General features: G+C 37.0%; 4 protein-coding genes across 11 annotated transcripts; 3 read left to right on the forward strand and 1 right to left on the reverse strand.

Annotated features, from left to right (window-relative positions):
- The first annotated feature begins 23,262 nt into the window (after positions 1-23,262).
- On the forward strand, positions 23,263-24,583 carry LOC115929258. The gene is made up of 2 exons (XM_030997932.1): positions 23,263-23,919; positions 24,212-24,583. Exons 1-2 carry the CDS (start codon positions 23,655-23,657, stop codon positions 24,538-24,540), a joined length of 594 nt encoding a protein of 197 aa, XP_030853792.1. The 5' UTR covers positions 23,263-23,654; the 3' UTR covers positions 24,541-24,583.
- On the forward strand, positions 24,576-31,123 carry LOC105437031. Its single transcript, XM_030997931.1, has 5 exons — positions 24,576-25,018; positions 27,338-27,463; positions 27,715-27,850; positions 28,975-29,288; positions 30,904-31,123. Exons 1-5 carry the CDS (start codon positions 24,785-24,787, stop codon positions 30,910-30,912), a joined length of 819 nt encoding a protein of 272 aa, XP_030853791.1. The 5' UTR covers positions 24,576-24,784; the 3' UTR covers positions 30,913-31,123.
- Positions 31,124-37,062: 5,939 nt separating this feature from the next.
- LOC584718 (FK506-binding protein 15) lies at positions 37,063-103,869 on the reverse strand. 8 transcript variants are annotated; one of them, XM_030997893.1, is made up of 33 exons: positions 103,594-103,869; positions 91,292-91,392; positions 88,894-88,984; positions 87,812-87,881; positions 87,340-87,414; positions 85,967-86,065; positions 83,966-84,118; positions 82,901-82,969; positions 79,568-79,711; positions 76,014-76,144; positions 75,390-75,438; positions 74,405-74,518; positions 70,113-70,284; positions 68,492-68,548; positions 64,775-64,911; positions 62,100-62,384; positions 60,291-60,484; positions 58,355-58,396; positions 56,858-56,960; positions 55,043-55,214; positions 54,335-54,471; positions 53,346-53,429; positions 52,480-52,551; positions 51,642-51,794; positions 51,198-51,287; positions 50,576-50,713; positions 49,776-49,883; positions 44,005-44,134; positions 42,697-43,296; positions 41,817-42,016; positions 40,948-41,177; positions 39,813-39,942; positions 37,063-39,231 (listed from the first exon to the last, which is right to left on the reverse strand). In XM_030997893.1, the coding sequence occupies exons 1-33, from the start codon at positions 103,602-103,604 to the stop codon at positions 39,160-39,162; spliced, it is 4,413 nt and encodes a 1,470-aa protein (XP_030853753.1). In that variant the 5' UTR covers positions 103,605-103,869; the 3' UTR covers positions 37,063-39,159. The 8 variants fall into 8 exon arrangements, with proteins under 8 accessions (XP_030853753.1, XP_030853754.1, XP_030853750.1 ...); XM_030997894.1 differs by lacking the exon at positions 103,594-103,869 and adding an exon at positions 99,336-100,365; XM_030997890.1 differs by lacking the exon at positions 103,594-103,869 and adding an exon at positions 92,435-92,554.
- A 28,310-nt stretch (positions 103,870-132,179) lies between these two features.
- Positions 132,180-143,319, forward strand: LOC585449 (sialidase-1). The gene is made up of 6 exons (XM_785276.5): positions 132,180-132,309; positions 137,282-137,468; positions 138,426-138,688; positions 139,849-140,031; positions 141,812-142,031; positions 142,512-143,319. Exons 1-6 carry the CDS (start codon positions 132,220-132,222, stop codon positions 142,724-142,726), a joined length of 1,158 nt encoding a protein of 385 aa, XP_790369.4. The 5' UTR covers positions 132,180-132,219; the 3' UTR covers positions 142,727-143,319.
- The last annotated feature ends 860 nt before the right edge of the window (positions 143,320-144,179 follow it).

Consider the following 144,179-nt stretch of genomic DNA (forward strand, 5'->3'; position numbering starts at 1 on the left):
ACAAATAAGATATCAAATATGCTCTTCTGACCGTAATTAAATGCCTAAAATCCCTGAGCTTCCAGGGGCTCCGCCTCTTAGACCCCGCGCCAATTCACCGCTTAGTCTAGTTCTGGACCCTTTTCATTGATTGTTTTATTCGCCGACTATACGCAATAAGCCGAGTGATGGCGCGATCCCGAGAACCGGTCCAGAAAAGCAGGTAATTTTCGATAATTTTTTTTGAACGACAAAGTTATTTAAAGTTTCACAACATGTGGCATTCTGAAGGAAAGAAAAAGAACCAAAGGAAATGAACTTACTTTTGTTTTAATCATTATCAACAATGGTGTATATACGGTAGAGGCAAAAGATGCAGGAGGTATAAAGGTAAGAAAGAGAAGAAGAAGAAAAGTAGACAAAAGATTTCCCGAAATAAGATGAGGCACCAAAGTACAAAGCAAACAGTGCACTGGAAAAACTTGTTGAAGTTTTAAACAAATTTGTTTTCAAAATCATGGTCGCTTTTTCTATCGTATAATCATGCCGATTCGGGATCGTGTACTTCTGCACCCCAACATAGCATAGTCCATACGAAGGGTCAAAATAGTAAGTGTAATTGTCCTGTCTTTATTTTTTTTTATTCCATATTTACATAAAACACAGTTTATATATATAAATATTTGTTGGGTACAAAGCGTATCGTATATTATATAAAGTAGATTCCACCAATAAAAAAAAGGGTACGAGAAAAACAAGTTCCTACCTCGTTTTGTAAGATTAGCACTTGCCCCGAATTTTGACTTCGCGGAATGTTGAGACACGGTTTATAATGTACACGCAGTACTGTATAACTTGGTTTGCGAGGGAGTGTAGTGACCGAATATTTAGAATGTTAATATTTACATTTTAGAGCCAAAAAGGCATTAGTGTTAAATACATCAACGTCATTTCACGTCATTTAACAACATTTCTTTCTGTCTTGAGAAGGTGCTCATTGAGGGGTCGAAATCGATTATTTGTACTTGAAACAAAGAAGAGAAACAAACAAAAAGTCAGATTAATTGCATGTTGAAGCTTTGTATTTTCACAGTAATAAATATATTCGTTATACTGCAAGAGGGCAGAAACGATTTAGCCGTCCCCTTAATCATGTTACTGAAAGGCAACATAATGACCCCTCAGCTTTAACGCCTCTGAAAGACAGGGTATATATGCAACATACGCCTATCATTTCTGTTGTTGTTGTTGTTGTGCGTGTGTAACGTAAAGGATCGTAGCATCCATTTAAGTACAATACGGAAAGAAGCGTGGAACTGCATTTCAGACCTGTTATAACTGAAAGCTTTACTAAACATTACTTATTGTCATTTAGGTGCAAGAAGTATTTCTCCATTCATTGATAAATGGAAGCACCTGCCCACTCTTCCAATGCCTATTCTACACAGAATATTTACGGTGCTGAGAAACATTGCATCTTCAAACATTCGATGGAGCGTACCCATGGAGCGAGAACAATTTCATTGTGATATGCTTAAGGTTTGCGTATAGGTTTAGCGTGTTAGAACACAATGAACAATTATTATAAGTGTAGGGTATAACAAATACATACACGTTATCTTCTTTGAGGTGGCCTTTGGAGGGGGTGGATTGCAGAATTATGTTATATCATTAACCCTTCAATCATCACCACGTGAATAATAACGAATCTGAATCGGTGCATTTCTCATTTATATCTTCAGCCCGGGTGATATTGTCTTTTACCCATAAATGGATCGAGATAATAAAGAGTATTACAGGTGAGTTTGCACTAATCCTTAATGGTAGGTAGGATCATAAAGTGAAGACATATGAAGGTTTATCTTTAAACAATTTTGAATTAATACAATTTACACTGTTGATACACACATTATACACCACAAGGCGTTGATATACACCACCGTATTAGTTAAAACAATGATTAATTAAATAAATAATGTTACTAGCCAGAATGCTATAACACACGAATCATTATGTAGGTTGTTTAACTATGTTTACGTATATGGTGTTTTGTGTTATATGCACTGTTATTAAATGTGTAGGTATCTAACAATAATGACACCTGCTACACAATAATGTTTCATCAGTAATGAATGAACATGAAAGAAAACAACTATTACTCAATTTATATCAGAAAGATGAAATTTCTACAAGCAATTTCTTTTTGTTAATCATTATTCACATATTTAAAAAACAGGGTAGCTCATTCACAATCGTGTTCAACCATAAAGCCCTGTACATAAACAGAAAGAAAAAGAAATTAAGGATATACATCAAAAACATGGCCTATCCACATATACACAATGAATTAAATTTAAGAAGTTGGGACATATATACAATAAATCAAGTATGTAGTATCAAGTATCAAGTTTATTTGTCTTCCAGAAAACACATGTGACAAAATATAATAGAGTATAATCATAACAGTACAATGTAGAATAAAGAAAGACGAGGAGACCGTGGTTAAAGCACAACTTCTTAAGTTAAGGCCCCCACATATACTGTGACAAAGATAACTGATTCATGAATACAACAACAAATATGGAATACATAGAATTATTTACAAAATACTCTCAGAAAACAACTACCCAACGATGCATCGACCACAGCACGGATGTCCACACATGTATACTCGAATATGCGCACATCCCCATCACACCGGTTGAGCTAACAAACTCACCGGCCCCAATTCTCAAAGGAGGTTTGTCGATAAACCTAGGTATATGAACGTCATATGACGCGTTTTTTACGCTTTTTTTTACAAACCTTGTTTGTAAAAACACGTCGAAACGCGAAATATGACGCACGAAACCCAGGTTTGTCGACAAACCACCGTGTGTGTTAAAATATATGTCATATGAGCACGAACAACCCACCCATGGAGGGCGACCTAATATGGACAAACCCAAGCTGACACCAACTCGAGACATCAATGAGCTAATGCTCTCTGAGTGCAGAGGTTAAGTAGGAATATATGGTATATGTACAGATGGGAAAGAAAAGAAAAAAGTTGTGGAATAATTTGCCCATAAATATAAGAGAAGAAAAAACAGATCATCATTTCGTCAAAATCTCAGAATTAAACTCCTAAGCAGAGATGAATCATTAGGATCAATAATATAATATATAAGACAAAATAAATGTTAATATGACTTTGCATACAATTTTATGAACTCGAAAAAACTAATCCCGACTAGCACTCGTTATAACTTTTGGTTCTCCTTTAACAAAATTTTAAGTTTTTAAGTTTAAAATATCCTTTAATTGAATCACTTATACGTTATTGGAACTCTGTGAATTTCATTCAAGCCACAAATCTCTACGAATTAAGGATCAAGGGATTATGTCAAAGTCAAGAAATAACGAAAAATAGATCGAGAGTAGAGTTGAATATGCTACAGTACATGATTTGACCTTGAAATCAAGTATTTATCTAAGTTTTCTATATTATCTTTATTAATTACACACCATTAATTCTGATCACGTTGATATCGTAGACTCTTACAACCCCTTTTTCCGTTCATTTTGTAAATTATATACTTTTTCCTTTCTTCGTAAATTGCATGTTAATACTTTCCTCTGCTTGTGTAGGCCTGTGTTAATATGTATGATAGGCCGATGTGATAACACTATTTCCCTATTAATTTGATTATCATACCATCCGTTGAAATGCTTGAACAAGATTCATTTTTTTCTATTAGAGTTAATATGCATGCACATATCATCTCATATCCTCGGTTGGTAACCATTTAATAATCACGGTGATTTTACAAGATTTGGGATTTTGAGACGATCACTAACTACCAATCTTTAGATTTCCTCATTTTTCAACCTTTTTTTCCGTTGAAGTTGTAGTATTTAAACAATATCATAAACAACATCATCAGTCTATTATAACATTAAAAAAAAACGTTTTAGCCATCATAGGCTATTTTATTGAGTCAAACAAACATTTTTACAATTCAATGAAATTAAGTCTTTCCTTAACTCAAACAAAACAGAATACTTTCACAGTTCTCTCCTTGTTGTTCATACAAACAAATGTTGAAGTGCCTGCCATTTAGTAAAAAAATTGTTATGCATACCAGATATAGTATGAATATATCTCTCGTCTTCATAATATTGAATAATTTTCTTCTTCAAAGAACTAAAATTTGGAATTGTGTTATTAAGCTTTTGAACAAATAGTTGATGCTTAATGAAAGTCACCATGCAATTTAAAGCATCGTTTCTTTTGTCTTCAAAACCAAAAATTACATTTTCTAAATTAAACTCTATCTGTAATCGAGAACCTTCATTTATCCATTTCACTGTTTCATTCCAGATTGATTTACTGATTTCATGTTATAATGATGATTATTAAACATGATTGTCCCGACTAATTTTCCTACCACAAGTATATTACATTTCAGTTACATCATCATAGTTTTAAATGTATTACTATCTCATTACACTTCATTTACTTCTTATACCGGCTCCTCCTCAGTCTCCTTCCTTTATCACCCTTATTTCTCTCTCCCCCTCCCTACGTTTCTCACTCGATTTTGCCCATTTTTTTAAAAATTTTAAATATGGCAGGAAATTATATGCCACTGAGAATACTGATAAAACACACTATATGATGATGATGATGATGATTCACAGCATTTGTATGGCGCCATTTATCTGTTTCAAAATATTCAAAGGCGCGAGCTCCTCCAATAAAGTTAGCATAATTTAAATGTCTAAAGGAAGATGTGAGTTTTGAGTGAAGTATTTCAGATTTTCAGATTTTCTCCATTCGTTTGTGTTACCCCCCCCCCCCGGAAGAAAAAAGGATATTATGTGACGTAGGTGTGGTATGTAGATGTCATAAAAATATCATGAGTTTGGACGTTATGTCGAGTTTAACTCATTGAATTTGTTTCGATCGAATAGGCCTCGTCCCTCTGTGTGCTATTCTTTCTGACGAAGACATCCGCAAAGCGAGAAATGGATTGAAGCAGCTCGGGATCACTGATATGTACGAAATACCTGAACCTGGTGGCTCTCTCTCAGATGACGACCAGTTGCAGTGGCTTGACCTTCTACGTGGATGCCTTTATAAAGGCGACAGAACGTTAGCAGCTAATGATCTGAAGAAGATGTGCACGAATCCACGATGTACGTTGTTCTATGAGAAAACCAAGAAGAGGTGAATGAGGCGAAAGAAGCAAATCAGAAGATGTTCACAGAGGTCCAAGAGCAAAATCAGGAATTAAAGAAAGGGAGAGAGGGAGACAGAGAAAGATCTGAGAAAGAGAAGCGCTCATTGGCAGCAGAAATGACGAAGAAACTCGAGTGTAAACAACAGCATGTAGACACTTTGACACAAATCGTAGGGAGAAAGAGCGAAATGAGACGACTCTAAGACAACAAGTTGAGGAGTTAAAGAAAGGAAGAGGAAGACGGAGCAAGGTCTGAGAAAGAGAGGCGCTCATTGGCAGAAGATATGACGAAGAAACTCGAGTCTAAGCAACATCATGTAGACACTTTGACAGAAACCGTAAGGGAGAAAGAGCGAAATGAGACGACTCTAAGACAACAAGTTGAAGAGCTAACGAAAGAAGAGAGCGAGACAGAGCGCGATTTGAGAAGGACAAACGGTCAATAGAATCAAGCTGGAAGAAAGAGCATGACTATAAGGAACAGCTTTTGGAGCAACTTGAGCGTGAGACCTGGAAGCTGAGAACCAAAATTCAACTAGAAAGTGAGATGCGATCAGCAGAGCAGAAGAAGAAAGCAGAGTCACATCAATGGAGTTTCATTCCTTGGGTGACTTCTGGGAAACAAGCTCAGGGTGGTAAGACTTAACTTTCCAATTTCATTTTCCCTTTCCAACTCCTATTTTGATATCTACAATATGCTACATAACTCCTATTCCATCTTTGGTTACTTGTTAAAATATTGATAATGTGAAGCTTATCAAGTCTAATATGTCCTCAATCTAAATTGATATATGTCTTGTCTGTTTTAGTTGTCATTATGCCAAAAATATCACCATTCGATTATATTATCCAAGGACGCTAGAGCTTACATGCTTGTTCATTATTACTTTACAAGTTAAAATAACACATAGAGATACATTGAACGATAAAGATCAGTAAAGTATGTATCTTTTTTTTTTCTTCATTCAAACTTACTTCATTCCTTCATGACAGGCACATCATCTTTTGAGGATAATTCAAGCGGAGGACTGGGAAGGAGTCATATATTACAAGCAGGGTGAGATGAAATATATATTTTCTTTGCATGACATAAACGCATTATTTATCTTATAGTGACAAAACTACTATGGAATGCACTTTTGTGTGTAAAATGAGTGATGCTAGACCAGGCGCGGATCCAGGATTTCTTAGGGGAGGGGAGGGGCCCAACTTTTTTTTTTTTTTTTTTGCTCCCGAAAATTTGAAAATCGCGCCGGCCGAAAAGTCGCTCAGTGGGGGGGGGGGGGGGGGGGGGGGTGGGGGGGGGGGGGGGGGGTGGGGGGGGGGGGGTAAGCGGACATTTTTTTTTTTGGAGTCCCAAAAAAAAATCGCAACGACTCAGCCAGCCGAAAAGTCGCTCAGTGGGGGGTTGGGGGTTGGGGGGGGGGGGTAAGCGGACATTCCCCCTTGAGCGCCGGGGGGGGGGGGGCCCAACCCCCAAAAAAGGTAAAAATCGCATGATTTTGCATGATTTTTTTCTCAAGGGGGGGGGGGGGGGGGCGGGCCCCCCGGCCCCCCCCCCCCCCCCCTGGAGCCGCCACTGTGCTAGACTGTCAATAACAGTTTTAAAAGTACGACAGCACTTATGTTCTTTGAATAAAAAATCATGACCACCTGTGATTATGTAGAAGCAGAAGTGAATACAAGATTACAACTCATTAACAAAAAAATATTATCTTAGCTGCATTCTTGTCTATGGTGATTAGAGTTAAAAGTAAAATCCTTTCATGAATTGATATCAATAATTTGAGCATGTTGAGTATGGTCTCATCACTGGAAGAACGTATTTTTCCCTTCCTATTTTCACCTAAGTAAAGATTTTACTTTACTTTTTAAGTGTATACGTCATACCAACGTTCTCTGACCACCCCAAGTTTGTCTTTTTTTTGTTTACCGTGTACCATTCTAGAGAGGAGCCCCCAGATGATGAGTTTGCAGGTATATTACAACAGATAGCTGACGACCTTTACGATGAAGCCAAATCGACAGCCTTGCTGGTCAGCTGGGAATCCTACATGGTGATATACAGAGAGCGCTCATGACCAATGTGAAGTTCAACCGAGTTACCAGTGATGGAACTCGCCGTATGCTGAAACAATGGAGAAGAAGTGTGTCCAGGGAAGATGAACGGATTGTGCTAACGAAGGCGCTAAAAGCCGCCAAGTTAGTCAACCTTGCAGACCTGTATCTCAGCACAGGTAACGTATATTTTCATTAAGAACAATTGTAGTGTTGTAATAAGCCACCATTCAACACTTCAGCATCATGCTATTATATTTGGTGTACAATACGGCCCATGTGCTTAAAAAAGATTGGTAGTATTTTCTGAAGCAAGTTCATTTCCCAAATGTATACTGCTGATATAGAGACTAAGGTGACATAATGCAGAGGAAAAAAAGAAAGAGGGAGCTTAATAGGTACTTCTTGCAGTTAGCAATTTCCTCATTATAGCTGTGCACACGAAAAACCCAATACGATGCTGATTATATAGTAACGTCAAGTTCTCGCCTACTCCCTGGTTAACATAAACATAAATAAATTTCGAATTCACTGCGATAAGTTCGACACAATCATGATAATTCCGATTCGATATGCTTTGAGAGAAGAAAAAAAAAAACTTTTTTTTTCTTGTTGCCGGTCAGGTGTAGCAGAGGAACAGATCGATGATGAATATGCCAACGAAGACGTCAATGATCATCAGCTCTCTTATAAAGATGAGACCTCTCTAGAACATGACCGGACCAAAAGACACTCTGACATCCAGGTACTTCAGGAAGCTACAGCAAGCAGTAACCACACTCCTCGAGATGAGCATACAGGAGACATGGCTCCCAAACCCAGGAAGACTTGACAGATGGAAGTAGGAGTCAACATATTGACCAATCACCGGAGTGCAGTACAAAGGACTTGGATGAGTCTGAAGTGACTTCTAAAGAAGTGCCCTATGAAGAAGTTCACCCTGGTGATGATATAAACAACGTAAGTAGCATTCAAAGTTTTTTAACGATCGCCTATCCAACAAATACAAGTCCTACCTGAAGACATGTCTGAGATAGCCCATCTGGTATCTTATGGTGGGAAACCCAACGAGGAATCCACCACCTTGGATACAAGCCATGTAGGAGGAATCATAAGTAACGAAGAAGACCTGATTTCTCACTCATTCTTATCGATACATCCCCGGAGAAAATATTGCTCCTTTTTCCTCGTAAATATAATAATGGATGTTTTTCCAGTACTCTGTCTGTAAATAAAATCACCAGAGAACATACATGAAGTCATGTTTTCCTACATTAGTTTAGCTTGCGACGTTTCAGGTCCACCCCCGGGGCTTCATCAGGGCGACTGGTATTTAGCGTCAAATGATTGTTGACCCAAGAACACGGTGACGTGGTCGAGGAAAATCCGGGGGGGGGGGGTGGGGGGTAAGAGGACACTTTTTTTTTTTTTTTTTGGTATCGAAATTTGAAAATTTGACATTTTGCTCCGTTGGGGGGGGGGGGGGGCCTGGGGGGGGGGGGGTAAGGTCACCTTTTTTAGGTCAGCCATGGCAATATTTTACACACATAAAAATACCAAAGGGGGGAGTTCAACCCCCCCCCTGCGTACGCGCCTGGTCCAGCTAATGTAAATCTAAATAATCTCAATATTTTTATGGAGAATTTCACGTACCCTTTTGGTGTTCTTGCTGTCAGCAGAATTAATCATGTCTTGCAAGGCATTATCGTGATCCGAGTCCCCTCTCATCATTACTCTACACAGCTAGCTTTATTGCGTCTGCGTGCGGGGCCGGGGGACTTCGATCCACGTACATATAGACTTAGCACGCAAACGTGTGTGTACACTATGAATGAGAGGGGACTTCGATTCGCACACACACAATGTATGGTATCCGCTCTCGCTCAAGACTGAACTATTTCCCGGTAACCATGGTAACTGGAATTTTGCCGGGATTTTCTTCTAGAACTATTACATAGGTTTGGCATTTTTCGTTTATTTACGGGAATGGCTAAACCATGACTGCAATTTCGACCAATCAGATGGCTGGATTTTTAACCCTAATGCCCCCCCCCCCCTCCACGATTTTTCTGATTGTTCGGGAACGCATATGGATGGCGCTCCGCCGCTCGCTGACTTTTTTACTTTACAGTCTTGCGCATTTTTATTTTTATTTTTTTGAAAATCGAACTTACAGTCACGTGACCTTTTGTCTTTGCATGTCAGCCCGAAAATCGCTCATTTTTGTGATTTGTGTTCAAAACATATAGAAATGTCATTTTCCTAAAAAGATCAAACAATGGTAATTGGGTCTTGTTTCAAGTTTAGGTGGTTGTTTTGGGAGTCAAAATAATTGAATTGTAGTAAGAAATGAAATAAACAACAAAAACAATAAAAATACATAAGTTAAAAAACAATGAAATACATTTAAAAAAATTATCGAAACAAGAGATAACATAAGGAATAAGCTGGCTCTTCCAAATTTTGTTGTCGTATTATTAATCCAAATGGTCTAATGAATATAGTTTATGAAAAGAATGCTTAAATATGAATGATATATGATTTATGGGTAAAAATGTGATTTTATGACCTTATTTGCATAAATTACCATAAATATGCAAATAAGTGATTTTTTCTAAAATTTGAAATTACCATATTATTCTATACACTTCACTTGGCATGCGTGCACATTTTCGCGGAGATCGTCTATGCCTTGAACTCACATTTTTGTTATACCAAGTATAATCCTGCATGTGATAAGTATCCAAGTTCCATTCTTTTACAACTAAAAATCTGTATTCATAACAGACTTTCAAAGCTTCAACCAATTGACAATTTTTCAATTTGTGTAGTAATAGTATACTTAGAGGAGCTTCTGCTTTCCAGAGCATATATGGATCATTATGAAACAAATTAAGCATTTCTATTTATATGGATTTCCAAGTACTCACATATCTATCATCATCCAAAATATTTTTCAGCCAAACCATTTTCTGTGATTTTGCAAATATGCATGGATCAATCATTTTAAGGCCATCTTCTTCGTATAAATTACAAAGTAAAACTCGTTTCACCCTATCGTTACCATTACTCCATATAATTTTAAAGTAAACTATTCAACTTTTTTTTTTAAAGATTTAGGAACATCAATACATAACACAGAGAACAAATACAATAGCTGGGGCAATAAAAGAGATTTGACAACTGATATCTTTCCAATTAAAGATAAACTCCTCTGTCTCCAGCAATTCAAAACTTGTTCTATCTTTTTCAGTTTCATGGGATAATTAAGTTCATACACAGATTTAGTTGATAAGAGAATGTTACTCCCAGTGCTTTAAAGGTCTTACTTCTCCAGGTAAGTCCTCTCTCTTCAAAAGGTTTTTCTTCACTATTCTTTAAACTGCCAATACGTATGGCTTTAGACTTAGACATATTTATCCAACACCCTGAAAAACTTTCAAAATAATGTAAAAACTCAAACAAATTAACAAAAGAATCTATTTCACCATTAAAAAAACAAAAAGTGTCATCAGCAAATAAACGAAATTTTTCTCCACTCCCACCTATCTTAATTCATTTGATATCAGGACTAACCCTTAATGAAATAGCTAGAATTTCAATTGTCAAAACAAATAAATAAGGTGAAATAGGGCACCCTTGAAAAATACCACGGCTCATAGGGAAGGGCTTTGTTAAAAACCCATTATTTATAACATAACTAAATCTATGATTATAAAAGGTTTTTTAAAATATTAAAACAATTCTCGCCAAGATCAAAGTGTTCTAAAGACTTAAACAAATGCATGATCGATCCTATCAAAAGCTTTTTCGAATCCAGAAAAACTATTGAACCAGGGGCATCTATAGCATCAGTATATTCAATAAGGTCTATGATAGTGCGAACATTTGCACTAATATTACGACCACCTAAAAATCCCTGTTGATCTGGATGAATTAAAGAATCAATTACCTTTTTTAGTCGATGACTCATTACTTTAGCAACTAATTTGTAATCTACATTTAACAAGAAAATGGGCCTATAGTTTGTAATATCTAACGGATCTTTACCTTGCTTTGGTATCAGAGTAATTACTCCATTTCGTTGAGATTTAGATAACACACCATTAGAGAAGGAAAAGTTGTAAGAGTCCAACAACAAATCTACAATGTCATTGAAAAATACTACATAAAATTCACTTTGGAGGCCATCTAACCCTGAAGTTTTATTTGAAGGCATTGATTTCAAATCAACGATAGTTCTGCTTTTGATATTAGGCCATTCAAAATTTACTTTTCCTTTGCGTGAATTCTAGGGACATCCAACCCAGAAAGAAAAAGGAGGCTATATCGGTATCTTCCTCAAAACAATGAGAAGAATATCATCATCAACTTCAGGTGACGCTGTAAAGCACTGCTGTGGTCTTCACGAGAGCACGCCATGCAACTCTTTCACCTGCCATTTGTGTTGCACCTTTCATTCCTTGTCGGGACACTTTCTTGATATCATCAGTCCAAGATATTGATGGACAACCTCTACCCCGTTTTCCTTCGACTGCTCCTTGCAGTATTTGCTTCTCAACACCTTCAAATCTCCTAACAATGTGCCCAAAATAGTTTTCTTTCCATGATTCCCCTTCTGATGGTCAAGTCTGTTCCAATCTTTTCTAGGACCCACACATTTGTCTTTTTTTATCTTTCCATGACACCTGCAACAGCATCCTGTAGCACCACATTTCAAAGGCATCAACTCTCTTTCTGTCATTCTTTGTCATGGCCCAGGACTCACTTCCGTAAGTCGCAATAGAGAAAGACTGAGAGATATGCCTCGCTCTTCCAGATGTAAGACATTTTCTATACTGTTGATCTCGCCATTGCCATCCTTCTCCTTATCTCCGTGGTGCTCTCTCTTTTGTTAGTGATGATTGAACCCAAGTACTCAAACCGATTTACTACTTCAATCTTATTTCCAGCTACGGTAAAGTCAGTGTTATTATCATCTCTATTGACAACCATTATTTTTGTCTTTTGGGTGATTAGAAGAAGGTCTTTCTCTTCACTTACCTGTTTGATGCGATTCAACAAATCAATCAGCTCTTATCTGCTGCTGCAAACGAGAGTATTGTCGTCAGCATACCTTAGGTTGTGATCTTTTTACCTCCAAACTTAACTCCCTCATTGAATCCTTCCAGAGCATTTCTCATAATGTCCTCAGAATAAATATTAAAAAGGTTAGGAGACAGTATGCAGCTTGACGTACTCCCCTACCATTCCAAACCACTCAGTATTGCCGTTACTGGTTCTCACCGTTGCTTCTTGGTCATGATAGAGGTTTTTGATCAGTTCGATCATGTGACTTGGGAACCCTATCTTTGCCATTGTATTCCACAATTGAGAGTGGCTCACACAGTAAAATGCTTTGCTTTAATCTATAAAGCACAAATAGAGGGGATGTCTGTGTTCTCTTCATTTCTCTATTATGTTTCGAATGTTGAAAATCTGTTCTCTTGTCCCTCTACCTTCACGAAACCCTGCTTGCTCATCTGAGATCTCGCCTTGCAGTTTGATTTTCATTATTTTGCTAATCACCTTCAGAAGTATTTTGCTTGCATAACAAATCAAGCTGATCGTTCGGTGATTTGCACATTCTTTCAGATCTCCCTTCTTTGGCAATGGTATAAAAACAGCTCTACACCAGTCCTTAGGCCACTCCCTACTATTCCAGATATTGCAACAGAGACGCCACATCAGGTCAGTACCTTCTTCACCTGTAGCCTTCCACATCTCGGAAGTCAAGTTGTCAAAGCCAGGGATTTGCCATCCTTCAGTTGTTTCATTGCAAGCTCCACTTCTGATCTTAATGGAGGGGGCTCCATTTCATCACTTTCCTCCCACTGAGTGTCAACTTGTTCCTGTGCAGCAAACAGCTTGGTATTATACTGGACCCAGGCGCGGATCCAGGATTTTCCAATAGGGGGGGGGGGGGGGGCCGGAAGTTTGAAAATTGCGCCGACCGTTTTTTTTCAAGGTCATATTAGAAGCACCATACCATTACAATTTTTTGACATTTTCATCGGGCGGGGGGGGGGCTATAGCCTCTTATCCGAAAAAGTAACTTTCTGGATTCACAATTCGCCTAGTGACCGAAGCGAGCGAGCAACAATTTGAGCAAAATATGTATTTTGTGAAAGTGTTATTTATAACCAAAATAAACGAGAAAGATATTAAAAAATCATATGCGGGTAGCTCGCTAACCCTCCCCCCCCCCCCCCCAATGACGCGCGAAGCGCGGAAGCTTTGACCTTTCATTAATTATTAGAGAAAGAAGACGATTTGTTGTACCATTCTCGACTCTTAATCCTTCTCTGAATTCCGTTTTTCCCCTCCCGCGCAAAGCGCGGAAGCTTTGACATTTTATAGTTTAATGAAATTATTAGAGAGAAAGATGATTCGTTGTTCCATTCTCGACTCTTAATCCTTCTCTGAATTCAGTTTACCCCCTCCCGCGCAAAGCGCAGAAGCTTAACGTTTCATTAAATCATTAGAGAAAGAAGACGATTTGTTGTACCATTCTCGACTCTTATTACTTGACTGAATTCACCCCCCCCCCCCTCCCGCGCGAAGCACGGAAGCTTTGGCCTTTCATAGCTTAATGAAATTATTAGAGAAAGGAGATGATTCGTTGTTCCATTCTCGACTCTTAATCCTTGTCTGAATTCAGTTCCCCTCCCCCCCCCCCCTCCCGCGCGAAGCGCGGAATCTTAGACGTTTCATTAAATTATTAGAGAAAGAAGACGATTCGTTGTACCGTTCTCGACTCTTAATCCTTGGGTGTATTCAGTTTCCTCCTGCCCGCGCAAAGCGCGGAAGCTTTGCCCTTTCATTAATTATTATAGAAAGAAGATTTGTTGCACCATTCTCGACTCTTATTACTTGACCGAATTCACCCCCCCCCCCCTCCCGCGCGAAGCACGGAAGCTTTGGCCTTTCATAGTTTAATGAAATTATTAGAGAAAGAAGATGATTCGTTGTACCGTCATCGACTCTTAATCCTTATCTGAATTAAGTTCCCGCCCCCCCCCCCCCCCCCCTCCCACGCGTAGCGCTGAAGCTTTGACGTTTCATTAAATTATTAGAGAAAGAAGATGATTCGTTGTACCGTCATCGACTCTTTATCCTTGTCTGAATTGAGTCCCCCCCCCCCTCCCGCGTGAAGCGCGGAGGCTTTGACGTTTCATTAAATTATTAGAGAGAGAAGACGATTCGTTGTACCGTCTCGACTCTTAATCATTGTCTGAATTGAGTTCCCGCCCCTCCCCCTCCTCATCGCAAGTAGTTTATTGTTCCCCCTCCGCGCGAAGCGCGGAAGCTTTGACGTTTAATTAAATTATAAGGAAAGGAGACGATTCTTTGTACCATCCTCGACTCTTCCTTGTCTGAATTAAGTTTTCCCTTGCCCGTGTGATGCGCGTAAGCTTTGACGGTTCATTAAATTATTAGAGGAAGAAGACGAATCGTTTTACCATTCTCGTCTCTTAATCCTTCTTTGAATTCAGTTTTCCCCCTCCCACGCGAAGCGCGGAAACGTTGACGTTTCATTAAATTATTAGAGAAAGAAGATGATTCGTTGTACCGTCATCGACTCTTTATCCTTGTCTGAATTGAGTCCCCCCCCCCCCCCATTCTCGCGCGAAGCGCGGAAACGTTGACGTTTTATTAAATTATTGAGAAAGAAGATGATTCGTTTTACCATTCTCGACTCCCAATCCTTTCTGAATTCAGTTGCCCCCCTCCCGAGCGATGCGCGGAAGCTTTGACATTTCATTAAATTATTGGAGAAAGAAGACGATTCGTTGTACCGTTCTCTATTACACCTACCATGGATAAATCACGGCCGGGAGCGTCATAATTTTGTGTTATCGGGCGAGGGCCGGGGCCGGGGCGTAGCGACCAAGCGAGATTTTGCAATGTTGAATGCTGAAATTATGCATTCTAAAATATCCCTAAGCCCGATATGTACGTTCTTTCCGCTATATTTATTTCTAGCTATATTTCTAAATTTCCTGGAAGACTTGTCCCCATATCGGGCCCAGGATCGCCGCCCCTGTCCATGATTACTACCAACATGAGTTCTAATACAATCACAAGCGAGTTGATACGAGCTGAATCCAAATGAAGGGCAAAATAAGAGTTGTGAAGCGGCCCTACCGTTAATTTAAAATTTGACTGTTGAGTATATAACTTCTATTTAAAAGACATCCAAAATGTTGTGCCCTTTTCAAATTTCTCACTAAAGAGTGATGACCGCAGGGGCTGTTCTTAACGTTTAACTTTGAATCCGCGGCTCGAGATTTTATGCGGCCGGCCCGGCCCCCCTCTATTCAATATCGTTTGCCAATGAGCCTTCTGGAATGTCCCCTCATCTCCCGATTACAGTTTTCCCATATTTGTCGTTCCTGTCACTTAGCGCCATTTCCTTGCCTTTCCCCACCCCCCCCCCCCCCCTCACCCTCTCAGTGTTATCTATGGTACGCACATGTATGTTCCCTCTCTTTGAAAGCACCCCTCTGTCTCCGGTGTGTAAAGTCAGTACGGGCCGGATTTTTGTGTATTGCGGGCCGGACTTTGTTTCGTGAAAAGTAACTCTTTATCGGAAATTTAGGGAACACAAATTCGGTCCCTCCGACCCCGGAGTTGGAGGGAGGGGGGGGGGGCTTTTTATTTATCTTTTCTCTTCTATTTTCTTTTCTCTTCTTTTTTCCTTTCTCTTCTCCTTTCTTTTCTCTTCTCCTTTTTTTTCTCCTCTTCTCCTTTCTTTTTTTCTCTTCCTTTTTTTGCGCCGCCAATAGGGGGGGGGGGGCGCGGCCGTTTCGGCCCCCCCCCTGGATCCGCCACTGGGACCTATCTTTCCTTGATGTCTTCATTCTTCGTCAGTGTTTTTGCCATTGTCATCATTAATTACATCTTTTCTTTGTGATTTCTTTCACAATTGCAAATGCTGCCTTGAAGTTGTTCTTGTGACGCTCTAGGTCTTCACACTTCCCTTCGATGTAATTCCTTTTGTCCTCCTTCACACTACTTGTAACCGCCTTATTGAGTCTCGACCATTCTCCTCTATTGTGTTTTGCTTTTGCTCTCTTCCTGTCATCAGCAATGCTGAAAGTCTGATTTGAGATCCATGGTTGTTTCCGCTTCCTTTTCTTTTGGATGTGGTTCTTTGCCGCATTTTCAACTGTTTCTTTCATGTCTTCCCACAGTTCATTTGGTGTTTGCTCTGCTTCATCGTTTCTCAACAGCAGCTCAAACTTGTTCTTCACTTCCACTGAGAATTGAGAAGGGATATTTTCAACATCATACCTTGTGGGAGCTGAATCACATTTCTTAGCTTTCAGTCTTAGTCTCAGTTTAGCCACAAGCAGCTGATGATCGCTGCCACAGTCAGCACCTGGTCTTGTCTTGACGTTCTGTAGTAAAGTCCGCCACCTCCTCTTGACCATGATGTAGTCTATCTGGTTTCTGGCTCTGTCTCCGGACTCATCCACTTCCACAGTCTTCTGGGATGATGCTCAAACAATGTGTTACCAATGATGAAGCTGTTCGCTACACAAAATTCTTCCAGTCGATCACCTCTTTCATTTCTGATGCCAAGACCATAATTGCCAATGAACTCAGATATTTCCCTCGTTTTATCAATCTTGGCATTCCAGTCACCCAATATTATGAGGAAATCTTTCCTAGGAATGCTGTCTCCGACATCTTGTAACATCTCGTAGAAATCAGTGATTTCTTCCTCCGGTGCATCTGCTGTTGGTGCATATACCTGAATTATGGAGATATTCATAGGATGCCCTTGTAATCTCACAGTCATAATTTTCTCGTTGATCGGGTTGTATCCCAAGACACATTTAGCTGTAGCCTTCTCTATGATGAATCCCACACCCCCTCGCTTCCTTCCACTTTCTTTCCCCGAAAAGATGATTGTATTTCCTTTGTCTGATGTAAATCTGCCTTGTCCAAGCCACGATGATTCAGATAATCCCAAAACTTTAATATCATTTAAAGCCATCTTCTTCTCCACCATTTCGACCTTTCCATCAGACATACCACGCACGTTCCACGTGGCTACATTGCTTGGTTTCCTTAGAGGGGTGCTGTTCCTTTCCATCATGGGACCTTCATGAACAGAACTTCATACAAGAGGCTTTGATCCTGATCCGTCATCACCCGCAAGCGTACTACGAGCAATACCTCTCTCTTCCGCAGTAGCTCTTGACGTATCTTCCGGCCTGCGGGTTCCACCTTCCGATACCCACTTGATTTGTTGATTTTGTACTCTCATGATGACAAACGCGACCAATTAATAATGGTGGGCCGCCAGATCCTTCTATCGCAGTACAGAAGCCAGAAGCGTTAATGCCGACCTGCCCTCTGCTCCCCCGTAGCCACCGTTGTCCAAGGTTCGGATCTTCCGCCAACTACAGGTACTGCATCGCTGCTGCCCGGTGCAGGACGGGGTTTATTTGAAGGCGACCCAACCCGCCTTGTCTTATTCTCGTCATAGTGTTATGAGAGTTTTTCAAGAGCTAACAGCGTCACCTATTCAATTCAATTCAATTCAATTTCGGTTTATTAATATCGGGTGTTTGGAAAACGAAGACCGAAGAACGAAGACCGGGGACCATGTGCGCGCACGTACGTGCGTCAAGGAGACGATCCCCAGTCTTCTGTCTTCGTTTTCCAAAATACCCCAGGGTGCTTTGGAAAACGAAGACAGAAGACCGGGGACCCATATACTATGCGTGCATGCACTTTTACATGTAATGCAGCCGCGGAGAGAGGAAGAGGGAGAGAGAGAGAGAGAGAGAGAGAGAGAGAGAGGAAGAGACGATCCCCGGTCTTCGATCTTCGTTTTTAATACCAAAATACCCCAGGGTGTTTTGGAAAACGAAGACCGAAGACCAGGGACCCTTATACTATGCATGCATGCACTTGTACGTGTAGTGCAGCCGCGGGGAGAGGGAGAGGGAGACAGAGAGAGAGAGAGAGAGGAAGAAACGATCCCCGGTCTTCGATCTTAGTTTTCCAAAATACCCCAGGGTGTTTTGGAAAACGAAGACAGAAGACCGGGGACCCATGTATTATGTGTGTTCGGCGTTGATTAGAATTACAATACTCCTGAAACACTGTCAGAATGATAAAAACGATGATGACAAAAACAACAACAACAATGATAATATTAATAATAGTATAATAATAATAATAACAATAATAATAATAATAATGATACAAAATGATGATTATAATAATAATACAAATAATAACATTAATAATAAGCATAACAACTTATGCAAAGGAAAACCAACTATAATGGCTACCCAGGGGAAACAAAAAATGGACTTTATAGACAGGTGGCTGCTGCAGACAGGTTCTTAAACACCTAATTTATATCCATGGGAACCAATTTTTAGTGGCCACTGATAGGAAGGTGTCTACTAAAGAGAGATGGCCGACTGTTAATTTGGGAATTAGTAATTTTCCAACAAACGCATAAAAAGGTATGATTTACAAAAAATTGAGACAAAATACCGGAAAATCATGTAATTTCAGCAACATTTGTAAATCACTGGTATCGAATTAGAAATAACCCCCCCCCCCCCCCCATCAGTACGCCAGCGTTCAGGGGCTCATGTCTTCTCACCCCTATAAAAAAACACACGCTTTCCCATCCTCTCACAATATTTCCACGATATGCGCGTATCGCCATTATAAAAACCTCCATTGATAAATATAAGTGGCATGCGGAATGTTAAGGAAATTTAATTCCTGTCAACTTTCCTTTTCTTTGAATGGAATTTTATATGTGAATTAATTCAGGTTTTTATTATTGTTATGTTCTTTTGGATTAAGAGTACAAACCCTTTTTTACTCCTTTACAGCTTTTTTTTGGGAGAATTACCCCCGAGGACAATTACCCCCGAGGACAATTACCCCCCGAGGACAATTCCCCCCCCCCCGAGGACAATTACCCCCGAGGACAACTACCCCCGAGGTCAATTACCCCCCGAGGACAACTACCCCTGAGGACAATTACCCCCCGAAGACAACTACTCCCCAATGACAATCACCCCGAGGAATTTGTAATATTGTGTTGTACAATGCGAGCTTCTCTCTGAATTGCTATTTAATTTACCGAAAATTGTATAAACCTTCATTTTCTTAGTAATGAAGTTATTTATGAAGTTCATCTTAGTCTTTTCAAATTATTCAATTCGATGTGGGGGTGGAGGTTATCCAATTCCCCCGTAGTTTTGCCACCGAGTAAAAAATAGAAATATAACAATACATTGCGCGCAGATGAGTACGCGTTACAGCCACAATGGCACAACTATTAAATTAGGATGTAAGATTTTATTTATGCATCCTCTGTAACGTTTATAATCAGCTGATCGTGTATTTGTCTTTGTATATATGGGCCAGGGACGGCGATCCCGGGGGATGGGGGGGGGGACACGTCCCCCCTCAATTTGTTTAGGGGAGATCGTCCCCCCCCCCCCGATAATTTGAAAAAGTGCACAAAAATAAGTGTATAGCAAATACTGACTAAAGACTGCAAGAAACTTTTAGGCTCAAGAGGGCCCACGAGTGCAGCGTTTAGACAAACAAAAAGGCAAAAATCTTCTCGCTTGGGAGCTTTGCTCCTCGCACAATATTCTTCATAGTGTACGAGTAAATATTGTAGAAAAGTGAAGTGTGAAGAAGGTGTGATGCTTGTTTTATACTATTGTTTTGCTAAGGAATGTAATTTGTTAATACAACAAAACTTCAAAAACCTATCACTTCCGTCACCTTCTTCCCTTTCGTTCACTCTGCTCCCTCGCACTGGCGTAATGATTAGGGGAGGGGAGGCTTGTTGCCCCCGAATAAAATTCAAATGTGGTTTATTTCTAATTCGATACCAGAGATTTACAAATGTTGCTGAAATGGCATGGTTTTTCCCTGAGCTTCCCTAAGGCGGGCTCCTTGTTGCTCATCTGGCCGTTATTAAATGCCTAAAACCCCTGAGCTTCATGGGGCTACGCCCTGGAACCCACGCCAATTTACACTCCACTTGCTTCGCTCGCTTTGCTCTTCCTGATCGAAAATACTTTAGCGCCCCCCACTTTGAAAAACGATCTGCGGGGCCTGCATGTACCATGTAGGAGTGGGGGGATGCGGATTTTGTTGTCTGCCCCCCCCCCCCCCCAAAAAAAGAAGTTTTTATTCATTACGCCACTGCTCCCCCCCCCCCCCCGTCATGAAAATAAATCGCCGCCCCTGGTATGGGCCCTTATCCATGATCCAAAATTAAGGTTTCGTTCACGTTATCTATATATTTATGTTGTCATGCTGAAGTACAATATGTTTTCTTGTACGGTAAATTAGTTTGATATAGAAATTGTCTTCAAGTTATATGTACGGTGCCATGGGAAAAGAAAATAAATATTTGCTTTCTGGTAATTCATCTCATTTGATTTTGTAACTCCAGCGCAGCGTTTTTGAAACCGGGGTGCCGCCAGAGAATCTTAGTTACATTGGAAAACGTTGATTTTGTGAAAAACAAATATCAGAAACAGTTAGAGTACGTAATTACATAAGAAAATAAAGTTTTACAGATAATAAAGTGCATTTTTTCCTTGCTCGCTGACAATATTTTGACAGCAAGTCGCCCGAATATATATTATATCTTTTATTTCGAGATTACGTTGTTACCACACTCATTACATTTAAAAACATGATAAATAAGGGCAACGAGAGGCCCTAATATCCTCATATTCGTACATCAAGGTCATGACCGAATATATCTTCGGGGGGTGGTTGTCCTCGGGGGGGAATTTTCAGGGGGGGCAATTGTCCTCGGGGGGTAATTGTCCTCGGGGGTAGTATTCCGGGGGAAGGAATTGTCCTTGGGGAGTAATATTCCTCGGGGGGTAATTGTCCTCGGGGGTAGTTTTCCGGGGGAATTGTCCTTGGGGGGTAGTTGTCCTTGGGGGTAATTGTCCTCGGGGGTAATTGTCCTCGGGGGGTAATATTCCTCGGGGGGTAATGGTCCTCGGGAGGTAGTTGTCCTTGGGGGTAATTTTCCGGGGGGGTAATTTTCAGGGGGGTAATTGTCCTTGGGGGGTAGTAGTCCTTGGGGGTAATTCTCCGGGGGTAATTTTCTGGGGGGTAATTGTCCTTGGGGGATAGTTTTCCGGGGGGATAGTTTTCCGGGGGTGACTGCCCAGGGGGTAATTGTCCTAGAACCCTAATGTCCTTTGGCAAGACATTGATCTACATTTGCCACACTGAAGTAAATGGGGACCGGTAGGAAGGAATTCCTTGAATGCTGTGGGCCCCGAAATCGGTAGCCTAGCAGAGCCGGGGTAATATTGGAGCGCTTTGATCACCTTGCAGGGTGGATATGTGAGCTATATAAATATCCAATATTATTATTATTATATATAAAATCCCTATCTTCTCACAAGTTTTTTCATCGATCCCTATGATTTCTGCTTTACGCAATACAGGCCTGGGACGATATGAATTTCACCTGTCAAGAATAATCATATTATCAAAATCAATACATCATGTTCATGAAAAGACGTTAAACAAGTATTCCTTCATAGGCAACAGTTTAGTAGAAACTCTATACAGTGTATACATTATCTTAGTGTCAATCAATATTCTGAGAGGTTTGTAAATATTTCTGTTTCAATTGGATGCTTGGAAATGCAGGAGAAAAGTTCATAAGTTGCATCATAGTAGATTAGACCACCACGTTCACTTTCGGGATCTCCCTATTTCAGAATAGCATTATAGTGATTCATGTCGATTTGTGATGCATAGGTATAACGGAATATTCGATTTTTGAAACATCATCGGTTTTCAGTTATCATAAAGCAATCGAAGGAAACTATTGTTACGTAAACAATCGCAAGGCCACTATGTCTACGTAAATGAGCCAAGTCAGTTTGTGTTCTATACAAGTATGCACGTAATGCAATTATCCATATGCAGATGTTATAAATGATGGTGATTGGGATTGGCGATCAACTTCAGACTTTGAAAATCACCAACAAATGTTTTCCCAGAGACAATGTTAATTCAAGAGTAATATTAATCAAAATTTTTCATTCTCTACAGGATTAAAGAATTCTTCGCTATACTCAGTAATAGTGTATATATATATGATATTATCAAGTTAAGCAGATAATTATGTGGTATGGTCTATGCACAATCTATTAATTATTATGGTGCCATAAATTAATAGGCCTATTCTAGAAAATTTCACCAGAACGTTTAGTTATTTCAGAAATATTGATAACTTCTAATGTGTAACTGTAAAATAAATGTTTGTTCTATAAAAGGTCGATCACGATGATCAAGACTATGCTGAGGTGAGTATAGTGGATCCTATATTTTAAAGGTACTAAGATTAGATTAATGCTAACATGTTATTCTTTATAGAAATGAATTCATACACAAAAGAAACGGATGGAAGTATCGTAGATTATTCTAAAAGGGTTGACCGGAGGCAGTATGATACGTTGTAGATCATGGTATACAATGTTACTTTAATATTGCTTGATGTCTTACTGAATGTTACTTAAGTAAAACCAAAATGAAATGTTAAAATTAAATGATTCTCCTTTCCATGACCGAATGTAACGTTCCGAATCGGTAAAAGCCTTACTCAAAGGAGCTCCTTCGCCGCCAGGCAGGCTCCAGGTGCATCCTCACCAAGTCGAAACTCCAGCCCCAGTTCGGGTCTATTAATTTAAAAAGAATAGAAGGTAACATTGAAAATATAGTTACCTGTGGAAAGAACTCTTTTATTTCTTTTGGAGATTTGTATTTCAGAATTTGAAAAATATAACTTTGAGTTTGACGAAAAAAGGGTTTAGTCGAACGAACGATATTTGTTCCTTTTGCAGCTACGATTCACGACACTTGCATTTATTATTTCAATAATCTACAAATAATTCTTATTTCACTCAGGTCATAAATCAAACCAGTACAAGCCTCACCCTGAAATGTTCTGCTGCTAGTAACTTAAGCTATTGTTTCAAGAAGGCGCACCGAGTACAACCTGGAATAAAAGAATTGATTTTGATAGGCGTTTCCTTTTCCCAACCACACCCCGTCTCAGTTGAAACTAATAATGAAACCCTCGAGATCCTCAGAATCAGGGCGGAAAGAGGAAACGTACCTCATGTGCTTCATGCAGTTGCTCAAAACTGCTCAGCGTTGACCAAGCTAGACTTAGCTTTTGACGTAGAGGATTATCAGAATGAGGGGGTACATAGGCGCTCGTCGACATCGTCAATTTTCCACAGGCTGCGCTTTCTAGAACTCACTGTGGGGCAATTTACTCTGAAGGACCTTATATCTGTTATGGAAGTGGTCTCTGCCTTGTATCAAAATATCCAACATCTCACCATCAATGTGAAAGATCATTATCAGTCTGATGACAAGAGCCTCATCAGTAGTGTGAGCTTGCAGCTACATCACTTGGAAGATCTTAGATTTTCTAGTACGGGAATGGATCTGAAGGCAAAAAAAGACCTACAATTGACAGTGCATGTGCTCTGTCCCCAACTGGCACCCATAACGTCCCGGGGTGGCGTTTACTTCTTTCGGCGGATCCACGGCGTGTCAGGTATTATATTTAATATAAAGTATTGAGAAACCGATATTTGACTCAGTCTTTGAGGGAAATATCCTTTAATAAATTGTAGCGATGTCCGTGCAATCCAATTAAAGGAATTCAAGTGAATGTAAACCAGATATCTACACTTGGGTTAGATAACGTTCGCAGTCCTTTACATTGTTTACATAAGCATGCAGATACCAAAAAGACCAGCCGTTTAAATGTTTTTATATTTTTATACTTTGCCAATTTTGTTGAACGAGGGACTACTTTGAAGATATTATTCTGTTTAAACTTTTAGGCTACTTGGATCATCTTGGTGGGGAATTATCCATCCCTGCTCACAATGTAAAGCTTTCCATTCCTCCGGGAGCATTGGAAGACAGTGAGCAGATCAGCATCGAGGTTTTCACTGACCTACCAAAGAGCATCAATCTTCAAGACAACGAAATTGTGGCGAGCTTCGGGTTCAGATGTTTTCCATCGGGAACGATTTTTAAGAAGCCACTTACTCTATCGATGCCTCACTGTGCGGTTATTAACGATAACGACGTGGTGGGAATTGTTCTACACTTTGAAAGTGATGATGAAGGTACTATATTGTTTTTGTTAAATATTATTGTTTGGTAGAGGTTGTTTTTTTCTTCTTCCTTTCTTTAAATACTATAATATCAATTTCACTGAGAACTCTACGTACTTGTGTTATCTCTTTAAAATATGCAATATATTAACAGACGCAGCAAAATGAAGAAAAAAGAGAACAGGGACCAGAGTTCCCACTTCTTTCTTTCCGTCTTAAAGTATAATCATGTTGTGATTCTTTAATAGCAGTATAATTATGCTGTGATATGTTTGTCACGCCACAGGAGAGTTAATGCGTATTCCTTTGGAGAGCAACAGATATGTGATACACACTGACAGATTCGAGCTCCAACTTGATCATTTTTGCTGGGGAATACCAACAATGATCTGGCTTTGTGGAAACTCTGAGAGTCAAGGGAGAAAGCGAATGCTCTCCACACCCTTCATACCTAAGACCCTTCCGGAGGATCAGGGCCGTCCAATTCTGCATTTGCGCTTCTACAATAAGCTTCCTGTTGTTCGTGAGGTAAATTGTCATTTATGCTCCTCGCCACAGTAGCGAGATTTGTTAAATTTTTCTTAGCGCGTTAGAACTTTCTTTAAGCCCCCATCAAACCAAACTAGTTCTCACTACGTTCTGGAACCGTCCTAGAAAATTGTAAAAACGGGTTATGGTCGGGGTAGAATGGGTAAATAATATCTATAATACGATCCTAGATCGTTAATAGACAGTCCTCAATACGTCCATCTCGTCTGTACCCCCGATTTTCTAGGACGGTTCCAGAACGTAGTGAGAACTAGTTTGGTGTGATGGGGGCTTTAACTTCAACGCTTCAAGCTGTGTGGATCAAGACATACAAGTGAAGGCCCCATCACACCAAACTGGTTCTCATTACGTTCTGGGAAATGTTGCCAAAACGGGCTCAAACTGTGTGCGAACGGAGTGAGCGGAGCAGCAACTGTTAACGATCTGTTTAAGAACTTCATGGACGGGCTCAGACTGGCTTGGACGGGAAGGTTGTTCTAGAAATTTGAGCCTGTTCAAAATCTTCCCCTTTCCTGCAATTAGACGGACTGAAAAGGTACTTAAAACGAGATGGACGTACTACGAACGGAATTGTCGTGCTTCGGTCCTACTAGAAACGTGTTGCAACGTGACGTTGTCGAGCATCAATTAGCAGTTATAATTGAACGAAAATGAGGAATGGATAGAATGCGCTGTCCATGGGCGCGTTCAAACGCACTAAGAACGAGATGATGACGAATTGAACTGTCCCTGCACGAGGTGGTCGGGTTAAAAACTAGTTAGAACAAGTTGCGGACTAGTTAGAATGGTTTGGACGAATTGGGAACGAGGTAGCACTAATTAAACACTGGTTTAAACTGATTACGGACGGACTTGGACTGCTTGGAAATTGCAAATCTACCCGATCTGAACTTGATATGAACTGACTGTGGACGGGGTACAGACGAGATGGACGTATTGAGGACTGTTTATGAACGGTCTAGGATCGTATTATAGACATTATTTACGCATTATACCCCGACCATAACCCTTTTTTACGATTTTCTAGGATGTTTCCAGAACGTAGTGAGAACTAGTTTGGTGTTACGGGGGCTTAGCTGCTGTTAATTTGATGCTCGACCACAGCACGTTGTAACTAGTTCTTAGTAGGATCGAAGTACGGCAATTCCGTTCATAGTACGGCAATCAGTCCGTATGTAGTTCGTCCTCCTCGTTTGAATCACGTTTTAACTCCGTCAAATTGCAGGCCGGCCAAATTTTGAACAGGCTCAAAGTTCTACAGCACTCTCCCTTATAGTCCGTCCGAGCCCATACATGGAGTTCTTAAACAGATCGTAAACATTTGCTACTACGTTCAACTCCGTTCGCCGCGGTTTGGGCCCTTTTGTCAACATTTTCCAGAACGTAGTGAGAACTAGTTCAATGTGATGGGGGCTTGAAACGGGAATAACGAATGGCAAGAACGCATTGTGGTTTTATAACCCTTGAGCCAGGACGTGATTGCACAAGCTCTACGAGCGCGTTCAAACGCACTTAGAACGAGATTAGGACGAGGTGAACTGTCTCTGAACTCGTTAGTATGAGTTTGATCGTATCGAGAACGAGGGAGAACTAATTAATAACAGGTTTAAACTGACTACGGGCTGGCTCTGACTGCCTCGAAATGGCAAATTTACCCGATCTGAACTTATTATGAACTAACTGTGGACGGGGTACAGACGAGATGGACGTATTGAGGACGAAATAGGATCGTATTATAGACATTATTTACACATTCTACCCCGACCACAACCCATTTTACGATTTTCTAAGACGGTTCCAGAATGAAGTAAGAACTAGTTTGGTATGACGGGGCTCTAATGTTTGTGTGCTGTGGAATTAAATATTCATTATCAATTTTATGATCATTATCATGAGTATTATCATTGACGTCGTGTATTATTTTTATTATTTTAATAAGTAGACTTCGGAATTGTTTGCCTATTTAGTATAGGTCTCGTATCATTTCAAATATTGAATGCAACTCATTACTTTTATCACTAGATTTAAATGTTATGACTCAAACTCCCACTGGATTGATTGTCCTGGAATCGCGTCTTACGTGGTGCTAAGAAAACCGAATATCGATGATCTCTTACCATGACAAATATTATCAATATTAAATAATAAAACTTATAGTGCGACACATGTTTTTCAAGCTTAAATTTTAGGTCAGATTTCGATTATCAATAGAAATTCCTGATAATTAGCTATGAGATAACAATATTCATGGGAATCACAACATTTACCCCCATCTGAATTTTATTTCACTTCTAAAAGGAAATCCTTGCAGAAGAAGAATCGATTAACTACAAGAAGATCTCTCCGGAAGTCGAGTTGATTGTGGAGGAGCATTCTATCGACATGTCTATTAGCTGCCTGTCAGTACCAAGTACACAGACTAAGGTAACCTACTACAGTGATACGGTATATTTACATGTATTTGTGTTTAACATTATTTTAATTAGTTATATTGTTTTGAATTTAATTTTAGGGTTGAGGTAAGGGTCATATATATTTATATATTATTCACAAACGCAATATTGTATATGTATATATATATATATGTATATATTCCGTGACTTGTAAATGTGATAGGTCCATGGTGTATTCGACATTGCTGTTTTAACGCATTTGACCTCTATTTACAATAACAGATAATTACTGCCAAAAAGTTGATGCAACTTACGAAGCACACAGAGTGTATGAGCCTTCTCCATCGAAGGTCAGAGGTTACTTTGATCATCAACCAGGAAAGTGAAATAACAATGACATTCTGGACGGACATAACAGGTGATTCAAAGATAACTAGACATTGAATGCGTCACGTAGACGAATTAGGTGATCTGCCGCTTTGACCGAGACATAGAACATGTAGAAACTCAATAGGAGATCCGAGCTTTTACTCATATCCTCCCGTGTTTACAGGCTCTTTAGGAGATTTGCTACACTACGCGGCCGATCACGTAATAACACAGAGTGAATGAGAAATTCGGTCTTTAACAAAATCTCATCTTCCATTTATATTACACACGTATGAACAAATGCAGTCCTCTGGGCCCGTGCACATACATCGGTGGGACGATTAGTAGAAACCATAATGGCAGATTTTGCAGTCTTCACCTGAAATCGGAATTTTGACCACGATCAAATATCCAATATCATTCAGAAATGACAATGAATGAAGGAAATATGGTCAATAATAGAAATAAACAAAATGGCGCCTAGATGACGTCACGCATCAGTACAAGAAAATATCTTCGTTAGGATCAATAATTATGCATATGGAACATGTCAAGAAAATATCATGGTCATTAACCATGTCATTCGTGAGATATGAAGTAAACAAAATCCATACAGAACGGATAGGAAACTAAAGACCAAAGCCGGTCAGAGTTCATTGAGCCACCTATTCAAAAGGGTAACCAATCCGCTACTTGCATGGAATTTTATGATTTATTATTATGGCATCGTAGCACAGATTTCATGTGATTTAACACGTAAACAAACGGTGGCTCTCTTCTTTAAAAAGACCCTTATAAATTTAATTCAATGATTCTTCATTGTAAGGTCATTATTGCTGCCAGTATCGCAACTATCCATGACAGATGAAGAAGTTTTAAGAGAGCAATAAAAACTTATATCTTTTATAGGTGTTTTCATTGATTATAAATTGCAATTGTAAAGCGCATTGAGAGGGCACGATTCGCTTTAAAATAACAATACATCATTATTATTATTATTACGCATGTTTAGTTATCAAAACCGGTTGTTCATTTGTCATATATGCACGATTTACCCGATAAATCAAGAATCAAATTATCGGGCCAGACCCTGTGACAATTTATAGTTTCAAACGATTATGTTCTTCATTGCTTTCCACACATTTACTTGTTTTTTGTTTTTTGCTTTTACAGGGTCTCGTTCTCTGAATCAACCACAACACATTTCAGGAACAATCATGGTAGACAGGGATGCTCTGTTCGACGAACTCTCAAAAGAAATTCCAGCTGGAAAGTATACAACGTTTTGCAAGAAAATAGGTGTGGGCTACAATGAAGCTAAGACCATGTTGACGAGGTGTAAGGAGGATTACAACGTGGCTCTGAGAGACCTTCTATCTCAATGGGTTCTAAGGATGAAGGGTGACACCAGGAAACAACTCGAAGATGCCCTGGACGGAGCAGACGTCGGTGGACTCTGCTCCATTGTGGAGAAACATTATGAAAAGGTTAATATTTAGTCATTCCTAACGGAACTTATTTTTTTTTTTTAATTATATAGATAAATAAAGTAATCTGAACATTTAACCAGTGTCATTTTGTAATGGTGCAAACTTGAAATAATCACAACATTGTGATTTCAACATAAATATAAAGTAAAATATGTTTTGAACATGCGTCAGTGTTTGGTACACATTTAAAGATAAAGTTGAGTTCTGGTCATGCGATTGCATTGTGAAAGAAACGGTGTGGAATCGATCAAAAAAAGATGATCATGTAGCATATAAGTATTGGTGTGTACTGCACGGATCTGGAGTCATCAAAATGATCAGAAATTTGGCCTAGTCTTGGTAAAGTAACTGTACACAGAAATATAGGACTACACAAACATGTAGCATAAAAATCGGGCCTCCGTTTTAAGCTGTTACTTGTCATGAAGGCATATGAAGGGCCATGCTTTTCAGAGAAACATTTTTCTCTGATGTTCTTCCACACTTACATATGTGCAAAAGGATGTCATTTAAGACACATTTCTGCAAGTATTTTCTTCATCTTTCTCAGTTTTTCTTCTCACCCATTCATTCTTTTTGATGTCTTCATAAGAAGAGCTTGAGAGATGTTAGGATATAGTTCCTGAAATGTTACACTAGATTACTACCGCGGCTCTTGGGATTTTTTTTCTTGAGCTGGGAAGACATTTATTACAAAATGAACTATAATATTTACAAAAATATAACTTTCCTCGGGAAATTTGATAGCACTTAGCTATTCTGCATCACTAAATAGGTCTGTGGAATTGATCCTGTCCTGAAAAAGAATTATACCCTTTCTTTTTCCTTTCCGTGACAAATCTCTAAAATTCTGACCACTCCTCTCCTTATGACAGATGTTCATGAACTGATACTGATGTATAGGTACTCTACGTCAATTTTAAATTTGGGGAGATATTTAGTTGCAAACTAGCCTTCGTCAAATGTATGAATACCATGTTGATAAACATGTAACGATTAAAGAAGATTCAGTTAACAACAAGAAAAGTGTGATGCAAAGGCGGTTCAAGTAGAATTGTAGTTGAAATTCACTTTGTCATGTACATCATGTAGCATGTAGCAGGTTTTTATTGCACTTTGATATAATTTGTTTTCTTCCATGTGTAATATTAAAGAAATGTGGTATTTTTATGTAGTCATTTGTGCGGATTCTATAATCCTTGCAACTTTGTATTTATAAACAACTGCAATAATTTGTGTACTTTCTAACGAGGAAAAATACGGTACACTAAGTGTTTAAAATCAATCAACTGCAGTATCTTCTGTGTTTGTTTGTGTGTGTGTGTGTGTGTGTGTGTGTGTGTGTATGTGAGAGGCGTTGTGGTATAGTGGTTTATTCACCTGACTCTCAATCCAAGGGCTAAGAGTCCAAATCCCAGTCCGGCATTAACGTCATTTGGCAAAACATTAATCCACATTCGACACTCTCCACCAAGGTGTAATTTGGTACTTGGCAATGGATGGGGTAATAATAATGCAGCTCCCTCGGGAAGTGAAATATTATGACTTGGATACCCTGGGCATAAAATGAGACCCAATTATTTAATATCCTTCATCATTCTTCTGTTCATAGAGACCCTGATTGCCTGACGGACGAACAGCTTGTGGACCTATCAAGGGAGCTTCTTGTAGTCAAGTTCAATCCCATATCCAGCAGATTAGGATCCACTATGACAGAAACAGAAAATATCCTATCTTCAAGCAGCAAAGGAGAGGGTGCCTTTTTCACTGTGTTGACTAGTTGGCAAGAGAGAACGGGAGCATCAAGAGAACGGAGGCACCAAGGCGACAACTCATAGATGTTCTCAGGAGTGTAAAGCTTTTGGGAATAGCCCAGTCTATGGGTCTTCAGCATGACTCTCCCCAAGAAGATATGACTCAACTTAGAATAATGCTGTATGTTAATAAGATAAATAATAATAAGACAAATGTACAAATAAACCCGATATATTTATAGATGTGGTAATACCTAGAGAAGTCCCACTTTTATATTTAGAATAATCACTACCAATGCGATGGAGGAGCATTAGTAATACCTTTGTTTGCCCTCTTGACAAGAATACTTCCACCTGAGTATGTATCATGCAATGACCTTTCTGTACATAAATTGATCATGAACATGTTTACATTATTCGTGTCGATGGATTTCCCTTATTTGTACAAATGACCGTTATCTGCCCCTGTGCAGATAGTATCTCCGATCAGGCTTACTATGCGTGTAATATTATAACCGTATGTACCGTAGCGGCAAAAGGTGAGGGGTCGAAAGAGGTCTTCTGAGAATCTTTAATTGAAACTATCCCAACCCAAAACGAATTACGGTAAACGATCACTTGTCTATCGAGGTTCAAAGCTGTGGAATTCACTTAGTACCATCGCTCAATCAATAGTCTCAATCCAAGAATTTAAGCGCTTCTTTTAGAGTAACCCCATCAGATGATTTGTTTTATTATGTTTTGATTGTTTTAAACGCAACAACTTTATACTTGGTTTTCTCCCTCGCCTCTCTATTACTTGTTTCTTTCTTTCCCTTATCCTGCATATTTCTGTTTGCCTATTTATCATTACAATCATATTTCAAATGTATTTTATCAACAATTTGTATTTTTGTCTTGTGGATGGACCCCTTTGAAGACCAGCTTTTAGCTGACAAGGGTGATCCTTCCCATATGTGGAAAATAAATAAATAAATAAAAAACCATCAACGTTTGCATCGAAATGTGCCGGCCTAAACATGTAACTTATGCGCTGCGACCCAGGATCTCCGTTATTGTGTGTTTTCTATATGAATGTGTATCGATGAGATGGTATTAGTTATTATTATAGCAGTGACAATAAATATGCTGTTTTATATGCAAAGTGTGAATTTCAATTAGAAATGTATTTCAGGCAGTACTACTAAAATCCATTTAGAATAGAATTGAATTGAATGGTGTTTTATCTATGTTTTATCTATGTATAAAGAGATAAAGCTATTGTTTGTATCTCAGTTCATTGATTTAGATTTTAGTCACTGTAGTAACAGTAGCAGCAAAAGTAGTAGTATTAGTAGTATTAGTAGTAGTAGTAGTAGTAGTAGTAGTAGAAGTAGTAGTAGTAGTAGTAGTAGTAGTAGTAGTAGTAGTAGTAGTAGTATATGTTTTCTCCTGCCAATGTTATCATGTTGTCATTCAAATTCATTATGTGTTAATTCAAATGTTCCCCTTCGGACTAAATCCGGAATTCTTATAAACAACTTTTGTCAGGTAAAGCATTCCAAATATCCGGCCCATGGTGTTTTATCGATTTTATCGATTTTATCGATTTATAGGCCATAATAATAGTTGGGTTAAGACGTAGTGTATTTCACAATCTGATGTAATTAACGTTGTTGAATTATATTTAATTATGTTAAATTATTTTCGTTCAATGTACTTACCTTGTTAGGCGCCCTGAGCATCTCTTGGGGTGGATATGTGCGCATAATAAATGTTGTTATTATTATTTATTATTATTAATTGTAGTCGAATGAGTGTCATGTAGGATACACGAAAACATATTTTGTTCTTTTTGTTCAATATACCATTTTTATAATTATGATGTATTCCCATAAGTGCAATACTCGAATCAAACTATGGTTTCAATTATTGATACACACAATGTAATGAAATCAAGTTTTTTTTATATGTAGATTATATTATATATATACCTTTTTTTAGGTATACTGGGGTCTAATCTTTGTGTCTTATAATGGAAACACTACATCCTCTGTATCGAAGTTAAATATCTGTGTTAACGGTTTATTTGTATATTGTTTAAATGACTGCAATTATCTTTCATGGCCAATGTCACAGTTGTCTTCTCTATCTGCCACTTCTACTGCTCCACCTCCTTCTTCATCTCGCCCTTCCCCCTTCCTTCCCATTCGTTTTCTAACAAACCTCGTTTCCTTCCTTCTTCTTCTTATATTTTTACTTCTTCTATAATAAGTCCCCTTTTTGTAGTCTTGATAAACCAATATACATTTTACTTATATAATAGCTATTACCTAAAGTATATTTTTCATTTGTACATTTTGTCATATTAGTAGATACTGTTACTATTCGCACTACCATCCGTCTCCTCTTACGACCCTCCCCCCCCCCCCAACACTTGAATCCTCTTATTCTTCCTCCTCCTCTTCTACTTTGTCCTCTTTTTCTTCCCTTCCTCTTCTTCTTCCTTTTCATTTTCTTCTTAATCTCACCGTCTTACCATCCTCTCTTCTTTTCTTTCTTTACTATACACCATTATCATGTTCTTCTTCACTTTTCTTTATCTCCTTTATATATATAAAATGATTTAGGGAGATAAAATAAGAAATAAGAATTGTTAAGTTAGATATTTTTTATACAATATTATTCATTAACTTTGATGTCATTTGCTATGAATGTGTTTTTTTATATGTTGTATTTTACATTTGTAAAACATTGCCCAATTCGGCCGTTTAGGCCGCGATGCATTCTTATTATTTTATTCTCAATAAAACCATTATCAATACAATTCAAGAATGTATATTACTATTGTACATACAAATATTTCGAAATGTTATTCGTATAGTATTTATCCAAAATGTATACAAAAATATTGCAGTTTGTAAATATGAATATCTGCAATTTCTAATGTTGTTAGTTCATTCAATATTAGATCAGTATGGGCTATGTAATGTGAATGTGTACAAATACGGAGTGCTTCCTTTTGGAGACGATATACTAACACAATTTCCACGTTATTACTATTTCCTTATATTATGTTACAATAAGATATGTACGACAAAATTTAAGGACTGTAAAGCATAAATAGTGACTTTTGTGAAAAAATAATATTTTGATTTATATAGAATGCCTACGCCTCTCGAGAAAAATCGCAAATGTTATTAATATGACTATTCCAAATTAGATAAGAATCAATCATTACACCTAAGAATTTTGTGACTTCTTTTCCAATTGTGGGCAAGTCATCTATATATATATATATATATATATATATATATATACATATATATATATATATTTTTATGAAGTACATGTTTAGAGTGTAGATTGATTAAAATGGAAACACTACATCCTCTGTATTGAAGTTAAAAATCTCTGTTAACCATTTATTTGTTGTTTTTTAAATGACTGCAATTTCCTTTCATAGCCAATGTCACAGTTTTCTTCTCTTTCTCTGCCACTTCTACTGCTCCGCCTCCTTCTTCATCTCGCCTTTCTCCTTCATTCTCATTCGTTTTCTAACAATCCTCGTTTCCCTCTTTATTCTTCTACTTTTACTTTTTCTATAATAAGTCCCCTTTTTGTAGTCTTGATAAACCAATATACATTTTACTTATAGAATAGCTATTACCTAAAGTTTATTTTTCATTTGTACATTTTGTCATATTAGTAGATACTGTTACTATTCGCACTACCATCCGTCTCCTCTTACGACCCTCCCCCCCCCCCCAACACTTGAATCCTCTTCCTCCTCCTCTTCTACTTCCTTTTCATTTTCTTCTTAATCTCACCATCTTACCATCCTCTTTTCTTTTCCATCTGTACTATATCATCATGTTCTTTTTCATTTTTCTTTATCTCCTTTATATATATAAGATGATTTAGGGAGATCAAATAAGAAATAAGAATTGTAAAGTTAGATATTTTTCCGTTCATTAATTTTGATGTCATTTGCTATGAATGTTTTTTTATATATTGTATTTTACATTTGTAAAACATTGCCCAATTGGGCCGTTTAGGCCGCATTGCATACTTATTATTTTGTTCTCAATAAAACCATTATCAATGCAATTCACGAATGTATATTACTATTGTACATACAAATATTTCGAAATGCTAATCGAATAGTATTTATCCAAAATTTATACAAAAAGATTGCAGTTTGGCAATATAAATATCTGCAATTTCTAATGTTAGTTCATTCAATATTAGATCAGTATGGGCTATATAATGTGAATGTGTACAAATACGGAGTGCTTTCTTTTGGAGACGATATACTAACATAATTTCCATGTTATTACAATTCCTTATATTATGTTACAATAAATAAGATATGTACGACAAAATTTAAGAATTGTAAAGCATAAATAGTGACTTTTGTGGAAGATAGTATTCTAATTTATATAGAATGCTCACGCCTCTTGAGAATAAATCGCAAATGTTATTAATATGACTATTCCAAGTAAGATTAGAATCAATCATTACACTTAAGAATTTTGTAACTTCTTTTTCGATTATGGGTAATATAAATTATGAGTACCTGTTTAGAGTGTATATTGTTAAAATAAATGGAATTAGTCTTATTAATATGTAGAGAGAGTTTATGTGATTTAGCCACAATAATAACGGATTCCATTCTAGATTGAGGGTTGTAATAAGAATTGACAACACGTTAGTATCATCTGCGAACAAAACGTAAGTTAGGAGGGCTGAATGCATTAAAAATATCGTTCGTATATATCAAAAACAGTAAGAAGCCCAAGGTGGAGCCTTGTGGTACTGTGCACCTAACGGTTGAAATATTAGATGTTTTATATTTAGAATAGCATATTGACGTTTATTACGCAAATAGTCTTCAAACCAAGAAAGTGCAGTCCCACTAACGTTATTTTCTTTTAATTTTAGAAATGAATATACGATGGTCCATGGTATCGAAAGCCTTCGAAAAGTCAATAAAAACACCTATACATGTATTCTTTTGTCACATAATTGTAGAACAGCATAATCATGAGTAGAGCGTTTCTCTCTGAATCTTTATTTATTAGGAATTGATAATTTATTCATTTTTAAGAAAGAATATAATAGTTTATGAACTATATTTTTCCACTATTAAATGATTTGTAATAAATAAATTGGTCGGTAGTTTGTCCTTTTAGATTGATCATCTTTTTTATATATCGGAAGTGTGTTCTCATTGTTTAGTGGGTCAGGAAAAATACCTGTGTTAAGAGATATTAAAGATATGTGATAATGGGGATGCTATGAAGTGATTTTTTATTTCAACATAGCCGCTAGATTTACTGCATTTTAAACAACGAACTATTTCTAAAATCTCATGAATACGTGTAGGATTGAAAAACAAGGATTAATCAACGTTATCATTTAAGTATTTCAAAAAAATTATTCTTATTATTGACTATTTTGTAAGCGAAGTCTTGTCCAAAATTATAAAAGCATTATTGAATGCATCATTAACATAATATAGCTCTTGAATGTGATGCACGTTGTCTTTAAATTCAATAACATTTAGATTTTCCTTTTTCTTCCTTAAAATTAAATTAAATTAAATGTTTGCCATAATTATTGATTATTATAATTATAGTAATTATAATTATATATTATTATATTACAGTAAAAATTGTAAGCTCACATAAGTCAAATGTTATAAGTATACCCGATCCAACGCTCCTACACACATATACACACCCTGGTTATATAATTACGTTATCTATAAAATAGAACATCATCATCTTTATCATCAAATTTAGCATGGCATGTATCTATGTCGAGGTCGTTTTCGTCATTTCATCATCATTATCATTTTAATCTTGAGCATCATCATCATTAACATCATCATCTCCATCATCATCTCCAATATCACCATCCATCATCATTCTGACCCCCCCCCCCCCCTCATCAATCACAATGGATTCTTGCTAACAGCTTCATAAGTACATACATGCACTCGGCTAAACAGATAAAGAAAATACTCCATGAACTTGTGATCATTTAGTTTCTTTAATAAATCTCTGTTAAAGTAAATTTCTGACATATTTAAATGATATAATACACATAATGACAGCATGTATATTTTCCGCAAATTTCTTCATTTAAAGAAGGTTATTCATTCATACCACTTCAGTTACATATATCATTTTAAGACATAACTTCTATTCATATCTCAATTTAAGTAGGCGACAGAAGTTGCACAAAACTTGACGTATGCAAATTTATTTCTCATATAAGGCACATACATCCTAACTTAAAATTTCAATGCTCTTATTAATTTTCTGTTCTTTTCTATAAAACACTTGTTAAGAGATGTAATCAAAGGGTAAACACATATCTAGCAAATTCATTCCCTATTAAATGTCTACAAGATCTTCACAACATCAGTTGGAATTAATTCATTTTAGTTTAAAAAAGAAGCTGTGAAGTATTTAAACATACAATTACATTAAGGTGATATTAATACGCAACAAATAAAAGTACACCAACACCCACTCTCTCTCTCTCCCTCTCTTTTCAAAACATTTTTTTTTGTCATTGCTTCACAAAGTTCATATATAAATATTAATGCTATTGTTGTTTCATGTTCAAATATTACAACTTTTTGTAAAAATAAATTGAAACTAACATGTATTGTACTTCTTTCTCATAATGCAATTTTTCAGTATAATGTTTTTTTTTTAAATAGGAATGTTCAGCTTCAAGCTCTAGATTATAAATGTATCACAAAAGCTCCAATCTCTAATCACTTTTAGCTCAATAAGGGAATGAAAACAGTAATTCTCAAATATGATATATATTTTTGTCCTTCCTTGTAGATAACCATTAGATATGAAATGTTCATACTACTGAAATTCACAAACTCATAAATTCATAAATTCTGTAAGAAACAGTATTGGATTACATGTACATGTACATGTAGGTTTCTGCAAGGATTCATTTAACATGAAGTTACAACGGTTGTTAAAGAATATTGGATATATTGAGATAGAAGTATGAAACAGAATTCAATCAATGACAAATATTTAGTTGTGAAAATAAATTTATCAAATATATAAATTATACTGCTGGTATCATGATATTTCTTTCATGAATATCACAAGAAGGAGAAAATATGAAAATGAACTTGTCTCAGTGTAATAGCACAACTTAATGCAAACAAACATAAAAGAGACACAAGTAATATGAGCATTTCGATTATGAAAATTAATTTCACTTTATAAATGTATAAGTTGTCCATTAAATTTGATTGGGCAATATATATTTACATGTATGTCAAAAAAGCAGGCATTATATATGATTTTTTTATAATTCCTTTTTTATAGTTCCTTTTTTATAGTTCCTTTGTTATAGTTCCTTTGTTATAATTCCTTTGTTATAATTCTTGGAACAAACACCATTACATACATCAAACATGCAAATAAAAAAAGAAGCAATTGTTAAACCACAGATTTGTGAGTAATATTCCTATTAGTATTAAGAAAAAGGTGGTGACTTTTTAATTTGAAAAACTTCTTAATGGAAATCTGGCCTAACAACAAAATATTGACACAACTAAGACATCGTGGACTCACAGTAAAAAAAAAAACATTTTTCAGAAAAAAACAAATGACAAAAGAGAATTAGAAGAAATTCACAAATAATTTTTCCACAATCCATCCGGCTCTATATCCACTTCATATAAAAAAAAGAGTACCAAAAAATGTTTAGTACTGATTTTCAAATGACTAGAAGTTGATGTTTTAAAAAATCCCAACTTTCACAAATTTTAAGCACAAGTACTGCAATGTTACAACAAAATATTATGAGTGCCTTTGTCAACTACTTATGTCAGAAACCATACATGAACCAGAATTTACTGTAAACTTTATTTTTTATTTTTCACTCAATGATGGTTATGAAAAGATTAAGGACATTAGCACTTCACAAAATAGAAACTTTTAATCCTCCTTACGCATAAACTTTAAAACACATAACAATCACAACCATGATATAGAATTACAGTACAGCTCTATTAGGGATACTTGCCCATTCACTACTATTGCAAAATACTGAAGAGATTAATGGATTAGGATTAAGCTGCGAGATCAGCTAATCCAATCCAGGTCATCATCATCGTCATCTCCAAAGAGGGGCGGGGGTGGTCCAGGTTTGAAAGGCTGTATGGACAAAATAAAGAAAACAAAAAACATTGTGGTAAAATCTGGCAAAAGAAACTTACCCAAAATGACCCACTTCTAAGACCTGGGGAGTGTTTCAAAAAAACTAAGATCAATTTCAATTTGAACTTAACTATGGCAGGCCATTCATGTCGCTGGTTGCACTCACAATTATGATCTTTAGATAACATTTTTTCCTTCAATATCAAAAAATTCAAATTCTGTAGATTTGTGACCATGATTTGTACGTCCCTTGAGAGACCAATGCCAGTAAATGGTGAGAGAAAACAGTGGCATGAACGGCCTGCCATAGTTATGTCCAACTTAAAGTTGATCTTAGTCTTTGTGAAACACTTCCCAGGTATAGAATTTAAGACCCTATCCGATGAAAAAACTTTATTTCAATGGAAAGCTGAACAAACGGAGAATACAAATAGTAAGAAATAAACAATATATTCCCTATTGCACAAAAGCTAGTTAAAACCTCGTTTTGCAGACTCCTCCAAAGTTCGCCCCTTTTCTTAACATCCCATCCTACATACAATATTTACACAAACTTATTGTCCATTGAAGATACTTACATCATCGTCTTCGGCTGGTTTCACTGTGGTCTTTGCTGGAGTGGGCTTCTTCTTGGCAGCTTTCTTGGTGGACGAGATAGGGATGGAGAACAGACCGTCGTCATCGTCATCATCACCGAAGATCCCACTACTGCAAATGATGCAGGACAAAAAAATGTTAATGTAGTTTGTGAATTTATATGGTCTCATTTCACATGAGCTTTAATACATCTACAATAATGTATCTTCAATTGAATTCAAACAACACGTTTCTCACCTGTATGTGGAACGGCATATCTCTCTTATATTCACTGGTAATGTTTGAATTTTAAATGAATTCCACTTTCTCAACGATACATGAATTCATATGGCCCTATATCATGAGGGCTAACATCTACATGAATGTTTTGCAGCAATATGCAGAAGTGTGTATCTCTCTTATATTCACAGGTAATGTTTAAATTTTGAAATGAAATTTACTTTCTCAAACGATAAGGAAATCGTCATCTCTGATGCCAAAGTAAAGCTTTCAAGCATTCAAGAATAACTTACGACAAGGCATATCATTTCTAACTCTTGGTAAAAAAAGAAGTCTTTTTGGTCTTGTAAGAGCTAACACTGACTTCCCTGGATTCAATAATGTACTATGAAGCACTGAGCCTATTTCATCACCCTGACCCACCCTTAACCTAACCTAAACCAAAATTCTACCCTAAACCCTCTATCTTCGAATGCCAAGAGCAATTGTTGCCAGAGAAAATGACGGGCCACTGCATTATCATGTTATCCCTTACTCACACGATCAAGATTGATGACAGACGAAGCAAAAATTGACAACACCCCAAAATGTACAAATCAGTTCATAGTCAGTTTGGCTGTGTGGTCACTGAGGTCTATATTTTATTGCTGGTGTGTGTCATCATCATTTTCAGGAGGGTCTGTCAAGGACCGGTATCTGTGCTCTTAGCTCCCCCCCCCCCCCCCTCCTCTTTCGTCTGAAACCTCACCTTAACCTCTATAGTAACATTATCCATGACCCTATCCCAACACCAACACAAGACTGACAACAAATTGAACAAAATCTACATGAACCCAAATGACCAAGAATCGATCAGCTACATGTAGAGTCGTTTTGGCCGTTTCACTGGGATATTACCTGATATCTTCTTTCTTGGTCTTTGTCTTCTTACTGGTGTCCTCCTCATCTTCTTGGGGTAGTTCTGGGGGGAGTTCAGGGGGCTCTCTGTCTAGGACGGTGGGTAGAGGACCGGTATCTGCACTCTTCTCTTCCTCCTCTTCTTCCTCCTCCTCTTGATCATCTTCTGGTTCTTCTTCTGCTGGTGGAGGTTCAGGTGGGGCAAATGGATCAGGCTCATCATCATCATCCTAAAAAGATAATGATTAAAAAAGAATGGTTGAGTGAATGATACATGTACATGTATACAGAAGAATTGTTATCTAATACTTGCGATCGGACCTATGCTCCAGCAAGAAGAAAAAAAATGTGTAGGAGATCAAGGTTTTGATTTTATTTCTCATCACTTGTAAAAGCGATATCATTTAAAATACTGGAAAATCCTAAATGTGTTTGAGAGAACAAATGAGACTTAAATATTGGAAGTCAATGGAATTATAATCAAGCTGACCATTTATAACCGAAAATGTGTTTCAAGCTCATAAGCCCTTCAGAGCCGACTTGCTTGGGGAAAATCATCTTTGGCATTTGAAGAGTGAAATTGTGATTTCAAATGCTTTTTAATCTTCCACGGATAAAACGGTTAACCTTCATAAAGCGATAATAATTTCTGTTTTTGGAAGTGAAATAAAAAATTATTTTTCCAAACACATTCTTCATCACTCAATTTCTTGAGCGGACTTTGATGCCCACAAAACTGGATGGGATCGATCAATAAGCATTTTGCTCTATTTGAGACTTTGTCATATTTCCAACTGATTGATGGTTTAAATGCTGAGTGGTCATCCAAAAAAGATAACCGTCTGGACAAAGATATAACTGTCTCTGACCTCTTCCTCTATTTCTTCTTGCTTCTCTTCCGCTCCCACATCGAGATCTGCCGGTAGATCAGGGATGTTGCTGAGGGCCCGTGGCTTTTCTCCTGTATCTAGGTAACCAGCATCCTCCTCTTGGGTTGGTGGGAGCCCAGGGGGTAGCTCAGGGGGTATCTTAGGGGGACCAGATGGCTCCACAATGCTGGGTTTCTCAACTGCAGTTTAAAAATGGGATTGGGAAAAGGGTGAAAATACCAGCATATTGTAGCATAGATTCTCAAGAGTTAACCAATTTTGTTTCATTGTGCCAAAATACACAAAAGAGTTTTTTTGTCATTTTCTGGATATGTTGCAATTCAAAAATTACATGTGCATGTAGGTGCACTCAATAACATGAAGGTTTATAACATTTTCATTTTTCAAAAGTGCATGGCCCATTAATAATCATGTAATCAAATTAACAACTTCTACCACTACATACATGTAGACTAAAACTTTACATTTTAAAAAGGGTATAAAGGCAGAATGATATCTTCTAGGTGGATAACAGGAGTTGGTTTTCAAATTATTATTATTTGATCGCACTTCTCAACAAGAGTTTGCTTCAAACTTTATAAATAGGATTTTTGTCCAACATTTGAACACTAATCTTTATATGCACAATTCTACCACTCAACAAGACACCCCATTGCCACCTGGAACCGGGTGGCCCCTGTATTAAGCCTATGGCAGTGAATGAATTCAGTTGTTTACTGGTTAAGGAATGCTAGATAATAGCATCCATTGTGAAGGGATGAAACAGAAGCCTTAATCCATTGCCTACTGGAACCAGGTGGCTCCTGTATTAAACCTATGTGAATGCGAGAATCCAGTTGTCAACGAGTTAATAGCATACCTTCTTCCTCAGCATCTGAGCCCTCTGCAGACCAGAAGTCATCATCTTCATCTTTCTTAGAATCTTTGAGGCTCTCCTCATCATCCGCATCATCCTCCCCCTGCTCCTCCTCTCTCTCTTCCTCTTGCTCTTCTTCCTCCTCCTCTTCCTGCTGATCATTAGTGTTGTTATCCGCAACCCTTGTACTATCCCTCAATCCTCCATCAGTGTCATCCTCTTCTCTTTGTTCTTCTACCTCCTTCTCTTCATCTTGTACCCGTTCTCCTTGATCCACTACTACTTTGGTTGGTTCTGTGGATATTTCCGCCGGAGCAACATCGGAGGAATCTATTTCATCCTTCTCCTCTTCCCTCTTCTGCTCCTCCTCTTCCTCTTCCTCTTTCACCTCTTCTACCTCAGGCTGTCTGGCTGATTCCACCACTTGTTCATCCTCCCTCTGTACAACTTCCTCAATGACTATTGTTGGTGGTGGTGGAGGGCTTGTGCTCTGTACTGCTGAAGGGGCTGGACTTCCGGAGGGAGGGGCAGACATGGCAGGCACAGCAGTTTCCTTTTTAGCAACAGTCTCCTTCACAGGTGCCTTTACAGGTACTTCTTCCTCTGAAGAACAGATACAAATTAGTAAGCACAAAGAGATGGAGAAAAGATTATTAATGATTGCTCCAAACTTAAACTTTTCACCGATCATCTAGTTGTATTTGTATCTGTGGCTTACTTCACTCTATTAATGTCTTGTTGGTCATACATGTACATGTACACAGATAAAGTTGAAGATATTGATTCAATTTGCAAGTGCAGTACTGGCTAGAGCACGGTAATGGCAGCACAGCTAAAGCCGGGGTAATAATCTCCAAGTTTAGAAGCGCTTCGTGATTGTAATAAGCACTATATAAAAACTGAGTATTATATTATTTCTCTATTTAAAAGTGAATGTGTAAAGTAGCTGTTCTATCAACTTCTTCTACTCCCCCCTCCCCTCTCCCCTACAGTATTAAGTCAATATCAACAAAGCTACATTTGTCTCAAAACCAATAATAAATTACCAGGCTCACACTGCATACATGATATATGCAGGTGTATATTCATATTTAGTTTCAGGTACAGGTAGTTTATGACAAATTTTGACACTAAAATACTCACTAAATTCATTCCAAAGAATATACAGAGGCAAAAGGTACATTATCTTTCCCATATCTTCGTATTAAATTAGTTTTCCACTTCATTATGCAAAGGATTTTCTCTCAAACTCCTGCTCTTGGTGAGATATTGAAGTAACATATGATTTATTTTACTATTAAAGTATCTTACCTTCTTCCTCCTCATCATCCTCCTCTTCTTCCTCCTCCTCTTCCTCTTCTTCTTCACTCTCCTCTTCATCATCACCTTCCTCTTGGTCTCCTTTCTTCGCAGCTTCCTTCATGACCTTTATCATCATCATCTGCAATTCGTAACAAAAATCAAAAATTAATTTTCTCTTTAAATTTGGCAACATTCAACAGACATGCAGAGTAATTCAAATTGTGAAATACAATCTTGACAAATGAACTTCTCTTCATTTCAGGCAATGCCAACATACGTGTATCTCCTTATTAAGAGTAAGTGTTAAAAATAAAAATAACATTCACAAATTATAAAATATCAATGGCCAAACGAATATACATGTACAACCAATAAAAAGCATTCAAAAAGGAACTAAAATAAAAAATAAATTTGTCTTCTTTTTTATAAATAGAACAAGAATACAAAATAACACTTGCTGAGACCTTTCTGAACAAAATATTGATCATTCCTTTGAAAGAAATGACAACACCAATGAAAAAAAAAGAACTATAACAAAAATCATCAAATGGTTATCAATAATTAGTATTCAGATGAAATTTTTTCTTAATCAGGGAATTAGTATTCAGTATTTAAACAATCCATTGGATCTCATGTTTACTGAGGCCTTGCCTGAAATACTGCTGCCTGGCATTTAAGGAAAGTCCATTTCATCCAACCATAAAGCAATTCTGTGCTACATGTACATGTATCCCTTATGTGCTACATGACATGTATCCCTTAAAATACAGGCCATTTTCTCCATTCAGTTCATCAAATAATAAACCCACCATGCTAAATGATATGAACAGTGACTAATGATTCTTTTAAACTGGGCTCAATTTAATTCTTTCTCTCTGATGTAACTCGACTCATATGAATACTTTGATATTGCCTTGTAGTCATGTAGCTATCTTTAGATTTTAAGATTTTTCTCAAAGCTATAATTGTTTTTGGAAATTTGTTGAAAGTAGTTTTCTATTAGTGTAATGTAAAACCCATGTACATTTTACTCACCACTTTTCCCTACAAGAATAATGACACAATGCAAAATGCACTTTCCCTTACTACTCAATACATGCCAAATTTCACTATATTTTAATAGCAAGACGATGCATCAAGACAAAAAATTGCTCAAAATGAACATTTAACAGGAATCTTGGAAAAGGTTAATCACCTTCATAAACTATGAACAACAGCGGTTATTGCTTTCATATTACAAGTACATCATGAAAAATTCAGAATTTTCCCCTCAAAATAGTTGATGACAGTTCTCTTGGTTTGGTGCACACCCCACACTCGTTGTTGCTATCATTACCAAGTCTTTTAATTACCAAATTGGATATGATTTGATTTTGGTGCAAAACATATTTCCTATAGACTCCAGCACAAATTACATGTACATGTATCTTGGGCTTGATATTCAACAAGTTCATATGATGGTTTTATAAGTGCATGATAAAATATGAAAGAGTCTCTATGTCTAGATATCCTCACAAGTCTTCTAATAAACTTTGATCTTTTTGTTACATCAAGTGTAGCCCTGAACATAGACCTGTACATGTACATGAAGATACTATTATTAACCTGTTGACTACTGCATTTTGTTAGCCCCATAGGCTTAGCACTTGAGCTGACCATTTCTAGTAGGTAATGGGTTTATACATGTAATTCTATATGCCCCTTTTTTGATAGAAAAAAAGAAAAAAGAAAAATACATGCAGCATTCATTCATATTGGATAATGTATCCCAAGTTTTTGTAGGTTCAGTATTACTGTAGACATTCCTGTCACATGCATTTCCATCAGGATTCAAGTTGCACATTCATGGCTATAATACCCACTCATTCCATGCAGTTTATACAAAGTAGACGTTTACTGAGGTATTCAAAATGATGGCAGGAAAACACATAAAGGACACAAGCACTCTTAAGAGCTCACTTGCTCTAATGCCCTTATGATTCTCAACATACAATTACATGTAGAAAAAAAAATCAAATAAAAAAGGGCGAGATAACCATGCAGTCGTTCTCCAGTCCATATCATGCATATGCTACTCACATGAATTTTCACCACCATAGCTGTGAAACTTATCCACTAAAAACATTCTTTCAGTGTGTATTCATTTGATTGTGCCAAGGAAAAGATTCTCTTACTTCAACTATACTGTAATTAAATACTAGGGAGGATATTTGTTTGTGTATATGTAAATTACATCATGTTGGTTTACAGCTTAGAGCCCTATCTAAGTGTGTGGGTAGTTGAGCATTAATGCCTTACAATTACACAGGGGCATTTGATATATCGTTACACATGAATATAATAATTAGTGCCCCCCCCCCCCCCCCCCTCTAACTTCTCATCTCCTTGTGAAAGGCAGTAACTTCTGTAAAAGGCTCCACCACCCCTTGTCCCTCATCTCTATCTCTCTCCTTCTCTGTCTCTTTCTTTCTCTCTCTCTCCTTCAAGGTATTAGTATCACTATTTTATCATGATAGCTCCAAAAAGGGTCCCAATATTCCCACTTAAAACTGAGAAACTATTGAAGTGTTACTGTTATGACTTATATATTTCCTGATAAAATTGAGATAGGAACTATGTCATGCCTTATTTAAATATGTGGCACACTTCACAGCAAATTGTTAGAAAGTAGAGAATTGACTTTACTTATCAAATGTATACAAGTTTTATTTTGTCATTCATTAAAAAGATTTCATTGCATAGAACTAATATTGCATGCAAACCAGGCTATAATGATATGTACTTCAATGTAAATATATGTTCATATTTATATATTTATAAACTATTTTATCAATAATTGATACTTTGTAAGTGTGCTATTTTCTCTCACTTACATGTGCATCAGAGTAAGCCTAACATTCTATTGCACAAGCGCTCTTTAAAGTAAATAACCTGTAAATAAACTACCCATTAATGTTTACTACCATACTTGCTATATGACTGTCATGTTTAACATACATGTCCTATATAAAGCATGTAATAATATACTATCGACTCTTTGGTCATTTATATTATAATGTGCACAAAAGTCATTGAATGGTTAGTCTTGTATAATTTCAAAACTCTTTTAATCCATTCATTAATGCACCTAACAGTCTTGTATATGGCAACCAGTCAAAGTATATTGGAAGACTTCATATTTAGTGTTTGTTGGTATAAGTATTCCTTGTTATAGGGTAACCATCCTCATTAAAACATCAGGTATAATGTGGGTTACATGTTGGTTTCAAACAATAATCATAATAATGTGAATAAGATTAGGATTGATACTTTCACAGATAAGGTGTAATTAATGATGTTGTTATTTTCAATACATAGTTAACACCAGAGCTAGAATCAGCCTCTGCGTAGGTAAGCTAAGCTTTCATTCTATCTGTTCCTCTTAGAGTGATATTCATATTCTAACCTTTCATCCTCTGCCTATTATTACATAATAGCAATCAGTTATGCAGTCCATCAAAATGTACTTGTACAATAATCTTTTATTTTTCCTTCTTTACCTTCTCCACTACTCATTCAATACTATGATGATAAAGCTATGAGAATATTTGAAGAGCTTGCTTATTTCATGAAGCCAAGATTTATACAAAGCGAATGGCTGACAATAAAGTACATCTATGCAATGATAACCTACGTCTGCATAAATTTGAAAAAGCAAAATGTCACCTTTCTTGAATTTTCTTTCTTCGAACCACAATTATTTAATTATAGTGATTTTTTCCAAGACATTTAAAATATAAAACTTGGCTATAAGAAAAGGGAAAAAAGTAGACACTGCGAAACAATCAGCCACATGCATGGTACAGTGTATCCTTCATTTGAAATCATATAAGACTTTAAAAAATATACATGTTTTACATACACCCAATAACTATAGGAGAAACTCCCCCTACATCTATATGCATTCATTACTAACAACATACACAGCATACCATAAACACACACACATTGAAGGGAAAGCAACTACAACATATGCTAAACAAGAAATGTACCTGTATTGTATATATCCACAAGCTTTGCAGCAACAATATTATAGTTATTAGTATGAAGGAACACACAGAGACATACTAAAACATGGTGTATAATACAATGGGAGGCGAGTGGAAACAAACACATACTAGAAAAATACTAACTACTATAGATATTTGCAAAACTTGTATACATAAAACATAGGAGTGGTATCGTCTTTAGCACACTGCACATTTATTTATCAATTAAAAACAAAAGATCCATTACATTTTTGTTAATATATTTTCTCGGCTTTTCTTTTGACTTCATGACTTTCACTAACACAGACTTCTCTCCCCTTTAATGCAGCTTGAAATTTGTGTATGTTTTTTTGCAATCGTAATGTATATCCATTTAGTCAATACCGATATATTTGGTGTACTACTCTAGTTTGCGCTACAGTGTACATAGCACTTCCAAAACAACAACAACCTAAGGAAAACATTCCCAAAAGCAGCCAAACAGATCTTGATCTTTGTGAAGATGCATTTTTACTGGGCCAGCAGAAGGGCATTAGCACTGGAATTTCTCGTTTAGATTCCATTGCAAATGCCCCTCTGTAAGGCAAACAACAATATAAGCTGATCATAAACCACTTCTTGTACATGTAATACATCATACATGTATTAAAAGCAGTCAGATCTAATGAATAAAATCCAATGAACATGCAAAGAGCTGGGACTATTACAAACCCAACAAATATGCTATTAGACAGATGAAATGAAAGCCTGTTTTATCCCAGTAAGATACAGTGTACATGTAGAGTTAAGTAACTACCATAGATTACCAGAAATGAAAGAAGACATTCCAATAGTGCATGATGATGATCACGATATGATAAGATTAAATACAAAAAATATGGAACAATATCCACCAGGGAAAAAGGCATTATAGTCTGATTTTAAATCAGGTTTCATATATAATACAATAATCATTATCAAAATAGGTTGGGTTTTTAATTTACAGCTAACTACATGTATCATGGCAGTATCAAACTGCCATGAACCATCATTTTTGCTTTGTGACTCCAGGGCACGCGTACGGCACAAAGTGACATTGATCTTTGACCTTTAACCTTAATCAAGTTTGCTTTACTTCATATTGCACAAATGATTTTAAAGTTAGCAGGAAATACACCTTTTTTCAACTTTGAGTAATAAAATTTGACTTGAGGCACGCAGCATTTTATCGTTTTATAAATTTCGAACATTTTTTGTTTTTTATTCAGTCACACATTTTCCTGAAAACAAATCAAAATTAAAGAAAAGTTATGATTCTGTACACATGCCACATGACTTCAAAAGGATAGATTTTACAAAGTCCCAAATAATTCACTGACAGTCTGACATACTGTATGCCCCTTATGTGGACAAGTTACACAACACACTAGACTCAAGTAGACAAAAAACATATTTCCCACTTAAAATAAATTTGAATGCATGCATGATCACACTTCATTTGCATGTCAGGGTAAATACTTGGGGGAAAATGTTTCATGATTCATTGCACTGGGTCATAAGGTCACACAGGTCAAAAAGTCAGAGTTCAAGACAGATCAAAGAGCTGCTCACTCTTGCAGAGTCCAGGTATACACACAAAAAGCTCATCCCCAACTGTGACTTGATGCAACCCTTCCCTACACCACACTTCAAAGGTCAAAGATCACACTGGGTGATGATAAAGGTCAAAGGTCGTGAGGTTCATTCCTACTTGCCGACCTTTGCCACGCTCACCTTGATGGTATTCATAATGATGTTGAGGACCTCGTTACCCTTGTAGTTCTCGCTGGTGTCGATCTCGCCTCGTAGAGAGTGGTAGACGTTGTTCATTACCTTTTTGACCTATACAGGGGTCAGAAAACAAGGGTCAAAATTGGGTTTTCTATTTTAAATATTCAAGCTCATATAAAGAGGGGCAAAAGGATATGGTCTTGGGATGCAATTGGGTTATAGGTTAGGTTTAGGGTGAGGGTCAGTGTTTGAAACCGGGTTGAATTTAGGAATTCAGTTTGTGTTGGAAGTTGACTGCCGTGGAGCAAGTTTCGCTGACGATGTGTCATACAGTGGTAACTTTAAATTTTATTTCATGGGATGAAAAACACAAGAAACCTATCTCACAAATGATAATAGGTTTAGTAGTAACTAACGAGCAATTGTCAGTGAGCATGTGTCTATACAATCAGTGTAATATAAATGCATTCAATTCCACAAGCTGTACTGCTTATAAAACATATCTCATCAATGTGGGGTCAATATAAAAAACTGACCACAGACAAGCTCATGTGTTCTACCATCTTAAAGCCCTACTGCACTACTTATAGCTACTTGCACCCTCTATATAGCAAACAATGCCTAATCCGTGACCATAGGTCCCCCATGATCCCCTATTTATGTTAACTGTGAGCTGGTTTGATGAGATAACCACCTGTCGGTGACCATGGTGGGGGGTCTAATCCCTCCTGACCAAACTAGTACAGAGGGGCTATAAGTTGAAATGAATCCAATTCCATATGTTTATTGCATTTGAAACCTACCTCATCAACAATGTTTGTTGGTGCTGGTGCGATGGTAGCAGATGATGCGGCCGCTGCAGCTTTCTCCTGGATAAGCTCCTTAATCCTCGTCTCGTATCGCTCCTTCATGCTAACTGCGCTCGAGTGCAAGCTGTCGTACTGACGGGTGGAAGAGAAAGAATCAATGAATTATAAGAAATGATTGATCACTAACCCTTTAAGTGTCAGCTGGTTTTTATCACACTTGTTACAAATTAACTTTCAAAAGGTTTATTTTTACTTCCTATGTTTCATTGTGAAAACTGGACACAAAATGTCTTTCATGGGAATGAATTTACCATAATGTCACCTTTTCTGTCTCGGCAAGAAAAAACACGACTCAAATCAAACAAAAGAAGTACAAACAAAGCTCTCAAACTTGATAAATGAATCTGAAAAGACATAGACACAAGAGTATTTGAAAAAAGGAAAGTGATGTATTACTGATTAATAATATTGCTTGTTTATACGTGCAGGGACTAATACAGGTGCATTTAATGTTTAGCCCAGCTTTTGCTACATGTATCTGACTTCATGTGGCATCATAGAATCATAGATGACATTATTTCAATGCTCTTTACTGATATCTCAAAATTACACTTACTTTCTCTTTCCAGACTTCCATTTCTTGGACTTGCTTCTGGAGGCCTTCCACCTCATCTTTGTTATCGTCATTAGCTCTGACGTTTAGCATCTGCACAGCAAGAGAGAGAGAGAGAAAAAGAAAAACAAATTGTAACCTGGTGTTGTAAAATGATGGTATAGATCCTTAAAAAGATATTTATAGTGGACTTGTGACAATGTATACATGTTTCCTAATCTGTTACTGGTCATTAGAAAAAAATAAAGATCAGTAATTCAAACAATCCGATGCCCAAGTCATTTAAAAAAAAAAAAAAAAAAATTCCAGTCGATAGTATAGATAATATTGACTGCTATGAGAGGCATCGCTGTTTCTATAGGCTCAAGATGACTAGATTTACGGTATTCAACATACTAAAGAGAGGTATATAATGAATTATATACCATCCAGGACATTCCTTCCTACCTTTGTTTCAGTGGCAGCCAGTTTTCTCTTGATTTGTTCCTTCTCATCTCTTGCATCTTCCATCTCTCTCTCGTGCTTCTCTTTGGCTTGGAGAAGGAGTCGATCAGAACGCTCCCTCCATTGGGTCTCTAGCTCCCTCTCCACCTGAGAGACCTTAATCAGATTGACAGATTGAACGGTACAACGTAAAACACGAAAGGTAACCAAGTGTGATCATTTATTGACTTTCAGGGATACATGTACATGTCGAGGGTTCAGTGACATAAAGACGTAACTCCATATTTTGCCAAAATAAGTATTTGATTTTAAAATGTTTAAAAAAATGTGGGATTTCCAGGAAACACAATGACTTAACTCCACCCAACACCCCATTGAAGTCAATGGCTAGTGAAACATAGACTTAACTCCTTAAGGCCCAAGTGCTCAGTGACACATAAACCACATTTTCTCAAATTGGCCAAAAATGGAGTTGCGTCTTTGTGTCACTGACCCCTCAATGTGGTATATCATGATCTCTAAATCGCTTCATCTGTAACCCTTCTTCATTACACTTTTTTCCTTCTAAATTCATCAATTTCTCTTTATTTAAATATTCATTGACCTCTCACTTCTTTCTGAAGGAAATCAATTTTTCTTTCTCGATTGATATGCAAGTGCACTAATTCATCTCCAAGATAGGGAGGGGAAAGACACTTGAGCAGGGAACATCTTCTCCTTAGGATGTACAACTAATTCAATTTATATTTTATAGGGGGGGGGGCAGCACCCGGGCCCCCTGCCTGCCCTTGAATGGAGCTATTTAATCTCTCTTTGGTTCTGTGATTTCGTCTGATCTTACCTGTTCTGCTGTAGCAGCATCCGTAGATGTTTTCTGGTGCCTGATTTTACTCTTCAATTGTAAGATCTCATCCTTAACAATTTTAAAAAAGGCAAAGAAAAAAACATGCATTTAAAATCAACAGCTTTGTGTGTATATGGGGGTCATGTTATTACTCTCAGTTAAAATTTGGGTCTTTCTTATCAACAAGACACAAAAGTTTGATTTCATATTCATCTATTTCAGCAGAAAATTATTTATCCCACATCGCATGTAAAAGGAGTGTCCATTTGTTTACTTCATTTCTTCATTTTTCTTTGCTTCCTTGCAGAAAAAAGGGTCCTATGTCACTGAGTTTTTTTGTTTTTTTTAGAAACAAAATTGAATTCATTTTAAGTGCAAGGCTAAGAAGAAAGTACAAGCCAACAGAAAAAAATTGAAAATTTTCACGACAACTACTTATCACTAGATACCTATTTTCAGCAAGTATCTTCAAAAAAAAAAAACATGTCGAATATAAATCAAAATACCCATGCAAAATAAAAATATGACCCCGAAACAAATGTTTAGTATAAGAACTACAAAGCATTCGCATAACAATTAGAACAAATAATTACAAGTATAGTAAATTTAACAAATATGTGGGAATGAAGATGAAAAAAAATACCAAACTGGCATAAAATTATTAAAATAGGATTATCATAAAAATCAAAATATTGGAGAAATGAGATAACTATTTTATTTGATCAAAGAGCTAACACTACTTTCAAGAATAAATTTATATCTATGCATCATTTCTGATAAAATGATATTCCATTTTATAACAAAACGATGCAACAAAAGATATGTGAATGTTTCTATTTTCTATTCCAGGAGTGTAATCCTACCTCAAATGATCTTTTGATATCATCTATATCCTCTTCCGATTTCTGTTTTTCTGCTGCTGCCTTTCTCTTCCTTTCTAACAGATTCTATTAAAAACAAAAAAAGTTGTTGAAAATCTATCAAAGATATGACAATCCTAAAATATTTACTCCACTTGTGCCACTATTAGTTTTAGAACAATGTCTATAAATAAATTTTCAAGAGCTGAGGTTTCATATTCAATTCTTTATTTTGTTATGACATTGCCCATGATTTGACAGGAGCAAATTCCAGAGGGCAGGTTGTTGTTTATTTTAGAGGATTTAAATATTAGGTTTTTTAGTAAAGACATGCTTACAGCATGGTACGACATTCTTATTCTTTGATGGCACTACCGCCCACTGCAGGGATGAATTTCACAAACATTCAAACATTAGGCAGTTAACACATTCAAGTTAAACAGTGGTCAACTCAACTGTTCATCAAACTAAATTCTATCTAGGAGAGTTTTAAAAGTATGCATTAGTCCTCCTCCCCTTCCCTCCCAATCCTCCTTGTCTTTGCATTTGTATGTAGGATTAACATCGGTTGTCTTACTTAAATGCATACCGACTGTTTCGTCTTGTTAGTCTACCCACAACACCAAGACACATCAGTCCACTGCAATATACAAATTCCCATGCAGAATTTGTGTACACATTCTCATCTATAATGTTAGATTTCCAATGCAAATTGTTTTATATATTCAAAAACAGATTGTTGGATCTAAGATGCAGAGAAAATGGTTAAAAAAAGATAAAAATTTAAAAGCCGACCGTACATGTACATTTCAAGACTTTTGGGTCAGTCGCAAAGGGCAATGCAACATCTTTTTTTAAAGGCCTTATGGAATATCAACGGGTCTAGGAGGGATTTTTTTAGCTGTAACAAAAAAGGTTACAAAAGACTAAGCAAATCATCTTGTCCATGTATGAGTATGAAGGGGTACATGATGTTATCCTGGGGAACCCACCTTCTCGATGGAATCCCTCTCCATCTTCATCTCGGAGAGCTCCTCCTCCATGGTTGTGACCTTGTTCTCCAGCTGCTTCTTGAGCTGCCTCTCATCCTTGAGCGCCTTCAGGACCTCCGTGTACTTGTTGTCGTTGTCTGCGGGGATGGAGGGAACGGAAGGTAGAGGGATGGAGGGATGGTAAGCAGATTGGGAGATGTGATGAGGAGACAGAAGAGGAAGATGGGAAGCCAAAAGGAGCAGGGGAATGAAGAGATGGTGAAAATAGGATGTAGACGGGTAAGACCGAAAACATAGGGAGGGAATAGAAAAGGGAAGGATGTAAGGAAAAGATGGATAAATAAAGAGAGAGAGAGAGAGAGAGATAGGGGGAACAAATTGATTTAGTAAAAGTTGATTCTTTGTTTCCCACATATTTCAATGCCACCATTCAAAGTCAAATGTGTACATGTATATGTGTATGTTCATAATTTATGAAGAAACAGAAGAAAAAAAGGAAATGTAAAAATAAAACATAAGAACACTGACACAGACAAAAAAAGAAGGAAGAAAAAAAGAAGAATAAAAAAAAGAAGAATAAGAAGGAGAAAAAGTAGAACGAGAAGAAAAAGAAGGAAAAGGCAAAGAAAAAGAAAAGGCAAAAGAAAGAAGAAGGTGAAGAAGAAGAAAAGAAGGTAAAGAACAAGAAAAAATGTGAACACAACCAACCTTTGAGTTGTTGCCTGAGTTGATCCAGCTCTCCCAGGTTTTCATGTTTGTTGTTGATGGCGCCGTTCAGTTGTGCTCGGAGCTGGCCCTCTCTCTGTTGGACATTGGACAGCTCCATCTGTAGCGAACTGATCTTTGAGGTCGCATTGGTCAACTCAGAGGTCATCTGAACCTGTTTTCAGCCAATAGGATGCCAGTTATATTTTTACATAAAGTCTTTGAAGAACTGTTATCTGCTAGGAGCCAGAAGGACGTAAGTCACCCAGTCAAACACATGAGACCAACACCAGGGCCCGTTGCATAAAACTTACCATTGATGGTAACTTTACCATCAATGGTAACAGGGTTCAACAGCCAATCAAAATTAAAATCAAGGTTTTCATGGTAGTTACTATTGATGGCAAGGTTACTATCAATGGTAAGTTTTGTTCAACGGGGCCCTGATCAATAACAGAAAAAACAAGAGAATCTCACTACCCCAATTGACCAAAAAAATGAACAGTTATCAGCCAGTTTAGTATTGGTTTAGAGTTGGTTTGGAGTTGGTTTGGTGTTGGTTTGACTGGGGTACTGCCACTCAATACTGATGAATATTCATGAGTGAACACCCTTTTGAATATTCATGAGTGAACATCCTTGTGGCTCTCAGCAGATGTTCCATTCTCCATAGCTGTTTTACATACTAGCATTCTCAAGGTGTCTGCTACAACTACACAGAAAATAAAATGGGTTGGGTGCTTCTACTATTAAAAGAGGGGAATTGTAACATTCCCAAATTATATGGGTTGATCTAAACATTCAAGCTCAAGTGGTAAAATTAGTGGCTTCACTTTTTATAAAGTAGAAACGTGTGCTCAAATATTAAGCTTCAAAGAAAATTTTAAAATGCTACATTTAATAGTCAGCTTTGGACAATGTTGATGTTTAATGCTGTTTCTCGGAAATTAACATTTCTAATCAAAATTCACCATAGCATTGTCATCCTAAATGATGTTTCCTTTTCTCCTTATAGTGGCAATATAAAAGTTTGCAAAACATGTCATTTAAAATAGATTCCCTGCCATGACAAGAGATTTAACTTTGAATGGCAGCTTATAGGTGAGCTATTTCATACAATTTCAAGAGAAGACCAAATGATGTAACAAGAATGTTTTAGCACTTCTTTATCTGGTTCATTTCTTTTGTATTCAATTGCAATTTTGGAAGGGGCAGGGGGTTGGGGGTACGTTCACAACAATTCAAGGGATCATTCCATTCCACTCAAGTCTACAGTATAGCTATTGGACAGAGGTTCTGGAAGGGGCATTATTACCAAAAGCTTCTTGGCTTCAATCGATGTTATCGATCAGTCAAGGAGGTTGGTCTATAAGAGGGACCATACAGGCAAGAGACAGAAATACTCTGAACTACAGTTAATACAGATTGAATCAGAGGACATTTCAATTCAGGATTAATGGAAGTTTTAACATCTTGGAACAGGTTCATTGGTTGCACAGGTGCATCAAGCAAGAGGGGGGGTTACTACGGGGTCAGGTGTCATACGGGGTTGGTGACCAACGGCCAAAGGCCAAAGACATAATCAAGGCCGCTTCTACAAGCTAACTACAGGACTTAGGCACACCAATCAACAAGAAGGACTTGAGGAAGTAGCCATCGGGTGGGAAGGAACAGGTGGGGTCAAGCTCCAAGCAACATCGTCATCATCATCATCCTCATCCTCATCAGAAGCGGGAACTTTCCGGGGGCAGCATGACCAACAGAAAAAACTTAAACGGGTCAAATTACCAATTCTTGGATGTGAGCTGATTTCTTTACCTTCTCCTGTTCCAGTTCCAGGACCCGTTGCTGGGACTGGGTTGCCGTCAGCTTGAACGAGTCGTTGGTCTTCTCCATCAGCGAGTTGCTCTGCTCCACGTACCTGTCAATGGAATCATCACAAAAAGCCATAGGTAACAAACAGAAGCTTTAGCATGTCATCAATGGTACTAATACTGATATAAATAGTAACAATAACATTGGGTTCCATTGTTTATTGCACTTGAGATTATGGAGGGACAGTCGATTATAATCTTCTTATTTCATTCTTTTGACTTACAAATAAAAGGTCAGTTGTTTCAATTGTTTTATTCTTCTTGAAATATCACCTAGATTTGTCTGTACAAAAGGTAAAAGTACATTGTGATTTTATCTCAAATAAAGACTTAAGTATCACAACACCAGGGATAGCACTGACTATACTAGCTCTCAACAAGTGATATGCGTATATGTGATATTTAAGTCCTTATGCATTTATTCATTTATTCATTTTTTTTCACAACATAACATATCAAGGTTTCTATTGAATTTGTGCCTTTCTCCATGCTTCAAAAGGATATCCTACTGGAATAAAATAAAATAAAATAAAAGTGCTAAATGCAAGACCGAAAATTAAAGAAATGCTGGATCAGTCAAGGTATCTTCATATTGAAATTGCTATTAAAGTCATTACAGCAAAAATTACAATGAGACATTAATTCTTATTGTAATTATAACTCTATATCCTTCACTGCCTGAGCAATATTTCTAATGGTTCATTTCATGAACTGAATCTGTTTGGGATAATGAGAGAGAGAAAGAGAGAGAGTGAGAGAAAGAGAAAGAGAAAGAGAAAGAGAAAGAGAAAGAGAGAGAGAAAGAGAAAGAGAAAGAGAAAGAGAAAGAGAGAGAGAGAGAGAGAGAGAGAGAGAGAAAAAAACACTAACATGCACACATGCTGCATACAAAAATCATCCCCAAATCAAAGAGGTAACCATAATTCAACACTCACATGGCAGTGAAGAACATGGAAGCAAGCGACACTTTAATTTTTTAGATCATAAATGTATTTCCATGGGCAATTTATAGGATATGAAGTTTGAATTTCATTTCTTATGAAAGATATTAAATATTTATTTCAGCACTTTAAGATCAGAATGAGGCAGTGGTATTTAAATCAACTGGAATAAATAATATTGATGTCCATAAATACCAACTTTACAGAAAAGATACATGTAAGATGTAATCATATTATTTTACAATTAGAATTAAGATTCTCTAAGATATAACAAACTGTACATTACATTAAAGAAACACATGCTCATACCGTTATATTGAGATAAATCGATTTTCTAAAAACTGTCAATATGAACACAAGGTTCAAAATAATAGAATAAAAATAGTAGTTTTCAAACTCTTCAAAAATCAAAATAGAATCTGAGAATAGTGCATTCACGCTAGGGGGTCATTCTTGGCAGGCAAAATGCAACCATGTTCATACATGTACATGCTACCCACTTCTTAGGCAGGCCATCGTGATTCACTCCTTTGGAATTATGCCTGTAGTGCAGATGTGAACAAGGTTGGCATTATGGGTTTGTACATGTACAGTGTTAATGGGCTGTGTTTCCATTGTCACAAGTGAGACAGTATGAACACAACTAAAATAGAGCAGTGTACATGTACATACATGTATATGAAATTTTCCACTGCACTCCACATACATGCACACTTTCCATTAGGGCTAGCCTTGTTCCCACTTGATGAGGTAAACCAAAAACAGTTGCTACATGCACTTTTTAAATATGAACTTTGCTTAATTATTTTACTAATTGCTTTGTCCATATATATGTACAAAAGGGCAATATTGCACATCTCTTTTTATTTCACTTTAGGAATAGTTTGCTTTACAATTACAGTCTGAACAAGCCAATATTATTGAGAATCATGCAGTAAGTTCACACAAGTATGTCAATACAGACTGAATGTACATTAATGTATGTATGTATTCATGTACATGTAGAGTGTGAACGGGATATAAATGAGTGGTTAACTATTAAGAACACACCGAGTGGTCACAAGGGTAGCAGCGTTCTTCTTGATGCATTCACACTCAGATTGACATATGTTTTACTGTTGGACTTCCACATTGGCTTTATGACTAGACTGACATGCATGACATACATGTACATCGATAAAAACACTATTCACACATTTCATATAGATCTACATGTAATGCTGATGAATAAAGAGGGATAAAGTTGGAGTCAGTTGAATGATCTATTTAATTATACTTCACATCAATTGACTATTTCCTTTCCTTTCAGAACATAACAAGACATGATAACAAATAATCGGGTATGTCTCTAATCAGATTAGACCTGGCACATGATACAAGTCTATTTTGAATAAATAGTTTTTGTATGCATATCAAAATGAAAAATGGGATATTGAGGCTTTGTTGCAATTTGGCTGATATTGCCTGTAGTCTTTCCCTATTTCTGGTGTAGGAAAGAGGGGGAGGAACAGATTCAAGAGAGACAGACGAAGGGAGCAAAAGTTAAAAGACAGGGAGACAGATACGGAATCTAAATACTGAGGGACAGGGATGAGAATATAGCTTACAGAGAGGGAAAAGAGATAGAGGCAGAAAAGAGGAATAAAAATATATAAAAAGAGAGAAAAAGACAAAGAGCAACGAATGTATACATATTGTATGAAGAAGATGGATAGAGAATAATAAAAAGAAAGGATGAGATTGAAGTAGAAATGCAGAGAGAGAGAGAGAAAGAAAAGGACTCTACAAGAACATGAGGAAGAGATTGGTGACAGAAAGAAGAACAAAGGAAAGGAAGGAAAGAACAGAGGGAGATGAAGGATGATATTAGGGACTTTTAGATTTGCACGAAGACAACATGGATTGCTACGATCGACGTCCTTTTAATGCACTGCCTTGAATGGACGTCACACGTATCAGTCCATGCAAAACTAAAAGTCCCTACTATCAACAAGACAGACACCAGGGGGGTGTTTCACAAAGATCCTAAGTTGAACTTATCTCTAAGTTGGACTTAACAATTATGGAAAGCTGTTAACAACTCTGAAAATATTTTGTAAAAGTTATTTTAAACGGCATAAAATGTTGATTCAAATTTTTCATATTTTTTAACATCAAGGTGATTTTATGTTCTTGATGTTGAATTTATGAACAAAATTTTAAATACCTAAATTTTTACTTCTGAATATATTTTATTTTAAGGCTACAAATCTCCATGATATTTAAGTCCAACTTAGAGTTAAGCTCGACTTACAGTGTAGAACCTTTGTGAAACAACTCCCAGGCCAACAACAGACCAAAGGAAACAATCATATTACCGCCAAATGACCCAGAATTGTTCAGCTTGGGGTCGTTTTGGCCTAGGTACAAATCTTTAACTTTATGTTTTATACTCACAGCTGGTTCTTCTGTAGCAACTCTGAAATCTTGTTATTCTGTTTCTCGATCCTCGTATTCTTGTCGTAAACCTCATCCTTGAGCCTCTCGTTCTCCTGCACGATGCGTGAGATGTTCGACATCAGGACTGTCGCTTCCATTGCCTGGTTGCTAGGCAACGCCGGCTGGGATGGGGTCGGCTGGATGTCGTTGACCTGTTGGCGAATAGCATTACGGATGTTGTTAAATCTATTCTTACTCTCTCGGCCATTGCCATAGATACATGTGTCTTCCACTCGCATTATGAAGTTCTGGGTGTCTTCTAACCTCTCAGGGCAATAAGTTTGTTCCTGATGCTAGAAACAAGCTATATGTTCGTTCAAGTCAAATGATCTTCCTTTGTTTCAATAGAACTGGAACTCATAGAAGTGTTTGTCCAAAGATAGCACACATACATGTATGAAGTTATGTCTCTAGAGTTATTTCTTCTAAGGCTTGAGGCTAATCAAAATCTAGAAGCTACATACAGTATGTATAGACACTGTGCATGTGATCAACTTGGCATTATTGCAACATTTCCATGCACCACCCAACCCCCTACAAGATTTTCTATTTATCGTTTTCAAACATTAAATATCATAAAAAGGGGAATAAAAAGCTTTTCTTGAAATTACACAGAAGGAACATCTGCTATTAATGTAAATCACACTTAATTAGAAAATCCTTTGTCTTTATCATCAGTTCAAAGTCATGATGTTATTTTTGGAAAGCCCTGGAACTAGTCCAACAATTGTTTTGATTATCTTTCCTTTCATGAACATTCATTCGATGGCCAAATTTATGGTTCTGATTTCTGAAGATAGTTTACAGGGAAAGTCTTGCTCCTCTTTGTTTAATTCACTGGATGACCAATCGTCTATTCATAGGGTAAAAACTTTGTTTATAAATAAACATATTTGAGGTACCACGCCATTGTTCATGGTCAATAAGCCCGGAAAAAGACACAACACTAACGCAACATTATGAAGTACACATAAATACCATATGTAGCACTTCTATAATTATGAAAAAACAAACATTTACATTCCTTTTACAAATGTATAATACACATGAATAGTGATGATTTTGCCAAAAGTAATTAGCTTAGAAGTGCTGTAGCATAGCTTTTAAATTTTTTAACAATACCTAGAAAATTCTAGTCTAAAGTCTGTGGATTGTAGGAAGAGCTGTATGAAGACTTCTCATCATAAATATAAAGTTGTAGATTCCTTAAAACTCGCAAGATACTCAACCTGCTGTATTCATGTCTTCCTTTTCTTCTTTTGATTCTTAGTTTTGATCTTGACAACCTTTTGACTAAACTTTTTTTTTTCACGTTCAATTTTGTTTATATTTTAAAGGTATAAAATTTTGGATTTTGTCTATCTTCAAGAGAGAAGCATTAACACACTGCATTTTTATATCTTTGTGCATAGCCATTGACGGAACATGTAAGAACCAACTTGTCATTTCATCTGCAGAGATCTAGAGGAGCATTAAAGCGTATCTGCATTAGTTTGGCCAGGAGGGATTAGAACTCCCTTCATGGTCACTGACGGGTGGTTATCTCATCAAATCAGCTTAACATAAGAAAAGGGGGACCATTGGGGACCAATGATTACCAATTAGGCATTGTTTGCTATATAGAGGGCGCAAGTACAGTAGCTATAAGTAGTGCACCGGGGCTTTAAAGTTTGCATTACAAGTCTAGAATTAACATCCCTCTAGGTCTGAGCCAGCAGATGACTTCTCTGGGAACCATCATCTTGTACCCCTTCCCAGTATCCTTACCTTTTTACAGAGGTCGTCGATGCGATCCGACACCTTCCCGACCGCCGACCGGATGTCGGAGTGGTGCTGCCGGGCCTCGGACAGGACGATGGGTACCATCTGCATGTCTGTCATCTGCTGCTGGGTGACGAGCGCTTGCTGGTTGGCCAGGTTGGGGTAGGGCGCCATCTGGTGCTGCTGCATGGGGTTCTGTCCTTGGTTCTGCGAGGGGATGTGTTGTGGGGGTTGGTAATACGTGTGTTGCTGCTGTGATTGTTGCTGCTGTTGCTGATGCAAGGGATAGTTCTACATAGCGGTGGTGGTGGTGGTGGTAGTGGTGGTGGGCAGAAGACATGTGGCATGAGGGAGAGAGGGGGGATAGAGGGGGAAGATAGGGGGCATTCCAAGCGATATCAAGTAGGAGGGGGAGGGGGGGGGGGAACAGGGACAATCGGTGTTGACAGCATGCAGGGCGATGCAATACAAGTCGGTGGCACATGCATGAAACAGAACAGAACGATAGAGATGAGTTAACAATCAAATCAAATATTTGTTTCTCCGGAAGAGATGAATCTACTGCATTGAGGAGATGCTTGATCTATGTTGGTGCAATCTTTCATCTCAATGATACCATCATGCACAAGGCTAGATGCCCATAATACCATCAACTTTTTAACAATTTCATGATTTAGAAGTTGGATACCATGGAAGAAATACAAGGTAACCAAATTGTTGGAAATGGCTTCATTTTTGTTTCCATGATTTCAACTTGTCTCACAAACTCTAATTACAGCACAAGTCATCAAACTTAGTGACACCGCAAATATTAAAAACTACCCCCATACAGTACATGTATTTCCCCTAAGCATTTAATATTCATTCACCAATCGTGTTAATATCATATAATGTTCTGCATTTGTTCTTTTTAAAGATAAAAAAGGGAAGATATCTATTTCAATCATCATTTTCCAAGTACATGTAGTATAAAGGGCTAGTAATCACAGAAGGAAGTAAAATCTTTGAATAAAACCATGATCAGAATAATCAACGTCATATTTGAGCTCATCAGGAACATCATATACGTAAGAAAAAGGGGGGACACAGATATAAAAAAAAAAAAAAAAAAAGAAAGAAAAAAGGGGGGGGGGGGTCGTCAAACCATTCTTTGAAGAAGAAAAAAATGCAACTGTTGCCAATTTGAAGAACAAAATGTGATCAATGTAGCCCCTTAAAATTTGTGTCCTGAAAGGGAAAGAACTCTGACGAGAACTGGGGCAGTTGATTGATGACTCAATCTGCAGTACCAACAGGCACCATGCTTCATTAAAACCAGATTGATTTTAAGTCTAATTTAAGCCTGTTAGTCATCAAGATTTTTTTAACTGGGGTAATAGCCAAGTCCTACGTAGATATAATATTAAGTTTATAATCATTATAACTACATCATGTCAGTCAGTTTAATACACATGTAGCTACAATAAAGTATCCTATGCTTGTTCAGTGTATATGTATTCCAGTTATCTTGTTATACATATATCACTATCATTTAAAAGTAAATGCATTTACCCTGAATCTGACAAACTTGTAATTCACCAATTTGCGCTTCAAATTTATAATGAATTTGTAATGCCAAGTGAAAAAATATAAACATATATTATTTCCTAATTGATATTTGCTCCCCCCCCCCCTCCCCATTCGTTTCTTATCAGCAATCAGCCATCTCTATTTGTAATCGAAAACAAATCATCTACATGTACTTACAGCCAGAAAGGCATTTTTAAACTCTTGTCATTTGACATTAAGTCAACACCCTTTAAGCTCTCAGACGTGAAACATTTTTCTCGGTTGTCAAATCTGTATTAATGTACATGTACATGTAGGTGTACAGCATGTGTAATTTGCAATATCATTTTTGTTTTATATCACTACTGAAACTCTACCAATGTAAATTGAAGTTTCATTTGCTAGGCATCGTGGTCAGTTGTATCAGAGCAGAAACTTTGGGAAAATCAAGTATTACAGGTCCCCTTATTTTTACTGCTACAGTATGTTGAGAGAAAAAATTCCCCCAAAACAGACAAAATGCCAGGGAACTGATATAATTTTGCCTTAATTATTCTGTAACATCCATTTACTTCAGTATAGCTCAGACTTTTTTATAGACAACTTGGCACAATCACAACCAAATTACTGTTCAATTGGACAGAACTGATGATTTGCAAATGCAGACAGAAATCCACAACAGTACCGTATATAACTTTCCCATGTAAGTATCACTAACATAAATATCCACAATCTACCCAGATGCTCAATTAAAGCTCACTGTACACTGAACAAAGTAACTTAATAAAACTTACCCTTTGTTATTCTGGGTAGAATAAAGCTTCAGGGACCCGTTTCACAAAGCTTTTTTTCAATGACAAATGACAAAAATCAGTGACAAGTCTGCTGATAACCAATCAGAAGCAATGATTTCAGTAGCTTATAACAAAAACTGTCATTTGTCACTGATGACAAGTTTTGTGAAACTTCCCCTGGTCTTCAGGGATCAATCACCAAACACTATTTGCTCCTTTCTTTAATTACTATTCTATTTTGGGTTTTTAATGTTTCCCGTTAACTTGTCACCTTAATATGGCACTGTGTTTAATACTCATGCACGATTCTTTAGGTAGGCATGGTTTTGTGGTACTAACCGGTAGTGGTTGCTGACCATGTTGCATGCCCATCCCGCCGGCCTGGGCTTGGTGTCCTAGGTGGCCTTGGCCTGGTGGCATAGGCTGAGATTGGTTGTGCTGGGCTGACTGTGGGTTATAAATGGCTACCTGGTGAACTAAAGGACACAAGGCAAAGAAAAATAAAAACTATTAAAACTGTTCATTTTATTTCTCCATCTATTCATTTGTCTAATGAACATCTGATATGAAAAGTTGTTCCAATAACATGGGTATACAATAGAGAGTTCAGACATAATTTATGAAAATTCATCTAACAATTCAGAATAAAGATAAAAACATTGATAAAGTCAGTGATATGGACTAATTCTAGTTATTGGTATTCTAAGGGAATTTGTATGATTATCTTGAACGTTCATAAATCTACAGACAATGCATGTATATATTGATTGAATACACAATGAAATGTACTAAAGATTGGAATATAAAACAATCAAAACATTGGAATAAATTCATCTGCATTGTCTCAAAACTGATATCACATTATTGTACAAAAACATACCTCGCTTCTTAGAAGTCTTAGTAGCCATTTTACCACTTTATCAATATCAAAGCACAAGAAACAAACTACCCTACTAGCTGCTCACATGATTTGTAACATGTGGTTCTACATCTATAGGTAATAACACTTGCTGAGAGAGAAATATAGAGAGAGAGAGAGAGAGAGAGAGAGAAAGAGAGAGAAATAGAGAGGGAGAGAGAGAGAGAGAGAGAGAGTGAGAGCTTTGGATGTACATATGATTATCTCATGACTAATATACCTACATGTATTTAATGGCTGAAGAGTGGAATGATCGCAAATTTATTTGCACTTGAACTCAAATACAGTATCTGGACTATGGACTTTGGAGTATGAATATAAGAGAGTATGGTGGATGGCAAGGTAGTTTCCTAATAACAATATCGTTTTTATTCTTCCTGTCTGTTGTTTTTAAACTTTCGACTTATAAGTAAACTGTGCAGTAAAGATGAGATTGGAAAGAACAATATGAAAAAGATCTTGCTAGGGCTTTCTCATATGACAAAAACATCATCTTTATACCGCTTCATAATAGAAAATTGTTTGTTAACAGCAAGAAAGAAATCAACATCAAAATATAGTTAATTTATGTAGAGAAAGATCTGAGGATGGCCTTTCACCTAAAAAATCATTAAAGAGTTGTCTGATAAAGAAAGACATGCAAAATTGTGTGCCAAACTGAAGGGGGGAAAAAGTTCATTAAGTTTACATAAAAATGAGATGATGTGAAGGAATTCCTAAATCATTTGTTTCTTCTTCTCCTTCTTCTTTGAAATTTTTTAAAAATTATTTGGTTCTCATAACACGAGGTGACATCATCTCCACACCTCATGCAGTCCCAATACAAGACTGATCCCCTCAAGACATACGTATGAGATACGATGCGTGCCTAAGAGGGGATCAAGGGACTACTAGTTTCAAGGGAGTTCACGTTCAAGGGCAAGAGATGGCTGAAGGCTATGAAGGATACAACTCAAGATGAGCAATAATTTGACAGGTTAACACCCATCTTTTCCTATTTTTTTCTTTCTTTATTTCTTTATTTGGTTTGTTATTCTCTCAATTCTTATTAGATCTCAATTCAAAGCTGATTTAAAGATTTTTACTGATTGTAAAAACTTGGTTGATTGATTCTCCCCCCCCCCCTTGTTTTTTTGGCACACAAAAACATTATTTCAAAATAATCATGCAATTGTATAAGGTAGAAAATAATTAAATCAATAAAAGTGACTGTGGATGATAATCAATAGGGAAATGTGGTGATTTGAGATTTGCTCAAGCAACACTTATCCCAATCTTTACAATCGAGTTTAAGGTTTATTAAACATGTAGCTAGGGGAAAGGTTAAAATGTTATACTACCCATAGTTGAAGCTGGGAACTTGGTTAATTCATAATAGAATAACTTTCCTTTAAGCATATATATCTTACAAAAGACGGAACAAACACTGGAAAGGAATCTAGAATTGCCTTATAAACACTGAAAGAAAAATTGGGGAGGATCATCTGATAAACCTTTTTTGAGCTAATACGTGTAGATGAAACTGTGTGTGTCCACCTGCAATCTGGACCCTGTTTCATAAAACTAATATCAATAACAACTAGTGAATTTCTATGACAAATTTGCCCTCGGCCAATAGGATTGCCAGAATTTCAGTAGCTTATAACAGTTATTGCAACTTGTTCTTGATATCAAGTTTAAAGAAACAGGGCCCTAAATGAATAATTGATATCATTCTTGACCTAAAGGGATAGGTGATAATAACCTTTCCAAAATGACAAGGCTTCTACTGTGTCCTTCAAATAAAAATAAAAAAAGTACATGTATAACTAAATCGGTTTGAGATTGTCAAAAAGTTGGTTCCTGGGTTAAGTTGTTTTGGGGGGCTTTGGGGTCACACAATATAAACATATTGCAGGAGCATAAGTTAAAGTGACTCGTCTTTAGTATTTTCAATGAAGAGATTACAGCTTTAAATCCCTGAACAATACATGTCCTTACAAAAGGCATTTCATCTGGAGTTTTGTCTCTTGACCCAGGTTATAATATGGGTACCTGAGAGGATTTATTCCCTGAAATACTCCATGTTGTGTAAATTGCTACTGGAGCTAAAGTCAACTAGGGTTACCACACAGGAAGCATATAGAGACATTTTAAAGAGTGTGATATGAAAGCATTAGCTACATAAGCAAATAATGCCAATATCAGTTAATAGAATTATTATTTTACACTTATGTTGATTTTAGATTGTTGGTGCCTACAAGAATGGCATTGCAAGGGTTAAAAAGAACGTACATGTAAAAGAATGACTTTTCTTTTTTTGTTGCCATGACCTCACACCCAATGCCCGGGACTAGCAGTATGACTCAATAGAAGACCTCCATGACGATGACTGACGCAGAGGTGTAAGAATCAGCCAACTACATGTACAGCTCACGTAGGCATAAATATTAATAGAAAAGTCCTGAGCAGCTAAACCGACAAGCAAGGGGCCTTCACAGATATGAATGCAATGGGTATAGAGTTGTAGATGTAGATGTATGAAAGTTCTTTGGCACGTGATGGTGAAATGAAAAAAAAATTGTGGTTGACAGTTTATATTTGAAAGTTTTCCCATTGGTTTGATCATCTAAAGAATATACAGTGTACTTGTACATGAAGTGCTTCTCTTATTTTAAGCACACTGTAAAACCAGTGACTTCTGTGTGTAATAAACTTTTAAATTTAAATCCAAATTTCTTTAGTTGTCCACGGCCCTTGTTTCATGAAAGTTCTTATCAATGACAGTTACAATAACTGTTTATAAGCTACTGGAATCATCGTATTTGATTGGCTGAGAGCACATTTTTCATAAAGTTTTAGCATTTGTTATTTGTGGATCAGAATTTTAAAGAAACAGGGCCAATATTCATGATGGCTTCATGCTATAAAGAAATGATAGAATCATAACACTAGAATGAATAAATTTGCTCAAGTATCTAGCCACTAGAAAGTTTCAGATCATGGTGTTACAGATTTACATTTAAAGATTAGAATTACAGGATTATAAAATAAGTACAAATCATATGCACAGAAATGTAAAGCAGGTATTTGCAATGAGCGGGTGTTTGCAATAAAAAAAAGTTATGAAGCAGTGATCACCATGACTATGTTCGTACCTGTTTTTCCGGTAGTAGGGTCAGGGAATTCTTCAAAGTTGGGATATTCCTCCATTTCTGAAAATGGACCATTTGTAACCATACATATTACAGATCGGTCATTGTTTTTACAAATATTTTCTCTCAAGATTAACAACATTCAGAAGTTCCTTTGTACAGTAAGATATGTTTTTGTGTGCAACCTAACCAATTGACTGCTATAGACTTTAATACAAAAGCCACCCGATTCCCATACACAATAGGGATTATAATACTGATATTCAAAATAATCAGAATATATGAAGGATATACATGTACATGTCTGACATGTATATGGTATATGAGGTTTTATGCTGGTATTCCTTTTGCTTTCCTCATTCAGGGAAAGACATTTTTCATGTCCTTGAATAAATAATCTAGTCCTATTCAAACTGGCAACAACTAAAACTCTTCAATGAGAAAATTTAAATCTATACACCACTATTCTTAAACGACATCATGTATTGAAAATAATTTAGTTTGTATCAGGAAAAATATAATGATTTCATACATGTACGTGTGACCACATTTTGCGGATTTAAATTTTTCAGATGGTTAATGTTGTAGCTGAGCCTGAAATGTCATAAAATGAGTTCCCCCTTTAATCCCCTTCTGGAAATTTATGCAACAATGCCAAAGTCTTAAAAATTAATGTTTAATTAGACAACGTCAATCATTGATGTTCTGGACAGCTGATAATGTTGGAAGCTGAATTGTCAAAATTTGGCATTTCAGTATTCTTTTTTCAAGTATAGTTGAAATTTCAAGAAATACACACTAATGAGCAATCACCATTCTTTATTGTATAAATTGCAACTGGTGGCAGATTAATGTATGCCATTGGGCAACAATATAAAGATACATAATCATCAGTGTCATCTTTATCATCATCATTACTCACTGTCATCATCATTGGCATCACCATTGGCATCACCATTACCCCCCCCCCTTTTTCCCCTCTCTCTCTCTCTCTCTCTCTCTCTCTCTCTCCTCTCCATCTCCCTCCCCCCTCTCTCTCTCTCTCTCTTTTTCCTCCCCCCCCCCTTCCTCCTCCTCCTCCTCCTCCTCCTCCCTCCTCCCTCCTCCCTCCTCCCTTTCTCCTCCCTTTCTCCTCCCTTTCTCCTCCCCTTTCTCCTCCCCTTTCTCCTCCCCCTCCTCCTCCCCCTCCTCCTCCCCCTCCTCCTCCCCTCCTCATCCTCCTCCTCCCTCCTCCCTCCTCCCTCCTCCCTTTCTCCTCCCTTTCTCCTCCCTTTCTCCTCCCCTTTCTCCTCCCCTTTCTCCTCCCCCTCCTCCTCCCCCTCCTCCTCCCCCTCCTCCTCCCCCTCCTCCTCCCCCTCCTCCTCCCCCTCCTCCTCCCCCTCCTATCACTGTAATGGTTATAATAGTTGTAATGGTATCATAGTTGCAACTACCACCACTAACGTCATCACTGTCACCATCAGACAGCTCAAAATCATCTTCATAATTGACCTCATGAACATCACCATCAGCCCCACCATCATTAGCATCATCACCACTAACATAATCATTACTGGTATGAGGTAAAACCTCTTAAGAGGAGTAAAAAACAAGGGATAAACAAAGAGGGGTGTATCAACTGTACCTCCAGGGTCGCCAGGCCTTGGTAGTTGGTTGTGCATACCATGGCCCATATCAGACTGGAAGTTATTGGTGTGGTTGTTGTGCATCTTCTTGGGCACCTTCATGGCCTTCTTGGCCATCATGTTTGGGTGACCCGAGGGTGACATGCCCCCTGTGTCTGATGCGCTTGCCTCCTGTTTAAAATGAGAGAGATGGTGGAAAAGATATCATGAAGAATGCAGCATGGAAAGTTCTTTTTCCCCAAGTAGACTGTTTTCAACACATCAAGTCGCATGATTGGCCCAACAAAGCTCTCAGTGAGAGTCTGCTGTTTCAGTACATTTTGTAAGATGTTTGGTGATTCTATTGTTCACACTTTGCAACTTATGTTTTTTTTATTTTTATATATATATATATATATATATATATATATATGTATAAATATCAAATGAAAATTTCTGGTATAAATTCTTCAATGTTCTAGAAAGATCAACATTTCTCTCAAGCATTTCTAGAATATAAGGTGAAATGATATAAAATGTGCAATTGCTATCATCATTAACAAAGTCCCATGGCTCCTGGCTTGATGACATCATGCATATGGGCATTTGCCTGTACCTTTGAATGCATACAATAATCTCTGCATATTTTTCAAGCATCATTTTCTATAGCATCCCTTCATAAAAATGAACAAACATAATTTACACCACATCATTATACTTGCATAGATTATTAACAAAGCAGAACTGCTGTACCAAAAAACAAAAGACATGATGAGTGAAATGAAGCATAGAACTAGTAGCAAATGTTAATACGTTTACAACTGCTAGTCTCTGAGACGCTGCCCGTAACTTGACAGGTCCCTGCAGAGGCTTCTGTACAGAGTTCTCAAAGATGAGGTCCCCGAGGCTCTTGACCGACTTCAACGGCCTCTCAGGGTACCCGACCCCGAGGATACTGTCCATACGGTTGGCCATGGCGTCCACACTCTTGACCGTGTTCCAGCGCCTCACCGTTCCCGTGTGGATGCACGTCTCGCGCCTCTTGCTGCGCTCTTCTTCGATCTCCGCGACATGGATGAAGCGGCTCTTGCTGTTGCCCATCTTGATGCACCTACTGCCTCACAATGGCATTCTCTGCTCCACTCTTCCAATATTCCTACACGTGCTTATTCATAAGGGTGTATACTGAAAGTAGTAGTCGGTGCAGATTGTGCATATGAATTTTATATATATATACAATACAATAGGTCAGCCAACATGTTTATGAATGGATTGATTGTCCTATAACGCTTCGAGTAGAGATCAGCAGTGACAGCTGAATTACGCAATCAATTAAAATCAAATTTTTGAATCCTTGATTCAAGGCTGATATCAATCACTGAATGATCAATGTCAATAAAGGTTCCTCTGACAACTGTAACATAACGCTTTCTGCAGCCGAAGCTCGCAATACATGCAAAGTTCAACACCAATACAGAGTACTTTCTCCTACACGTAGTCCTTCTTTCTATAGGGGTTATCGGGTTAGGCAAAATCCTCCAATCCTTTTTTTTTTGTATGTTTGAAGAATCATCAAGTCCAGGTCGCAGCTTTCATACTTGGAGAGAGGTACGAAAATAAAAGTGATCTTTCCTGTTCGGTGATGATTTTAATGCAACTTCTCATTTCTCTAAAACGTAACTATTCCAATCATATCCCATTCCTAATATAAATAATCCTTATTACATATATATATCCAGGTGTCCGTGCAAATGAACATATTCCGCTCCAATCTCTGCTGGACAGGTAGGAATCTCCCTATGATGTATCCATTCTAATGCCTAATTATAGAGTCCTGGGGGCCCTGCGATATGCTTTCATCTAACATAATTCTGCTCTCCTTCACATGTTCATCCAGATAATCTCATGAGAGTCAATCCTCAGAAAGGTTTTCATGGCTGCATACATGTATATTCATCTCTAGAGCTATCATTTTTGCAGAAAGCATTCATCCGTTATGCTCTCTTCTAAGTATTTTCATCCGGTTTTTCTCCCAAGAGTTAATCTTCAGAAAGATTCTCATGGCTGCGTATATTCATCTCTAATTCTCTACAGCTATCATTTTTTGCAGATTATATTCATCTTTCACTTTCAATTGCAAGTGTTCCTCCCGACACGTCTATCTAAATTTTTCTCACCAGAGTCAATCCTCAGAGAGATTTATATTGCTATGCATTCATTCATCTCCAAATATAATTTCTGCAAAACACAAATGTTCGATTCCACTTCAAGAATGTAATCTTGCAATAATCGATCCTCAAGCAGGTCTACCATCATTGTTCACCTCTTAAAGTATCCTGCATGCTTTTGAAAGCATTCTCTTGAATTTATCCAAGCTACTGAACATATCTAAACCAAATTCCAATAGATTCCACAGATCATATGCATTTTCATCCAGGTAATTTCAAAAGAGTCATTCCTCCGACAGGCCTTGCATTAATTTTGTCCTCTTCGATGTTCAATAAAAATCAAATGAAATGTTATTCCAATGTATCTTCTGCTTCAATGAATCTTCATAGAATTCTTTCAACGTCATCCAATCCAGCAGGCTTTTGAAAGCATCCCTTGAGTACTGATCTTACACCTACATGTAGAGACAAGCGCGTGTATCAAACAAATGCAGGTAGATTCCACAGACAAAGCAAAAAGTCCAGACAGCAATTCCTGCTTTACAGTCGCATAGGTGCTCCCTTGTGATATAAAAGGAAGCATTTGCTGCACCCCACTCAAATGTAGTTATAATTTCATTTTTTCCCCTCTCTCTTCTTCTCTCTATCTTTAATTCTCTCTGTCCTTTTTAGACAATTGGTTGAAACGTTTCCAAAGTGTCACAATGGCTGATGGCCTGGCGATTTAGAGAATTAGATACCAATCATGCATTTTTTGGCACAAGATTTGGCAGCTTTGGATACATTTTCATCATGATCTGCATTTAATTCATATATGCTGGATGGATTTGAGCAGAGGAGTGGCTACAATTGGGGGAAATGGGAAATTAGCACTATCGATCGACATCTCAGGCATTTCTAAGATGTTTCATAATTTTTAAAGTAATCCAGTGATAGAAAGGGGTTTCCTTAGGCAATGTCTAGAGTCACGTCCGATCGCTCAGATAGCAAAAGGAAGTCTTAATACATTGTACCTGATAAAACTGATATAAACATGACCAAGTGTGCAGGAGTCCTATCAATTACTAATTGTGAAAGCATAAAATAATAATTAGTATTCCACTCTCTCTTCCGTCCTCTCCAATCTTTACTTCTCCATTTCTGTTGTCATACAATTAACCATTGATTTATTTTCCTCTCTAAATCTCTACACCATTCTCATATTTTCTCTTCAATTTTTTTTCTTCAATCTTAGTCTCTTAACATTCCTTCATGCCAGACTTTCAGTCTCTCCGTCATAATTGTGTATGCTACTGGTAAAAGAAAACTCAAACCATTATTATCCAATCCCAAAACCACATTTTAATCTAACCTAATTTTAACGTACACCCCTGTACACCTGGCTGTCGTCTTCTTTGTACTAATTTTTGTATCCCCCAAATCTCTACTTTCACTTTCTACTGGTAGAGGCTGAGGGGTGTATCAGTTTCACAACGGAAACTTCATGTCATGCAGATTAGACATACATAGCCTACAGCACAACGTTCACAATGTACATGCTAACAGCCAGAAATACCCTACCTACAAGCAGTTTTAAAGAGTTTTCCTGGCTTTTAGTAGAAAATATCATCTCAATCTGTTGTTGAAACTGTAATGTTGCATTGTTGTTGCGCTATTGTGGCATAACATACAACAACAACAAAAGAGTTCGAGTGTACCAATTACCAAAACAGGTTTCGCTCTTGGTGAAAGAGGTTCTACGTGCCTTTACAGTATTCAAAATAATAGCTTCAAATACGACTTCTACCATTAGAGATATTGCAATTCATATACATTTAAATAATCAGTGGACAGTAAAACGTTTTGTTGATAAGACTAGTTAACGGACACTCGCATAGAATAGGTCGCGCATGGAACCCAAGACCGACTTGTGTTCTGTTTGAGCCTCTTACGTGGGGTTTCCTTTATTTTCCTCATACTCCTAAAGGTTTACCGATAGAATGCCAGGTAAAATTTTAGACATTGATGTTTTACATTCTAAGTATACACAAATTAAATTTTCAGGTGATTGGTATACTCTAAGGGAAACAACGTTCATCTGTTAACATCAAGTTTTAATAACGGATAAAAATATTTAAAAAGTATGAAACCAAATTGAAACTCACATCTGCTTCTGAGTCTGTGCTATCATGGGCTACGACCCCGCCAGCGAGCGGCAGCATGGGTTGTCCCATCTTGGCCATACGGGAGATCAATTTGGCTTTACTTGATGAGGGACTCTATAAAGAAGGAAAACAAAACATTTAAAAAGTGTGTATAGATGTACATTTGTCCCTACAGCAATTATCTACAAAAATATTTGTATTGCTTGGAACATTCTATGTAAAAACAAGTACATATAGTAAATTGATTAAAAAAAACAGTACCGAAAAGAGGAGAGGGGCACTTCTCTTTAATATTATAATGTTCTACATGTATATTGTTATTAAACAAATTTGTATATTTTTCAATAAAGCATGAGGTTTTCTGAAGTAATTTAGCTCTTTTTCTGTGAATAATGGAAATTTTCTATATCTTTGTATTTTTATCATTTATTTTAAAAACTTTATCGCCATTTAATGTTATTTCTAAAGACAACAACAATCAAACAAACATTAATAAACAGGTGACTGGTGACAATAACAGAAAGTAGAACATTTGACAACTCGCTGTTAAATACCACAGGTGTTTAAATGAAAAGAAAATAATCACAGATTAATTTGAATCACATGAAATGGTTCACTAACCCCATAAAATTTAACAAATTAAGGTTTAATTAAGTAATTAACATTTCCCAGGGTAAGAAAATGGAATAAAAAGGGATTTTAATTTAAAATACTGTTGGACAATTACATTAATAATAATTCTACCAGCAGGAAACGCTCAATTAAATAAAATTTGTATGATGCAGGGTACATTATTCTTACAACTTATTTGTTGAATGTGTAAATCAAGATTAAATCTTAACTCTGACATCTGACAAATGCAATCATAAACTAGAAAGATTATGCAATCATAAACTCTCAATGGAGGCCACTAAGGCAGACCTCATACATGCATATTAGGATAAGACTCATGACATGAAAAGAGTAAAATAGAGATAGGACTTACCGTTGACAGTTGTGATTCTGAGTTGTTGTTGTGCTTTATTCTGCTTTCACTGTTGTGATACAAACAACAGGTAAAATAATTTTCATTAGGAATTGCAAATAATTTTCTTTTCCTAGCATCTCATTCATTCCAAATATTCATCCGATGTAGATTTCAAAAGAATTTTCATCGAGTTTTCATCTGGGTACTCTTATGCTAAGACTTTCTTGAAATGGATCAAAGAGATTTTTAATGTTCTTCACGTTTTCTTCAACAAGATCTGCTACATGTGTTAAAAAATTCATCCAGTTGGATATTTCAAAATTTAATAGGTAGGACTTGGGCCCCATTGCATAAAATGTGGCATTGATAGTAACTTTACCATTAATGGTTAGTACTTCCATGGAAACCCTGATTTGATCGGTTGTCGAGTGATGTTGTCATGGTAGTTGAAATATAAAGTTACCTTCAGTGGTAAGCTTTATGCGACGGGGCAATTTTTTTTTGGAAACTTTATTTACATCCTATGAGAGGGACACTCACAACGCCTTGTAATGTACTGTGCTGCAGCAATGACAATGATATGCTTATATCTACATCAATCATAATTTGTTTCAAGTAAAACTCAACAGAGGTGTATCTTACTTGTCACTTGAAACATCTCCTCCTCTCGACCTTCCAACCTTTGGTGACCCGACCCTCTCCTCCGACCTCAAGCCATCTGTGGCATCTGAAGATAGTGAACCACTTTCTTCCTTATCTCTTGAAAATTTAAGCTATAAAAGAGAAAACAAAATATTAAATACATACATATCATCAAATCAGAAATTCTGACACATAATAGGTGAGTTGTGAAATAGTTTATTACAATGTGAGGGTGGAAAAATATCATCAGGACTTTTTTTCTACTTTATTTGTTCAGTTAAAAACAGTATTTTCCTTTAGTTTCAGTTTTTCTAAAACATACATTAACTGTGATCTGCAGACCAATTGATATTTTTGTTTAAACAGTGAAGTGAAATTATAAGTTTGCTATCTACAGATTGCATATTTTGGGCTGGAAAAAAAAAATTCTATTGCCAAATAATTTAAACTGATTCACACTTTATGAAACATAACATAAAACCTTTAATATCTGGAAGGATTTCAAAACTAGGGTGTACATGTAGATGTAGTTACGATTGCCATGAAATATGCCGTAGAGATTACAGAACAGAAACCACAAATTTCTCAATCCTGAATTCTTTTATCGAATGAGACCATGTGACTAGCATCAAGCAAAATATCAACATTGACGTCAATATTTCTCCAACCTATTCCCTCAAGGAGACTTCTTCTGTATGTTAGTTGCAAGATGATCTTTGTAGATTTCACGTTCAATTTCTCAGAGACAAATAAAGTCTTAGACAAAGTACACATGAGAGTGTTTCCATTTCCATGTACACATGTATACAGTGTATGTATGTATGGACATGCAGACCTCACTGTGTGTTTGTGTTTTTCCCCTCATGATAAAGGCACTGAACAATACACCCCCTTCAGGGTTAAGACCACCATTTTAACTTTCAGGTAAACATTTGTCATAGATTCAAGCGCATATGTTTAATATCCTAGCAATTTTTGTTTACATTCCTCACTATATCCATATTTACTCGCAAATTAAAATGGCACCCATGCTGGGCACTCTTGTAACCGTGAAAGGGTGTATTGCATAATATTCAATAGTCACACTGAAATTAATTATATTTAATCCTTCTGTAAATTGTTGGATAGGCACTGAAGAACTACCGTGGTAACAATATTAATGTATAGAATACATGTAAATATATCAGGATTATTTATATGAACAAACGAACACCTACTCTTTAATAGTCAAACAAAACGAAACAAAACGAAACAAAAAAAAACAAAATCATCATTGCTATTCTTGAATGGGGTTTGCTGCCAAATTAATGCAATGGCATAAAAGGGTTTAAACACCAATAGCAAATACAATACACATCTGCCTGAAATCATGGTAAATATAAGCTCAAACACACACAGTATTAAACTCACCCACACACTGTAGAACAACTTAACAAGTAGATATTATGTCGCTTTCTTAATCCTGTGTTTCAGAACTGAACTAGGTACATGTATGTTACACACTAGATAGAGGGTGATGTCTGCAGACTTGCATTCCCATTTTTCTATTTTTGTAACTCATGATTATACTTCAAACATAATGAAGTTCTGCGATGAGACTTATGGGGAACCCACCCAGTGCTAATTCTGCCTTGTGGCTTACATAATTATTGCTAAGAAAGTTAGACATATTTTCTCCTTGAACAGCTTTAATTGAATCTTTCACAGCCCTAGGAAACACTTGCCGATGTCATGCGGCGTAACGCAAGATTCCCACGCCCCGTACCCACTGCAGAGTTATGATCGCCCACGTATGCTTTCAGGTGAAGCACAGCCCTCTTTAATGTGGCTCAAACAATATATGCAATAACATTTTTCTTGCATAATACTACAGCATTTATGTAAAGCATAAATCATGCAACAGATTGCATGAGAAATTCTCCTTAATCTTTCCGGAGGTTTGATGTATTAAACACCCTTACAAGTAAGTATTTATAATGAATGCTTTCATAATTTCATTTGTTAATTTCAATCATACAGTGACATCACAACTTCACTATCCACCAGTTGGCTCACGGTAAATGATGACACCATTCAGTGGATCACTGGACTATCGATTACTTTATCATTCAGTGAATCTGAGGACTGACCAATAAAACTTAAACTGTAGGTTTCTTTACCATTGCCTACTAGAACCGAGTGGTTCCTGTTTAAAGCCTATGGGAATATGAGAATACAGTAGTCAACAGGTTAAAGCCCCACTGTCCTACTTGTAGCTACTTGCTCCCTCTATATAGAAAATTTCCCCAATCGGTGCCTGTTGGTCCCCCATGATCCTCTTTTTCTTATGTTAGTAGAGAGCTGAGTTAATGAGATAGCCCGCTGTCAGTGACCTCGCTGTGTGGTCTAATCTCTACTGGCCCAGTAGTATTGACGGTCTTTAAAAGCCAGTTCAAGTTTAATGGTAATGAGGATAACAGAAATTGAATTGTCTTATTAGGCCAATAGAGTCAATAAGCTTTCACTGAAAGTTCTGAAGTTTTTAAAGTCTGCTATGCCCAATACAGAGAAGATCTTGTACATCTTTTGCTTACAGCACGATCTTGTACCACTGCACTCATGCCCAGCCCATCTTCTACTTCCATACCATTGCGGCAATGGGGACTAGCTCTAATGTGCTTTTCAAGAATATCTATACATCCTAACCGTTACACATCCCCCAGTGTTGATTTACATGTCTGTAAGATGCTACAAGACGAAACAGGGCTGGGGCTTTGCGCTGATTAAGGGGGAGCAGTAATTCACAAGCACGAGTCATTCTCCGACGTGCTTCCTCTCTATGCCGCGTTACCTGATCCCCTTCCCTTGTAGTGTACCTATTAAGACTCAATTAGTTCAAGCGTTCACGATGTGCTTTGAACACAAGTCTGTATAATGATCCATATTGCAAGCATCCCATACTTAGACAAAAACTTTCTATTCTTTACAGAACCGTATACTGAATAACATACTAGTGTATCACTAATCACATGTACCTTATCTACATATATTTGTACATGTAGGTTTCTAAATACAATATATTACAGAAGGGTACACATGTTCGGACTATATGAAATTTGCAAAATATGCATGCTATTCCGTTTGAAATCCAAACAAGATGCCCATTACAGACACCGTCAAGCTAATGTAAATGTTTAAGATATTTCATACTCTTCAACATTTCATGTGCAACTTCAAATACTACTCAGTATGCACTTCGTGCAATTCAAACAATAATTAACTACTTAAGAATGATCACACATTAAGCTTGACATGTGAATTTCAATTTGAATTGCTGATTAGAGATCTGTATGCTAAAGATCATATTTCTGCCGAGAAAGATCGGAAAAACAGATTTTACACAATATCAGGCAAAAAACTTCCCAGCGACCATAAAGCATTTGCTCTCTTTCTTTATTCACAAATCATCCTGATTGCATACAAGAATATGTGTACACAAGTATATATTCCTGTGCCAGAATGTTAGATCTAAATAAACAAACAAAGAAATAAAAACATCAAATTGTAATAATCACCTTCTTAATTTCTACATCAAAGAGAAGAGTTGAATTGGGTGGTATCCTTGAGCCGAGCCCCTTCTTGCCATACGCCAGTGGGGGTGGGACGATGAGTAACCGACGCCCATTCTTCTTCATACCAACCACGCCTTCCTCCCAGCCCTGCAAGGAAAACAAAGTTGAAAAACAACACATTAATTATAACATATGGTACCACTGATAATCGAGCATCTAATAAAAAAAATAAAAAAATAAGAAGAATGACAACATTCTATCTTTTTGTAGTGTAAACACATGAAACAATATCAAGTCTCCATGTTCTTCCAAAATGCATCTGATAACATGGCCCTTGTTTTTGGTTTGGTATTTGTTATTAAGTACAGTGCATTGTAAGGGGAAATCCCTACCAGGTACTAATTTCCTATACCCGGGTCGAGAGAAACAGGTATTTTGATGCCTTTTCCAATGCCTTTTATGTAAAAATAGGAAAATTGAGCTGAACTTCAATAATCTTCTAATTCCAAATCCACTCACCATTTTAAATGAAGTGCAAACTGATGGCTAAGCAACAAAGATTGATATTATATAACTTGAAATTGTAGAAGTCTCCTATAGATGTCACAGAGAAACACTGAATAGTACTCTCTCTCTCTCGCTCTATAAAGTTATATTCTGAGTATGGTCAAGTGGTATTCCTTGGCTGTGAAGTGTGAAAAGGACTTGACTTGTTTACACTCAGAGGATATTGGACAGACTTAGGACGTACTGAGATTAGGTGTAACGCAGTAATTAGTGGTAAATAACCCCTTCCCACTGCCAGGTATTAAAGGAAGTGGTGCTTAGCCCCTCTTGACAAATTCATGTGCATCTTGGTTCTAAGGCATACACAGTATCTGCGGTCACTTCCAATACAAACCTTCAACAAGATTGTTTTTTAATCCCACCCAATGAATTACTATCTTCCCAAAGGCTGAGTGAATCATAATATTGTCAACATTTGTATTTTTTCCTCAGTTGACTGTTATGTTCTGCAGAACTACATGTACACTGTATCAAATATTCAGTGTGAAAGCATATAAATAAATTCATATCTAATATGCAATGCAGGAATTAGATGATAATACACATTGGTAAAGGGTCATTTTGTACTTGGTTCATGCTGCCAATTTAAAGATTTTGATGCCTATTTTCCTTTCAAAAAAAAAGGAAGAAACAAACATTATAATCCTTATTGTAGCAAAACTTGTTATTATTGAGAGTGCAGTGATTTCAGCTCTATCTACTCATAAACATTGGGTAATTTTTAGCATCATTTGTATAAAAAAGAAATTAGATCACCAAACACATGATGGATTCTCATTTCCCACAGGAACAAGATTATGCAGAGGGTTGGTGTACAGCGCACTGTACAGCTTTCTAGCAATGGGAACACGCTGTGAGTTTTGTGGAAGATGGTGTTTGGGTCAAGTGACTTTGAATGTGGTCACATACGTCACACTGTATGCTGTCTACACGTACATGGGAAGGGCGTGATCCCATCATTATACTCTGCCAGGTCTATTTACAGGGTGTAAATTAATTAAATCCTACCACTTGCTCTGTCTCCAATCATCTTTAAGAAGTACAGGGGAGTGTTTCACAAAGACTAAGATTGACTTTAAGTTGGACTTAACTATGGCAGGCCGTTCATGCCACTAGTTCCTCTAACCATTTCTGGCATTGGTTTCTCAAGGGACGTTCAAAGAATAGTCACAAATCTTCAGAATTTACCTTTTTTTGATAGTTCATTATTGGAGGAAGAAATATCATCTAAAGATCATAATTGAGAGACCAATGGTGCAAGCAACCAGTGGCATAAATGGCCTGCCATAGTTAAGTCTGACTTAAAGGCGATCTTAGTGTTTGTGAAACACTCCCCAGAATATACAAACTAGGCCCTGTCTTATTAAGGGTTGGGATTGATCCAAATCAACTGCATGTCCTTCAATCAATCGCATGTTTGCAGTCTCCTATCTCTATGCATAGTTGTTATTGATATCAATCGCTAATAACTTGCAAATTAACATAATCTCCTTATAAGACGGGGCCCAGGACTCTTGCCCCACATATCATGGACATAGACAGTCATAAAGAAAACATTTGTAAAAGCATTTCACATTAATACGATTTAAGCCAATCATATACCACAATTCCTTTTATATTTTTTATTCTTAATTAATGTGTCCCTTTGTAATTCCATTTCCTATCTCCATTTACATGTATAATTTACTTATCTTTTTACACTACCAACAATTTTCATCTACAAACTAACAATTTCACATTCTTTTGAATGAAAGTATGAAACCATTTAACCTTGAAAACAATGCAAACCATATGAAAAGAAGTGTACAGAGGTACATATATTCACTCTTGATGTAACTTTGGGCTATTCATAATTTCATTTTTCCATCCCAGATGTTTTCATTTCCCTATATAGAATTTTATGAGAGTGGAACTGCCAGAAAAGTCACACACAACTTCCCTTCTCTCACTACCTACATCTGCCTCCGCAGTGATTGAAAAATGTGCAATTTCCCAACGAATGTCATTCCTTAATCGACGCTTCCTGCCGCCCCGATCAGTCGCATCGCCGATCTATAATTATCCCTTAAAGCCCTCCCCTGCAGGCAACTCAAAAACCTATCCTTCGCAGTGGATACAACTAATTCTTAACACTTTATCTGGCGGTTTGATCGCTCCCTTTGGCAAATGCTTGATTACATTCTTGCGCGATTGGCAAGATGAACTTTGAAACAATTACTCATTGCTCTATTAAAGAATGGGTCTCCCATTTCAGCTTTAATACTTGGCGCTTAATCCCTAAAACTGTAATAGAAGGCAGGATTGCGATGGTATCTCAAAACTCTTTTCAAAAGAGTTTCCAATTACCTATCTAACGTGTAATACCGATGAAATTTTTTACTTGTTAATACAATGTGTATATCACATTACACATGTCCTTTCTTTTTCCTTTTGTTTCATTTTCTTTGAGTTTCGTCCTTTCTCAAAGTTGGTTTTAAACTCGATCAATCTATTAGTTAATTAAAACATGAAATATCTGCTGCATTTTTTTTCTTTTTTTTAAGGAGAGGAGGGGGGAAAATAATCCTGTACTATTTATTCCCGCAGTCTCATATCAGGAGAAGAAGTGGCAGAATTCATCAATTTCGCTGATTTAAAAAATAAAAAAAATCCATCCACAATTTCTTTTCCTTGGGGAAAAGGTCAGATAATTAATTAAAACTACCAATCCATTGAACCTGAATTAGTATAATAACAAAATGGTAATGATGCACATCCGCATTATCTTACCTTTATCACTTTGCCTTTGCCGATCTTGAAGCGGAATGGTTTGTCTACACTGGTATTACTGTCAAATACCTGCACAGAGAGAGAATATAGAGAAGGATGCTAATACTAGTCTTAATATTCACGATTTTAAAGGTAGATAATGAAAGCAGGAGAACAGGTGTACATGTACATGTAGCAGGAGATCTTATGGGCAAGCTTGTAATCTTTTGATGTTACACAAGTTGTAATCCATCTCCCTCAATTTAGGATATTCTCCAACAACTTCCTGTACCACCGAGACTCAACTTTACTTAAAACTGAATTAAAAATAGGCCTTCTCTATACCTCTATCAGTATTTAAAAAACTATGAGCTATTCATTTCTTGCTTTTTATATAAACTTTGATATTGTAGGTGCATTTCCTTATGATAACTTAATGATTTTGGAGAACAGCATGATAACATCTACATTCACAGTGAGCAGGTGTCCATCAAAAGGAATGCCCATGTACTACATAACCCCAGCTTTAGCCCAGCTGCAGACTGAAAGTATTCAAGAAATTCTTCCTAGGTATCCATTTATTACACCAGGGGGGTGTTTCATAAAGCTGTTCGCAAAATTACGCATGACTTCACGAATGACTTCAATATGAAAAGCCAAATGGGATGCTCAATCATTATTAACTGCATCAACTAAAGTTTAACTGTGCAGATGTAGATTAAGATTGTAGATTAACATTCTTTTCATAAGAAACATTTTTAATGCAAAGTACATTTCATAACCATAATTTAATTGAGGTTATTGGAAATATAGTCACACTTTTTTAAAGCATCAGGAAAATCTGTGGGCGTCCTATCTGGCACTTCATATACAAGTCGTTCGTAAAGTCATGCGTAACTTTACGAACAGCTTTATGAAACACCCCCCAGTGACAGTGGATATCAATATTGACAAAGGACTTTCGGTGCCATGGTCGGGACTTGAACTGCAAACCCTGAGATCTGAAGTCTTGTAACCAATCTACTTGGTCATGACATCTCTACTTTGTACTCATGCGGTCAGTGTCCGTTGCTTGACCATACTTACATCTCCGAATGACCTGCTGGAATACAGCCAGCCTGTGTATTTGACTTCTACCGAGTCGCCACTCTGGACAGCGTCCCCCAGACCGATGGTCAGATCTTGGAAGACCAAGGACTTGGACGCACTACCTGCACTGTTCACTTTGGCTAGACCAACCTGCAATGAGAGAGAGAGAGGGTAGAATGGAAACGTCATAAAGATATTTATTGTTACAGCTATTTCACTTCTTCAGTGAAACATGTATATAAAAACCCTTCTCAAAGAACACAAAAATGGTCTCATTATAAGCAGAAGGTCATTTTGTACATTCCACTTTTGAACAGGTTTTGACATATCCACTTTCCACGGGAGACCACAAAGAATGTGGTCTTCATGGACAGGTGGTCTTTCTATGAAACGAATACACAGGTTGCTTTGGATGATCAGAACATACCACTGTGAAAAAGAAAGGCACTTTAATATGAGTGACATTAAATTTTTATTTGAAATATACACACCTGAAATATGCAACTATTCTTTAAAAAAGACAAAATTATCACTTTTGCCAAGTCTGTTTTTTGACAAACTTAAACTCCAAGCAACAATAGCAAGTGTTTTTATGATGGGTAAAATAAGATTCAGACAAGTACATGTATACCCTTTGGTGGAAGCGTCACATTCTTTACTATACATTTAATCCTAGTATGCCCTGTAAGGACCAATTCTTTGAATTCATTTTATCTGCAACATAGAAAGCAATCCGGGTTGCCTATAAGAAGAAAGAATTACCGAACGAAGCCGAACTTAAAGGGAGTGTAGCTTGGCAAATACTGGTTGACGCCATTCACGTCTTCTTTTGGACAACTGCACATAAACGAATGGACTTGATTAACAGTAGTCAACAACTTAATCTCTACATGGTCACCGTTCGCGAAACAAACCAAAGTTCTCCTAATGCTTCGGTTTCGCGTACACTGTATGTTACACGCACGTGATTGCTGCGGTCGCATCGTCCGTAGTCGTATTATACCCAAATGGCCCCGAGCCAGGCCACGGGAGAGACACATAGTCTCATCAGGCTACACTCCCTTTAAACTAGGGCAAGTTTGAGAGTTCAAATCAAAGAACAATTCTGACTCAGGCTTCAAATAATGACAGGTGTCATGGAGGTTTATCATCTCTTGTAGTATGTTATGTCACAGGACAGACTTTATAATCTACATGTAGATCTTGTTTTTGTAAAGTCATGTTAAGAGTAAGAAGTAGTGTGCTATCCCTGTCCCTCAGGTTGAATCATTGTCACAGGGTTAAAGTCCTTGACTTTGGGTTGTCTTGAACATACACCTCAAGATATCACTTTCAACTGGACAATATATATCATAAACCTTTCCCCCTCCCCCATTCCCCCTCCCCCTTCCCCCGCCCCCATCTTGAATCATAGCCTTGGGGTAAAAGCCCTTAAAACTATATATTATAATTCCATATTTTTTAGCTTTAAATCATCTCTGGAAATGTAACTTAAGCTACAGTGTATAACAACATTTTTAGAGGAGAAAACTAGCACTTAAAAAACATAAGAAAAGATCTTTCTATCCAGTATGAATATGAGGATTTACATTGTTAATCTTCTTAATGTTATAAAATGTGATATATGTAAAGTGCTAATAGAGACGGTATGTAGTATTAAGAGCAATATAAATAAAAAATTATCATGAGCATTTAAAGACATCATTTTTATAAGGAAAATGTTGGAAAGAGCCTCAAAGAGGATATCCACAGAACAAAATAAATTCTGAAAAGCAATCTCAAACATATTCATGTCTTTTTGCAATTTTGCAACCGGAAATATAATCATAAATTATAAACATAAAACTTAATATCAAGAGAAAACAATTGCAATAAAAAATAAACTTACATTTTATAAATGAAACAAGGACTATTCAAAGCACTTAGAGACGATATTTCGTATAAAGCGCTATATAACTCCAGATTTTCATTATTATATTATAATCATTTCTGCCTTACCTGTTTTGCAAAGTCTATAGCATTCTGTTCTGATTCAAACATTATCGACCAGTTTTGTCTCTGTTCATCATAAAATGTTGCATAGTTATTAGCTTGTACCTGTAGGAAGAGTAAGCAAAAAGAAGGGGAAAAAATATATATATAAGGGCTATGTACAGGAAACATATAAACATTGTGTCAAGTTTTGTTAATAAAATAAACAATTATAATGATATCTATTTGTTAACTTTCAAAATTGATCTAGAGAGGAGAATTTAACAATTTCAATAGTCAGATTAAAAAGAAAATCACAATCTAATGTTTATACAATGTTGCTACATGCACAAACAGTACATGTGTATGTAATTATATTTCCTGACTATTCCTCCATTTATTTTAATATAACTTATTAAAATCAATGAAAGAATGAACACAATCGCCTGATTTAAAATGTCGAAAATATCATTAAAATGATTTAGAGCTATATGACATCAATCTGCCTAATACACATTTGAATCTTTGCCTCCTTTTTTTTTTCTACTTTCAAGATCTATGCTTCCATTCCCAACAAAACAAAGTCACTTTACGTGTAAATCTAACATACATGAGATCAACATTGTATGCATTGTCTTTCATATTACAAAGGGTTGTCTATCACATGAATGATCCGAGTGCCTTAAAGTTGAAAACAGTGGGTACAGACCCTGCATGTGGGTTATGCAGGGCACATGGTGGGGTCAAGACAAGCACACTGCCTGGCAACAATTAAAGTGACTCATTTTACAGCTAGGCTACCCCTGCTAAAATTAACTCGCTATTTTGAGTAACTGCCAGAATTCATAAATGTAGGCCCACTTTCAAGAGCTAAGCTATATAAATACAATGTGATGTATTCTTAACCTTGAGATACATGGATCTTTACCAAAATAAATCCAAATACAGCATCAATTTCCAAGAATGCATTTACACTGTTAAAGTTTGTCACAACTACATGTACCATCGTTTCACAATTACACTGCTCAAGCTTGTCACAACTACCATCGTTTCACAATTACACTGTTTCAGTTTGTCACAACTACCCTCGTTGCACATTTATCTACATTTGCCACTCTCCACCCAGGTGTTAAATGGGTTATCAGTAGGATGAGAACGTTAAATGTGGTTGAATTAGCTTGTGTGCGCTTGTAAAATGGCGCCTGGCCGGAACACTCCCCAGGGAGCGTAGCATGTGTAGATAATCAATCGCATCCAATGACCGAAGAATCAATTATTACAATGTAAAGCACTTTAAAAAGAAACGCAGTATTAGGCGCAATACAAATGTGACTATTACTATTATAACTATTGAGAACTTTAAGCATTCAGAATACTATTATTACTGTACGAATACTTACTGTGAAGGCAAATGTGGGAGATATCCTTGCGTGTGTGACCTGCTGTTGTTTGCTGATGTATAGAAGTATCTTATACTACGGATACAACATGAAACAGAGAAGAGAAAATCACAAATTAATGCTCAGAACACAAGCAGGATAATACATGTACATGTACTGTAGTATCATCATATCGGAAATATACATGGACATGTATGATCTTATACCAACAAAGTCATCCTATTTAAAATATTTTAAAATGTTTCGACACTGAGGAAACAAAACTATATAACAAAATTCCTTAGAACAGTATTAAGATTAAATGTTATGGTGCCAGCAATTATCAATTATGATAATGCAGAGTTCTAGGATATCACTTTTGCACAATGAACGATAGCAAATCAGGCAGGACTTGGAAGGAAAGATCTGTTGTAAAATTTTTTTAAAAAAAATAAGTCTTAGCATAATACGTAGAAGAGCATTTCAAACTTACATCATTAGCTGTGTGGTTGCCCAGGATGGCAGCACCAAGCTTCCCGTGTTTGATATATGTGCCATTTGAACTGTGAAATAATGAAAATAGGAAATAATCGATGAAAACCTTCCTCTGCGCAATGTACATACTGTACCAAATTGTCAGCGTTATCATGAACCAATGAAATGAACAATTATGACGTACAATGGACCTGTTTTGTGATTCTAAACCCCTAACTATCAGAGTATTTCCAATGTTACTACTTCTACTCAATATGCACATTTTTTGTAATGCAAAAGTTTTCTACAGTAATACTAAAACTAAAAAGAAATAATAGAGTAACTATGATATCATATCTGAATAGCTACTAAAAAGAGGCTAGAATTCTAGTTTGCATAACAAACTTGGAACTTGGGCCAGATGAGCCTTGTGCTAAGAAAGTTATTCCATAAATTCTACTTCACTACTACTTCTACAACTAAGAAATACAATCCTCATAATCCAAAAAACATAAACAGTACACTGGTCATTTATAAACTGGAAATACACAAAACACCTCCTCCAACATCAGCTGGCAAATGTATACCGGTAGCTGTTTTGTTATCAATGCTACAGCTCACAGATTTTTTTTGACACATTCTCACAAGGAAAAAAAAATCCCTTTATTTCACTTTTCAGAGCAATACAAAAATAAACTACAACATGGAGCTTCCATAGAATGTGTCCTGCAAAACATATGTCTTTTTGCCCATTTATTTCATCATAAAAATAAAACCTCTCTCAATATGACTACATGTTTGTAACAATTTTAGTGTTACTGGATAAAACCACTAGTCAATGGTCATATCTGGGCCCCGTTGCATAAAACTTACCATTGGTGGTAGCTTTGCCATCAATGGTAAGTTTTGTGCAACAGAACCCAGGAAATTTTTTCCATTTTTAATGATATAAATGGATAAATGTCATATGACATATTGTATGCGCCTTGAGCATCTCTAGAGATGGATATGTTGCGCTTTATAAATATTGTTATTATTATTTTTATTTTTTAGAACACTTTGCACAGAATTGTTCAGAGTAGAACAAGAATCCTGACTCACAATCTATATGCATGAACTGCTACTGCTAGAAGTAATGCTGACTGGCCCCCTTGACCTTGTGTTTGCTGTGGTTGCTGTTGTTGCTGTTGATCTAAGAACAAATAAAATATTTCAGAAGTTTTGAATATTTCATAATTATAGAATTTTATCTCACTTTTCAAAATATTCATTTCAACTACCAAAGTAAGTGGAAATTCACAGAATCAGAATAATCAACAGAATCAGAATAATCAACAGAATTTTGAATTTTCATACATCAGGGGTGATAGTAAGAGTTAAACAAACAAAAAATTATGTTTTAAAAATCTAAGCGAAGCGAGGTCCCGAACGCTCGCTCAAAGCGTTTAAGCAAGTCATGAAAAAACGACACCTCCCCCAACCCCATCCCCTCACCCTCACCCCTAATTTTAAACCGGATCTATATCGATCTCAGCGACTATCTATTTTTGGAGGAGAAAAACAAAGAAAAACAAAGAAAATTAAATTAAAATCGGGAAGTTATCAGACACATACATGTACATGTATACAGTATGCAGCAAAAATAACAGCCTAAATTCACAAAGGAGGTTTAATTGACGACAAAGCTAGGTTTATGTGCATCAAATGACGCGTTTCGATGCGTTTCAGACGAAGGTTTGGCCGAACCTTGGTCTGAAACGCGTCAAAATGCGTCATAGGACACACATACACCTAGGTTTGTTGTCAAACCTCCTTTGTGAATTCGGCCCTAAGTGTAAGAAGAGTTTCCCCGATTTTCTTATGAGCTCTCTAGGCATCAAATTATGTACCAGACAGGCACACCAACAATCTAAACTTCACTAATGCCTGCCTTACTCCTTCGTGTTTTGTACTGTACTTTTGTATTTTGGACTGTACACTATCAAATTAAATTTAAGCCCTTCTAGTTCCTCATATTGTGTCAGTTTGTTCTTCATACAAACTCAATCGTTAAACACTTTCGGCTCCTCCAGAACATACTTCTTTTCAAAGTCTCTGCAATCATAGAAAATTACATGTACATCCAATAAATTGCCCTCCCACATAATTCCATAGATTTAACCAATTGACTTTGACTTGATGGCTGCCAAGGACTCAAACCACATGATGTATTAAACAGTTTCCTTCCATCCAGAACTATAAATATCCATGGTAGAGTGGGCGTATGGTCTCATCATTTATAGGTTAGGCGTATGCGAAGGAGATCCAAAAAAGGAGTTGTGTCAAAATCGATTTAATGTAATTCGTGGATGGCACTGAATATGAACTCTCCATGCTACAAAAATAACATGTTTCTTTTAATACTTTAAAGAGCTATACAATTATTTATTATTCATTTATTCATTTATTCTGATGATTGAGGCAGTGCTCTCTCTCTCTCTCTCTTTTTCTTGGGGGAGATTTCAATTGTTTTATGTCTTTCTTAGCTACCTCTATCTTTTCAAATGTTTCAAAAGTTGTCATCTTTAACTTTCATTGGCTGCTTTGCTGCTGGAAATGCTTGCATATTAATTAAAACGTCAATGATGGCTAATTTTGGTGATGCGTGGGCTACAGTACATGCAGATCCTTGTCTAGACAACAACTCAACCTTTTCTTTTTTTAGTCTTGGCTTGGAAAGTGCTAACTTTGGGCTTTCTATGGCTGTATGTTGCTGCGAAAGCCTGTATGTTTAGGAATTGTGATTATTTATGTTGGATCGACAGAAGACCATCAGTGGCAAGATCACAACACAACTTCATCAACATAATTACTATGCAAAATCCATAGAAACATAGTATTAAGCGCTATACAAATGTGATGATTATTATCATTATCAAAATATTTAATCTTGAGCTTGGGAAAAGTTTTTTATTTGGCTTTCTTTGGTTGCTTTGGTGCTATAAAGTTACGTTGGCTGGTTTTGGTGTGAATTTTATGCTTCGTGAACTAAAATGCTAACACTGGCTAGATAAGGTTAATTTCTAACTTTTTATGGAAAGCCATTAGCATCTTTAAACATATTTTGTAAAAGTAATTTCAAAAGGCATAAAATTTTGATTAAAATCAGTCATATTTTCTATTATCAAGGAGATTTCATGTGCTCAATGTGCAATTTATGAAAAGTCTAAAATATTTCAATTTTTGCTTTTGATTACATTTTATTTCAAGGCTACGAATGGCTCTCCATAATGTTTAAGTCCAACTTAGAGTTAAGTTTGACTTAGGATCTTTGTGAAACACCCCCTGGTTTGAAAAGTGCTTAATAACAATAATAATAATATTCAATTTTTATATAGCGCTTAATACAACTGTTTCTAAGCGCCTTACAAATATACTATTACCCCGGTCATTGGATTCAGTGCTTGCCCGCACACAATGTGTGCACAATCTCCACTCCCTGGGGAGCATTCCAGCTTACCTTTGGATTTCTTAGGCTGTTTTGGTGCTGTGAATGTCAGCGACTCATTGCCACCCTGATTGCTGGTTTTATCCATCCCAAAAAGGGAGCTTAGCTTAGACCTGCAGAAAAGAGAAAAAACAGGAATAGTTCTTAACAATTCAGTTCAATAGACCATTTTCATATTTTAATCAAATTAAAAATATAATTCAAAGATCTGTTACAATCAATTTTATTTCAATAGTCAGAATATGTACTGCATACATTAATTGTTGCTAGGTAGGACAAACATTGTGGCTTGTCCTACCTAGCATAACAACACAAAATGGCCTATTAAATATCATGTCTCTAAAAATTGTTGATGTCAGTCTCCTTTACATAGGGAAAAAACAGAAACTTTGGCATGCATGAATGTTTTTGAATTTCTTGACAAGTTACGACTTTTCGAAGGATCTTGCTGTGAAATAATCAAAGTCCCATCAATGCACTATATTCTCGCAAACTGCAAAAGTTTCCTGCCGTAACAAAGGCCACCCTTAGTAATTCGCAAATGGTTCCTGTAAAGAAAGTTCCTTGTTTTACAGTATTCTGCCTTCTTGGATACAATGTATGCTCTCATTGTCAACATGGCACATGCTATAATCTCATAAAACCGATATTCTGGCACCGCAGTTTTAACGTTTACTTTGCTTCCAATACAACCCCTCAAAATACATAGTCCATATCTTTATTATCAGAACATTTATAAAAGTATGCTTTAATCTGCGTACCCAAAGTTCATATAAATTTAAACACGTACTGCTGCAGAAACTTTAACACATATACATGTACTTATGGCATCATACTACAAGTATAATCCTTAAAAAACTACCAATATTCTGGCATTTCAGGTTAACAGATGGTCTAATTTGAATGCCCAACATTCAAGCACTGCTGCAAAACATTACAAGTCTTAGACATGTACTTTACACCAGCATACTATAATCCTCATAAAACCGGTATGCTGGCATTACAGATTCATACACATGCTCACAATACATTTTGCTCCTGACACAACAACACAACATATAGTCCACCATCTTAATTGTAGATATGCTCCAATCTGAATTCAAAAAGTTCATATTAATTGTAGTAATGCTGCGTAAAATCACAAGTCATACTTACGCCTCCTTGCCATAACCCTTGCTAAACCGATATTCAGGTATTGCAAGACTACGCTTCCAAAGCAAAGGCATGGTCCTATATTATCGGTATACTCTGGTCCAAATGATAGTTTACAGGACACCATGAAAAATCTTAATTCTCATAACAGGACCACCTGTTGCAGTTAAATCAAACAGCTATTGGTGTATTAGGAATAAGAGACTAATGGCCGATCACATCTAAATTGCTAATTATCACCTGTCTAGGTGGTATCCTGACCACCCCTTCCCCCTCCCTCTTTACCTCTCCAAGGGTTTCATACAAAATACAAATACAGTCAAACCTGCTTTAGTGACCACCTGTTTACAACAAGCACATTTGTTGTTTCCCTTGAAAATGGTTTCTCATTGAAACATGTACATGTACTAAATGAACCTGTCTACAACAAGCACAATTTTTGTTTCCCTTGGGCGGTCGCTGTAGACAGGTTCGACTGTACTCAAGAATGGGTAATAGTGTATGTAAACTAGATGGATTGTAGTTGATGTTGAAGAATTCAAGATAAATTATGTACAGGAATATGATCATGACTCTGAGCAGGCTAAACCAATTGCTTAAGAATGTAATATCTATATCATACGGCTCCATATAAATTTCACCTTACAAGTTGTAGACATACTCTTACATGTGGTTTGGGTAGTCCCTTATATTTTATATTTTATACGGAACAAACCAATAATATATGCATATATGTGTCTAATTACGGAAGATAACATGAGCATGTAAGGCTTAAAGGATTATCACACAGATTAACAAGACATATCACATGACACCATGAAGAGGACCATGGCAAGCTATCACAATCTGCACAGGCTTAACAGATCCCTTCAAATTTCACACTTCTGGGAATTACAACTTATATACATGTACAACATGACACCTTGGTAAACTGTGATCTTTACATGTATAAATTAATTAAAGCTATTTAATAATGTAATGCTTGAAATACTGTCTGTTGAGAGACCGAGTTTTAACAGTTCTACAATATAACCAGGGGTTTGACTGATTAGCACTTTAGACAATCAACAGAATCTTGAATGATATTTGTTGGCGTCACTGCAGCCTTCCTACATGTACATATCTTAAAGCCCGTCTGTACAAGTTTAGCCAGGAGGGATTAGACCACCCAGCATGGTCACTGACAGGTGGTTATCTCATCAACTCAGCTCTCAACTAACATAAGAAAAAGAGGATCATGGGGGACCAACGGACACCGCTTAGGCATTGCTTTCTATATAGAGGGAGCAAGTACATGTACAGTAGCTACAAGTAGCTACAAGTAGTACAGTTGGGCTTTAAAAGAGCATTAATTCATGTCACGTCACCCTCATTATTCGATGGAGAGTACAGATATTAATTTTGAAGGTTTTCAAGAGGTTTGCAGAGCTATCCATGATACACTCTGATACACAATTGAGCTAAGGGTGCACCTCATGGCCTTTAGGTGTTTAATCCATGCTAACAAAAGTAAGTCCAAAAGCTTTAAAGCCCCACTGTCCTACTTGTAGCTACTTGCTCCCTCTATATAGAAAACATCCCCAATCGGTGCCTGTTGGTCCCCCATGATCCTCTTTTTCTTATGTTAGTTGAGAGCTGAGTTAATAAGATAGCCACCTGTCAGTGACCTCGCTGTGTGGTCTAATCCATTCTGGCCCAGTAGTGTTGATGGTCTTTAATAGGTAGGTAAGTCTGAGGAATGACTGATATTGGTACCGTATCTCCCATCTCCCTTCCTTTTCTTAATTCATATCACAGAGTGTACATGTATGTATATTATATACATCGACCAAAAAAATGTAGCCTGTTTTACCCAAAGTTCAGAAAAGTCAATAAAACATATATGGCTTTCCTTTCTACCAGTAACATGCAATTACATGAATCTTTGGTAGATGTTAACTAACTACATATACATGTAGGCCTATATCTGACTTCACTTCAAACCCTTATTAAGCCTCCTGTGGCTGTGAGGGCAATGTAAATATTATGCCTTGATACAAGGGGTATGAAGAATAAACTACAAAGAGTTGTGTAGTGCAATATCAGAAAGTCGTGCTAGACAGCCTTGATTGTTTCCCTTCACCAAAGTACCATAATTCTTTTTATTTAACAATGTTGGATAAAAAGTATGTAAAGATGAGTTATATTGTTCAAAGCTCAAATGAACAGATAAAGTTGCTTCTGTAATAACTGTGGGTAATATTAGCCACAAAATCTCTAAAAACTGCCAACAATTTTGACATATTTTAATTAAAAAGAGTCTCAGATCTCTGTCTTTTAGAAACACAGTCGACTGACCTACAACAACAACAACAAACTTGGGTTGTCCAGAAATGACAATATCCATGTACCACATTATTTAGTGCATTTTCTGTACAGTACCTTTTTATATATCCAATTCATTTCATCAGTGTAATTCTTGTAACACGACCGCACTCCAACGTGCAACAGTACAATGTACATGTATGTCGCAGACAATGGTACAACAATATGAGTGACCACATTTCATGACCCGTCTGACTGACGACAAATGTCACATACACGTCAGGGTGAAATAATGTTCCACTGGACAACTGTTCAGTCTTCCCCTCCTTCAGGAAACAAGCAATCAACACCTAGCCCGCCTACGGGACACAGCTGACTACTGTCAAAGACTACACCTGCATGTACACACTGCCTTCTGCAGGGCCCAGTGGAAAAATTACTTTCATGTTCATGGGAGATTGGGAGCTCTTGTAGGAATCAGCCTTGTAAAGGAATGATATTCTCACAGTGATATTTAAATCATTTTATCATTTTTTACCTGTGCCCTTTTGGAACTTTTCAGAGCTTAGGTGCTCACCGCTCATGTACTTTTTTTTTTCTGCTGCAGGCACAAACTTTTGGGCGGCCTTCACGACCATGGCTCTCCAGACGAAAGCAATATTATTTGGATTCACATAAAAAGTTTTGATGATGATAATGATAATACATGCAATAGTGGTTTCTTGTATAGCACTCACAGAATAATACCAACGCTATAAATGGAGCTTGCGGTCCTTAAATGTTATTTTTTTAGTGTGACTACATGTACGTCATGAACTTATTTGGAATCTGTACACACAGTGCTAAGACTGCGGTATAAAGGACTTGGTTATTTTCCAGAGTTTAAATAGACATCATCACATGATATGAGATACAAATCAGTTTGGGCTTAGCAGATCTGTTTTTACTTCCTTTCAAAGAAAATACATGTAAATGTCACCTGACTTTCAGTCTTCAGAAATTCATTCTCGTACGATAGAAAGTCAGTAAAGCACAAGTAAATAAACAAGCCCGTAAGGAACGACACTGCTGAAGAATATGAACCCCATTTTATTAGGAACTATTATCTTATCTATTCATCATCTTACATTTCCTAGATCAACAGAGATTTAAAAAGTTGATGTGCCCTTCCCGTATTACCTGGCAGCATGCCCGAGTCCTTTCAATACAGTACGGAGGTCTTTGAACCACTTATTCAGATACTGATGGATTCGAGGGGGGGGGGGGTCACAACTGGTCCATGCTAACTCCCCCCCCCCCCTCCACACACACACCCTCCAGTTCTATAAGGGTAAAATATGCCCCTTTCCTTTTCAATATTTCACCCAAAAGGCATCCAAAGAAATGATGACAATATCATTTTTAAAAGATTTTGCCTTATCAGTAATTAAAAGTTAAAAATGTGTCTGGCGACAAATATTGATTAAAGTCATAAACCAACTGGTTTTCTGTTGTACACAGAAAACCTAAATTATGTATTCTTTCATCAATATTCGACTTCAAACACATTGTTTTGAAAATCCTTGCATAAATACTTCTTAAATGACATCCTCTTTCACATTATGATACAATTTAAGTGAAATTTTGCCATCAAATTTTGAGGGGTTCCCAACACCTTAGAGGTGCTTTAAAGGCAGTTTTGTAGACTCTTGCAAACTTGCAAATAAGTCCTTCAGATATTGTGTGTGAAAGATTTTAGTCATGGGTTCTGAAACTAAAATATATAACAATCTTTTCATATTGCCGCAGAGGGAGCTATTCTTAAATCGACAGATGAATCAACAGATAAATCAACGATCACGTTAATTTTGAATTTATGTACAGATATTTTTTAAGTCTAGAAAATACAAATCTGGAATTAAACATTCAAAATATATTTGTTGAAAGCCAGTTTCCATTAATTTGTCTTCATTAGGTTGGAGGTTTCTAATGATAGACCTCTTCAATACACTACTGCATTCATGGAACATCAGGTTTGTAGGTTTGCAAAAGGAAGTAAAGGAACCCATCTTTAAAATAGAATTCTATTTCAAACATAATCTAAAACCAATTACATTACATTTAAATACATGATCTCTGCACAGGGTTGAGCCCCAATATACACCATACATATAAATCTGTACCTTTAAATGACTCATGACACCTTAAATCATAGTCCAGTATCACTGTCACAGCATACACCACTACCTACATACATGTACTAACCAGTTCCTACACATTTAAAAATACTTTTTAAATAAATCTACCGATATTTTGAATTTCAAGGTTTAGAGAGGATTAGAGGGGATTACCGTAGTCTTATCTGTACCAATGTGCACGTCAGGGGCAGATTAGCTTTGAAATAGCATGCACGCGGGAATGATATATTTGGACCGATTTCAGAATTACAGGTTCATGTTCTTATATATTCCTAAAAGGGAGTATAGAAATTGATATGCAAGTGCCCTTAATTCCTCTATCATAGCTCACAGTATAGGATCAACAATTTTCCAAAGATCCAAATGATTCAGCTTTTTCTCCTTAAATCAGTACCCCACTATAATTTTCTTCCACTCTTATTGTTTAGACAAAATTAACTGCATTAAAACAAATCATTTGTTTGAGGAAAGGGTGGTTCAACATTCAACTTTTCAGTGCAAGTTTGGAAATTTACATGTATGTGCAACTTTTGTTTTATTCAATATTGTTACATGTACATCACGTATAGCAACAAAATGAATGTGTAAATTACTTAATGTTAGATCGAAAGATAACTTAACGAGACGTTAATGAGTGGTTTAGATTTACACAATGATTCAGTCACTGCTGAAACATTACTCAATTTTTGACATTTTCTAATGTTCATTGCCCCCAAATCACTCTCATTTACAATTTCTGAAAGTTTTATAGTTTCATTGCGTGAAATGGACTACTTTCACAGTATATCACAGATACATTACATGTACATGTACATGTAGGTCTGTTACTCCTTATCACTACTGTCCAGATCGATATATATAAATATGAAATAAAATGATTTTTGTGAATCTCTGGTGAGGGGAATGCCAGCCCCCCCCCCCCCCCCCCCCTTTCCATGAAATGATCTTGTACAATATGAATGCAACAATTCTACAATTATTGACCTTGTTTTCAGATTGTCCAGATAAGAAAATATCAAATGTAAAATTAAGTTTTCCTAAATATCAAAACATAAAATACACATAGATTTTTGAGATTCTCTGGAGAGGGGAATGCAGACCCCATCGCACTTCCCCCTCAATGATATGATTATGTATGCATGCAACAATTCTAGAATTATTGACCTTTTTTCTATTATAGAGATCGTCCAGATATGAAAATTACGTTTCCTAGATAAGCAGGAATGTGATACCCATCTCTTGTGTAGTGATGCTGATGCTGATATAATGGGTATAATGAATACAATGAATGATTGATGAAGCGATATCAGATATTCACTTGGGAGTGAAGTCCATTAAAAATGTGATCCTCGTCAATAGAACGACCCAAATTCACTTCAACCTGGAGAATTTCTTGCTGCAAACTAAGTGTATGTATTTTAAAACTTTTCAAATGGAAACTGGCTGCAGCTAACCTTAATAATAAATTACTTTAAAAGACAGCAGAAAACATAAGAGAAGCAGATGTTTGAATAGAAATTGACAAATAATGTAATAGTTATTAATTTTTTGAAAGTTGTAATCACTCTATTTTCGGTAGGCTGAATCAGCAGAGTTACTGTGACAAAGTACCAACAACTTTCCCAATTGTTCCAACGTACAAAATGACTACCGTAAATCTCCATGTATAAGGCGCATTTTTTTGCCGCTGAAAAAAATTGAAAGCCGGGGGTGCATCTTATACACAGGTACAGAAAAAAAAGTTTTTTGTTTTTTTGTTTTTTTGTTTTTTTGTTTTTTTTTCTCCCCCAAAATAGGGGTGCGCCTTATACACAGAGATTTACGGTATAAAAATGTCAAGTTTTTGTCATAATGTATATGACTTCGGAGGGTCTTTTCTTTTCAGAGAATCTTAAATAATATATGCTACCCATAATATTAATATTGAGATGTGCACCATGGGAGAAGGCAGTTGGGAGAAAGACATGAATTTATGATATTTATTGTACATGACAAAAAGGGAGAGTCCAAGAATACGTCACAATCCAGTGATCAAATTGCCAATTCGAACTCACATAAATTTAAAGAACACATGTTTCAAATGCTCCTTATTATTGGTCCGAATATGTTATAAACTTTCCGCCATCAGGCTGTCCGCCATTCTGTTTTTCTTATTTCTCCACTTGCATACATATTAAATTACTACAAAGTTTGGATCGCCCTTTAATACCACACAGGAAATATAAATTGAAGGGGATAAGAAGAAAAGATCACCCTCCCACCACACTGTACATGATACATATATTGAATATGAGAGCAGCTGAAGCCTTTTCTGCAGACATTTCTTCCATTCTTCCACGATTTTGTTTCTTCCTTCTCCATTAATAATTTTTGTTTTTAAATATTTAATATACAGCTTTTCAATAAAGGCTAGTACTACTCACCCAATCATAATCCTTGTACTACATAAAAAGTTAGACTTCTGCTGAATAGTTCACAAGCTTCAACACATAGCAGCCATTTTGATTTGTAACTATAGCAATGCAAGGCGAAAGAATGACCACAACAAATCCAAATCCTTTAACCCGGCCCAAGTCCTCCTGGTTGTTGTATAATCGTTTCAAACCGGTGTGTGCGACATGTATCCTTGGTTAGCTCTTCGGGTATACATGGAGGACTAGCCAAGATGGAATCTAAACTGTCTTTGAATCTAAACTGACAATCTCTTCTTCACTCTGAGGATTTACAACTCCAGATTAGAATCTTCCCAATTCCTGTCAGACCACGGACTACACGCCTTATTACTCAGCAGGGCAGATCGTCTCTTAACCAAAGAAGGGGTACCCAAACACTTCCCCTTCACCGCTATGGCTCCAGCTCGTAGGTCCATACATGTAAGCCCTTAACCCAAGAGCGATGCGTTACTAATACATGGCTAAATGTTAAAGGCTAAGTGTGGAGAGTGTATCATATGAAGTGGACGTTGGGCAACTCTCTGCAGAGAGTGAGAGGCTAACGCTCTTTTGTACGAGAGATACACATATAACTTTATGAAGTGAATAACTGTAAAACTGTCAAGCAAAAGAGGCATACACATTGTTTGTTACAACTATATGTATGAACACAATCTAAAGAAAAAAGGGGGAGTTTCTTCCATAACACGTTAAGGGTTGTATTTTTTCCATGGCCACATCAAGTTGAAGCTGGCAAGTCATGTTGGCGGAGAGTCATAAGCCCTGCTCAGTTATACGGTTATCGTACTACACCATGTTCACACAGAAAAGATGTTTAAAAAAAACTGCTGTTGAGTGGTTTAAACACTTGATTGGAGATACGTAGGCCATGGGTTCAAGGCCCGGTGCTGCACAGGTATTCTTTGTCAATCTATATTTGACACTCTTCATCAAGGTGATGAATTGGTAGTACAGTCGAACCTGCTTTAGTGACCACCCGTCTACAAGGACCACATTTTTTTGTTTCCCTTGAAAATGGTTTCTCATTGAAACATGTACTTAAGGAACCTGTCTACAAAGACCACTTCTTGTGTTTCCCTTGGGCGGTGGCTGTAGACAGGTTTGACTGTAGAAGGAAGGAATTCCTTGAATGCTGTCAGCACGGAAATCGGTAGCCTAGCTAGAACAGGGGTAATATCGATAGACCTTGAGCACCTTGCATGGTGAATATGAGCGCTTTTAAGTATCCAATATTATTATTATCAGAAAATGGACCCGGATCCTATACCTAATTTTTATTTGAACAATTTTTTTTTGTTGAAAATTCAACTTTTTTATGACCTTCAGTCAAGAAAAATTCAAATTACTCATCATACACTGTTATTTAGTATAAAATATTTTTTTCTTTTAAAAACAAATATTTAAACTTGTCTGAATGGGTCCGGTTCAGTGACTACAAAAGCATGATTAACAACACAAAGCAGATGTGTTAATCCGTACGGTAATCCCAAAAAGGGTGCCCCATGCAAAGGGGGAAAGAAAGTTCTAATGGTCAACTCAACTAATATCACCCTCGACTCTGGACTAATGTGGGTGTAACAGCGATAACTTCCTATAGCAGCTTGAACCGGGGTCACGGATAGACTCAACGGTGTTAGGGAATTTACCCTGAGTCAGTTAATATGATTAAAGGCCCTGTTTACAAGTTGTGTTAGTCATTTGGAAATAATAGTGGTTACCAACTTGAATGAAATTTTATACTAATAAAAATAATAATAATACTAATATTGGATATTTTAATGTGCACATACATTATAATAATACAAGTAATATGGATATTTATATAGCGCCGGTATCCGCCAGGCTCTGACGCTCATGGCGCTTTACACATATTACCCTGGTTGTAGCTGAGCTACCAAAGTAACTAGGGCTCAAACATATCAGGTACCCATTGACACCTGGGTGGAGAGTGGCAAATGTAGATTAACGTCTTGTGATCTGTAGTGGGTGACTTATCCACTAGACCACAACACCTGCATATGAACCATGCAAGGTGCTCCAACATTACCCCAACTCTGCTAAGCTACACATTTTCAGTGCTCACGACATTCCAGAATTTCTTCCTACCAGTGCCTACATGTATCTAACACCTGGGTGAAGAGTGGCAAATGTACATGTAGATAAACATCTTGCCAAAGGACATTAGTGCCATGGCAGGACTCGAATGTGATCAACAGTCCAACGACATATCCATTAGACCATGACACCTCAAAGACTTGAAAAATTACTGTAAAACGATTCATAAAAAGTTTGTGAATTTCGCAAGTGGATTTTGGTTACCTAACTTCTAATGCCATAAATCTTTGAATTATAAGTGGTGTGATTTAAAATATTTGAAATTTGTAACAGTTTCTTGCCCTGAAAAATGACCATTATTTGGAACTCCAGAAAGCTTTGGGTTGCACAATTTCTTGCTTTACAGTAAAACTTGTGTGATACAGTGTATATCAAGATCATGAGCTTTTTAGAAGTATATCTAAAACAGCATCATTCTTTCAATTCTGCTATGCACATGTTTAAGAGTATACATAAGAAGCATTTCCTTTTAATAACAAAATAGTTTACTTGAACCACTATGGATGAAAATGCTCATGCACAATCTAAACATTTTGCTAATCCAATATGCAGGTAAAAGTAGCGATTATATAGTGCTGTAGTCAAACGTTTAACCGTCCGGTATCTGACTGCCCATGGCGGATTCCGTTTTCAATTGGACGGTTTCGTTTTCCCGTTTTTTTTTTTTTTTTTTTTCTTCCTTTTTTTTTTTTTTTTTCTTTTTTTAAATCGTTTAACCGAAAACCGTCCGGTTTTGACTGGCGGTTAAACGGAATTGGAGATATCCGTGATGTTACAGCACTAAATTACACTATGCATGTTCACTTTAGATTTGTATTCATGAATGGCACAATGAAAATACACACATCTATTCAAATATGTCAGGATTTTTGTCTTTCTCCATGTTGCAAGTATTTGCAATGCATAGCTTTTTACATCACAAGACATTGCAAGAATGTATACAGTTTATATAACACAGTTTCCCATGACCTAAAACTCCAGCTGATTTTTATTTAAAGTCATTCAAAATATCTAATGAATAATCTTTGACTTCCGGTAGGCCTAATACCTTGATTCCTCAATAAATTCTGATGGACTCTACAAATGGGAAATTTTCAGATTTTCCAAATTGAAATAGAAACAACAGGAGAATATTGAGGAAGTGACATGACAACCTCATGACTATGTTGTCGATTTGTCTCCAAAGAAAGCCATGTAATGTAAATTTGTGTTTTGTTATCATTGTATCATTAGTTTTAAAACATTGTATTATCAAGTTTATTAACATTAATGAAATTAACAACAAAAACAACAACAACAATAAAACCAATGGTAATAATAAAAATAAATAGGGTTTGATCTACCACAGGTAGCCACATCAGTATTACTACTACCCTGTTATTATGATTACCCCAGCAATTGCCAGGTACCCATTTACACCTGGGTGGAGAGTGGCAAACGTGAATTAATGTCTTGTCAAAAGAAGTTTGTGCTGGGCTGGGATTGGAACCCTCAACCCTCGGATTGAGAGTCAAGTGAATAAACAAGAAATACATCATTATACCTCTATGTCATTAGTCTCACAATCATGAACCTTTTCAATCTTTCATGTGAATGAGAGAGATCTCCGGAGACACTTGGCCGTTGGTCTGCACGGGAAATGAAGGGAAATGAGACCAGTTTGACCCAAATCCTAGGCATTCCATGAATCACCCATTGATCTAAATACAAAAACGATCCTGTAGTACGGTTTTACGCCACATGCTTCGGCGACAAATGCTCAGCAGTCAATATCCTACACAAATTGATTTCCTAACCTTCAACCTTGGATCAAACACTACACTGTATACCTAACCACATGTACTATAGACCTTCTAAACCCAACAAAAATCCTGACACTAACCCTGTATCTTTGACAAAATAAAGCCAGAGCCATTGTCGCCAAAGGAAATGTCAGGTTACTTGTTGTAGTACTATCTTCAAATTGTCACCCCCCAAAAAAGGATTAAAATCTTAAACTGTATGTTGTACAAAATGATGCATGCATGTACTGCGACTATATACAGCTCAGGATATTAAATGAAACAAAGATGATGATTAATACAACATGAAAAGCAACAATACTGTTACTAACTTCTTGGACATCCTGCTACCGTTTCTGCTCCTAATCACTATAACGATATCCACATGTGATCACAGAAATCGTGTGCCAATACAGCACTCCTCGGTGGCCAGTAAACGCTCCAAGCAAGCACAGCAGATCCAGTAGGGACGGACGTGGGGTAAGCGCGATGTGACCAGGGAGAGATTGAGGAAGGGGATAGATAGAGGTCTGTCTCTGTGTTTTGAAACCTAATATTCCCACCTGGACACCTGTGTGGGAATAATTACAGACTAGCAGCCTGTGAGACAAAGTTAGGTAAGGACTTATAGGTAGTCCCACTATGGAGTTGTCAGACCTCCTTGGTCATAGGAATGATTGATATCTTGATGAAATCCAAACACTGTAATACTATGAAGTACTCAGAGAGCAAGAACACCATTTCCTGCATACGACAGTCAAGAAGAAATCCAAAGTTTTCTGTTCCACTTGTTATAGAAATTTGACAATATACCGCAGATCAAGTTATTGGTTTCTTAAAGCTGTCAAAGGTTTTAGAGACTGGTAATAGGGTTACCAAATACTCAAAGAATCCAGAGCATCATTTCCTTTGTAACAGTTGACCGATCCCAAGAAATTTTCTCAAACCTTGTACAGATATTTGACAATATCAATGTACAGTATAATGCTAGATGAAGTTCAGAAGATGTACATGCCTTTCTTTAAGGAGTGTAATGCATCAGTCACTGATGGCTTTGGTAGCACGTACTCCAGAAATGAATAGCATTGTTTTCTGCATGGGTCCAATAATCCTGAGGATTTTCTTCATTTTGTTCCAGGAATTAGGCAAACTACCTATAATGTTAGATCAACTTTGTGAGATGCCTATTCCTACTGCTCCATTTTCTTTCCTTGGTGTGCATATTATGTTGAAGGAAAATATTGAAAAGACTTGACAATTATGAAACAACACCTGCAGATCACAATATCCGGTGCATTCAAGGTGTTTGGGCCAATGCTTTCCAGGCGCTCTATGCGTTCTAAGCATACACCCTGTAGGACTCATAGGAGGATTAGTAAATGAAGATGATCACCTAGACCTGCAAATTAACACATCTCAGGAGCTCTTTCTTAAAGCCACCTCAAGTTGATCTTATAACGATAAGTTGGTGCGATCGTGCCAAGAACTCCAGGCACCAGACATCGTCAGATAAATCCTCCTGGAATCTGAATGATGGCCTCGGCTAGGCTGCAATCCTTGGAGGGGTAATAGAGCCTTCAGTATGTTACCTTAGTATGGGGCTAGCACACCTTCAAAAGCATCGCAAGGTAGCTTTCTATCCTACAGAGCAGGCAGGGAGTTGAGCCAAACACCAACAAAAAAAGATGTGGATCCCGTTGAATAAGAATAAAGTAAACAAAAACAAGGTATAGGGTAGTGAGAAGCGTTGCCAGTTGCGAGGCAGCTTCACCCTAGAATTATCCAAACAAAACTGGATGTGCCCATTTAATACGCAACATGCCCGCTGCAATGTGACACTTTAAATGAGCTCTTCCTGGCCAATAGCCCCTGCATGAGAATCTTGCCCACTCGCTCTCTCAACACCTACGGATATATCACCGAAAATAGTTGATTCGTAAAAGTTATTTCTGGGTCTTCCTTTAGACTACTGGCATCACATGAATGGGGGAATAAAAGCAATCTGGCACGTTTTGGGAGAGATAATTGATTAAGTAAGGATTAGGAAAGTTATACTCATAAGTCTGAATGAGGGAAGATACAGAGGTGCGCATTCTACCTCCAGTCTGCCCCCCCCCCCTTCCACCGCCCCCACCTCAGGCTCTATAACTTTCGCATAGGAAAGTGTACAGAGCATGTATGCGAAGAGAAGCAACTCATAAAATGACAGCTCATGAGTCACAGGAAATGCAGGGGAAGGGGAAACTTGAGGAAGGGGCCACGGAGAGACAGAAAGAGAGAGTGAGAGAAGACGGTGAAGAGAGAAGAGAGTGGGATCTGGGATTACAAGAAATGAGGAAAAAATGTGCATAAAAAAATGTATGTGAAAGATAGAGCAGAGAAGAATTAGAAAAGGAATGGGGAATGGGGACCAAAAGAAAAATACTGCAGAGTAATATAAAGAGAGGACAATGAAGACAGAAGAGATAAGGTATTAAGAGCTAAGAGGAAAAAAGCTTTTATAGAAAGAAACTTAAAAAGAAAGGGATAACGATAGACAGAAAGAGAGAATGAAAAATTGTGAAGATAGCAAACAGACAGAGAAGGGTTCTGGGTAACATCGGCAAAGAGAAACAAGAAAAGTACACATGGAGTATGTTAACCATAAAATAAAGGGAGAGACAGAAAGAGAGTAAAGGCTTGCTGCTCTTTTTAATGACGTGAATCATAATATGTTTAACATTTCTGTATCTTCAACACAGAGCTCAGTGGATACGCGCAAATCACAAATCATACAACACCAAACCACACATCATACAACACCAAATCACACAAGAGCTTCCATGAACAGATAATTATTTTGTACACTGATAAAGCAGGTGTTTAAAAAATATGAATCTCATTACGTTCAACTTAATTTTTGTAATACCGGTACTGTTTTCAAAGTAAATTCTGAAACCTATGTGTTTAAATTGTACCTCAATATATACAGCTTTTCATTAAATTGTCAGAAACTCATTTAGGATGTGGCTCTCTCTCAAGATCAACTTCTTGCCAAACTTTAAATTTATTTATTTTTCAAATCATGCACTTCAAATCTCAAATTTTCTTACATATCACTCATGATATCATTCAATCATTGCAAAAATCTGTGACCTCTGCTAAAGGTCTCTTTCACACTTTAAACATGCTAGTAAATTCATGCTTTAAACAAATCATATTGCATATTATACATGGAATAGGTGAGACATATAATGCTAAAGGTAGGTAACCTATTACAATTAGGCCTAAAATAAAAACTTGTTGTATTGCCCTTTGGGTGCCAAAACATGGGTTGGTCGGTCGAAAAGTTTTTTTTGTAAACTTTTTTTTTGTCGCCCTCTTCGGGCCGATATTTTTCAGATTTTAATGATTTTTTGTTTTTTTCCCGCCCTCTTTTGGCTGATATTTCTCAGTCTTTAATGATTTAATATACATGTGTTTCAGCGTCATCATTCCATTGATATCTTGTTCACCTCATAATTATCGATGGTTTGCACGAGTGAGAATTTTGGAATACCGTATTTGCCGGCGTAAAGGCCGCACCGCTGTATAGGCCGCACCCCCAACTTTGACATTTCGTAGAGGAAAAAAAAACAACTACAACAACAACAAAAAAAAACAAAAAAAAAACAAAAAAAACAACAAAAAAAACCGGACCAAACAAAATGATCGTAATTTTCTTGTAGAACACTCTTTTTTTTTTACAAACTATACCAAATTCATCAATATTCCTATAAATCAACAAGAAGTTAACCTCAAAAATGATCATAATTTAGCAGATCTTCATCGACTTTTAAGCTAGTACTGTATCGTACGCAGATTTGGTATCCTACAATACCCCTTCCTCGATGTGCGGTGTAATCCGAAATAGCATTTTTCGACCTGCGCAGTTGCGTTGCGCGGCAGCTAGCTCCGTAAGTAACGACCTGTCCCTTTGTTTACTTTTTGGCGATGCAATGGTATGGACTTAGATCTAGATCTATCGGCAGATTTTATTAGAAAAATAAGTTTTTTCGTCTTCATGTCAACTACAATGTATGCAACATAAACTTGTCGGTAAGTTGTGTGGAGTTATTCTAGAATTGTCCTGTACCGTTGTCTAGTCATGCTACCGTTCCTATAGTCCCATACGTGCAAATGGATGTGATGTTTTGACCGCTGAATTTTGTTGTTGTTGCGTATACGCCGCACCCCGACTTTTTGATTTTTTCTCACCCGAAAATACTGCGGCCTTTACACCGGAAAATACGGTAATTTGATTTTATACATTTATATCCCATTTAAACAAACAAAATACATATATTTTTTAATCATTAATAACAAAAAATCTATAAAAAAACGGTTAAAAAAAAAAAAACTAAATGCCGACGGTAGATTTTCAGATTTTTGGGTCGGTCGCAAAGGGCAATGCAAGAAGTTTTTATTTTAGTTTTTATGGACAGAAAGCAGGGCTCCTCAATAACATATTTTGTTGGGATCCGGATTGACATTTTTGGGTCCATAATGTACTGAGCCCTATACACCCTGTATGTAGAAATTTGAAATTTTGGGGATCCTGAGCTAGATTTTGGGCGCCAATACGAGTCCCTGGCCCTGTTAGTGTCGAGCCCTGCATGAAGATATGTCAATATTTATTCCCAGTTTTTATGTGATTGGGAATGGGTGATTTTTTTTGCTACCAGAACATCTCTTATGTATTATGTATTGCTATAAAAATGAGGTCTAGAATGTAGACAATCTAAATGGCAAAATTATAACTCTCACTATTTTTTCTTTCCTAATTGTATTTCTTGCTCATGTTGGCATACTTAGAGGATTATTATAACAAAGAATTATCAGAATTTATTCAAATGTTGGTTCATAATTATACCCCTCTCCCTCAAATAGTTTTTAATTACTGGTACTCAAAAAAATAAATGAAAAAATGAAAAAAATGAAAAACAATGAAAAAAAGCATTCAGTATATGAGAGTAATTGTAGGAGATAATCAAAAACAGTGGAAAACTTTGGAGCATTTTAGAGGATGTTTACAGGGGGTTGACACAATCAGACGAACCCCCCCCCCCCCCCCCCCCTGCACAAAATAATAACTACACTGTATAGATGATATCCAAGGAAATGGATAATTCGGGAATGGTTAGGGGTTGCCATGAACAGACCCAAAACCCCCATCCCCAGAAAAAAAAGTTGTTCCTATAAAACAAGAACGTACATGTAATTACTGAAAACCAAATATGAAATATACATGAGTTAACATAACAAAACTTAACATAAATCCAACAAAATAGATTTCTTAGGAAAGGCCGGTACAGGGTTGACGTAAGCAGACTGTCCCCCTAACGAAAATCAATTATATCATAAAAAATGAAAATGTAATTCATAAAAAGGTACATGTGAGTTATAATTCCAAACTACAGCGTAACTATGGGGGAAATCCAACAAAATGGAGTACTTAGGAACGGTTAGGAGGTTGACGTAAGCAGACTTACCGGAGAGGAATTGTGGTAATTATTTCCTTCCAATGGCCAAGAGAATGTTACGTTTCAACAGCACGCTCACTGCCGCGGGCAAGTAACTTTCATCCTTGGAATTTTCAATATCTAACTCCAGAATTAAAGTATTTTCTTAAAAACCCGGCAAGTTAGAAGAAGGCAGCGTCTTTGAGACAACAGTTGGGACTGGAGATAATCCAAACTGAAGTATTGGTAATGTGCAATTGAAAAGAGCACACATTGCAAGTGCTGTAATATCTAACTGAAAAAATTCACGACAGATAATGATATTGATTCAAATTATACGTTAGGAATATTCAGTGAATATAATACCACATTATATTGCAGGCTTAGAACGCGTCATCATATTCGTTTAGGAGATGAAAAAAGAGACTCTGTTCTGTATCAGATTCTCAAAAATAATGAAATTCCTTTCGGGATCAAAATTCATCTTTTGGGAGTAAATTGTCTGATGTTAATCTCGTATTGAGTCTCCAGTTACGACCAAGTGTCCCAATCCGCTAATACACCCCCATGACATGAAATAAAATTGATAAGAATCGTCCTCCTGATATTTTAATCCTCCTCTGATTCATGCAAGAGTCTATTCGTCTCAAAAGTCATTAAGTTGTCTAATTGTTCTTTGAGTCATCGTATGTAATATAGAAGTCATATTGTTGCCAATTTGATATCCTCCTACAAGTCGTCAAAGATCTGTATCTCAAAGTATGTCCTGCTAATTTGTCCTGTTTGCTCATCAAATTTACTTTTTTATTTTTCAAACTTGATAATTAATAAGAAAGAGTTCCAATTTCAAGTTGCTTTTGTAGAGGTGTATACATGTAATTTATGCTGCATGAAATACATTTATTCCTGTACAAATGAATTTTAGGCGTCTAAGCACTTGAAAAGAATATAAATTCTTTGGTTTCGACTTTAAAAGTTTTACCCAAGATCTGTCTCATTCTTATTTTGTAGTACAGCAACTTAATTATTCATACCCCTTAAACACTTTATATTTTTTATTTTTTTTCGTAACTCAAGAATGAAAGGCGGACTGGTCTAAATTAGGGCCTAAAATATATAACTTGGTAACGGTATACTAATTTAGTTGCTAAACTTGCTAACTGTATATATGGTTTTATGCTAAGAGAGAAATTTGTAATTTTGTCATTACTCACATTTAAAATAATATTCATTATTTATTAAATGCATTATGATACTTCCCGCCCAAGAATTCTAAAACAATTTTGCCTTTATTCATATAAATGCATTTTGATATAATATACCCCCTAGAAAAGGAAAAAAAAAAGTGTTGTTTTAGAAGAAGAAAAAACTAAATCGTTGTGAGAGATATACATATATATATGAAGGCTTGCGTAAAAGTTAAGGTTAGACAAACTAATTGAAAAATAAATGACTAAATCATATCAATACTTCGTAATCAAACTACACTGTATATCACACTATTTGATGAAATCTACAATTAAATCTGAACTACTGTAACGTACCTTTTAAGTAAGAGTAGGAGTCAAGGGGTGGTGTCAATTAGTAATAATTATAAAGAAAACAGGACAGTTGGTTCAAATGTAATCAATAAGACACTTTTTAATCTATAAGAAGAAAAAACTTTTCCCATGAACAAAAAAAAAACACATCTAAGAAATGTGACTTAACATTTTAAAGGTAAAGACCAGTATGGGAAATGCCCCAATTTCAAAAAATGAAATGGAAGCTCTCATTACCAATCATGTGAAAGAATATGTTTTGACTAATACATGATGATAAAAAATTTGCCGGGAAACCGCCTACTAATTCATATATTTGGTAAATTTGTTTCTCTCATGGTCTGTGAGAGATATAGGGTAGTCCCATATACGTCTTTCTGTGTATAGTGCTTGTAACTTTACGAAGAATGGGCCAAATTTCTTATCATTTTGATGATTCCAGAACCTTGCAGATGCTAGATGCTAGATGATCAACCTTTTCTGATCGATTCCACAACGTTTCTTTCACAATGCAATCGCATGACCATAACTGGTCTTTACCTTTAATCAGTATACAGGGTTGTTTATAGTGTTATATATTTTTTGTTGTAATCAACTATTTACATGCAATGATATAAAGTATAATGGTGCTAAACCTCTGATAGAGGGAGACATTTTCATAATACACATGGGACAGTGATCAAATTCAGGGTGTTTGTTTTGGATAGAGAGAATATATTGCGCATCACAGCAATATACCGGTACTTGATCTTACATACACTGCTCCAAAGGAATTTGTACCTCATCCCAAAACTCTTATTATGATCAAATATGTCAGAAAATATTAATTAATGTGGCTAAATTTTATTAAAAAGTACTTGATCCACTGCCTGAACACACGACAACCTTACAAATATTTGTTATTCATAGTGCTAAAAAGGAAAATCATTCAAGGAACATTCTTTCCTTGGTTTTGGGTATAAAGTATAAAGCACAGATTCAAAAAAGTAAAAATCAAGAAATGCAAATCATACGTCACACATGCATGTTCAGCAAGTAATGACCTATTTCAGCCACCTACATGTACATGTACATTTGTCATCCAAGCACATGGATGATGCACATGAACTTTTCAATTCTGGACAAGAATACATCTAAAGTTTTACAGTAAAACCAGATTTAACACAAATTTTTTCGTGTGATCCAAATCTACAAAAGTTGCACACAACAATATGATATTCACAACACTCAATTATCGCAATTCATGCCTTTCTCTTGCCATGAAAATGGACTTTGTCAACAATCTGTCGTTTTTCAGGGCAACAATATTTGTGGCTTTCAAAGTATGCATAAAATCATGATAGCAAAGGCTCTAAAGTATTCAACTCAAGGACAAATCCAATACCATACTGTACATCCAATATCATGATCGGAATCAGATCACATAATATGTCATTGTAATAGTGTTCACACATTTCAATACATATAGACGGGGCTACTGAAATTGAATTAGTAGGATTTTTCAGAAGTCCTTGCGAAGTTTGCGATCACATTTATAATGATTTAATTACTCACCATACGATGTAAGATAAAAATTAGGTACGTGATTAAAATCCAGTTCACAGCACAGAAGAAAATCAAGAAATATAGAAAAAGTATTAGCAATTCAAATTCCTCAAATCAACTTTACAGGTGACGAAAGCAAATTAAATACACACTCAGAGAGAAAAGCATTTCACATAGAAGTCTTCATTTCTGATCTTTGAAATAATGTTTAATCGAATATCTGAATGTCAATCCAATTTTCCAACAAATCTTTGCAAAACATAAATCTAAATGATTCCCAACAAAAGGATGCTGTACATCTCCTCTCCACAAAAGCCTTCTTTCAGAACAGTTGAGAATTAAGTAAATTCCTGCGCTAAAATGTCAGCTGATTATGGGTAAAGAACGAGACAGGAGGATAATATGCGGGAGAAAGTTCAATTTGGAGACCAAAGTTGACTCACTTTCAATGACTGGATTAATCAAATCACGTGGAAGCAAGACAGAGCCAGAACTCAGGAAAAGGCTCAAGATTCCCCGTCACCACAAATTGTTCTCCAAAATATAAAAAGATGGAAATACCAATGTTTTAACATTGCCTTGGGCTAGAGGGAGGGGGAGAAAGAAAGAGAGAGGCAGAGAGAGGGTTGGACGGGGAGAAGGAGGGCATGGGTACATGCGATAGGGACGGTGTTGGCCCCTGTCTCCATGGCAACGATGAGTGACAGGAAGCCGAGGAGAGGGTTGTCTTTTCCTCCAGTCCCAATCTGCGAAGAACGAAGGCAAAGGTGGAGGCTAAAAACGGCTTGCGGCTCCGACTCAGACGGACCCAAATGTGACATTTAGAGACCAGTTCAATAGACCGGGGGAGCCAGCCAAACGATTTACAGTGCTAAAATGGCACCCACATCATAATTGCTTTCTCGGAACATAAGGAAGTATCCATGTAACAATTAAAATGTCCAATCAAAATGACATTAATGCAAATCCACAAACAAGACAAAAAAATTCTAGATTGATACAAAAATACAAACATCACTCACCATGCAAAATCAAATCAAGGTAGAAGGTAATTTGTGCTTCCTTCAATAACACTGTCATCTTGATTCAATCATAAGGAACGGTTAGTATTTCAACTAAATGATTATATTTACTAATTTTTGTTAACCTGTGTAATAGAAATTAATGAAAGAGTCTTTTCAGAGCCTGAAGGGCATTTACTCTGTATCAAATTATACTGTAAGAAATTAAGAGTTAATGCCCTTCAGGCTTCAAACAGACAAATTTTCAGTTACACAAAATTATGCAAAATGTATTTTTTTAATGTGATAGTGATCTACAATGTATTCTTCATGTTCAATGGTAAAATTTACAAGTCTGTTTAAAAATAATTTAATTTAAATATAACTATCTTACTTTGTAACTCTAAACATTATGATCCATAATTAGGCTAAAATGTACATTTGGGGGAATCTTGTTCATTTCTTAAAACCTGGGGGGCATTTCATCAACATTTGTCCACCTAACAATAGTCAGCGCTGACTAAATTTGACCAATCAAAGGCCTGGAAAATAGTCGGTGACAATAGAAAATAATGTTAGTGAAAATGATATTAGTCGGTGAAAACCACCGACTAATTGTTTCAAGAAACGCCCCCCAGATCAGGTGAGTGTTTCATAAAGCTGTGTGTGAAGTTACAAATGACTTTACAATTGATTTGAATATGAAGGGCCAAATGGGATGCCCAAAGTTTTTCATGACATTTTAACAAAGTTTGACTGTTTTTTCCATAATCTCAATTAAATTGTAGCCAAAAATACACTTAGAATTAAAAATGTTTTGTTAGTAAGGCCTAAAATAAAAACTTGTTGTATTGCCCTTTGCGACCGACCCAAAAATCTGAAAATCTACGGTCGGCAATTTAAAAAAGGTTGTTTTTTAAAACCGTTTTTTACATTTTTTTTTATTAATGAATTAATTAATTTTGTTTGTTTAAATGGGATATAAATGAATAAAATCTAATTATTCCAAAATTCTCACTCGTGCAAACCATGGATAATTATGAGGTGAACAAGATATCAATGGAATGATGACGCTGAAGCACATGTATTAAAGCATTAAAAACTGAGAAATATCAGCTAGAAGAGGGCCGGAAAAAGAAAAAAAACATTCAAATCTGAAAATATCGGCCCAAAGAAAGCGACAAAAAAAAAATGAAAAAAAAAAAACTTTTCTAACCGACCGACCCATGTTTTGGCACCCAAAGGGCAATACAACAAGTTTTTATTTTAGGCCTAATGATAAGGTTAATCTACAACTGCATATTTCAACTTTAGCTTATGCAATTAAAAGGATTTGAGAATCCCATTTACCTTTAGCTCTTCATATTCAAGTCATTCGTAAAGTCATGCGTAACTCTACGCACAGCTTTATGAAACACCCCCTAGGACTTGGCAATAATAACAATAATAACAAAGAAAAAAAAATCCCTCCACCTTCATTCCCCCTCAAGGAAAGCAGTCCAAATCAAAAACACCCTACTCAATCTGAATGTCAATGCCATTATTTCTCCTGATGACCTCGATCAGCGAAGGTCATCGTCTATTCTTAGTACCTTGTAACAGACAGGAAGTCATTTATGGACACAATCCTAAAATACAGCCTGAGATTAGAGTCAACCCCTAAATCACAATAGTGCTACACTAAGGGGGTACCCGGTAAATAGATATTATGGGCAAATTCATAATACATGTATCATATATGAATTGTTATAAAGAATGTAGGGCTACAGTTTCCTATTTTTCAAGGTGTTAAAGACAACACAAGAATGATTAGATATGTATGGGTACACAGGTTCACTGAATGTTATATGCATATCAATTCATAATCATATCATGTTTTACCATTAAATCATCTGCCAAAAGGCAAAAGGGCGATAACTCCTCTACTTTGACACAGAACCAACGTCCTTCTGCTGCTGAACAGATGATATGTCAGGCAAGCGTGAGGAGCTGATCCATGTATTAGTCTTTATATTCAGAGACCACTTACTTAGTGTTATTTCCTACTTTATGTGGACTGGTAAAAGTTATCACATTCTACAAGTTGTACAGCACATGCTGCAGTGACAATTGTTTCTACATTAACCTAATTCATCACTTCAAACATGAACTACGCTATACCTACATGTAGCAATTTGTACTTACTACTAACCCAACTCGAAACCTAACCTAGGTCTGCAACTCTTAATAACTTTTATATTATCTCTTTAAAAATAAATAAATACAAAATAAAGAGCAAATTTGGGTTACAATGCCATCATATAGGGCCATATAAATGAAACTGGCAGGTGTCTTTTGTTGCTGATGTTTTTGTTATTGTTATTGTTGTTGTTGTTGTTGATAGTGAAGATCCATGTAAATTCCCAGGGGAAAATAGTTGCTAAACTCTTGCTACTTCCGTATACTATGCCTACAGTGTACTACATGTATGCTACTCATTTATTATTTTTAACTTTTCCTTTTTTTATGTTTTTCTATCTTTCTTTCTTTCTATTTTTTTTCCTTTTCTCTATTTTTTGTTTGTACTCTGCCCATGATAAATGATCCCTGTCTGATTTCTTAGTCTAGCCCAGATCTCTACAAGTACATCCCACAGGATACTAGCATAAATCCTTCCCTATGTATTCATGAATCACTCCGCCATCTCTATGCACGTATGTGCACATGTGCGATAGAGGGCGAGAGAGGGAGATCAAGAGAGGGGGAGCAAAAGTGAAGAAAAAATGGACAATTGAAAAGATTTTTTTGTCATATATTATAATGAGCCCTGAGACCTTAGACCTTTTACCTCGTGACTCCAAAATCTACTCAATGCATTAGCTCTGCAAGATACAATGTACATGTTACCCAAGTTTGGTTGTAAGTAATCAATTGGTTCTTGACATAATGCGATCACGAGAAAGGGAGGTACAGAAGGACGTACGGCCGGACGAACGGACAACCAGAAAACATAATGCGTCCGGCTACTTTGTAGCACAGGCATAATAAATAAATATTAATAACTCATTAAAAATTATTGTCCGTTTAAATATAATTTCAAATGCAAAACATGAAACCTTTTATGTGTATGCCAGGGAAAAAATAATTTTAAAAATTGGGGGGGGGGCTACTTTTCAAGCTTGCTTGCATGGAAATAACACTCTTTAATTTGTTTTGCATAGAACTCTATGCAAATTTTGGGGGCTCTTTCATGACTTTCAGGGTCTCTTTTTGGCATTTTGGGGGCTAATTCACCCGAGCCCCTGTGTATTTATTTCCTTGGTGTATGCATACACTCAATACCTCTGTCCACTTTTGTCCTGAATATCATTTGTGCCTGTGAAGCCTCAAAACGACAACACCATTCTCCCCTGGCTTAACCGGCCCCCACGCTGTCCTCTATTTCAGCAAAGTAACAAGATCACGGGATTAAGAAATGACAATGCGTGTCATCGGTGACAACCAGTGATTTGTGAGGGCCATGTTCAGTACTCTTCCAAAGATGTACTCTCATGGGTGTCAACTGTACAATCTGCCTTTTACACTGGCATACATGTTCATAGGTCGATGAAAGTATTGGTACATTTTTTGTAGATCTACCTTTTTTTTCAGCATTCACATTATGATTTTTCACCCAAATGCATGCCTAATCACAATGTTTGTTACATGTCATGATTAAATGTATTTCGGTAGAATGCCTGTGTTATTGCATAGATTGGTTTATTTGACGTCAGACTGCGCTCAGACAAAATTTCGGGTTTGAGACATTTCTCATTTGACTTGGGAAATAATACTTATCTTTGAGAGAAAAATCAGATTTTCATGAAAACTCGACATTACCACTGGCCCGGGGCAGTAAAATGTCAGAATTTTTTTTTTACTGGTAAGAATATTTGCTCTGTCATTAACATTTAAGGGGAAATTCTGAAGCAAAGTTTTTGTCAGGGCTGCGGGGTTTACTTGTAGTCTTGTACATGTTTTTATGCGATTTTGCGGTCTTCATGGGTTTTTTAATCTTTTCTTTAAATCTTTTTATTTTTGGAAAGATGAAAATATATATATTTTCAAGAGGCGATATCGTATTATCGTACTACATGTAAATACGATAAGAGTGAACTGGTTGGCATTTCTGCATGTTCAATGTATGGTGTTGTATGTCAGCCTGTTCCAGTGCTGGATATGTACGCCACTGAATATTACTTGCATATTGTGCTTTTCATGAAACAGATGTTATGGAAATATTAAGCAAATGAAGCAAAAGAGGCATTTATTGACTGAAAAACAAGCAGTTATGTAGGTATGCCTATAGGGAGTGTACATTGTATATATTATGAACATGTAACACGTATCTTCCTTGCCTTGAACTTGCAGTCTTACATTGCCAATGGTACATCAATCTTAATTTAAAACCGAGAGATACAAGCGTTGACTATTAAATCTTTAAATCTCCAGCTTCCTTCAACAAGTAGGAGAGTGATTGAGCACAAGAACGGTCTAACTCTAAGACCTTTCTAGGTGTATCTATTTAGCCAGGATAAAATGACAGTATGAATGTCTGGTAGACAGAGAAACAGCATAAATGTATCATGGACCATTTTTAGGATACAAACATCCCTCTTGTACATAATTTCAAAATACGTCCTAGATGCGAACGTTAAATTTACAAGGAAAGAGTACTATCTCTTGAGCAGGGCTTAAATTAATCCAAGGCCACCAAGGCCATGGCCGTGGATGCCCTTTTGGTTGGCCTCAATGCCCCTCTCATTGGCCTTGGAGATTTTTTGTGCCCTTTCTAATTCTTCCTATTTGTGCTGTAATATAGGAATGTGCCCTACAGAAAAGTGGGGGCAAGGCTTGCCCTAAAAATATTGAAATTTAAGGCCTGCTTGAGTATTATGTCTTTACTTCCTCGACACGACTTAAAGTAGTCAAATTTGACTGAACGCCATAATACAACCAACAACTCTCTTTGAGAATATACAAACTTATGTTCATGAAATGACATTTCAAATGTTATTTGATGGTAGGACTATTGTACATGTGTACTTTAGGAACATTTCATTCCTATACTACTTTTGACAATGCAAGTGCAGAGCTGCCAACCTCGTGCGCCAAAAAAAAGGAACCATGATGGCCAAAAAAAAAGGAATTCATTCAAACGAAACTTACAACCACACGCAACACACTTCCAATGCTGTTTTTTCCATATTAGGACCTATACTTTATTTACAAGTACCGGAAGGTATTTTCTTTTGGTATTTTGGTATTATCAGCATTTCATTCTTTTTGAGAATATTTTTCTCTTCAAGTATGTTTTCCAGTACATGTGTGTTTTAACCTTATTTTTCTATTGAATTTGTGATCAAATCAACATTCTAGGGCAGTTTGTTTAAATTATTTAGAAATAACGTATTTTATGGAGAAAAAACGTACTAACGTAATGGTTGGCAGCTTTGCAAGTGTGACAATCAAAAGCACTTGTAAATGCTGTACATACTACCATTGTAAAAGAGATGTCCAGTACTACAAAAACAGAGACTACATGTACATGTAGCATGACAGGAGAGACATACAAAAGCTTTTCATCTTGTTTTTTAAAATTAGAGTATTAAAGAGAAGGTTGAGTTCTGGGAAGAGGTGAAAAATAATTTGTGAGCGTTATCATTCTTATTATGCAAGTGTGGAAGAACATCAGATAAGACATGTTCCCTGAAAAGCATGGCTCTTCAAATGCCTTTATATTCTAAATATGTCATGTAACTCGTAAAACTCGGGGGGTAGGTTTTTTACGCCACGTGTACGTGTAGTCCCATATACATCTTTATGTGTACAGTGTTTGTAACTTTACCAAGACTTGGCCATATTTCTTATCATTTTGATGATTCCAGAACCTTACAATACACACAAATTCTTATACGCTAGATGATCAACCTTTTCTGGTCGATTTCACACCGTTTCTTTCACAATGCAATCGCATGACCAGAACTCAACTTCATCTTTAAACCCACAATCATAGTATAAACAGAAACTATTCAAAAGAATACATTGCTTTAATAGACTGACTATACCATCAGAGTACAAGCAACATCATATTTCGACATGTTGTTTCCTGCAATAAATTTGCCACAGTCTGAAAAAATAGGCAGAAAGTAGGACATGGCCTTTAAATCTATAAAGCGACTTCCATGACTCACTGAGCTTCAAGCATTAATACAAGAAGGGGGAAAGTCAGAAATCAGCAAATGGCATTTGGGGCGAAATCTGGCACAGTGAAAAATGCATTCATGTGACATAGGTGCTTGCCAAACACAGTTTCTATACCATTCCTAGCATAGTAACAACTTTTTTTTACATCAACATGTAGGAGGTGCGATGGCTCAGTGGTAGAGCAGTGGCCTCGTAACCGGGAGGTCCTTGGTTCAAAACCAAGTCGATGCGCTAGTACCCTTTGGTAAGGCATGAATCCTTATTAAAGAAGCACATTATTGAAGCAGTCTGTCCTGTGGTTTCTTACTTACAAGCATGAACATGCTTTCATAGCAGGCAGGTAAAATAGACAACAACAACAATAACAACATGACCATGTCATGTACATGTGAAAACAACTTTTAAAAGCGATATGATACTTATACTCTTTTCACACTGGTTTTGCTTAACCCCGTACTTTGCTTAGCCCCGTACTATCATTAACCCTGGACTATTTTTTTGGCTTTTCACACACGCTGTTTCTAGTCCCGTACATGTACTAGCGCCTATTCCGGAATAAGAAAATTCACGCTGTTCTCACTGCAATTCGTTAGCCCCGGATATCGTGAATGTTATGATTGGACAGTGGGCTCCTTACTTCTCATCTGGCCAGCTGCGATAAGCTCCATAGCGTAGTACCGGACTATTTTTCGTTTCTGTTCTCATTCATTTGCTTGGCACTGCAATTGCAGGGTTAGCAGGAGTTGGCACCACAATTGCGGAGTTAGCCCTGCTATTTTGCAGGGTTAGTTAACCCCATACTATAGGTGGGGTTAGCCCACTTCGGTAAAAGCCAGTCTGAACAGAAAGTGGAATAGGCTTAACCCTGTACTTTAGGTGGGGCTAAGACCCCCCCCCCCCTTAACCTCACCTATAGTACGAGGTTAAGCAAAATTTTGCCAGTGTGAAAACAGTATTAGCCTTTCAAATAGATAGGCAATTTTACAGGAAACACCCATTGACTGGATAGTGTACTAAGCATAGATTACTTGCCAAATTCTTTGATGTGTACAAGTAGATCTTTATTTTGAGGAAACTAATGCACAAGCTCTAGAGAGCACTTTTTTCCAACTATTAACTTGCATTATTTCTAAATCTGTCTTCTGTTTTTTCTTCTGTACTACATGTATCCTACAGTATCTCCTTTCAATTTCCTTTTCTTCTCACTTATAGTCTCTACAGAACAATGAGAAAATTGAGCAAGTGGTGAAATGTAAAAAAAAATTAGTCTTGTACTTGTACACAACACTGTAATTGCAAATTGTGGATCATTGCAATTCGCTAATGATGGCCATTTTTGCAGCCAAAACAACATACAAATTTGCCATTTATATTCTTATTTCCTCTCTCTCTTTCTCTCTCTCTCTCTCTCTCTATTTCTATTTCCATTTCTATTTCTAGATCTCTATCTCTATCTCTATCTCTATCTCTATCTCTATCTCTATTTCTATCTCTCTCTCTCTATCTCTCTATCTCTTTATCTCTCTCTCTCTCTCTCTCTCTCTCTCTCTCTCTCTCTCTCTCTCTCTCTCTCTCTCTCTCTCTCTCTATATATATATATATATATATATATATATATATATATATATATCTCTCTACTTCTTTCTCTATCTATCTCTTGTTATCATCATCGTCTTCCTCTGCATTTTCCTCCTCCAAATCTTCTTTCTACATGTACATGTACCTCTACTCTTCTTTTCCACCCTTCACAATTATTATCTTTGTACAGAACCTGTATTTATTAAACTTAGGGTAATATTTAATTGGGGCAGAGGGGGGGGGGGCACTTATACCAAATCCTTCAAAAGTGTATGGGATATCAAAATAATGAATAAAAAGTTTGTCTAAAATAAACCTTTAAGACAATTTGGGCATTATTCATCTTAAGAAACACTCTCAGTCAATTAAAAATATAAAATGTGGATCTCTTTTTACAGACAAATCAATAATCAGTCTGCTACATGTACTTTACAATACATGTTTTTGAAGCATAAAAGATTAATGCACAATATGACCACTTTCACTTTCAATTTGAAAGAGTTTATCAGAATGTTCTAAATTTTTTTAAATACCCAAGCCACTATCAATTTGTTATTCATTCATGACCTTCACTATGGAGGGCTTTTACACAAGTGAAAATCCTAAACATAATGTACATCAACTCATACAGTAGTACTTTTAATTTAAACATTTAATCTATGAGAAAAGCAAATGTTTGTACCATATTTTGCAAGTAATCATCAGAGATCTACTAGTGATAGTTTTTAATTATTTTATATAGATTTTTTTTTTTTAAACACCAACTCTATGCAACATTAGGAAAAAAGGAAAATTAAATAAATGCAAAATTTATATTTAATAGAAAAGATACCTACATGAGGCTAACTGAGGATTATCTCCAAAATCGAATCCAAAAAATGTACATCCACACGATGAAATCTACACTTGGTGCTGCCCCCTTTCCACAATTCCGATGTCCTCGGTAAAGGCTGAATACAGAGCAAAGAGCTTAATACAACCGGAGAGTCAGTATTCCTAGTAGAAAAAAAATGTGTCACTCAAAGTGAAAGTTCACTGGCTAATGTCCAGCTAACCGGTGAGGAGGGTGGATATCAACCTTAAAATAGACCGCTTGTGTCCAAAAGGAAAGGTGTGTAGAAACAGAGGCTAAACAAAGTCACTAACAAGTCCTTGATTTAACTTTGATCTTGTGTACAATATTATCAAGCATCCAATGCGCTATCGATCAGATACTTTAGAACTGTAATCTCTTTTGATGATCTCTGTAGCCTCATCCTCCCTTGTATATGCCCACAGCTAGATCCGTATAGTCTGATTCAAGGACACAGGTGATTTTTATTTTATTTTCACGTCGTCATCATTATCAAGCAACAGACTAACGAAGAATGTAAGAAGTCAACATAGTATACATTCGTTAAGAGCAAGGGCTTTGATAGTCTACCACTCATAAATGTTTATGTTTTTGATGGAATACTATTAATGAATCTAAATAAATGCAAGAAATTGGGATTTCTTTCACCTTCATTTGATATTTCCTGACAAACTTATTCATATCCTGTTAGATATAGAAAGGAAAGAAAATCATATCTCCATGTACAGATTATAGCAACTTTAGCAAGTACCCAGATACAGTATTGTGAATTGATTTTAATAAACTGAAACAATATATGTAGTGTTTCCTGAAAAAACAAAATGGTTCTCGACTGAGACCTTGGTGTCATATGGAAAATAGTAATGTTGAAATGAGAGCAAATTATTGTATAATTTATGCTAGCTTGCTATCTTTCTTTCTGGGTTGCCAGCAGGGGTAACAGAATCAAGTGCTCAAGATATCCAACTCAGCTATAGGAATTACTGTGGAATATGCAATATTTATACGATATTACATGTAGAAGTGTTGTGGTTTGAAGACATTGGACTTTAGATCACAGGGTACAGGGTTCAAATCCCAGCCATCTACATTTGCCTCACTTGACCCAGGTGAAGGAAACAGGTAGTAGCAGGAAGAAATCCCTTGACATCATAACAAATGTCGGAGCACTACATCATACCTGCCAACATTTGAAAAAAAGAATAAGGAATTTCTGGCACGATATGCCTTAAAAAATAAGAAATCTGTACCCTTAACAGGCGTTCGCACATGCAGCGGCAGTGGCAATACGCGCTAAATCTGTACAAAAAAAGAGAAAACAAATTCGCTGCTTGATCATGCAGCCATTCAACGCAGGCAATGTATGTGAACTCTCAAATCGCCGCACATGATAAAAAAATCTTAATTTGCTTTAGCAACAAACAAAAACAAAAACAAAAATAATCGGAATATTCAGAATTTGTAGGTCCTAAATATCCAGAAAATCAGAATATTCTGGATTATTTGAAAGGGTTGGTAGGTATGGTACATGTATCTCATTTTGGGGACATATCTGAGACTGAGGGGAAAATGTCATCCGTTTTGGGGCTGAAACCAGGCTAGACGGTAGTCTCCCCTTACTACCGCACCACTTCCTGTGTCTAGGGTGACAGCCCATGGTTTACTACCCCCAGCCATCCCCCGGGAGATTAGCTCAGCTTCATGCATCATTTGTCCCCTTCCCACTGCCTTCAAAACGCTCTGCCCGACAGTCGCAGTGTCAAAGACATGTAGAGTAAAACTGCTTTCCCCATTTCATATTCATTTGTGCGTGCATTTTTTCACGTGCTATAAAACTAAAGAGATTTGTAGTATCTCTTTGATAAAACTAGATAAACTTTCACATCATAATATCGCTTAGGAAGTAAATATTTTCAGGCAAGAAATATTAGCGAATAGCAAAATACAATTATTAACAGCAAGACATTTTGCAAGTCTAGACTGCTTGCAGAATTAATTCACGAAGTTTCTTGCACAAAAGATTTTGGTTTTGCAGTCCGTATGGGCTGATTGGAGAATACAGAATTTTTTCTTTTCTTTTTTCTTTCTTTTTCTAACTACTTTGTAAAATATGTCAAAAACAGAATTTAAAGATTTTATAAACCCACTGGTTTAATTTTCCTGAGAAACAAAAGATGTGATGATGGCCCTCCATTGCTCTAGGCTAGCCTGGTTGAACGAGCAAAGTACAAAAGAAACTTTAGGGGCAAATGGAGAAAAAAAAAGTTGAGAAAGTCGGCACAATATATTATTTTTGAAACAGTAGACAGGCAATTTCTATTGGTCAAAACGATACATTATAACTTCAACTTATGAAAACCTCCTTTACACCGTTTACAATAAGCGTTGCACAGCACATAGAATTGTATTGATATGGCAGTGTGAAAGCTCCTTTGTAGCTTCCATCCTACAGCCTCGATTCTGCAAGCCCCTCTAAAACTCTGGTTAACTCATTGTGTGACTAGACCCCTACAAACTACTGGTGATACATGTACCAGGGTAGAACAGAACGAAAACAGTTGTCTGTCAGCGTCACATGTAAGTGCTACGTGCATTGTAGTCAGGACATACTGTTTCAGCCAGAGAGGCCCCCAGAATGACGAAATCTTGATGGAAAAGTGCCTCGTCTTGTCATTCAAATTTCAGTTACAGAGTATTCTACTCCAGTGCTGAGAAAGAAGTAATACTCATTATAAGCAAGGATTGCTCTGCAATGATAATAATAATAGGCATTTCTATAGCACCGTCTATCTAGAAATTCTATTCTGAGGCGCATTTGTTATTACCCCGGCTTTAGCCTAGCTGCCATTACAGCCCTCTAGCATTTCAAGGAATTAATTCCTGCCAAGTACCCATTTACCTCACCTGGGTCGAGTGTGGCAAATGATGATTAATGCCTTGCCAAAGGACATTAGTGCCGTATCGGGGATCTAACCACGACCTTTGAATTGCAAATCAAGTGCTTAAACCACTGGACTCTTTTCTTTCTGTATTATATATCAAGAGAAACTTAAAGTCCTTTTGAATTATCTATATCAAGAGATGATATCAAATCTCTTGATATTGTTGGGTTCTGCAACAATTCTATATCTTGTCTCAACAAGAAAAGAAAGAAAATTGTTTCAAAACTCTACATACATACACACGACACCCCAGATTTTAGTGGAGTGATTAGTCATAATTCACACCTCCTCCATAATTGTGACCAGTCTATCAGCAAAGCATGTAACACTGCCCTCTTGTGATAAGTCCTAGTAAATATGACATACTGTACATGTACATGTAGCCTGAAATCAAGTAATAATTTCTCCTACAAGTGGAAATGTACAACAGGCTCTACAGACAATGCACATGTTGTTTGAAAACTGGATCACGTAATCAAGGATGCTCTAACATTTCATTTTGAAGTTTCCCTTTGACACTACCCCCACACAGCATACATGTACACACTATGTGGACCTTACTCTCTCCCAAATTAGTCTCTACATGTACCTCAATCTGGTTTCGTAACAGACAACAACTCTTAAAGATGAAGTTGAGTTCTGGTCATACGATTGCATTGTGAAAGAAACGGTGTGGAATCGACCAGAAAAGTTTGATCATCTACAGACATATTTAGAATATGAAGGCATTTGAAGAGCCATGCTTTTCAGGGAACATGTCTTATCTGATGTTCTTCCACACTTGCATAATAAGAATGATAACGCTCACAAATTATTTTTCACCTCTTCCCAGAACTCAACCTTCTCTTTATTAAGTGACTGACTGACTGACTGGTTTTTTCTTTGGTAATAACAAACATACAGTAAAATGAGCTGTAACAGGAACATGTACATAAGCATTTGTCTACATCAATAACCCACTACTTGTCATAGCCAAAATTAAAAGTGATTGAATCTTTGTGCAGCACAAAACGTGCGACCATCCGGTAAAAGGGTCTGAAAATCAGACTATAGCTTAGGTGATTGCAATCACTTAAGCCGATTTGACAACTAAAGTCGTTATTTTCCCACTAAAAGCCATTTTCAAGCCCTTTCATTTTGAGGGAAATTCTAAATTAGTATTGTTTTTCAAATGCTGTTGGAATTCAACCTTTTCTTCTTTTTTTTTCAGCCTGAAAATGTGACATACATGTACATGTAGTACCTTTAAGTTGGTTTTGTTTTTAATCGAAACAGACAAATTAGAAAAACGAGTCTGAAAGTTTGAGCAAAAATCTACCAAAAATTTAAACAGTTATGAATTTCTGACGGTGCAATCAATCAAATACAAATTGGAAACCCTGTGACGAGGTCCCCTCCCATTTGCCCTAAAAAAAAAAAACTTTAAAAATCTATATTTTCCCTTAAATTGTTATACAACCCCTGTATGAAACAAATCTATTCTGTCATCAATACGTAAGAAAATGGAAGTTTATGACATTTTCTGTAGAGTGCAAATTCGAGAGGAGCTCGCAAGATACGTCATAGTGTTGCCAATTTGTGTTTCACTGACTACAACTACAAAATTCATGATGCAATCTCACTTTGGGTGGGGAATGTTATAGCAAATTCCATAACCCATCAAACAGTTAACCCAAACTTGCTCAGTGGGGATGCCCCACCCCCTAAACATCTATAGGCCTTCCAGAGATTATCAATTTCAGTTTTGAACTTTGAACTTCATGCAAGATCTTGGAAGGGAAGCTGGTAGGGGGAGTGATTTTGCTGAGGAGGATTAAAAAGTCCCCCCCCCCCCAAAAAAAAAAAAAAATATATATATATATATAAAACTTGTGAAGCCAATTAAAGATTTGACAGCTACCACTCCCCCACCCCCCCCCCACCCCTACTTTTTCTATCATCAGATTTTATTGATCTTAGATTTTATGCATTGTAGCTACACTGTAGATACAAGAAGTTCTATAGTGTCGACCTTTTCTCTCTTTTATGTGGAATGTCACCCACCAAAATTGCTTCCCTGATCTGGTTGAAATGTCATCATGTGACAAACATTTGTCTAAATGCTGTAGACCTACAGTACCGGTATGCAGGATTTGTAAAACCTCTGTGCTCTACTGTAAAAAAAACATCAGCAACTCCAAGGCTCCCAAACACAAAAGTCTGCCATCAATTGTAAACTTAAAACAACGATTCTGATCAGTAAATGATCAGCTTTTTGAACAATATGTGCATGCAACAGTGATGTTGATTAGCCACAGACTGTATGCATGAGATCTATTTACTGCACATACTTTTTTTTCAGGGGGTGGGTGCGGGTCGTTCTGCTTACGGGGCACCCATTAGTCCTGGGCACCTGTCAATGTCAAGTCATGGGGTGGGGGTGTTTCACAAAACTTGACATCAGTGACAAATGTCAGTTTATGTTATAAGCTACTGAAATCCTTGCTTCTGATTGGTTATCAACAGATTTTTCATTGATTTTTGTCATTTGTCGTTGAAAAAAGGCTTTGTGAAACGGGTCCCTGGTATAGCACATACCGTATCTTTGACCATATTCAACACATTGTGTTCCAATCTCTATTAGTATAACAGTACTCAACATTTCATTTTTTCATTTTTTTCATTATTCTTCATTAGGCTTTTTTATTTTTACTTACAGTAAAGTGTGCTGCTTCCGTAAAATGTGCTGTATATTATGAGTGCACTTTCTATTGTACAGCATATTTTACGGAAGCAGCTCACTTTACGGAAGTGCCGGCAACACATGTCAGAGGTCAACACCATTGTATCAAAGATCGTAAAGTCACACGCTCGTGTGGAAAAGGAAGCTAAGCTGTATCGCTCTAGTAAGATATTTGCTAATATTTCAATATTTTTACCTCCAATTTTGAATTGCAGTGCGTCATTAGGAATAGGAGCGGCATAGCAAACGTTAAGGCCACTGTCCAATATTCTTTGGGTGCGGGAAGGGGTGATTTTTTTATGCATTTGAGAATTTGTTTACCTCCCTCTCCGCGCACGTCTATGGGAGCCAGTTAAGGCTTGGTGATATCAATATTTTAAAAAACGTCACCAAGCCCTTAAGGCTAGCTCGAGCTGCTTTAAATTTAAGTGAGAGAGGGCCTACTCAACTTAAGAAAACTGAAGTACAATGGCAATGCCAATATACGTAATATTACATACCACACCGCACTGATATGTCTAGACCTAATTTTCCGTCTCTTTCGTTCGTTATGCCTCTTATTTGGGTAGGGTCGGCTCTCTCTTTAGAGAAATCCATGTCTTGCAAGATTTTCAACATGGACTTCGATTTTGACCCATAATTTCCTAAAAAGGGACCATTAAACAGATTATTTCAGTCAAGTTGGTAAGTGGAACCAATTTATTATAGCCTAGGCCTAATTTACAATATAACATGCACGAGGTAAAATGACATTTGGGAGGATTTCCGGGGCATAAAAATATGGCCATAAATGGCCATGGTGTTAGCAAGGGAATGCGTATAGTCGGCTTCCGTCTCTAAAGAGAGAGCCGACCTTACCCAAATAAGAGGCTTAGCTTAACGAACGAAAGAGACAGAAAATTCGGTCTATGATATGTCATGCTTTAAAGTACAGGTGACGCACTTCACACATAACTGACACACACTCAGCATAGGTACACACATAAAATAGAGAAATTAACGAACATGTCAGCACAACTTCCAAGTTTGTACCACTACCAGTTTAACAGTTAAATATGACGGAAATGAGAGTTCTTAATCAATGTTGTGTGATGTGACTGTTGCAACTGCTCTCAGACTCAGTCTCACTCACTCAGTCTCAGCATAAAAGTTAAAACTTAAAAATATTAAAACTTAATGCTTCGTCTGTGTTCTTTAGGTTTCAACATACGACTCCATTTCACGAAACACTGCACAGTTTAGGCCTCAGTCTGTGTGGGCTCTTTCAGGATCTATCAATCAGTCCGCGATCGGGGGGCCCGGCCCAGGCCGTTTCTGGAGCTTTGCCTGCGCCTGTGCTGTGCCTATGCCATGGCTTAGCATTCGTGTCTACAACTTTTCTTATCTGCGAGAAAAACCGGAAAAGAAATCTTGAACATGCAGATTGTTAAGCAAAATTATAAAGAAAATAGAATTACCCAGGACCAGCAGAAAATCCAAAGTCACCATCATCGTCATCTGTAGAGAAATTCATGGTAAATTCAGCAAAAGTAGATCTTTTCCGAGTTTTCGACGGGCGTATCTCGGTCTTTCATGTGACCTGTACAAGTCCGAGAGGTCGTTTTGCGCCGATTGCAAAAATCATTCTTAAATTCCTTACTTTCATGCTTGAGACACAGTTTTTAGAAGTGATAAATATTTTGATTATTGAAAAAAAATTTGCATTGAAAATTAACACTTATTTTTCCATTCGTAAACGATAAACTTCCATACAGAAAACTACGTCGTCAGTTGTTTACATTACATCAAATTGGCAACATTTAAATGACTTTCTGCACATGTACATTTGTTTACATCGGTCAGCGTAAAATAAATACATAAATGAAGAAATAAATAAATGATAGATCAGCGAAAAATGTCAAATTAACTTTTAAAAACGAGTTTGATACTTAAATAATTGATAAGAAAATCACTTTGATCTTAAATCTGGTCCTATTTCTGATTAGGTGGTCAACGTACCCTAAAACTTTTAAAAGCAATTATTTTGTCAATAGAAAGAATTGTTAAATACTAAAAAAATAGGAGTGTGCATAAGAGCAACTAGGTGATTATGAGATCATGGATGTATATTGCTATATGCTACGGATCCATAAGCACCCCCCCCCCCCCTCATTTTCGTTATTATTATGTCTCTCCGATTCTGCAATAGCTCCCGCGCATGATCTCCCGGGTCTGCGTCCCCCCCCCCCCCCCCCCCTTCCTGCTCTCGCTCTCTCTCTCTCTCTCTCTCCTTTATAAAACAATGAGTTATTGAAATGAATGTAGTTTCCTATTGCACCCTGCCGCTTCAATCCGGTTAAATCTGTATCAGAGTACGCATATAGTTGATTGGTTCTACTCGACAAGTTTTACCGTACTGCCCATTTTCAAACTCATCCTGGTTATTATTGGTTTATAACGCTTTGAATTTAATTTTTGTTGTCTTAATTCAAACCAAAAACAGGGTGCCCCAAAAACTAACAAATAACGGATTAGCTTATGTGGTTGAGGGTTTTTGTTTCATGGAGCGTTTTTTGACGCAAGGTATGACTTCATAAAATATTTACCTATCTGTTAGACTATACATTTAATAGGGATACCAGCTACTTTCAGAATATTATCTTAAAAGAGATAGTTCTGTTGCAGAGGGCTCTACACAAAAAAAAAAAAAATTGTGAGATAATGAAAAACTGAGTGTCAAATTTGAAAGAACATAATATTTAAATGACAAAATCATCTTTGTTTGATCATGCAAATTCGGTTCAGAGACGGCTGAAATATATCGATTTATAATACTTGTGTACCACCACAAATATTAGATATTTTGAAAATTTGAAAAAAAACCGTTGAAAAAAACGAAATAACGCCTTTTACGTCGTATTCTTCAGCCATTGCCGATGTTGGCTTTTTTGTTGGCATTTTCGTTTTGCTTATTAAGCACAACCAGCCGGCCCATGTATTGTTATTTTTAATTAAATAATTAATTAACGGTCACCGTATTTTTTTTTTTTAAAGTGGAGCTGAAGTGGTATGATCGTATTGGCTAAATTTCACACATTTTGGGGTCTAAATTACCTTCATAGCATTAGGTGAAAGGGCACCATAAATGTCATAGATAAGAATAAGAGCATAACCATGCACTTTGAAAACAGAACTCAACTATCCCTTTAATGCACTTTGTAATAGCCTTAACTGTGCCTCACCTATTGAAATTTGCGATTATGACAATGATCGAGGTAATACATAATCCAAAAAGGTTTCAATAGCAGGTGCGGATCCAGGATTTCTTAGGGGGGGGGGGAGGGGGAGGCCTAAAATTTGAAATTAAGTGTGCTGAAATTTGAAAATCGTGCCGGCCGATATTTCGCTAAATGGAGGGGGGATGGGTAGTGACCACACTAATTCTTCTTTTTATTTTTTGCCCCCCCCCTCCCCGGAAATTTGAAAATCACGCGGGCTGATATTTCGCACAGTAGGGGGGGGGGGATGGGTAGTGAGCATACTAGATTTTTTCTTTTTTGCCCCCCCCCCCCCCCTCCCCGGAAATGTGTGTGTGTGTGTGTGTATATTGGTTTTTTTTTACAGACGTGTATCAATCAGATTATTTACGTCTGGGGACCGACCTTTAAACGTCACCATCCGAAAGACGTGACTCAGTTTCGAACCCGCGTCCTCGGCTGAATCAGTTTGTAATACTTCCACTTTTAGCTGGATTACAGGCGCACGCCACAACGCCTATTTGAAAATCGCGCCGGCCGATAATAGTTTCACTCAATGGGGGGGGGGGGGGGAGGGGGGATGAGCACCAGTTCTGTTTTCTATTTTGCCCCCGTAAATTTCTGGTCACAATTATTATCTTTTGCCAGGGGGACCGTCTTATTTTTATTTTTTGGCAAGGGGGGGGGGCAAGGCCCGCTCGGCCCCCTCCCTGGATCCGCGCCTGTTTTATGGATACACAATACCACAATACTTTATAGGGTCATTGAAAGTGCCCTTAAGTTGATTTTTCCAAAATAGCTGCGGACGTGCTGTTCTAACAATTCGGAAAATTTCAAGTCTCTTTTAAATAAGTCGATTAAAAGTGCTTGAAAAAATAAAAATTGATGTGGAATATTCAATTATCACAACTTGACTGCACACATTTTTCTTCTTCTTCTTCTTCTCTCCTCCTCCTCCTCCTTCCTCTTCTTCTTCTTCTTTCTTCTTCTTCTCTTCTTCTTCTTCTTCTTCTTCTTCTTCTTCTTCTTCTTCTTCTTCTTCTTCTTCTTCTTCTTCTTCTTCTTCTTCTTCTTCTTCTTCTTCTTCTTCTACGGCCTTCTCGATCCTCCTTCTTCTCCTCGATCCTCCTCCTCCTCCTAGCTCCTCAGTCTTCTTCTTCTTCTTGTTCTTGTTCTTCTTCTTCTTCTTTCTCTTCTTCTTCTTCTTCTTCTTCTTCTCCGGCCTCCTCCTCCTCCTCCTTCTTCTTCTTCTTCTTCTACTTCTTCTTCTTCTCCTCCTCCTCCTCCTCCTCATGCATCCTCCTCCTCCTCCTCCTCCTTCTTCTTCGATCTTCTTCTTCTAATTCTTCTTCTTCTTCTTCATCATCTTTTAATTCTCCGGCCTCCTCCTCCTCCTCCTCCTCCTCCTCCTCCTCCTCCTCCTCCTCCTCCTCCTCCTCTTCCTCCTCATCCTCCTCTTCCTCCTCCTCCTCCTCCTCCTCCTTCTTCTTCAAGTTCTTCTTGCAGAACTTTGGTGTAGTGTGGTGTCACGAGGATAAAGTGCATGTGCCAATTGTAATTAATATCCTTTCCTCCTATATAGCATCTTCTTCTCTTTCTCCTCCTTGTGTTACTTCAACTTCTAAGTTCCTATTCTCCTTATTCTTTTCTCCCTCATGCCCATTCGCATCCCCCCCCCCCCCACTTCCGAGTGACCCCGTGCGTGCAACAGGCAGAGGCAGAATTCGAGGGGGGGGGGGGGCAGGGCTAGAGAAAGATGAGTCACATGATCTGACGTCGGTCACATGACAAAAAACGAAGTGACGAGAAGTTATGTTTTGTGTTGATCATTGAACATGTACATTGCTAAAATGGCAATATCAACAGTAATTATTCGGGTTTTGGCGTTGCTTTCTACGAATTTTCTACTGTCATGTAGTATACAGGTGAGAAAAGAAGCATCTTGTTAATGAAATTTAATGTCTATTATTCAGTAATTGTGTTTGATTGAACAATGTCATGTTCATGTTCGCGAGACGCGAGAGAGACCGACTGCGTCTACTGGAGCGGCGCGGTGCGGTGGTCGGTGTCTGGCCGGGCCTGGACTCTAGGACTAGGACTCGACTAGACTTGTGCTTGACCGGGAGGGGTGTCATGTCATTCATTTACACACTTAATTACACACATAATATGAAATACAGGGCTGTCAACCCTCCCGCATTTGGAGGGAGTCTCACGCCACCATGCTCATTCTCTCGCCGCCCCAATAGCTCGAGACCCTCCGCCAGCACGCCGCGCCTTTCCTCCCGCTCTCCCGCTTCGATGTAGAATCTCAGTCCTTGTTTATGAAAAAAACCTCTCGCCAAACATGGTACCGTACCCTGCCCAGTTACCGCTTCCTGTTACGAGTGGCTTATTAGACACAACGGTCGTCTTCCATCGCCCAAGTTTCTGCGGTGCGCAATGAAGGCATGCAGCTAACTTGCCTATGGCAGCGTACACGTTGGAAGGAACGTGTGCACGAAATATGGTACACTGTCGATCGCGCAAAAAACGGAGATACGCGAATGACGTCACTGTGCAGTAGTCAGCAATGCGCTTATTTAGGTGTGATTCAACCTTTTTAAAAACATCAAGTTCCTATTCAGAACGATCAGGAAAAAAATGTGGTGGAAAATTTACTTTTCTTTAAGGAGATATGAAAGCTAAAATTCCTGATGTTTTACCTGGGCAAATTTCTTGCGGAAATTATTATTTATAAAAAAGTTATCGAGGCTTGAACTCGGTCATGTCGCCCTGTGATGCCCCTGCCCTATTTCCGCCCACTCAAACACACGCGCTAGTTCAGTGTTTGTACCATGCGTCGTTTATGCCCTAACAGAGAAAAGCCTCATCTGCCCATGGTTTTTTAGTCTATTTGTGTGTTTGTTTTAATTTATTCATAGGGCTGTGGTTGGTGTTTTAAAAGTGCACACATTGTCTTTATTCCATTTTCAAACATTCGGTTTACTCCATCAAATCACAACTCGAGAGCATGAAGAATACACAAATACTACGTACGGCCTATGAAAGTTGTTTGTAAATTGGGAATTTGACCCCCCCCCCCCCCCCCCCCCTGTATGTTGGCCTACATTTTGCAGATAAAAGAAAGATCATAAACGAAATAACATGGTCACCAGGCATAAAACTCTTTACTGGCATTACAGCCATGCAGTTGTCTGTCGGACGGATTAAATTCAAATCTATTGGTCACATTATCTCACATTTCACTTATTGATGAGCAATATAATATCAATGTCGATGATAATAGACTTGAAATTTTGCAGGCTCACTTGCATGGTCTACAAAATAATTATTTAGAGGTGGCCATTCACTTTTTGTTGAGTTTACAACCAGAAAATAACATTCAGTGTAAATTGAGTATATGCGAAGGTTCTAGGTCAATGCGGCCCCTTGGGCAATCACCCCCGGTCAATGCAGCGGTACAATACCCCCGAGGACGATTACCCCCCCGAGGACAACCACCCCTAGGAAGTTACCCCCCGAAAAATTACCCTCTAGGACAATTATTCCCCCACCTCCTGAACAATAACCCCCAGAGGGGAATAATATTACCCCCCCCCCCCTGAAAATGATCTCCCCCTAAAAATTACCCAACTTTTTATCGGGGTTGACTTCCCCTCTAATGAACAGGGGGTATTGTTCTTGGTGGTCCGGGGGGGGGGGGGGGGGGTCATTGTCCTATATAGGGGTAAAGTTTCAGGGGTGGGGGTAATTGTCCTCTGAGGTTATTTTCCGGGCGTAGTTTGAGTCGTCCTTTGGGTAATTATCCTTGGGAGTAGTTTTCCGGGGGGGGGGGGGGGGGGGGGGGGGTAATTGTCCTTATTATGATAGGCGAATAAGGTGGGAGGCCGGGATTGAAGCCTCCTCGGGTAACGATGTGGTCTATTGATTTGTAATTTAATATAGGCCTTCTAATCATAAAGTTAAATTTTGTGACAAAATTATATATGATTGATATTAAAAAATGCTTGAAATTCGGTTCTCCGACAGTGATCTCGATGACAAAAAATATGTCCGGCTTTTAAAAAAGTTGCCAGGGTTGGTATAGATCGGCAAAAAGTTTGTATTTATGTTATATGTCGCTGAAGCTTGTGTCGCCTTTCAATCCAGCGTCGTGGCTTTGTGGCGAAAAGAGTGCTTGTTTATGATACGATACAGGATGGATGCATAGGATTGATTAGGTTTTGTTTTATATTATATACCGAGTTTATTAAAGTCTTTTTAATTTATTCCCTCAATTTTCTTCGATTACACCCCTCCTTTCCCCCATTTTTCTTTTAGTCTCCCTCTTCAATTTTATATCCATCTTTCTTAATGCTTCTATACTTTATGCTATAATTATTTTTCTATCTTTTTTCAATTGTTTGTTTGTTATCTATTTTTACCAACATGACCAATATGGACCATGGCATTTTTGCTGCCATAAATTTCTCTCAGTTGACTGTGAATAAAATAAATAAATATAAGGGTAGAAACTAGAAACCAAAATCCCAGTCTGTTGTTTTATGTGAAATAAACCTATATGAATGGCTATCGAAAGAGTAGTATAAATAATACATTTAACAAGGGCATACGCATGTCAGGCCTTTCAAATTGCTAGGGTGATTCTTATATACGTATTACGTTGTTAGTTTTGCTAAAGTTTTATGGCGAATAAAAGGTGAAAAATTTTCATCTCTATCCATAAATATCTCTCGGCAATAAAATGAATGAATATTGAATGAATAAATAAATAGATGAATGGATGAATTTGACATGTAGCATTATGTAGAAGATGTGGGGGTAGGGGGGGTGGGGGGTGTAGTGCCAAATCTAGAGAAGGACAATTTTCAGAGATTACTTTTACTTTCAATCCAGAACCAGAAAATTTTTTTTTTTTTAACTGAGGTCTCCTTTACGTACCGTTGATGCCACTAAAATGCAGAAATTGCAGGAATTTAGTCGTTCTCGGTAATGTCAACAAAATACTTAGAGACTATAGCTTTCAACCCTCTTTGGTTGTTGAAGTGGCAAAAACGTGAAGGTGATGCCCACCCCCCCCCCCACCACCCCCTTTTTGCTTTTTTAATACTACATTCTTTTGCAAAAACTGACTTGCCATGGAAGTGAATCGACGGCTTCGTTTTCAAGATCATTTCGGAATGAATTATTGAATGCATGAAATACTGCATAATTTAGAACAACTAGAAAACAAAAAACACACCAATTTGAAGTCTTGAACAAATAATCAAACAGGAAACCACATTTGCGTCACATAGGCCTACCCTAAAATTGTAAAGATGATGATTAAGACGATGTCGGCGATGATGATAATTCCTATGACGATAATGCTAGATGATTTTCCAACCAATATTGCCTAAAAATATACGCTAATTTATTTTTTAATCAAGATTTGAGAGATGTCGAGAATAATTTGCAGTTTTAAAAAAGATTTGAAGTGCCATTACTCTCTTTCCAAAGTGTTCACTTTAATAGTGGCTATAGTTTGTTTTTTTGGACGAAATGTTGTTATTGTGATTTTTTTCCCTCTCCCGATTAGCGATAGAACACTCATATTGGACTGAACAGAGTACATTATTAAAACATTAAAAGACAAGTCGCAGGATCCGTTTCCAAAGGCAGTAACAAATTGTTTTTCCAGATCAGAAACTGGTGAATAACAGAGAATTGGCATTGTTAGTAGGCCTACAGAGGCAAAAGAAGAAATAAAGAAAGAAATGTAAATTATCAAAATAACATGTAGATCGAATTTTACTGGGAAGCAATTTGATTTGGCCCGAACGTGTACCCGAGATGTTTCCCTTTTTCTATACTTTTGATGCGCGCCCACCATCGGGCGGAATTAGGGCGGGTCTAGGCGGAATTAGGCAAGGAAAATGCCTCACACAGACGGCACGCTACGGACAATCGCTTACGATTTCAGGCGTAAGAATGGCATAGGTGGATTTGCTAGAATTTCGGCAACAAATTGATAAACATTAGCGCCTGTATAATTCATTTTCAGAGAAGTTATCTGAGAAAAACTGCCTATCGGGCGGAAACCGGGCAGGGTACGGTAACCACAATTACTGCCGTTGAGCAATTTGCATACGACCTCCCTCGAAGCAGTTCCCCAAAGTTGACAGCCCTGGAATATGATATTGACCTATCAATAACATATTTCATAGATATTTGTAAGACTTTGACTGGCTAGAGTTTATACAAAACTCTAGCTTGCAAAACAAATTACCGGTATGTAACCTGACATCGACGCATTTTGCACTCTGTTTAAGTCGCAAAGATCGCGAGTTGTCAATTGAAGTTTGAACGTACATATTGGAAGACAACCAGGAGATCTACAGGATTACCTCACTCCCGTATATCAGATGGTGATGATAATGATGCTGATATTATCACCATGGCATGGCTACTTTTTTTAAGCTGTTATTGTTAAGCAGTTCAGGATTTTTGATGTACTGATAAAAGTGATATGAATATAATGAATTATGAATATGATACATGTAGATAGATAGCATTTTGAGGCTTGTGGATAAAAAATACTAGGAATAAGTAGACCTATAACCATTTCTCACTATTTTTACTCTTATTTTTATTTCTTTTTTTCAATTGAATATTTATATGATCATGATGATTTGACTAACTATAGATAGATATAGTGATAGTGAGTAATGATACATAATAACATTTATACATATTCAATGTTTATTTAACTTCAGTAATCATAAACAAGCGAGTATATGCTTATAGAGGTTACAACCATGGGTTAAGATAAAAAAAAAAACATTTTCATGAATTTCAGCAGTGGGGTCTACTGGGAATAGGGTGACTATCAACAAATAATTCTCTCTTTTAAAGGTAAACCCGATCATAGAAGAAGAGCAACTGCTATGGATATCTGGCCAGGATAATATCGGCGTCTATCGCATTCCACTCTTGACCTACACGCCTAAGGGTCATCTGCTGGCAATCTGCGAGGCCAGGAAAAATGGCGGAGGGGATTCAGGACCAAAGTTTCTGGCCACTAGGAGATCGGAGGATGCAGGTAATTTATGTCATTTGATCAACACCATATAAAAATACATTTGATAAAATAAAGTTGAAGTGTATTAAGTAATTCTGACAAAGAAAATTGAAACTAAAAATAGGTAATGTGCTCAAAGCTGTCACTCCTGCACAATAATTAACATATAATGAACAAAATAGTCGTACTGCATATTTTAAAGGCCGGCTGTACTAGTTTGGCCAGGGGGGATTAGACCTCACAGCTTGGTCAATGACAGGTGGCTATCTCATCAACTCAGCTCTCAATTAACATAAGAAAAAGAGGATCATGGGGGACCAATGGTCACCGATTATGTATTGTTTTCTTTATAGAGGGAGCAAGTAGCTACAAGTAGGACAGTGGGGCTTTAGAATAAAAAAAATGCACTGTGAAATATGAAACTTAAAGTTCTTGAATGGTCCAGATTCATAGAAGTTTCATATCTCAAAGTTATTGAATTTCTTACAAAAATGGCCATTCTTAACAAATTGAGAAAGGGATTCTGATTAGGCGCATCTTGCTCAAGATTTAAGAACCCATCTAGGTTTTTCCCTTGGACATTGAATAACCTGCAGGCTAAGTGAATATGAATATATAGCACTTGCATAGTCAGGCGGAGCACTTTAATATTCATTTTTGTTTAATTGAGCAATTACATTAGAACTGGAAAACTTTTCATTAAAGTTTTAATATGTGAAAAGGACCTTTTCAGAAGAAACATAATACTATAGATCTATCTTCTTTATGGAAATGTCATAGAAAATGGTTTAATTGATTCACCCAAATTCTCTTAATTCTCTTTGGTTATATTTCTTATCATTTTATTTTGTTTTGTTTCTTCTAGTTTTTGTTGATCCCCCTTTGATGTTTCTTCATAATCATATTTGTATATTTTTGAATTTGTGTATGGGGGGAAACATTAATTGAAGTGCGTGACATCTCTCAATTCTGTTTCAGGCCAAACTTGGAAGACCCAGGAGTTTGTCCTCAATGATGGGCCAATCGTAGACGGCCTTAATCTGGGCGTGGTCATAGTGGATGACATCACCTCAACCATCTTCATCTTCTACCAGGTTTGCGGTCACTACGTCCAGTGCAACATCTCGACCCAGTATTACATCAAGAGCATGGATGACGGCGTCACGTGGACCCAACCTTACAACGTCTCAAAACAGATCGGGACTAAGGTGTTTGCTGGCGGTCCCGGTTATGGAATTCAGGTTGGCATCATGAACACCTTTTCAAGCACATGTGACTTTGAACTAATGAAAGCAAAACTCTGACCGACTTTCTTTTAGAAATCACAAATGTTAAAGGGAGTCACTCGTCAGTTTCCATGTGCAGAAGGCAATAATTCACTGACATTAGACTTGGTGGATACAAATCATTAATGTGTGTCCAGGTACTAAGTCTGCACACAGTGAACCCGTTGGCCAATCAAAAAATACCCTCTCGGCCTCGTCTCTCGCTCGGAGAGTGTTTGGTTGAGGGAAAAGTGAGATAATGATTTTACCATATTGGGGGAAATGGGTGGAAAACGCAGTACGTTACATAAGGCATGCTGGTCATAAAACTAAAGGCTAATCCTGGTGATTGACAGCACCTCTTATTGGGTAAACACCCGAATGGTGTTGAATTCCCCATGAGAGCTAACTACGAGTGTCTTTAAACATATACAGTCACAGTGTATGTATCGTGCAAAGCCTTGATACCGGTAGTCTTAAAGCTATAAACTAACCACAACTTTGTGCTTCAAATGGGAGGTTATTTTGTATAAACCCAAATTAGAAAGTTGCTTGTCCCCCAGATTTTTCCCCTGTCGACCTTTTCTTCAAGTTTTTTTTTAGGTCCCTCCATTTCCTGGTGTGCTCTCAAAAGATGTTATCTATCGTAGGTTTTTATTAATGGTAGGATCTGTACAAAATATTTGTTAAGCATAGAACCAGGGGGGTCTTTCACAAAGATCCTTAGTATAACTTCACTCTAAGTTGGACTTGATGGAGAGCCATTTGTAGCGTTAAGATGAAACATATATTCAAAAGCAGAAATTCAAGTATTTTAGACTTTTTATAGATCCCACATCAAGAACATGAAATCTCCTTGATAATAGAAAATATGAATGAATTGAATCAACATTTTGTGCCTTTTAAAATAACTTTTACGAAATATTTTCAAGATACTAACAGCTTTCAATAATTGTTAAGTCCAACTTAGAGATAAGTTCAACTTAGGATCTTTGTGAAACACCCCCCTGATTTTTCTTGGTCAAAGGTTTGGGATTATTGTTGATCATAGTACATTGTCTGGAGAGGGTCTCTTCTGTGTCCTCAGTAATGACCATGTCCAAATCTGTTTTTCTCCATCGTCTTTTATCACACAGAAAAAGCATGCACCTCACATTGGACGATTGATCCTCTGCGGTCATAGTACATTGCCTGGTGATGGTCTTTTTTGTCTGCTCAGTGATGACCATGGTGACACGTGGAGATACGGTGGGATGGTCAAGAGTATCCCCTACAACACTGCCAAGGTCAAAGGAGACTTTGTACCAGATGAATGTCAGGTTTGTGATATTGGGTTCATCATAATGTAGGAATAATGATGATGAGGCCTAAAAAAAAAATGTTGTATTGCCCTTTAAGTGCCAAAACATGGGTCGGTCGGTCAGGAATCTTTTCTCTTTTTTTTAAACTTTTTTTTGTTACTCCCTCTTTGGGCTGATATTTCTCAGTTTTGAATGCTTAAATACATTTTTTTTTCTTAAAAAAACAGGAAAAAAAAATAAATAAATAAAAACCCGACCATAGATTTCAAGAATTTTTAGGTCGGTCGCAAAGGGCAATACAACATCTTTTTTTTTTTTAAAGGCCTGATGATTATGATGGTTACTATGGTTATGATAATGATGATGATGATGATTATGATAATAATAATGAATATGATATGATGATGATGGTAATGATGAAGATCGTGATGGTGATGATGATGAGGTACAGAGGGATGCCCCGGAACATTCCAAACAACACCATAAAGATCAAAGAAGACTTTGTAGGAGATATGTGACATGAATGTAGCATTGGGTTGGTCATATTCCCGGCCCCCCTCCCACTCCATGAACGGAGGGATACCATGCGTGTTACCAAAATGTCCGGTAAAGAGGTATATTTCACGCACCAAAGCCCGGCTTGTAGTACACAAAAATCCGGCCCGTATTGACTGTACACACCGGACTTAGGGGGGTGTTTTCAAAAGGAGGGAACATGCATATGCGTACCCTAAATAACACTGAGTGGGGGGTGTTGAAATATGATAAGAAAGAATGATGATGATCATCATGATGGTGATGATAAAGATCATGATGGTGGCATTTATGGTGATGATGATGATGATGATGATGAGGTATGAAGGGATGTTCAAGAGCGTTCCATACAACACCGACAAGACAAAGGGAGACTATGTAGAGGAAGAATGATGGGTATTTGCCGGCTTCTCTGCAGGATATTTTTTAATACTCTTTTTCCTGTTGAGTGAAATGTCTAGGCATTCTAGGTATTTAAAAAACCTTAGGAATATCTGTTTGAAGCCTATTTTGATAATCTAAAGCTTTAGTGTATTGTAAGCTATTCAGATGTTTCATTTGAATTTTTACTGAATCAAATTCAATTCAAATTCAAATCTTTATTCAACCTTTATATTAAAAAAATGTACAATGACAATCTACAATACAATGGTTAGGACCCTAGGAAGCCAATTCAGCTTGTAATGGGGGCCCTGTAACAAACAAGAACAAGATACCGGTAATGAACATAAATAATAACAAGTAAAAGAATTGCATAATACAAACATGCATATACAGTGCGTCCCTGAAAAAACGAAACCGAGAAGTATCGATGTTCTATCATAACTTAATCACAACTATAATTAATGAATGATACTTCGAAATTCAGATACCGCCCGCCAAATGTCTTTTTGGTTTCCTTCCTTCAAATTGCTTTTAATCACTCATGCCTAAAATATGCATTATCTGAGTAGCATCAACTGAAAGAGGAGACTCTAAGCTTTCCAAATATGTATCATTCATTAATTATGGTTGTGATTAAGTTATGATAAAACATCGATACTTCTCGGTTTCGTTTTTTCTGGGACGCACTGTATATAAAATGTACATTTTAATGCATTTTTAATACTTTTCTAATGCATCAGTGATAGTGATTGTGTGATGCAATCAATTTGTATTTTGTGAAAACATCACAAGTATTTTTAGGGGTTCGACACCTTAACAACATTTCTGTTGATTTTCCAGTTGATTTCAGTTTAAACTCAATTTCATTGTTTATCTCCAGCCTTTGGAGCTACCAGACGGCTCCATAATGGTCAACGTAAGAAACCAATATCAGTACCATTGTCATTGCCGAATGATCTTCATGAGCTACGATGGAGCAGATTCTTTCAAGACGGATGACCTGCGCTTTGACACGACCCTGGTTGACCCAACCGTAGCAGCTGCCATACTCTATCACCAGGGCGTCCTATTCTTCACAAATCCTGAAAGCGATACTCATAGTAAGTAGCACTCGTTTTAATTCTTTTGATACAAAAATTGCCATGAGGTCACTGTATGTATTCGTCAGCTCAAGATTGCCATATAGCCCGCTATTTCTGATTTGGGAAATAAGCCAGAAGTTACAAATATCGGCTTTATCAGCTCAAGACTCGACCTCGAAACTCGACCTCAAGAAATTAGCTAGAGATATTTTGCTCAGCGTTCGCGCAAAGTGCGAGTCTTCGGGCTGGTGAAGATGCACCGGACAAATAGCGGGATGTTATGCAAACTAGCCCAACATATCTTTGGATGATTACCTCGACCAAATATCCCGCTAATTGCAACTGCGGGCTGATGAAGACGCATATTATTAGCTGGATAATTTTCAATCGGGATAGTTCCAATAACGTTAGGTTTATTTGGCAATCTCGAGCTGATGAAGCCAGGCCTATGGTTTGTCTTATAATGACTATTGGCCTTTGACCTTTGATCTTTCACAGGAATAAATATGACGCTACGCTGGAGCTACAACAACGGCACTACCTGGGCTGGCTCCCTCCCTGTCTGGTCTAAAGACAGTGGCTACAGCACCATGACGGCAATACCCAATAACGTTCAAGATAGCAAGTATATCTACATCTTGTATGAGAAGGGACAGGTGTCATCAACTCAGTACCTCTCGCTGGTGAAAGTCAGCCTTACAGGAGATCTGTAGCACTTTATGTGACAGAACCAATTGTATTGTATACAATGATATTAAACTAAGTAAAAATCTTGATAAATTTAAAAAACTCTTGAAAAATGAAATGTTCTTGCAGTACAAAAACCACGCTCAATTAAATAATGAATAACTTTTTTTTTTTTTTTTTTTTTTTAATTTTGTATATAAATGTTTTGTAATACTGCAAAGCACCAGCGGGGGGCGGATATAGTGACGCAGTGTCGCTTGACGTCGTGTCCTGTGTTCGTCCTTTGCTGGTGCTTTGCTGTAAATGTCTTATCCTCATATACATGTAGGTCTTTATAATCTTTTTTCTTGTATATATTTGTTTTCCCGTTAATGATGTTTTTGTTAATTTTCTCGATATATGTGCCATGGTTGGTGCCCCAATCACAAGTTTGTTTTCAAACTTCTTCAGGGGCCCCTAACCCCATGTTTTTATATTTTCATGAATTATTATTGTATATGTATCTTTTTATGGTTGAATAAATAAATTGAAATTGAAATTGAAATTATTTTAGGAGTAACATTAAGTTTTTCAAATGCATATTGTTAGTACATTAAATCACCTATATATTGCAAAGAAATGCTATTTTTCTAATGATTGTCATTGTGATGAAGAAAAGATGATGCTGATAAAGATTGTTTTGTATTATTATGTTAATAATAATTATTATTATATCCAGCATCAAAAATGTATTGGCTTTTGATTGGTTGAGAGCTTGTCACATGACCAGAAATATTTCAACTATTTCCAGGTTGCTCTGAAAAAGTACTATTTGGGAGTTGACATTTTTTTATTTTTTTTTATTGCGATTTTTTTTTCTTAAAATCTTAATTTAATTATTTGATTTTGATTTTTGATTCTTTTTTTTAATATAAACTTCTTTTTTTTAAAATAATTTTGAATGCAGGATATGACACAAATATACCATGCCTTCTTTTCGAGGTACTGGTTAAAACTATGGGCCTCGGTGACACCAATAGTACCATTTGCTATTGGAGGCACCTCTTTGGTATAGTTTTAACCAGAACCTCTAAAGACCTCTAAAAGTGTATATTTGTATACTAATATTGTTATTTTTTATCATTATTACAATAGTAGTAGTTGTTGTAGTAGCAGTAGTAATAGTGGTAGTAGAAATAATGATAATTGTTGGGGTTCAACATGGGTTAAAGAGGAGAAACAGGAGAAAATGTATTTCTTATGAAGGTCTCTAGGAATTTAACTTGGAGGTAAGTAAGTTTTGTGCATTTATGGGTCCATCAACTACTTGCAAATCATTTTTACAATTGTAATTTTGGTATTTAGATTTTCAATATCTCTTTTGTACCAAAGTTGTATTTGAAGTTGAATTGGCTGATATTTTTTAAAAAGCTTGCTGTATATATCAAAACATTATTGGAATTGCTAAAGAAGAAGTCATAGGATGACAAAAAAAGGTGA

This window comes from Strongylocentrotus purpuratus, unplaced genomic scaffold (assembly GCF_000002235.5).
Source record: "Strongylocentrotus purpuratus isolate Spur 01 unplaced genomic scaffold, Spur_5.0 spur5_scaffold_4, whole genome shotgun sequence".
NCBI lineage: Eukaryota > Metazoa > Echinodermata > Echinoidea > Camarodonta > Strongylocentrotidae > Strongylocentrotus > Strongylocentrotus purpuratus.

Excerpts from the sequence above, each read along its gene's own strand:
- LOC105437031 (XM_030997931.1), top strand. The coding sequence starts at position 24,785 with ATGCGTATTCCTTTGGAGAGCAACAGATATGTGATACACACTGACAGA. Across the intron at positions 25,019-27,337 it reads AGCTTCCTGTTGTTCGTGAG|GAAATCCTTGCAGAAGAAGA; the intron begins GTAAATTGTCAT and ends CACTTCTAAAAG. Across the intron at positions 27,464-27,714 it reads TACCAAGTACACAGACTAAG|ATAATTACTGCCAAAAAGTT; the intron begins GTAACCTACTAC and ends TTACAATAACAG.
- LOC115929258 (XM_030997932.1), top strand. The coding sequence starts at position 23,655 with ATGGAAGTGGTCTCTGCCTTGTATCAAAATATCCAACATCTCACCATC. Across the intron at positions 23,920-24,211 it reads GCGGATCCACGGCGTGTCAG|GCTACTTGGATCATCTTGGT; the intron begins GTATTATATTTA and ends TTAAACTTTTAG.
- LOC584718 (XM_030997890.1), bottom strand. The coding sequence starts at position 92,505 with ATGCCTTTGCTTTGGAAGCGTAGTCTTGCAATACCTGAATATCGGTTT. Across the intron at positions 51,288-51,641 it reads TGGCTGCCACTGAAACAAAG|ATGCTAAACGTCAGAGCTAA; the intron begins GTAGGAAGGAAT and ends CTTGCTGTGCAG. Across the intron at positions 50,714-51,197 it reads TGGAAGTCTGGAAAGAGAAA|TACGACAGCTTGCACTCGAG; the intron begins GTAAGTGTAATT and ends TCCACCCGTCAG.
- LOC585449 (XM_785276.5), top strand. The coding sequence starts at position 132,220 with ATGTACATTGCTAAAATGGCAATATCAACAGTAATTATTCGGGTTTTG. Across the intron at positions 137,469-138,425 it reads TAGGAGATCGGAGGATGCAG|GCCAAACTTGGAAGACCCAG; the intron begins GTAATTTATGTC and ends ATTCTGTTTCAG. Across the intron at positions 140,032-141,811 it reads TTGTACCAGATGAATGTCAG|CCTTTGGAGCTACCAGACGG; the intron begins GTTTGTGATATT and ends GTTTATCTCCAG.